This window comes from Aotus nancymaae, unplaced genomic scaffold (assembly GCF_030222135.1).
Source record: "Aotus nancymaae isolate 86718 unplaced genomic scaffold, 86718_ANA_hifiasm-v0.15.2.pri h1tg000049l, whole genome shotgun sequence".
NCBI lineage: Eukaryota > Metazoa > Chordata > Mammalia > Primates > Aotidae > Aotus > Aotus nancymaae.
Window position 1 is genome coordinate 26,542,222 of NW_026988463.1, and position 117,667 is coordinate 26,659,888.

General features: G+C 47.9%; 3 protein-coding genes and 1 pseudogene across 15 annotated transcripts; 1 reads left to right on the top strand and 3 right to left on the bottom strand.

Moving 5' to 3' along the window:
• The first annotated feature begins 14,167 nt into the window (after positions 1-14,167).
• Positions 14,168-17,703, top strand: TUFM (Tu translation elongation factor, mitochondrial). Its single transcript, XM_012464600.2, has 10 exons — positions 14,168-14,299; positions 14,411-14,605; positions 15,033-15,199; positions 15,458-15,562; positions 15,651-15,815; positions 15,962-16,094; positions 16,181-16,285; positions 16,415-16,566; positions 16,660-16,779; positions 17,356-17,703. Exons 1-10 carry the CDS (start codon positions 14,248-14,250, stop codon positions 17,527-17,529), a joined length of 1,368 nt encoding a protein of 455 aa, XP_012320023.1. The 5' UTR covers positions 14,168-14,247; the 3' UTR covers positions 17,530-17,703.
• A 5,707-nt stretch (positions 17,704-23,410) lies between these two features.
• On the bottom strand, positions 23,411-37,997 carry ATXN2L (ataxin 2 like). 9 transcript variants are annotated; one of them, XM_012464589.3, is made up of 23 exons: positions 37,437-37,997; positions 35,581-35,617; positions 35,306-35,362; positions 35,148-35,219; positions 34,626-34,776; positions 34,048-34,172; positions 31,646-31,737; positions 30,793-30,993; positions 30,041-30,216; positions 29,764-29,874; positions 28,255-28,449; positions 28,087-28,158; positions 27,764-27,834; positions 27,294-27,589; positions 27,140-27,209; positions 26,438-26,584; positions 26,232-26,304; positions 25,954-26,141; positions 25,463-25,592; positions 25,248-25,369; positions 24,889-25,098; positions 24,527-24,716; positions 23,411-23,921 (listed from the first exon to the last, which is right to left on the bottom strand). In XM_012464589.3, the coding sequence occupies exons 1-23, from the start codon at positions 37,733-37,735 to the stop codon at positions 23,872-23,874; spliced, it is 3,135 nt and encodes a 1,044-aa protein (XP_012320012.1). In that variant the 5' UTR covers positions 37,736-37,997; the 3' UTR covers positions 23,411-23,871. The 9 variants fall into 9 exon arrangements, with proteins under 9 accessions (XP_012320012.1, XP_012320010.1, XP_012320011.1 ...); XM_012464587.3 differs by having other exon boundaries at positions 24,473-24,716; XM_012464588.2 differs by having other exon boundaries at positions 28,255-28,467.
• A 16,284-nt stretch (positions 37,998-54,281) lies between these two features.
• On the bottom strand, positions 54,282-54,803 carry LOC105725519 (programmed cell death protein 5-like; annotated as a pseudogene).
• Positions 54,804-78,134: 23,331 nt separating this feature from the next.
• On the bottom strand, positions 78,135-101,669 carry LOC105725517 (eukaryotic translation initiation factor 3 subunit C). Of its 5 annotated transcripts, none has more exons than XM_012464580.3 (21): positions 101,567-101,669; positions 101,289-101,428; positions 99,032-99,097; positions 98,742-98,931; positions 97,916-98,041; positions 97,674-97,728; positions 97,438-97,547; positions 96,618-96,745; positions 89,306-89,468; positions 89,079-89,182; positions 88,373-88,514; positions 88,054-88,179; positions 87,509-87,602; positions 86,044-86,234; positions 85,604-85,828; positions 81,420-81,783; positions 78,995-79,154; positions 78,836-78,901; positions 78,660-78,747; positions 78,396-78,558; positions 78,135-78,301 (listed from the first exon to the last, which is right to left on the bottom strand). In XM_012464580.3, the coding sequence occupies exons 2-21, from the start codon at positions 101,387-101,389 to the stop codon at positions 78,219-78,221; spliced, it is 2,745 nt and encodes a 914-aa protein (XP_012320003.1). In that variant the 5' UTR covers positions 101,390-101,428; positions 101,567-101,669; the 3' UTR covers positions 78,135-78,218. The 5 variants fall into 5 exon arrangements, with proteins under 5 accessions (XP_012320003.1, XP_012320004.1, XP_012320005.1 ...); XM_012464581.3 differs by having other exon boundaries at positions 101,518-101,615; XM_012464582.3 differs by having other exon boundaries at positions 101,570-101,614.
• Between the last annotated feature and the right edge of the window lie 15,998 nt (positions 101,670-117,667).

The following is a 117,667-nucleotide window of genomic DNA, read 5'->3' on the forward strand; positions in this document are numbered from 1 at the left end:
ATAACCCCAGAGAGGAAGGTGGATAAATAACCCTGATTCACCTAAGAACGTTCAGGCAGGGTGCGGTGGCTCACACCTGTAATCCCAGCACTTTGGGAGGCCAAGGCGGGTGGATCACCTGAGGCCGGGAGTTCGAGACCAGCCTGACCAACGTAGAGAAGCCCTGTCTCTACTAAAAATAGAATATTAGCCGGGATAGTGGCACATGCCTGTAATCCCAGCTACTCGGAAGGCTGAGGCAGGAGAATTGCTTGAACCTGGGAGGCAGAGGTTGTGGTGAGCTGAGATCGTGCCATTGCACTCCAGCCTGGGCAACAAGAGCGAAACTCTGTCTCAAAAAAAAAAAAGGATGTTCTAAGATGGACAGATGGACGGGTGTGGTGGTTCATGCCTGTAATCCCAGCACTTTGGGAGGCCAAGGCTGGGTAGATCACCTGAGGTCAGAAGTTCAAGACCAGCCCAGGCAACATGGTGAAACCCCTTCTCTACTAAAAATACAAAAATTAGTTGCACGTGGTGGCGAGTTCCTGTAATCCCAGTTACTTGGGAGGCTGAGGTCAGAGGATCGCTTGAACCTGGCGGGCAGAGGTTGCAGTGAGCCAAGATCCAGCCACTGCACTCCAGGCTGGGCGACAAAGCAGGACTCCATCTCAAAAAAAAAAAAAAAAAAAATGTTTAAAGCTGAGGCTGCCAGATGGAGTTGGAAAAACTTGTGGAAGGGCTAGTTCTGGTTTAGCCAATCTGAGTCCCCCTGCTGTAACTAAACTAACCTCAGCTCAGAGATGTCCTTTAAGGTCTTTGTCACCAGCTGTGTTTATCCCTCTTCCCAGCTCAGAGGAAGACATCAATGAAAAGAATCCTATTCCTGCGGCCTACACCACATCTACCCCATACCCTTACATACCCTTTCTCTGTAGTTGGCCCAGCATTGTCTGAGAGAGAGGCACAGTTGAAGAATATAGAAAGGCAAGGAGCTGATGATTGGAAGCGTTGTGGCTAAGCTGGCCAATAAAGCTGTCTGTGCTGACCAAAATGTTCTACATTGGCACTGTCCCGTGTTGGAGCGTCAGGCCACATGTGGCGGTTAAGCAGCTGTAATATGGCTAGTGTGACTGAGAAACTAATTAAAATTAAAACAGCCATGTGAGGTGAGCGGTTCCTGAATTGGACAGTGCAAGAGGTGTCCTTGTAGGCCAGGCGTGGTACCTCACACCTGTAATCCCAGCACTTTGGGAGGCCGAGGCGGGCAGATCATGAGGTCAAGAGTTCGAGACCAGCCTGACCAACATGGCGAAACCCATCTTTACTAAAAATACAAAAAAAAATTAGCCAGGCCTGGTTGCAGGTGCCTGTAATCCCACCTACTGAGGAGGCTGAGGCAGGAGAATTGCTTGAACCCGGGAGGCGGAGGTTGCAGTGAGCCGAGATCGCGCCATTGCACTCCAGCCTGGGTGACACAGCAAGACTCCATCTCAAAAAAAAAAAAAAAGAGTTGTTGTTTTAATTCTTTTTTTTTTTGTTACCTTTTTTTTTTTTTTGAGACAGAGTCTTGCTCTGTTGCCCAGGCTGGAGTGCAGTGGTGCAATAATGGCTCACTGCAACCTCTGCCTCCTGGGTTCAAGCTGTTCTCATGCCTCAGCCTCCCGAGTAGCTCAGATTACAGGAACACCACCACACCCAGCTTTTTTTTTTTTTTTTTTTTTTTTGAGGTAGAGTTTTGTTCTGTCGCCCAGGATGGAGTGCAATGCCGCAATCTCAGCTCGCCGAAACCTGCGCCTCCTGGGTTCAAGCCATTCTCCTGCCTCAGCCTCCTGAGTAGGTGGGATTACAGGCATGTGCCATCACGCCTGGCTAATTTTTGTATTTTTAGTAGAGACAGGGTTTCACCATGTTGGCCAGGGTGGTCTCGAACTCCTGACCTCATGATCCACCCACCTTGGCCTCCCAAAGTGCTGGGATTACAGGCATGAGCCACTGTGCCTGGCCCACACCCAGCTAATTTTTGTATTTTTGGTAGAGATGGAGTTTTGTCATGTTGCCCAGGCTGGTCTTGAACTCCTGAGCTCAAGTGAACTGCCCACCTCGGCCTCCCAAAGTGCAGAGATTACGGGCATAAGCCACCATACCTGGCCTGGGTTTTTTTTTGCTTTTGCTTTTGCTTTTGCTTTTGTTTTTAAGAGAATTGAAAATAAAGAAAAGAAAATGCAGAGATGATGCATGTGGTCAGGTTTCCCAGAAACACCTCGAGATGAGGAGTTGTGTGCATGTGATTGATTACGAAAGGACTACCAGGAGAAACCAGTTAAAGGTATGGGAGAGGCCAGGCATGGTGGCTCGTGCCTGTAATCCCAGCTACTTGGGAGGCTGAGGTAGGAGAATTGCTTGAACTGGGACCCAGGAGGCGGAGGTTGCAAGGAGCTGAGATCACACCACTGCTCTCCAGCCTGGGCTACAGAGCGAGACTCCATGTCAAAAAAAAAAAAAAAAAAAGTGTGAAGTGGGAGAAAGGAGAGGAAGCCAAGCAAGGGTGTGATGTCAAGCAGAGAGAGTTCAGTTGGATCCCACAGGGGAGCCTCAGATTCGTCCAGAGACAAGGTAGCTGGGGTCTTCATACACAAATATCCATCAGCCCTTGACCAAGGGCTACTACCCCGGGAGATGTCAATTCCCAGGCATTTTCACCAAGGCAGAGCCCTCCAGTAGCCTGAGATGTTAAAAAAAAAAAGACTAGGGAGGCTGAGATGGGGAGGATTGCTTGAGGCCAGGAGTTTGAGGACCAGTCTGGACAACATAGTCAGACCCTGACTCTACAAAAAAAAATTAAAAATTAAAGTAAGTTAACCAGACACACTGATGTGCATCTGCAGTCTCAGCTATGCAGGAGGCTGAGACAGGAGAATCAATTGAGCCCAGGAGTTTGAGGCTGCAGTGAGCTATGATCATGCCATTGCACCCATCCTAGGTGACAGACCCTCTTTCTTAAAAAAAAAAAAAAAAAAAAAAAAAAGTTGGGGGTCAAGCACAGTGGCTCACGCCTGTAATTCCAGCACTTTGGGAGGCTGAAGTGGGTGGACCACGAGGTCAAGAGTTCAAGACCAGCCTGGCCAACATAGTGAAACCCCATCTCTACTAAAAATACAAAATTTAGTCAGGCATGGTGGTGTGCACCTGTGCCTGTATCCCAGCTACTCAGGAGGTTTAGGCAGGAAAATTGCTTAAACCCGGGTGTTGGAAGTTGTGGTGAGCTGAGATCGTGCCACTGCACTCCAGCCTGGGCAACAGTGCAAGACTCCTCTAGAAGACATTGATAACTAAGAGACTGCTGCAGTCTTGGTGAAAGTAATTTTAGCAGTAGCCAAATGGTAGTGGTTTGAGGAATGAGTGGAAGGTAAAGAAATGGGAGGAGGCAGGGTGTGGTGGCTCACACCTGTAATCCCAGCACTTTGGGAGGCTGAGGAGGGTGGATCATCTGAGGTCAGGTGTTTGAAACCAGCCTGGCCAACCTGGCAAAACCCCGTCTCTACTAAAAAATTAAAAAATTAGCCAGGTATGGTGGTGGGCACCTGTAATCCCAGCTGCTTGGGAGGCTGAGGCAGGAGAATCGCTTGAACCTAGGAGGCAGAGGTTGCAGTGAGCTGAGATTGTACCACTGCACTCCAGCCTGGGCGACAGAGCCAGACTTTGTCTCAAGAAAAAAAAAAAAAAAGGCCAGGCGCAGTGGCTCATGCTTGTAATCCCAGCACTTTGGGAGGCTGAGGCAGGCAGATCATGAGATCAGGAGTTCGAGACCAGCCTGACCAACATGGTGAAACCCCATGTCTATAAAAAATACAAAAATTAGCTGGGCATGGTGGCGCATGCCTGTAGTCCCAGCTAGTAGGGAGGCTGAGGCAGAATTGCTTGAACCCGGGAGGTGGAGGTTGCAGTGAGCAGAGATCATGCCACTGCACTCCAGCGTGGGCAACAGAGTGAGACTCCGTCTCAAAAAAAAAAAAAAATTCAAGAAGTAGGAGAAATGTGGAGAGATGTTCTACAGAGTTTGGCTGAAAAGGGGTGGACAGAGATAAGGCAGGTTGTACGTGTGAGAAGGTAGAAAGGTTTGCTTGTTTGTTTCTATCTTGAGGAAGCTCTGATTTTGTTGGAAATGTTAAGGAGAAAGGAATGAGTAGAGAGGATGGTTGTTGAAGGAGCCAGGTTTCAGGGAAGTTTGGTGGGGATGTTATCTAGGGCCCAGGTTAAGTCAATATATTAAAATGAAAGGGAGAAACCCTTTCTTCCTAATAAGCAGGGATGTAAAACTTGGGATGCTTTCCACTATAACAACTAGAAACCAGCCAGCTTAAACATGAAAAGAGGGAGAGTCTATTGGTTCAAATACTAGAAACATTAGAGATAGAATGACTTCAGGCATGGCTGGAGCCAGAGGCTCAAATGATGTCAATTTGAACTTGGTCTCAGTCTCTTTTAGTTCTGCTGTTCCTTGGACTGACTTTCTCTCCCTCTCTCCCTCCCTCCCTCCTTCCTTCCTTTCTCTCTTTCCCTCCCTCCCTCCCTTCCTTCCTTTCTTTTTTTTCTGTTTTTGAGACAGGGTCTTGCTCTGTCACCCAGGCTGGAGTGCAGTGGTGCAATCATAGTTCATTGCAGCTTTGAACTCCTGGGCTCAGGTGATCCTCTCACTTCAGCCCCTCCAGTAGCTGGGACCACAGGTGTGACCCACCACGCCTGGCTCCCTGGACTGTCTTCATTCTCAGGCAGATTGTCTTGTAGGTAGCAAAATAGCCAAGCCTCATCCTACCAGCTTAAACACTTTGCAGAAAAAGAGTATAGCTTTCCCAATAGCTCTAGCAAATAAAACAGGGCTGAGTCTCGTCAGCTCAGCTTTCATCACCCAATGATCTTCTGTTATTTAATAAAGTCTGTTGGGTACTGGGCTTAATACCTGGGTGATGAAATTCTATGTACAACAAACCCTCATGACATGTGTCTATGTAACAGACCTTCACATGTACCCCCAAACCTAAAATAAAAGTTAAATAAATAGGCTGGGCGTGGTGGCTCATGCCTGTAATCCCGGCACTTTAGGAGGCCAAGGCATGCGAGTCACCTGAGATTGGGAGTTCGAGACCAGCCTGGGCAACATGGTGAAACACCGTCTCTACAACAAATACAAAAAAATTAGCCAGGCGTGGTAGCCCACTCCTGTAATCCCAGCTACTTGGGAGGCTGAGGCACAAGACTGGCTTGAACCAGGGAGGCAGAAGTTGCAGTGAGCCAAGATCGCTCCACTGCACTCCAGCTTGGGTGACACAGCGAGATCCTGTCTCTAAAATAAATAATTTTTTTTTTTTTTTTTTTTGAGACGGAGTTTCGCTCTTGTTACCCAGGCTGGAGTGCAATGGCGCAATCTCGGCTCACTGCAACCTCCGTCTCCTGGGTTCAAGCAATTCTCCTGCCTCAGCCTCCCGAGCAGCTGGGACTACAGGCGTGCGCCACCACGCCCAGCTAATTTTTGTATTTTTAGTAGAGACAGGATTTCACCATGTTGACCAGGATGGTCTCGATCTCTTGACCACGTGATCCACCCATATCAGCCTCCCAAAGTGCTGGGATTATAGGCGTGAGCCACAGTGCCCGGCAAATAATTTTTTTCTTTTTTTTTTTGAGAAACAGTCTTGCTGTGTCACCCAGGCTAGAGTGCAGTGGTATGATCTCAGCTCACTGCAAACTCTGCCTCGAGGGTTCAAGTGATTTTCATGCCTCAGCCTCCTGAATAACTGGGATTACAGGTGTGCGCCACCACGCCTGGCTAATTTTTGTATTTTTACTAGAGACGAGGATTCACCATGTTGGCCAGGCTGGTCTTGAGCTCCTAGCCTCAAGTGATCTGCCTGACTTAGCCTTCCAAAGTGCTGGGATTACAAGCATGAGCCACTGTGCCTGGCCAAATAAATAAAATTTAAAAAGGAATTTGGCTTGTCTTTGTCCCAGTTTCCTAGCATAGAGCTTCTAAAACACTTGGAATTTCCTAAGTCATAGAAATGTCTTTTATTCAGGAGTTTCTTAGGTAACACCAGAGTTTTTTGTTTGTTTGAGGCAGGGTCTGACTCTGTCTCCCAGGCTGGAGTGCTGTGGTTCGATCTTGGCTCACTGCAACCTCCACCTCCTGGGGTTCAAGCCATTCTCCTGCCTCAACTTCCCAAGTAGCTGGGATTACAGGCATGTGCCACTAAACCTGGCTAATTTTTTTGTATTTTTAGTACAGACAGGGTTTCACCATGTTAGCCAGTATGGTCTTGATCTCCTGACCTCGTGATCCGCCTGCCTTGGCCTCCCAGAGTGCTGGGATTACAGGCCTAAGCCACCGTGACCCCGCCTCAGTGTGTGTTCTGGTCAGCAAATGCACTGATGTGCTGGGAGGCAACATACCCCGCTTCAATGGGGAGAAGGCACGGGAGCTTGGTGGCCCGCCCTCTCACTTGCCCTGCGTGTGCCTTCATTGGCTGACCCTGCTTTGTATTTTTTGTAAAACTGTAATCCCAAGTGTAGCGCTTTCCTGCGTTCTGAGTCATTGTTTTGTTTTTTGTTTTATTTTGAGACGGAGTCTTGCTCTGTCGCCAGGCTGGAGTGCAGTGGCACAATCTCAGCTCACTGCAACCTCTGCCTCCTGGGTTCAAGTGATTCTTCCACCTCAGCCTCCCGAGTAGCTGCCACCACGCCAGGCTAATTTTTGTATTTTTAGTAGAGACGGGGTTTCACCATGTTGGCCAGGATGCTCTCGATCTCTTGACCTCATGATCCGCCCGCCTCAGCCTCCCAAAAGTGCTGGGATTACAGGTGTGAGCCACCGCACCTGGCGAGTCATTGTTTTTAAGTAAAATATACATGTATAATTTACATATTTACCATTTTTAAGTGTACAGTTCAATGGTAATAAATACATTTATATTCTTTTTTTGCCCCTTCACCTCCCCTCCCCATTATGAACCATTCTTGTGAACTACTAAACCTGATGGGGGCCAGTGTGGTCTCCTCTGGGAAGCCATGCATGGCTGGTCCACGTAGGCCACCTCTCAAGTAGCTTTTTTTTTTGAGATGGAATCTTGCTCTGTCGCCCAGGCTACAGTGGTGCAATCTCAGCTCACTGCAACCTCTACCTCCCAGATTCAAGCAATTCTCCTGCCTTAGCCTCCAGAGTAGCGGGGATTTCAGGTGCCCACCACAGCGTCCAGCTAATTTCGTATTTTCAGTAGAGATATGGTTTCACCCTGTTGGCCAGGCTGGTCTCAAACTCCTGACCTCAAGTGATCTGCCTGCCTCAGCCTCCCAAAGTGCTGGGATATAGGCGTGAGCTAACGTGCCCAGCCTCAAGTATCTTTTACTTAGTAGCTTTTATGTGACATTTACCAAGTGCTTCCAGTTGTGATATCTCCCATCACATCAGAGTGACTTGGGTGTGACTGGAGCCCTGGGTTCGGAAGCACACTCAGGGTTGGCCTCCAGGGACTGCAGTAGGCAGGAGGCAGAGCTGAAGTTGGTGCAGGGGTCCATGAGAGGGCTGATGCTGGCCTGGCTGTGGTGATGCAGTGTGATGCAGTGAAGTTGGTGCCAAGGGGTTTAACCAGAGACTTCCCAGGAGGCGCTTCCAGGTTGAGTGGTGGAGAGTGAAGAGTGAAGGATGCCCCTGAGCTTCCACTGAGGAAGGATTTATTGAGTGGCACTGAGGACAATGTGCTGGGACGTAGTTCTCAATGTGCCACTAAGTTCCTGGCTAGTCGCTCAGTACTCATTTCCATTGCACCAGACCCCATCCTCTTAGAAGTTTTAGAGCTACAAGAAATCTTAGAGATCATCATATGGTTTAACCTCCACCCACAATTTATAGATAATAAAGCTGAGGGCCAAGAAGGTACAGTGACTCATCTTTATTTATAAAATGAACATCAACACAAAATTTGCTTTCCATTGAAAACCTCAGGAAACTTACTAAGCCCAATGCAAATGCTCAACTGAAATGATTCAATAAATAATTCTTCCAACAAATGCTGATTCACTTAAGAAGTAGGCATTGTTCTTAAGAGTAAAAAAATAAGTTTTTACTGCCATGAGCTGGTGAAATGGGAGGAAAAGAAACAAGCAAACTAGTAAGATAATTTTGGGTATTAAGGTGCTATGAAGAAAATCAAGGTAGAAACAATCATGGGGGCCGGGCACAGTGGCTCACGCCTGTAATCCCAGCAATTTGGGAGGCAGAGACAGGCAGATTACTTGAGGCCAGGAGTTCGAGACCAGCCTGGCCAACATGGTGAAACCACCCCCCCGTCTTTAGTAAAAATACAAAATTAGCCGGGCGTGGTGACACATGCCTGTAATCCCAGCTACTTGGGAAACTGAGGCCTGAGTACTGCTTGAATCCAGGAGATCGAGGTTGCAATGAGCTGAGATTACACCATTGAACTCCAGCCTGGGTGACAGCCTAGAGTGCTGTGGCTCAAGCAGAGCTCAATGCAACCTTGAACTCCCAGGCTCAACTGATTCTCCTGCCTCAGCCTCCCAAGTAGTTGGGACTCCAGGGGTGCACCACCACACCCAGCTAATTTTTCTATTTTTTGTAGAGACGGGGTCTTGCCATGTTGCCTAGGTTGGTCTCAAACTCTTGGGCTCAAGCAATCCACCCTCCTTGGCCTCCTAAAGTGCTAGGATTATAGGCATGAGCCACCGTACTTGGTCTTACTATTTTTTAAATAACAGCTTTATTGAGATATAATTCACCTACCATGATTGAGATACAAATCACCCATTTAAAGTAGGAATTTGGATTTTATTCCAAGTGCAGTGAGGAGCCATTGAGGGAGGATTCATTTATGATCTGCATTTTATTATTATTATTATTATGTTTTGAGACAGGGTCTTGCTCTGTCACTCATGCTGAAATGCAGTGGTGTGATCATGGCTCATTGCAGCCTGGACCTCCTAGGCTCAAGTGATCTTCCCACCCCAGCCTCCCACAGAGCTGGAACTACAGGTGCTTGCCACCATGCTCCGCTAATTTTGCAAATTTTTTGTAGAGATAGAATCTCACTAAGTTGCCCAGGCCAGTCTTGAATTCCTGGGCTCATGCTAACTTCCTAGGCCTCACAAAGTGCTGGGACAATGCACATTTTAAAGACGGATCTGGCTGCTGCATGGAGAATGGAGGTGAAAGGTACTGGGGAATGGGTGTGATGGCTTACACATGAAATCCCAACATTTTGGGCAGCCAAGGTGGGAGGATTCCTTGGGCCAGAAATTTGAAATTTGTTTAAGCTCAGAAATTTGAGACTAGCCTGGGCAACATAGGGGGACCCCGTTTCTTTTTTTGTGTGTTTGTGTGTGAGACAGAGTTTCACTCTATTGCCCAATATGGAGTGCAGTGGTGCGTGCAATCCTGGCTCACTGCAACCTCTGCCTCCCAGGTTCAAGCAATTCTCCTGCCTCCGTCTCGTGGACAGCTGGGATTACGGGCATGCGCCACCATGCCCAGCTAATTTTTTTTTTTTAAGTAGAGATGGGGTTTCACCATATTGGCCAGGCTGGTCTTGAACTCCTGACCTTATAATCCACCTGCCTCAGCCTCCCAAAGTGCTGGGATTACAGGTGTGAGCCACCGTGCCTGGCCGACCCCATCTCTTAAAAAACAAACAAACAAAAAAACCGCGGTGGCACATGCCTATAGTCCCAGCTATTTGGGAGGCTGATATAGGAGGATTCCTTGACTCCAGGAGGTCGAGGCTGCAGTGAGCAATGATCATGCCACTGCATTCTAGCCTGGGTGACAGAGAGAGACCTTATCTCAAGAACAAAAAAAAAAAGCAAAGTAATGGGGAAAACAGGTATTAGGGTTGAACAAAGTAGCTCACATCTGTAATCTTAGCACTTTGGGAGGCCGAAGATGGAGGACTGCTTGAGGCCAGGAGTTCAAGTCCAACCCTGGACAATACAAACCCTAATATATAGTTTTTTTTGTTTTTCGAGATGGAGTCTCGCTCTGTCGCCAGGCTGGAGTGCAGTGGCACAATCTTGGCTCACTGCAACCTTCACCTCCAGATTCAAGCGATTCTCTTGCCTCAGCCTCCCAAGTAGCTGGGACTCCAGGCATGCACCATCACACCCGGCTAATTTTGTATTTTTAGTAGAGATGGGGTTTCACCATGTTGCCCAGGCTGGTCTCGATCTCTTGACCTCGTGATCTGCCCACCTCGGCCTCCCAAAGTGCTGGGATTACTGGTGGTAGCCACCTTGCCCAGCCCTGTTTTAGATATGTTAAGTCTGTAGCACCACCGTGCTGGCCCCTTCAGTTTGAAAGGCTCATTAATAGTTCAAGTGCACACATTCCTGGAGGCCTGCTGTGGCCAGGTACAGAGGGTACAGACTTGAGTACATGAAGCTCCATCCCAACTCACTCAGTCATACACAAGTAAAACCAAAAAATATGTCTTGGTACCAAGTGCTGTAAGAGAAGAGTATCTTTTTTTTTTCTTTTTTGAGGCAGTTTCACTCTCGTTGCCCAGGCTGAAGTGCAATGGGGGAATCTCAGCTCACTGCAACCTCCACCTCCCAGGTTCAAGTGATTCTCCTGCCTCAGCCTCCTGAGTAGCTGGGATTACAGGCGCCAGCCACCACACCCGGCTAATTTTTGTATTTTTAGTAGAGACAGGGTTTCACCATGTTGATTAGGCTGGTCTTGAACTCCTGACCTCAAGTGATCTGCCTGCCTCAGCCTCCTAAAGCACTGGGATTACACACGAGAGCCACCACGCCCAACCTTTTTTGTTTTTTTAAAGAGACATGGCCTGGCTCTGTCACATAGGCTGGATGTTATCATAGCTGACTATGATGTTATCATAGCTGGCTGCAGTGGTGTTATCATAGCTGACTGCAGCCTCAAACTCCTGGGTTCAAGTGATCTTCCTATCTCAGCCTCCCCAGTAACTGGAATTATACAAGCATGTGCTGCCACATCTGGCTAATTTTTTTATTTTTATGTTTGTAGAAACAAGGTCTCACTATTTTGCCCAGGCTGGTCTCGAACTCCTTGTCTCAAACAATCTAAGGGCACTTTTTTTTTCACCTGGGTACAGGTGGGCATTAGCCTAAGGGCACTTTCTTGATGCAGAAGTGGTTTTGATGCCACCGGCAGTAGCTATAACAGATGAATCTAACGCCAGGCACAGTGGCTCATGCCTGTAATCCCAGCACTTTGGGAGGTCGAGGAGGGTGGATCACAAGGTCAGGAGTTCAAGACCAGCCTGGCCAAGATGGTGAAACCCCATCTCTGCTAAAAATACAAAAATTAACCGGGCCTGGTGGCAAGTGCCTGTAATCCCAGCTACTCAGGAGGCTGAGGCAGAAACTTGCTTGAACCCAGGAGGCGGAGATTGCAGTAAGCCGAGATCACACCACTGCACTCCAGCCTGGGCGACAGATCAAGACACTGTCTCAAAAAAAAAGAAAAACAATAACAACAACAACAAGATGTGTCTAAATCCTGGTATTTAGTGTTTGATGGCAGTGACAGTAACAGCAGTTTTCTTATCAGGTCAGATCAGTTCTATGGCTTGGAATTAGTTCTCCAGCTTGCCCCACAATTCTGTAAGCTGCCTAAAACCCTTAACAAATCCCTCTTCTGCTTAACCCAGCCAATGTAAAATCTTTTATCTGTAAATCAAGACTCCTGACTGAGCTATTCACTAATACAGAGGATGCTACAGTCAACAGCTCTAGAAAAACTTTTCTCCCTTTGGACTGTTTTCTGAACACCATGTTTCTCAAACTGCAGCCATTCATTCACTACCTTCCAAGAAATGTGCCATATATTCATGCCTGGCTAATTTTTTGTGTTTTTAGTAGAGATGGGTTTCACCATGTTGGCCAGGCTGGTCTCGAACTCCAGACCTCAGGTGATCCGCCTGCCTCGGCCTCCCTAAGTGCTGGGATTACAGGCGTGAGCCACTGAGCCCAGCCTTTTATTTTATTTTTGAGACAGAATCTCACTCTGTCACCCAGGCTGGAGTGCAATGGCATGATTTCCGCTCACTGCAACCTCCACCTCCCGGGTTCAAGCGATTCTCCTGCCTCAGCCTCCTCAGTATCTGAGACTACAGGTGTGCACCACACCCAGCTAATTTTGTACTTTTAGTAGAGATGGGGTTTTACCATGTTGGCCAGGCTGGTCTCGAACTCCTGGCCTCAAGTGATCCACCCACCCTGACCTCCCAAAGTGCTGGGATTATAGGCATGAGCCAGTGCGCCCAGTGCACCCATAATTTACCAGATAGTATTCTTTTAAGTTGATTTATTTTTTAAAACTTGATTATTTACTTATGCCAGTTTTTTTTTCAAGCTAATACACTTTAAAATAAATATAGCACCACGAAAATAGAAACCATTAATTCAAATACCACTCCCAAAAAACTCACATGTTGTTAGTGGCCATTAGTGTCTTAAGATAGACTCCTGACCATCAGTTTTCACACCTGCAAAATGGGGGAAATAATAGATCCTACCACCCAGGGTAGCACTGGGAGCGCTGATTGTGAAACAATATGAATGCCTGCACATTATAAAGCTCTAGTTCAGAGTTTCCCAAACTCCTCCGAGTTTTCATTAAAAAAATGTTTTTACAGATGGGGTCTGATTCTCTGTCACCCAGAGTGGGATGCATGCAGTGTCATGATCATACCTCACCGTAGCCCTGAACTCCTGGGCTCAGGCAATTCTTCTGCCTCAGCCTCCTGAGTAGCAGGGGCTACGGTGCATGCTACTGTGCCTGGTTAATTAAAAAAAAAATTGTAGCGATGCGGGGGGCGGGGGGGCGGGGGGGGCGGGGGGGCGGGGCGGGGTATCTCCTAATCTGCCCAGGCTGGTCTTGAACTCCTGACTTCAAACGATCCTCCCACCTCAGCCTCCCAAAGTGCTGGGACTATAGACATGAGCCGCCGCGCCCAACGTCCTCTCAGTTTTAGAAGGGTGTTTGTTATACAGCTTCCCAGTCTGTGCACAGAATCATAATCTCCAGGGGAGGAATTAGGGAATCTATTTGAAACAAACACTGTCCACTGAGTCTCGGGATCTGATGAGTTCCGAAACATAAATCAGGGTTAAGCAGCCACAATTAACACTTCGGAGTGCCATGCAGAAGCTGTCATGAGATGATGGATGTGAAAGTTAAGGGTCATTGACTACCCTTGCACTCATTCATTCAATATTTACTGCATGCTCCACCCTGTTAGGTGCTGGGGCCACAGACGGAATAAAAGAGACTCAGGCTGCCCTTAAAGGCTCCCCTAGTTGGCTCCTCGTCCTTGGTGTCATCTGTAAAATTAGGTGGGTGGGGCGACGCCCAACGGAACTGCTCCCTAGGCAGCTGAGTGGCCATAAGGGTGGGCACCGAAGCTGGCTGTCTGGTGGGCTCTGGCCCTGTGAGGTCAAGCAGTACAGGGTCCCCGCAAGCTGCCTGACCTCACAGGGCCCCACCCTGACTACCACCCAGGACCACATCCGTGACTCCTACCCAGTTCATCTCCTCTCAGGGCCAGATGAAAGGATCGCCCTACGAAGTGGATACTACTATTCCAATTTTACAGATAAGAAAACAAAGTGTCAGCGGAGAGAGAGGTTACACTTCACCCCACCCGCGAAAGGCGTCCAGGACCTGGTCCTACCTCCAGCTGCGGCAGAGGCGGCCAGATGTCTCCCAAGACCCGCGTAGCGAGTCCTACTCCGGGGGACTCGAGGTCTCTCTCTGCCGGGCCCAGGAGGTTCCCGAGCAGTGGGAGCCGCCGCTGCCTCCCGGAGCCTGAGCCCCTCCCTCGGATCCGGCCTAGCCCGCCAGACTCCCACCCTGGGCGCCTCCACAGCCCGCCGCCCCAGGAACTACCACGCCCATGAGCCTTCGCTGCATCGGTGCTTTAGTCCCCAGTGCCCCCCGCGGCCGCCAAAAAGAACTACGTTGCCCCTCAGCCCGTGAGGCCCGAATGGTGGAAACCCTCTACCTCATTCGTCGCCCCCGAGACACATGCCCCCTACATGACGTCTTCAGCCGCGCGCCTGATGTCCGCGGAGACGGCCATAGACACTGGCGGCTAGAGGGGCCCGGACTTGCCCTCCTGGCCTGTACTTCCGCCGGAAGTGCTTTCTAGCCGCAAGCGCCCTTCATCCGCTGCACGCTCCGGCTACTTGTCCCGGTTCCCCGGTTTCCGGGGCGCGTGTATGGCCACAATGTCGGCCGCCACTCTGCTGCGTGCGACGACCCGTTTCAGCGGTGAGGGGTCGGGGAGGGTGATGGCGGCTCAGGAACACATTGGGGGCGTGGTAGGTGGCTGGGTTTGGTCTGACCCCCGTCCTGCCTGACTCCAAGCTTGGGTCCCGGCAGGTCTCGCCGTCAGCCCGACTTTCCTGCTGCAGGGTCTGTTGCGGCCGCTGAAGGCCCCGGCATTGTCCCTCTTGTGCCGCAGCTTGGCCGTGGAGGCCAAGAAGACTTTCGTGCGCGACAAGCCACATGTGAATGTGGGTACCATTGGCCATGTGGACCACGGCAAGACGACGCTGACTGCAGCCATCACGAAGAGTGAGTGGGGTGGGCGCGTCCAGCAGCGCCCTATCTACTGCTGGGACGTGGAGCCAGGGAGGCGAGACCAGCAGTGTCTGCTGGAGGAGTTTACTGTGGCCCCAAGAGCCCGAACTTGTGCGGCGGGTGAATTGGGAGATGCAGGAGACAAATTTCCCCTGATCAGGAAGAACTTTGTGATCCTCCAGTGGCTTCTCTCTAGCCGTAGGGAATGCTCTGCAAGCAGAGGCTGTACTCTTCTAAAGAAGTCACAGGGCCGACCCTTAAGGCTCTCTTAACATTTCTTTCTGACCCATAGTTCTCTCTGTTGGAAGAGCTGGAGATTGGAGGAGGTTATGTATTAGGTGGGAGAGTTCAGGGGTGTGGTCTAAGCTCTGCCTCTAGCACTGGAACTTTAGCTGAGAGGTGTGTTCTCTTCCTCCTTTAGTTCTAGCCGAGGGAGGTGGGGCTAAGTTCAAGAAGTACGAGGAGATTGACAATGCCCCGGAGGAGCGAGCTCGGGGTATCACCATCAATGCGGCCCATGTGGAGTATAGCACTGCCGCCCGCCACTACGCCCACACAGACTGCCCGGGTCATGCAGATTATGTTAAGGTGAGGGTTGCTGGGGACACTGGAGACAGGGCCAGAAGCTACCTCATTTCGGGATAAATCTTAGGCTTGTGGGGAGGGGGTTAAGATATTCAGTGTTTGGATATGAGATGGTAGGTTTGTGGGCATGGCCACTCAGAACGGGTGGTGGTGAGATAGCCAAGAAAGGGGGCCTCAATTTCTAAGTGCTACACTTGGCTGCATGGATGTGGACTGAAGAACTCATTAAACCTGGCTATTTCCTCTCCTCCTCCTACCCAGAATATGATCACAGGCACCGCACCCCTTGACGGCTGCATCCTGGTGGTAGCAGCCAATGATGGCCCCATGCCCCAGACTCGAGAGCACTTATTGCTGGCCAGACAGGTACTCCGACCCTGAGTAGTGGTGCAAAGGGGAAGAATGGGTAGTTGGGCCCCTCCAGACACTGTCCCCGTCTCTCTGCCATCTACAGATTGGGGTGGAGCATGTGGTGGTGTATGTGAACAAGGCTGATGCTGTCCAGGACTCTGAGATGGTGGAGCTGGTGGAGCTGGAGATCCGGGAGCTGCTCACTGAGTTTGGCTATAAAGGACAGGAGACCCCAGTCATCGTAGGCTCTGCTCTCTGTGCCCTTGAGGTGAAGGCCGGGTCAGGCAGGGTGGCTGCTGCAGAGGGTGGGGCTAGATGGGCAACCAGAGCTCTGCTCTGTGTCTGGGAAGTGGCTTTTGGTAATTGACAGGAGCGGAATGGGAATTTCAGAGTCCTGTCACTTCCCCTCAACAGGGTCGGGACCCTGAGTTAGGCCTGAAGTCTGTGCAGAAGCTGCTGGATGCTGTGGACACTTATATCCCCGTGCCCACCCGGGACCTGGAGAAGCCTTTCCTGATGCCCGTAGAGTCGGTGTTCTCCATCCCTGGTGAGGACTGTGCCTGCTCTCCCACACACTCTCTCTAGCAGCAGCCTAGCTCTGGGTCCCTGATATCCTGTCCTGTTACCTCCCAGGCCGTGGCACTGTGGTGACAGGTACGCTAGAGCGTGGCATTTTAAAGAAGGGAGATGACTGTGAGCTCCTGGGACATAGCAAGAATATCCGCACTGTGGTGACAGGTAAGGGAGGCCAGCCTGGGGAGCAGGGGCGGGCTGCAGGGTGGCCTTACTCCTGGCAGATCCCTTGTGCCTTCCCTCTGCCTCACACTCGCTTCCCTTCTCCCTTTTCCTTTTCTCTTTCCCTTCTAGGCATTGAGATGTTCCACAAGAGCCTGGAGAGGGCCGAGGCCGGAGATAACCTCGGGGCCCTGGTCCGAGGCTTGAAGAGGGAGGATGTACGGCGGGGCCTGGTCATGGTCAAGCCGGGTTCTGTCCAGGCATGCCCCAAGGTGGAGGCCCAGGTAAGGGCTCCAGGTGATGGTGGGCGGGGCTGAGCCAAGCTGTCCCCAGCATTCCAGCCGAGCCCAGCTCACCCTCATTGCTCTCTTCTCCAGGTTTACATCCTCAGCAAGGAGGAAGGTGGCCGCCACAAGCCCTTTGTGTCCCACTACATGCCTATCATGTTCTCCATGACTTGGGACATGGCCTGTCGGGTTATCCTGCCCCCAGGGAAGGTATGGTGGGTGGGAGGAATGTAGGGTGGAAGGGGGACTTTTTATATCACCTTTGCTTCACTCAGTTCCAAAGATATACTGTGACAATCCAAGTGGCTTTATTTCCTTGGGTGGAAAGGGGCTGCTTGTGCTGCTAGCCATCATAAGAGGCATGGCTCATGGACTTAGAGGTGGGGAGTCCTCATCCAGTATGCCCAAAGCTGAAGCAGGTTAAAAGCTTAGCTCTGCCAGCAGTTTGCCCACAGAAAGATTTCTTAGGTCTCTTCTTTTTGAATTTCACTGTGTATGAAGGCTTAGGAAAGTCCTGTGACCAGGAAACTGCATAACCCACAACTTCCTAGACATTTTTTTCTCGAGACCACACCTTGGGAGCATTTATCACTGCTCTTTCATGTTCTCCTGTCTCAAAAGGCTGTTTGCATCTGCCTGACAGCCTGGGATGGGTGAACTGTCCCCAGGCAGAACCATTCCCCTGCTGCATTTTCCCATGACTCTTAACCTCTGAGGTAGCCAACAAAATGTTAAGGAATGAAGGCACCCTGGAGGCCACGCATGATCCTTCTCTTCCCACTCTAGGAGCTTGCCATGCCCGGGGAGGACCTGAAGCTCAGCCTAATCTTGCGGCAGCCAATGATCTTAGAGAAAGGCCAGCGTTTCACCCTTCGAGATGGCAACCGGACCATCGGCACCGGTCTAGTCACCGACACGCCAGCCATGACTGAGGAGGAGAAGAACATCAAGTGGAGTTAAGTGTGCAGACCTCTGCTCAGGTTTCCTTGTGCTGGCCAGGGCTCCCTCCTGCTTCCAGTGGCCCCTCAGGGCACAGGCTGCAACCCAGCAGAGGGCAGCTAGATGGACACTTCCCCTGGTTGGAAGGGTTGGCCTGCCTGGTTTGGGAGGTCAATAAACTTCTGTGAATAGTAAGCCAGGCTGCGTCCTGCATCCTTTGTGTGAGTTGGAGATGATGGGGGAGGACAAAAAGGGTGTCAAACCCCAGACAGAAGAAGAGCTTGTGAGATCCTAGAGCCATTTTAACAGAGAAATCGAGTCCAGTGAGCTTAGTGATTGCCTAGATGCAGTAGGATGCCATTGAATAGCCTCCTGGGAAATAGTAGGAAAGATGTTCTGTCATTCTGGAGCCAGCATGGCCTCAGCTCAGGTACCAGACCCACCTTGTTTCCTCAGAATACTAGTGCCCATTCACATTCTGTAGGTGTAGGGACTGGACAGGCATACCTCAGACGCTATAGATTTGCTTCCAGGCTACCATAATAAAGCAGGTCACAGAAATTTTTGTTTTTGAGATGGGGCCAGCTTTGCACAGTGGCACTATCATAGCCAATGACTCCATGATGACTTGAAATATAATCAGCATTGGCAATTTTTGAGTCTTCACAGGGAGACTGAACAAAGAGGGTAAGAGATAAAGGGTCTTACTGTCACCTAGGCTGGTGTGCAGTGGCACCATCCTAGTTCACTGCAGCCTGGGACTCCTGGGCTCAAGTGATCCTCCCACCTTGGTCTCCCAAACTGCTGGGATTAGAGGTGTAAGCTACCATGCTCAGCTCCTCACATATAACTAGTAACCTGCTGCAAGCCAGAAGCTCGCTGATAGCATGCAAACACATACTTTTTGTGTGATATGTAGTATACACTGTATTCTTACAATAAAACTAAAGAAAATGTTAAGAAAATCATAATGAAAATATATTCACTAAGTGGAAGTGGATCATCATAAAGGCCCTCATTGTCTTTACGTTTATTAGGAGGCCAAGGCGGGAGGGAGGCGGGGGCAGGCAAACTCCACGTAACTTGTATTTGAAAAAATTCACATGTAAGTGAACCTGTGCAGTTTGAACCCCAATTGCTCAAAGGTCAACTGTATACTATAATTTACTAAGTGTGTAATGTCTAAGAAAACTTTTTTTTAAAGAAAGACACCTGAGCTGAGACTGCACCATTGCACTCCAGCCTGGATGACAGAACAGGACTTGTCTCAAAAAAAAAAAAGCTTTAGGTCATGCATGGTGGCTCACGCCTGTAATCCCAGCACTTTGGGAGGCCGAGGCAGGTGGATCAGGAGGTCAGGAGTTCATGACTAGCCTGGCCAACATGGTGAAACTCCGTGTCTACTAAAAATACAAAAATTAGCTGGCACAGTAGTGCATGCCTGTAATCCCAGCTACTCGGGAAGTTGAGGCAGGAGAATTGCTTGAACCAGGGAGTCAGAGTTTTCGGTGAGCCAAGATTGTGCCACTGCATTCCAGCCTGGCAACAGAGTGAGACTTCGTCTCAAAAAAAAAGCTTTATTGCTAGAAAAAAAACCAAACTGCTGATAAAGACAAGTGAGCACATGCTGTTGGAAAAATGGTGACTTTAGACATGCTCGACAGTTGCTGCAAACCTTCAATTAGTAAACAGTGCAGTTACCGGTGAAGCACGATTAAGTGGAAGTGCCATAGGGCCATGCCTGTATTTTGTTCATCTCTAGACCCAGTAAATAAGAAGAAGTACTTGGAAAGTACCTCTGCAAGATAAATGATCAAGTCCTGAAGTGCACTTGAGGGGTTGTCACTGCTTTATCACCAGTTTCAATCACAGGGGTGAGCAGTTGAATGAGTTTTGTTTTCACCATTTACTGGTTGAAACATTCCTTAATTTAAGAAAAGGCTGGGTGCAGTGGCTCACACCTGTAATCCCAGCACTTTGGGAGGACCAGGTGGGCAGATCAGGAGGTCAGGAGATTGAGACCACCCTGGCCAACATGATGACACCCCATCTCTACTAAAAAGACAAAAATTAGCTGGGTGTTGGTGGCAGGCGCCTATAATCCCAGCTAGTCAGGAAGCTAAGGCAGTAGAATCACGAACCTGGGAGGTGGAGGTTGCAGTGAGCCAAAATCACGCCACTGCACTCCAGCCTGGCAACAGCGAAACTGTCTCAAAATAAGTAAATAAATAAAAATAAAATTAAGAAAAAAGGCCAGGTGTGGTGCCTAACACCTATAATCCTAGCACTTTGGGAGGCTGAGGTGGGCAGATCACTTGAGGCCAGGAATTTGAGACCGGTCTGGGCAACATGGCAAAAACCCATCTCTACTAAAAATATAAAAATTAGCTAGACAGGCCAGGCACAGTGGCTCACACTTGTAATCCCAGCACTTTGGGAGGCCAAGGCGGGAAGATCACCTGAGGTCAGGAGTTTGAGAGCAGCCCCTTCTCTACTAAAAATACAAAAATTAGCCGAGCGTAGTGGTGGGCACCTGTAATTCCAGTTACAGGGGAGGCTGAGGCAGAATCGCTCGAACCTGGGAGGCAGAGGTTGCAGTGAACTCAGATCACGCCATTGCACTCCAGCCTGGACAACAGAGTAAGACTCTGCCTCAAAAGAAAAGAAAAAGGCCAGCTGGGCACAGTGGCTCACACCTGGAATCCCAACACTTTGGGAGGCGGAGGCAGGAGGCTCCTTTGAGCCCAGGAGTTTGCGAGCAGCCTGAGCAACATAGGGAGGCCCTGTTTCTATATACAAAAGAAAAAATAAAGAAAAAATAAAATTAAGAAAAAGGCCATTTCTCAAATATGCAGGGAATAAAATGCTGAATGGATTTTCAAAAACTTGGGAGTGATGACTGGCAAGGATGCTGACACCAAGCAAAGCAAGGCTTGGCAGAGATTAACAAGCACCTCTATCGCAAGTGAATCTCGACAAATGAATACAACCAGGATGGCTGAGATGAGCTCCCAGAAGGGAGGGCTCTTGAGCTCAACTTAAGAGCTGTTTTGAGAAAATGCAAAACCTGATCTTTGACTCTTAAACAGAGGCAAACTAAGGGAAGCAGGTGAGAGGAAAGGTGGTGGTAAGAACGTTGCAAAAAGAATTGTTTAATGACATGGCAGATTTGTCTTCTCAGCGCTCAAGGCAAGGCTGCCTAGGGGAATTTCTGGCTGGCTGAAGGTTAAGTCCCCTTCCAACTCAGATTTCTGCCCAAAGATGGTAAACATAGAGTAGTCTCTGCCCTTATCTCTGGTTTCAGTTATCCACTGTCAACCTTGGTCTGATTATTTCTGTTATTCTCTATTTTTTTTTTTGAGACAGTCTCACTCTGTCACCCAGGCTGGAATACAGTGGCGCAATCTCGGCTCACTGTAACCTCTGCGTTCCAGATTCAAGTGATTCTCCTGCCTCAGCCTCCCAGATAGTTGGGATTACAGGTGCTCACCACCACACCCAACTAATTTTTGTATTTTGAGTAGAGATGACATCTCACCATGTTGGCCAAGCTGATTTCGAACTCCTACTATCTCAAATAATCATCTACCTTCCTCGGCCTACCAAAGTATGGGATTACAGGCGTGAGCCACTGCGCCCAGCTGGAATTTTCTATTTAACAGTTCACATTTTAAGTTGAGCACCATTCTGATAGTGTGATGAAATCTTCTGCCATCCTGCCAGAACGTGAACCATCCTTTTGCCTGTCACTCACTTTAGTAGCCATGCTGGTTATCAGATCGACCGTCACAGTACTGCAGTGATTGTGTTCAAGTAACCCTTAGTAACGGCCCCAAAGCACAAGAGTATTGTGCCTAACTTAGAAACTAAACCTCATCATAGATAGTATACACAAGGTTCAGTACTACAGGCATCCACTGGGCATCTCTGAACACATCCCCCACAGGTACAGGGGAACTGCTGTACAATCTGCAGTCCTTCCAGAAAGCATCAAAATGACTACTCAGCCAGGCACAGTACCTCACACCTGTAATCCTCAGCACTTTGGGAAGGCAAGGTGGGAGGACAGCTTGCGCCCAGGAGTTCAAGACCAGCCTGGCCAACATAATGAAGCCCCATCTCTTAAAAAAAAAAAAAAAAAAAAAAAAATTAAAAACTACTCAGTAATACTTGTCCTATTTCACAGTAAAGACCTGTCTCTCCACCTGTACTTCAAACACCCTGAGCCCAGCTGAAGGCTTGCTGCTCCTGCACCACCCCCACGCCCATCTGCTGAGTACTCTTGGGACCCCAACCCTGGCCATTTTTAGCAGCCAAGTGGCTACCACATAAAATCTTTTTTTTTTTAACCTCTTAGAATACTCCCTTCTCCCCTCCCCACCATGATACCCTGGGACTCTTCCCCAATACTGTAGCCATCACTCTTCCTCTCCTGGTCTCTCTCAGCTTTCTCTAGCTTTGGTAAGAGTTAAAACACCCCTACCACTGAGCACCAGCCCTTAAAATTCTGGAAAAGTGCAATCACCTCCATTTTATAGACAAGGAGACCAAGGTCAGGTCTCTCACAATTTCCAACAACCTTGATGAAAAACTACCTCCTTTTATCCTGTGGTTAAAAATATATATAATAAAAAATATAAATAAATAAATACCTCCTCTGAAGCCTGTGGTCATTCCCACATCCCATGCTTCAATCTTCTGGTCCCATCCATAATGCCTAATTTCACTCCTGCTTCCCAGTAAACCCAGTTCCCAAACAATCCTCTCCCCTCTTCTCTAACACCTTCACCTTTACAACTCTCACCCACACACTCTTAGCTGCGCACCAATCAGGCCTTTAATTCCAATGACCATAAACATTCAGCCTTCAACATAAAGAAGTGCATGTAATTATGAGGTACTCATATTAGAAATAAACTTAAGGCCAGGCACAGCGGCTCACGCCTGTAATCCCAACACTTTGGGAGACCGAGGCTGGTGGATCACCTGAGGTCAGGAGTTTGAGACAAGCCTGGCCAACATAGTGAAGCCCTGTCTCTACTAAAAATACAAACATTAGCCGGGCATGGTGGCAAGGACCTGTAATCCCAGCTACTCAGGAGGCTGAGGCAGAACTGTGTGAACCTAGGAGGCGGAAGTGCAGTGAGCCGAGATTGCACCACTGCAATCCAGCCTGAGTGACAGAGCAAAACTGCCTCAAAAAAAGAAATGAAACTTTAAATTACACCTTGAGATGATGCCAAGATGATCAAAGTCACTGGGCAGCTGGGTGATCTATCTATGCAGCAGTTCCAGAGCCAGCCAGGGGCAGCATCCTCGGAGACTGTGCCAATCTTGGGAAGGGGACTCCTATCTCATGTGCTTTTAGTCATCCAGTAATCCAGAACCTGTCATCAACTATACAACCTCACACAAAGTCTGGAACCCACCTTCAAATCGATGGCACAGGAGCCTCATCTGGCTCCCTATCACCCTAGGTTTCAAAAACAGGCCACAATTTTTTTTTTTTCTTGGAAAGAAGAGTCTTGCTCTGTTGCCAGGCTGGAGTGCAGTGACACAGTCTCCACTCACTGCAACCCCTGCCTCCTGGGTTCAAGTGATTCTCCTGTCTCAGCCTCTCAAGTAGCTGGGACTAGAGGCACACACAACCATGCCCAGCTAACTTTTGTATTTTTAGAGGTAAGGTTTCACCATGTTGGTCAGGATGGTCTCTCTTGACCTCATTGTCTGCTTTGGCCTCCCAAAGTGTTGAGATTATAGGCGTGAGCCACCGTTCCCGGCCACTGGCCACAAATTTTACAGACGTGAAGGAGAACAGGTGACAATGCAGCACCTACCAATGTCACATAAGACTGACAGCTATCATCGCACTCTAGTCTCCAAGGAGGAAACTTGAGGCAGGTTAAGTTAGTTTAAAATTTTATTTTTTTTATTTATTTTTTAATATTTTTATGTAATAAAAAGTAAAAGTCCTTGTCCAGCCATCCTCGTGGGGCATCTGTCTGTCTCTCACACAGGTCACTCAAGTTAATGGGAAAGAAAGAACAGGGGGCCCAAGTCTGAAGTTATAAATAATAGAAAATAAAAGATCTTCCGTCTCCAGCGGGGGAATAGATGAGAGGATGGGAGGGCAAGACTGGGTGGGGACGGGCAGGGGCAGAGCAGGAACCCCCCACCCCTGCTGGACCCTGGCCCTGCCCTCTGTGAGGCCCCTCCCATTCAAGGTGCTTGGCAGGAATTCCCCAGCTCCCCTGGGGAAAGGGGGGATGGGGGGGCTGGGAGTGGTCCGAGCTGCTGGGGGAAGAGACATAGATCACTCTTCCCTCCACTCATGGAGGTCTCAGGTCGCGGCCAGGACAATCTTCAGTTCCCCGGGGGGTGGAAGGGGAGCTGCTGGGAGGGATGAGATTGAACTGGTTGGAGGGGAAAGAGAAGAGAGCAGGAGCATTAGAACCCAAGCAGCTGTCCCTTCCTCCAATGCCGTCCAGTAGGGGTGTGGGGGTGTGTCTGGGAAGGAGCGGCCTCCTCAAGGTGTCTCAGGGGCTGTCAGAAGCACAGGTCAATCGCTGTTTCCCAGTAAGCCAGAGCCCTCACTTGTGTGCCCAGCTCAGCCCCCCACACCCCAGTCTGGCCCTGTCTGCTGCACTGACCTTACCTCGGCTAAGTCAGGAGACAGTCGGGGTCACTGAGAGCTGGGGAGGCAGTGGGGAGGGGGGCTGCTGGATCACAACTGAGCGAGGACGGAGGGAAGCAAAGGACAGAGCCAGGAGCAAGCCCCTGGCGGCGGCGACTGTGGCTTCTGCCCACCCTACATACTTCACAGACAGGTGCAGGTCGGCGGGCGCCCTGTGGGACAGCCCTGCCTCCAAGACCCCTCACTCCCCACCCAGAACCCGTGCATCCTGCCCCACCTGCAGCCCCTCAGCTCTTCCATGCCAAATTCCCCCAGCTAATGAGAACTCACGAATCCTGTCATCGGCTCCTCCTGGAAATCCAGGCGCCTGGCCAGGCTGCTCACCTTGGGGGTGTCCGATGTAGGGGTAGGGTGAGGGTGTGGAAGCTGAGAGTGCAGGCACCCCACTCTGGGGCACCGCGCCTTGGGGGGGCCCCCCATGACTCTGGGGTGGGTGCAGCAGCATCACCTGGGGCGGGTGGGGAGCCCCAGGGTGAGGGGGCGGGGCTGCTGTGATTCCAGTTTGGACATGGGCCTGTGGAGAACAAAAAAAGTAGCCAGGAGGACCACAGAATCCTGAGACGGACTCAGAGCCAGTCAGGGAGCACTATGGCAAGGTAGAACCAGGGACTTGGGAATGGGATGGCCCCATCGCAGACAGGCCCTGGCAAACAGACCCAGAAGTAGTGGGTCAGCTGGGCTCTTACCTGGGTAACATGGGCCATGTTGGTGAAGCCGTGGGGCAGCTGCTGGTGGTGGATGGCATACACAGCGGCTGGCTGGGGGAAGCTGCTCTGAGGGGACTGGGCAGAAGGTCCCGGTGGCAGAGAGGGCGGTGTGCCTGTCAGGGCCCCTGGGTGGTACAGATTCTGCTGTGGCTGTCCACTGCCCAGGTGTGGGGCCTGCCCCGCCTGATGCTGTCAGGGGGAGGGGAAGGTTGAGTGCCATCCAAGCCAGCTACTTGCTGGCCCCTGGTCCTCGACACTGAGAAATGCCCCTAGCTCTATCCCACTCTCCCAACCACCCATTCCTGCCCTGACCACTCGGCACCCCCAAAGGCAGGCACCTGGACAGGACTGGGGGCCGCATGCTGGGACTGCGGCTGGCTCCCGGTAGGCGTGGTAGCTGGCTGCGGCTGGTGGGCATGGAGCTGCGTGGCATGGTGTGGGTAGGACTGGTGAACAGTGGCTGCAGCAGGAAAGAGGGAAAACCAGTGCTGAACACACCAGAGAGGGTCAGTGCACAGCCCAGAACAGAAGGGCCAGGCGCAGTAGAACTCACCATAAAGGGCTTGGGGGGTGGGCTGCTCCGCAGAAGGGTACTGAGGGGTGGAGGATGACACGATGGCCTGGGGATGGCTGCCCGACGTCAGCATGCGTGGGTTGCTTTGAAGCATGGGGGCAAACACCGGCTGGCAGGACAGAGAGAGGAATGGTTGGCACAGCCAGCTAGGAACGTGTCTTCCTGCCAGTCACTGCTTGCATAGCACTGCTCGGGCCTCCTCACAATCACCCTATTGATTCAACATTCACAACAATCCCACCCAGCAGACACTACTTCCGCTACACTTCAGAGATACAGATATCCAATGCCTTGTTACAGGTGCCACCAAAGCCGGGGTTCACACCCAACTGAGACACCGCCAATCCCACAGCTGGCCAATCCCATCCACAACGCTGCCTGACACCCCCAGCCAGCTCCCGAGTCTCCGGAGAAGATGGGATCCCTAGCAGGGGCCCTGGATCCTCACTGCCCTCCTGCGCCATAGTCACCTGTGAGGGATAGTGGGCCATGGGCTGCATCATGGCAGGCTGGCCTGGGAATTGCTGAGGGTTGTAGGGGATGTAGGAAGAATAGGGCGTGGCAGCCACCAGAGGTGGGCCGGCAGCCGCGGCAGCCTGCATCATTGGCGGGGCTGAGGCTGGCTGGTGTTGGTCTGAGCGCTGCGGGGGCAGGGAGCCTGGAGGAGAGGGAAGAGAGCAGAGCTCAAGCTCCACCTGCCAGTAGGCCCTTGGCAGCCTCACTGCCTGCCCCTCCCAGCCCTGCTCACCTTTTGCTCCCCGGTACTTGCCCTGCTGCCCAGGCACTGAATTAGATACAGGATACGGATACATCTGAGGTGCCTAGGGATGAGGACACAGATGAGGCTGAATGACTTGCTCACAAATGCCCAGAACAGGCCTGACATGGTCCCTCAGGCAGCCCCACCAAATCCCACCCCACTAACCCTGGGACCAGTCCAATCTCTCTGCATACCTGCACAGCTGGTCCCATGTGGATCTGAGGTATGTAGGAGATGTACTGGGGGCTGTATAGCCCACTCTGGCCTGCTGTCAGCACCGGGATGGAGGGAGTTGAATGAGTCCGAGGCCCCGGAGAAGTTGGAGTACTAGTGGATTTATTCTGCAAAAAAAAAAGGGAAGACACTTTTATTTTGTATCTTCCCTTCTACTCCTGGCCATGCCTAGAGTAGTAACAGCTAGCATCCATGAAATGCTGGGTACCAAACACATTCTGCACTGATCTTGGTTAAGCCTCGCACTAAACCCTGAGAGATGAGCATTCTCAAATTACAAGTGAGGCAGAGAATTTAAGTAACGTCCAAGATCACAAACCTTCCAAATACGAGGGCTCAGGCCAAGTCAGCTGGCCCAAATAGAGCTTCTGTTCATGACTACCCCACTCTTAACACTCTCTCAGCCAAATGCCAAAAACCAAAGAAAAACCCGTTAACTCCTTGTCAGACTCACTGGGATCTCTGGTCACCCAACCCTGGAGAACTGAGTCCACTTCCCCAAGCCAGCCCCAAAGTTGCCATCCTTACATTTTTATGACATCTCCTCACACTGCCTGCTAGTCAAGTGGTCTTGGAAGTGAAGCGCTCCCCTTATTCATCTATAAGCACTGCCCAAGTCTCCCCACAGAAACCAAAGTCCACATTCTCCCATCCCAGCTCACCACAGACAGCAGAGGCTTTGTAGGATTGAACTCCTTGGCATTGGGGTTCAACGTTGATTTCTTCACTTGTCTGTGAAAGAAAGTACAGTAAATCTTCATGGCTTGCTCCCGTCCCTCCTGCCATCCTCCCAGCGCCCCACTGCGCTCCACTCACTCAGCAACAGGGCCCTCATCTTTGTCCTCCCCCTTGATGAGGCCCACCGGGGGGCTGCCGGTTTGGCTTGGGCAAGGTGGTGGGGGCTGCTCTGGCCCCTCAGTGCCTCCTGCTGGTGCCAGGGGTGGTTTGTCCTCCTTATCCGATACGGACTCCGTCTTGGAGGAGACGGGAGACCCCATGGGCTCTGAAGTCAAGAGACCATCAACCTCCTTCTCTTTTCCTTTGGCCTCCTCCTTTAAGATCCGGGAAGGAAAAGGATCCAGGCTGTTCTCCGGTGAGCTACTGGGCTGAAGCTGGAAGGGAGAAATACATAAATGGTCCAGTCTGACCTAGACCCTAGGCCCTGCTTTCTTCTTTCATCCTTGATTTCATCTTTTTGACCCCTATCTAGTCCTTTGCCTCATCTACGAAGCACCCCAACCCCTTTAACCTGCCAACATCCCAGCTCACTTCCACAGTTCTCTCACCTTAAATTGGGCCCCAAACTTTCTCAGTTCTTCCAGTTGGAATCGTTTCTGTTCATTCTGAAGACCAGGGACTATGAGAAAACAGTGAAAAAGAAGAAAATACAATACATTCTTTCTCTAAGGTGACTACACAGTGCCAGGAGAATAGAGGACAAGTAAGCAAAGAAAAAAGGAGAAACTCCTGAGAATCACAGAAGTGGAACTGCGATCCAAGGGCTGATAAACATTGTTTGCCTGTGAATTCCAACAAACTTCTTAACTAAAATACTCTCCCCCAGACAAAGGAGCATTAGTCCTCAGCAGAAAAAAAAAACCACCCTCACCTTTCCCAGCTATCCGAGCCAGCTCCTGGGGCTCCAGAGTTCTCCCAGGTTCCTTGGTAGAGAGTTCTTTTACTATGCAAGGAGAGAGAAATGCCCAAAAGTCCTTCTGTCCAGAACCACACATCATACTCAACATGCATTCACAGCACTCAAACACCTAGCTCTTACCATCTGTGGGAGCCAGGGAGATCTTTGGAGAAGCTGGGGAAATGGAGCCCACTCCGGGATCTGAGACTGATGAGGTCACAGGGATGGAGGCTGAAGAGGTTGGCACTGCCGAGCCGATGGGAGGCTCAGGACAGGAAGCTGAGATTGGGGCAGGTGCAGCAGACTTGGGAGAACGCGGGGGATACATCCGGCCCACTGGAAGAAAAGGGGGAGCTGTAGGATGGTTACTACTGGTCAACAGTAGTAAGTACAAGGGCCTTACTCAAATCAGCAAGAAAGTTTACACTCTATACACCTAGGGTCACCAACTTAAATGTCTAGAAGGCCAAAGCAGGTAACATAAGCAGGTAAATGGCCTGGTAGGCATCACCAGTGACTGGAATGCTTTTTGGTTTTTTTTAGACCAAGTTTCACTCTTGTTGCAAAGGCTGGAGTGTAATGGCAAGATCTTGGCTTTCTGCAATCTCTGCCTCCCAAGTTCAAGTGATTCTCCTGCCTCAGCTTCCCTAGTAGCTGGGATTACAGGTGGCTACCGCCACACCCAGCTAATTCTGTATTATTTTTTTAGTAGAGACGAGGTTTCGACACGTTGGTCAGGCTGGTCTCCTGACCTCAGGTGATCCACCCTGCCCCAGTGACTGGAATGCTTAAGGGGGTAGCTGGGATTCTGTCCCAGTCAACTTGAGCTATGCAGCAAGGCAAGCTAAGTTGACAGAACTTCCCGTAATTCAAAAGAAACTAAAAATTTTCTGTGGTTTCTATTATTTCATTTATTTATTTAGAGACAGGGTCTTGCCCTGTTCCCCAGACTGGAGTGCAGCCTCTTAGGCTCAGTGATCCTCCCACCTCAGCCTCTTAAGTAGCTGAGAGTACAGGTGCACACCATCATGCCCAGCTAATTTTTAATTTTTTTGTAGAGATGGGGTTTTGCCATGTTGCCCAAGTTGGTCTTGAACTCCTAGGCTCAAGCAGTCTGCTCACCTCGGCCTGTTTTAAAAACTTAGCAAATGGCCAGGTGGATCACGAGGTCAGGAGTTTGAGACCAGTCTGGCCAACACAGTAAAATCCTGTCTCTACTAAATAACAAAAAAAAATGAGGCAGGTGTGGTGGCAGGCCCCTGTTTCCAGCTACTGGGGACGCTCAGGCAAGAGAATCGCTTAAAGGGAGGTGGAAGTTGCAGTGAGCTGGTGCCACTGCACTTCATCCTGGGCAACAATGTGAAGATTCCATTGCACACACACACAAAAGTCAGCAACTGATTCATATCTCAAAAGATGTCTGCCAAGCAGACACAACCCATGGATTGCTAGGTTGAGACTTCTGCACCAGGGAAACTGAAGATTTCTTTCCCAATATGACTAAATCTCAAACTCCCAAAACATCTATCTTAAAATTATCTCCCATTCCACCACTGTAACAACTGACATATTTATCAATTTATAAAACTGATGAAATTTATCAGTTTTTCTTTCTATCCATTTTTTCACCCGACACTACTGAAGCTTTACCTGCAGGAGGTGGTGGAACAGAAGTTTCTCCAGAAGGCCTATTACTGGGCGAAGACAGAGTCTTGGCACCTCTCAGAGGCCGCTGTGCCTTTGGGGACATGCGGGAAGGGCCTGTTTTTTTTTTTAAGATGATGAAAATGTCAGAGAGGCAGACAACCTGCAACATTACATTCTCACCAATGCAGCATCATTGCAACCCACCCAAACCCCTGCAATTACCCTCCCAACCTCCTCAGCATCCCCTTCCCTGCCCCGCCAAGTTTACCTCATAACTTACCTCCATTGATACCACGGGCCTCAGAACCTGGGCCAGGGCTACTATTGTCCAGATGGTGAGGGCCACGAGGTGGCAAAGAGCTAAGGCCAGGCCGCCCACCTCGAGAGCTGCTGCATCGAACTCCTCCCCGGGGGCCTTCCCGGACTCGTTGAGGCAGAGGGATATACTTCCCCTCCCTGAGGAAAGAGTTCAAATAAGGCCAGGTAGCCACAAAACCCAGGTTTTGGAAAGATGAAGCCATTTCTTCTTCTAAAGTCTCCCACTTCTGACCCAAACATACACACTGCCTGGCTCTAGCACTATCCCACTTGAAGATCTGCCCTAGTTAAATGTTCTATGGCTTATGATTTTATGTGACATCAACTCTTGAGCCAACCAACCTGGCCAGTACTCCACAATTCTACAACTCCTGACCTATAACAAAGGTAAGATCACACTGTAGTTCCAGGGGGAGCTTCTATAAGACACACATTATGTAGTTATATTTCACTTTTATAAAAAGAAATAGCACATATATATAGATGAATTAAAAAAAAAAAAGTGAAAGTAAACCAAAGTTCTGAAATGTTTCTTTTCCTAGATCTACAAGCTTCATTCAGCCTTGTTACTTTTGGCCAATTATATAACCTTGCTGACTTCAACCCTAAACCTATGTATGACATTTCACATGGTCTCGAGGCTTAAACTACAGCACACATCCATCAACTCTGGGCCCAGGCCCCAGGACAGTCCCGGCTGTTCGTGACAGTCACCTGGATGCCAAGCTGGGGCTCTCCCGCCCTGAACCCTGCCGCTGCACTGCACTGTGCTTCTCCTCTTCAGTGCGCCCATCATCATTCTCCATGGCGATCCGTAGGCGGTACTGGGGGCTTGATTCAATCTCTCGAGCTAACTGGGCCGCACGTAGCTCTCGCTGACGAAACTCTTCTGAGTTGTCCTTTTCTAAGGGCACCCTGAGACAGCACCCACAGACCACCACCATCCCAGTGCCAGGGAACAAAGAGGAAAAAAGGAAAAACATTTCAACCAGTTCGATCACCAGTTCAGGCACCCAAGTATTTAATCCTCTTAACTCAGTATCTGGGTTTAACAGGAACCTACTGCATCTCAGGTAGCCTTATGTGTAATTGTGAGGAACGCTTAGATGCTTAAAACCTTTGGCCAGGCACAGTAGCTCATGCCTGTAATCCCACTTTGGGAGGCCAAGGCGGGTGGATGAGGCCAGAAGTTCGAGATCAGCTTGGCCAATGTGGTAAAACTCCGTCTCTACTAACAATACAAAAGAATTAGCCAGGCATAGTGGCAGGCGTTTGTAATTCCAGCTACTCAGGAGCCTGAGGCAGGAAAATCACTTGAACCCGGGAGACGGAGGTTGCAGTGAGCCGAGACCATGCCACTGCACTCCAGGCCTGGGTGACAGAGCAAGACTCCATCTCAAACAAACAAAAAACCTCTTGAGGGAACAGTTCCACAAGGCAGAGTAGGAGCGGGAACAGCAACCCCAGACACCCAGAGAAGAATGAGCAAAGTTCTACCTGGAAACCTGTCTTCTCTTAGTAACCCCACATCCCCAACACATCACCTGGAAAGCACCAAGACACTCACGTATAAGAAGAAAGACTGCTATCATAGGTCGTCTTCACACCGTAGTTCTCCTCATTGAACTTGAACATTTCATTGGGGTCCCATCCATTGGACTGTGGAGGAAGAAAGGAGGCTTTAAAATACAGCAAGTAAAACAACACGACAAGTCACTTCCCTTCCATCAGCTTAAAAACCCCAAAATGTGACCAAATTGGCTGGGCACAGTGGCTGAAACCTGTAAAAGCTGAGGCAGGAGGATCTCCTGAGGCCAGGAGTTCAAGGCCAGCCTGAGCAACATAGCAAGAGCCCATCACTACAAAAAAATAACATAACAGCCGGGTGGTGTGGTACATGCCTGGGGTCCTAGCTACTTGCTACTCAGGAGACTGAGGAGAGAGGACCACTTAAGCCCAGGAGTTTGAGGCTGCAGTGAACTCTTATAGCACCACTGGGCTTAGGCCTGGGCGACTGGCTGGACCTGTAATCCCAGCACTTTGGGAGGTGGGCGGATCACCTGAGGTCAGGAGTTTGAGACCAACCTGGCCAATATGGTGAAACCCCATCTCTACTAAAAATAGAAAAATTAGCCATCCATGGTGGCATGTGCTTACAATACTGTCTGAGGCAGAAAAATCACCTGAACCGGGGAGGCAGAGGTTGCAGTTAGCTGAGATCAAGCCACTGCACTCCAGCCTCCAGCCTGGGCAACAGAGTGAGATCCTGTCTCAAAAAAAAAAAGAAAAAAAAAAAGCGCAGCTGGGCGCGGTGGCTCACACCTATAATCCGTTTGGGAGGCTGAGACAGGTGGATCACGAGGTCAAGAGATCGAGACCATCCTGGTCAACATGGTGAAACCCCGTCTCTACTAAAAATACAAAAAATTAGCTGGGCATGGTGGTGGTGTGTGCCTGTAATCCCAGCTACTCAGGAGGCTGAGGCAGGAGAATTGCCTGAACCCAGGAGGCGGAGGTTGCGGTGAGCCAAGATCGCGCCATTGCACTCCAGCCTGGGTAACAAGAGCGAAACTCCGTTTCCCAAAAAAAAAAAAAAAAAAAAAAAAAAAAAGCACCCGTCTCAAAAATAAGTGACCAAACCAAGAATGAAAAAAATAGGAATGTGGCTGGCAGAAGTAATCAACTAATAATTGTAATTACTAACTGCAATTGTTAATAACTACTAACAACTACAGCACAAATTAGCAATAACTAGTAAAATTGAAAAGTCTTAAGACCTAAAAATTCTATTTCCAAGATATCCCAGAGAAATTCTGGCACATGTGCGTGGGGAATACACGTTCTAAAAGTCCAGCAAGATACTATAGTTAGTAGCAAAATAATGGCAACAAAATGCAGATAAGAATACAATTTGCTGTGCATACATACACGTGTAAATATAAAGACAATACACAACAATAGAAGCAAATAACTAGATCCACGTAGCACCGCAAGAAATTCAAAAAGGCGAGAAAAGCCAATTCTTGTACAAACTAAACATAACGAAACAATAATGTATTTATTCACAAGACATTTGTTTCTGAACAGATGGTCTCACTATGATTCCCAGGCTGAAGCACAGTGGTCGTGTGCAAGTTCAATCATAGTGCACCTCAGCCTCCTGAGAAGCTCGGACTACAGGTGTGTACCACCATCCTCAGCTCTATTCATGAGGTTTTTTTTGTTTGTTTTTTTGAGACAGCCTCACTCTGTCGCTCAGACTGGAGTCCAGTGGCACAATCTCAGCTCACTGCAGCCTCAAACTCAGCTGAAGTGATCCTCCTGCCTTGGCCTCCCAAGTAGCTGGGACTTACAGGCATGACCTCACTACACTCAGCCTCATGAGAGATTTTAAACCCCTCAGAGTAGCTGATTTGGGGACGGGAAATGGGCCTATACAGTAATCTATACTTTTTGTTATGCTGAAAAATAACTTGATGCAAATGTTAGCAGTTATTAATTACAGATAGTAAGAGAGTAAGTTGGGTTTTTTAGTGTATGTGTGAGAGGGCTGGGCCAGGCTGGAGTGCAGTTGCCGTGACCACAGCTCACTGTAACCTTGACCCTTCCCAAGCTCAAGTGATCCTCCCACCTCAGCTTCCCAAGTAGCTAGGACTACAGGTACATGCGACCAAACTTTGCTAGCTTTTATGTATCTTGTCAAGACAGGGTTTTGCCGTGTTGTCTGGGCTGGTCTCAAACTCATTGCCTCAAGTGATCCACTGGCCTTGACCTCCCAAAGTGATGGGCCTACAAGCATGAGCCACTGCCCCCAGCTGAGACTAGGTTTTTACTTTGCTATTTTCTATTTGTTATCTGACCATCATCAATAGGCAGCAGTAAATATTTCCCTCTTCCCTCAAATGAACCTCACTGTCAACAACTCATTCTGTCTGTCCAGATCCGGGTTCTCAGGGAAGGAGACTATACCATGTCGGACTCAAGGTCGTAGTCGTCGCTGTTGCTGTCACCCCCCTCCCAGCGCTGAAGCACCTTCTCTTTGTGTTCCCCATTCACTTTCGAGTTCATGGCAATGGCTGAATCGGTGAACTTGTCTGTGGGGGCAGAGGTGAAGATCAGGAGTCAGGCCATATTTCACAGACTTCTTTCCAACATCCCCTAACCCCACTCCCCACAAGTTGTTCAGGAGCAAAAAGTTTAAGAAGCCCAGAGTATGTGTGCCTATGTGTCAAGATGGCCAAGGGGTAGGGAGGCAAGAGAAAAAGTACAAAAAGCCTATCAAGATTATGATTCCAAAGAAAAAATAAGTTAAAAACTAAGTAAAGAAAATAGGAAGAACCACAACACAGACTGGAATTCATCCCATTATGTATTAGACATCAAGACATGCTTTTAAGAAGAAAAATCCAGCCACTTCCCTCAGGAAAAAAAAAGAAAAGGCATTAAGGCAAAACGAAAAAACCCAAACACACCTACGTGTTCCACCTGCACGCAAACTGCCCTCTATGCACACAGAGCAGGTCTGAGGTAACAGCCTAGGACAGTACCTTTAGTAGCGTAGTTGAAGTCAACATTTCGGAAGTGAACGAGCATGACATCACTTGGCTTAAACACCATGGTGTCCACGATGTCCTCCCGACGAGGGCCACCTGCTGGCTCAGATGCTTTCCGGTGCACAGCATCCACTGCTAGTTCAAACTACAAACACCCCATTCCCCACACCCCAGGGTCAGTTTCAAGAAATGTGAAGGCATAAATAGCACTAGCTTTCTCTTATCCTTCCCAAACTTTTCACGACACCACATCCTCAATACGCTTGGAACCAAGTGCAATGTTTTCTCAACATGAGCCACAGGACTTAGCAAAACTCACAAAAATTTAAAGTTATTTAAATGTTAAAGTACCCAGCCCTCAAATTTATCTTTTCTCCCAGCAGCACTATTCCGCATAGGCCTACAGAAACAACTAAAGGCATAATCTGACACCACCCAACTGACACCTTCAAAGAACCTATTTCTTTCTCCTCCTCCTCTGCAACTCCAAAAATCATCACATTTGAGTACACTGACCTTTGAGCTTAGCGTCTTGAAGATACCCTCATAGGTGGTGCCATTTTTCACCTTTACATCACAAGTGGAGCCCTGGCAGAGAGGGAAAAATAAGAGTATCTCCAGAAAATGGATGCATTACGTTCCTTAAACAACCCAGGGGTTAAGTACCAACTTACCACAACAGCTGTAAGGAAATGCAGCATTCTGGAATTATTGTAGACGCCTTCAAACACCTGTCAGTTAACATAGGAGAGAGAATTAAAGGAATAACCAGTCAATGCCTCACTTTCTTTTCGAAATGCCCACACTCTACTCATTCTGCCTTGTGCGTGCTGGGCCCACAGCCCTCCTGAGTACATCAGACTCTCTCTAGACCTAATGTGCCCCAAATTCCCACATTATGCATCTTTTAGGTCCATGTATCTTAAAGAGGGTGGGAGGAGACACTCACAGGTGACTGTGGGGGCCCCTTTCCTGTGCTCTGTCCCCTATAAGAGAAAAAAACAAGAAATTCATTATATAAGTCTGGTCAAGCCTTCTTAGACCACTATGAAATTAATGTTCAATTCCAGAAGCATATACCACTTGATGATGCTGATTTAGACTACAAAATCATTAATCAGTAAGAGTTTTTTTCCTTTTTTTTTTTTGACAGGGTCTCCCTCTGTTGTCCAGGCTAGGGTGCAGTGGCACAATCTCAGCTCACTGCAGCCTCAACCGCCCAGGCTCAAGTGATTTTCCTGCCTTGGCCTCCAGAGAGGCTTGGATTATAGGTGGGCACTACCACTCCTGGCTTTTTTATTTTTTTTACATTTTTAGTAGAGATGGGATTTCCCTATGTTGCCCAAGCTGGTCTCGATCTCCTGGACTCAAGGGATCCTCCCACCTCTGCCTCCCAAAGTGCTGGCATTACAGGCATGAGCCACTTCGCCTGGCCAATCAATAAGATTTTCATCTTGTAGAGGAAGAAAAAAATAGGCGTTAAAAAGCCAGTAAACATATTTCCTCCAAATGCCAGTTAAAAAAAGATATCAATCAACAATGGTTGCCAATTGCTCTAAGAACCAACGAGAAAGGGGTTAGAGCTGTATGCTACCAACAGATCAATGCTACAGATTAACCAAAAACCCACCCCAGCTGAGCAGGCAAAAGCTCCAAGAGTGCAGCTTCGGAACTACCTAGCTCAGGCACGTTACCTCCCAAACAGAAAAGACAATCATATTTTCAGCAGCCTGACGCCTCAAGCCCTGGAAGGAGGGGTATCCCCTCCACACCCCATCCCCTCGACCTCATGACTCATTCAGCCTGTTACCCACTCTGCGGATGTCACCAATCGCCAGGTAACCCTGCTCGTCGCTGGCTGATGTAACCGGCGGTTGAGGAGGACGAAGAGGGGACCGCTGGCGGGTCTGGGGGACAGCGCAGCCGCAAAAGCCATCCACCGGGAGGCATCGCCCGGTCTGCGCCTGCGCACTAAGGCCCACGGGCCTCTTCGAACCCCCCAGACCTCGCGCGATCAGAGCCCACTGCGCCTGCGTGTGCCGCCACTCTCAATTCCATTAACACACACGCGCGCACAAGAAAAACTGAGCAGGGCGTCCACTACTCATGCACCGCCACCAGACGAGTCCCTCCACGAACTCTCCCAGCCCCTGCCCTAGGCGTTCCCGGGACGCGCAAATGCCCGGGTCATGAGACCGAGCATCCACGCGCACGTACGGGAAGGGGGCGCGCGCGCCAGAGGTTCCCGTCCCGCAGTCCTCCCAGTCGTCCCTCCTTCCGTCCCCCCGCCCACCTCGCTCCCCTCCTACTGGCCAGACCGGGAAAAGGGAGGCAGCAACCCGCTCCCAAGTCCCTCCCTCCCCATTGGCCAAACTATGGGCCGCGCGCCCCCCTCCATTGGCTACGGCCGGGGACCCCTTCCCGCAGCAGACTCCCCATTGGCTAAAGCCGGGAACCGCGAGACCCTTCGTGGTAATGGAACCGGGGACCCCGATCACCTCCTCGCCCCCCCAACTCCCCGTTCCGACGGCGCCGGCGGGATGCGCCCCGCCTCCCCTGAAGGCCGGGGCTGCGAGTCCTAACTAGGCCCCGAGAGCCGAGCGCGGCCCCTCAGCGTTCCGGTGGCCGCTCGGGGACCCTTTCCCTCCGACCTGTTTGGACCTGAGGGGGCCGTCCACCGGCTTCACGGGGGCTCCCCGCCCCGCCGGTGCCCCTCACGGTGCCGAGTCTGGGTACGCCCTGCCGGAACCGAGCCCCCGCCTCCGGGTGGCCGCGGCTCCCCCGCCCGGAGCCCACCTTCCTCACCTGGCGCTGCCGATGGTGGCGGCCCCCGGCCTCTCCTGGTGCTGCTGCGGCGGCGGCGGCTGCGGCGCCAAGATGCCTTCGGCTCCCCGGCGGAGCCCGCTGCCGGCAGCGGCCGCAGGCCCCAAGCAGGGAGAGGCAGCCGCTGGAGGCCCGGGCGGAGCCGCGGAGGTGGCCAGTGGCCCCGGGAGCCCGCCATTGGGAGGGCTGGTGCCCCCGGGGGGCCGGCGGGCCACGGCCTGTTGCGTGGGGGGCGGCTGCTGGGGCTGGGAGGGCTGTTGTGGCGGCTGAGGCTTCAACATGATGGCAGCGTCCGGAAGGGGAATCAGAGGGAAGGGAGGGAGAGAGGGGGCCGGGGCTGGGGCCCCGCCGGAGAGCGCGGGAAGCGAGGGAGATCGGGCAGCCGGGACCCGCCGTTGGCGGGCGGGGGGAGCCCCGCGGTGTCGGGGGTGGAGAGAGAAGACCGCGGCGCGAGGAAGCGCCGCGAGGCGGAAGGGGAGGGGGTCTCGCGGGCTGGAGGAAAGCGAGAGGGCGCGAGCCGGGCTGGCGCGCGTGCGCGTCGCCGGGGCGCGGGGAGGGAGGAGCGCGCGGGCGGGAGCTCCCGGGGGGAGGGGCAGCCGGAGCGAGCGGTGGCGCGAGGTGCCGCGCACACCGGCGCGGTCAGCTCCCGCGGTAGGGAGGGAGAGAATCAAGTCGGTGAACCTCGCACCCCTAGCCCTGGGAGTGGGTAAGGAGCGGCGCGGGCGCTCACGCGCGCTAAGGATTTAGGGTATCAAGGTCTCAAACCGCCTTAGAAGCCGGCGGCCGCTGTCGCTTCACAATGAGCGTGTGAGGGCTGGGGGAGGAGCCGAAGGCGCCAGAGGAAGGGCCGGCCGCTCCGCCCATGCCGGCGCTGCGTCGAGATGCCTCCGCGGGAATGTGAGGCGGCACGTCGTGCGTGGGGCTCTTCCGCCACTTGGGGCCTTTGGGCGGAGTCTTAAAGTGCCAAAAACCTTTCCTGGACTGGACCACCCGAGCGACTGCGCTTTTAGGCAGGTGGTAGGTTTCGCAAGGAGCTACTCTCCACCCTGTTTGCTTTAAGTAAAAGACTGATGAGCATTAAAGTGATTCATTCGTTTGAGCGTGTTGATCTTTGCGGATAAATTTATGCCTCGTCCTAAATTATTGTAAATTTTATTGATTTTAACCTAAATTGTTCTTCCGTGCCCAAGAATGAATCTTTAAACTGTAGTAACAAAGACTATCTGAAGGCCAAAATTCTGAGTTGAAAGTCCTCCACCCAACCCTACAAAGAAGGTAACTTCATTCATTCAAAATGAGTTAGGCATTCAGTTACGTGTTTTGGACACAGGATAATTAAACTGCTTTCTGCTCTCAAGGATTTCACTCTAGTGGTGGATTCAGAGAATTTGATGAAATCTAGTAGGTGAAGCACAGGGCACTACAAGAGCAAATAGGAGTGACACCTAATCTTAATGCAGTATTGGGTGACCAGATAACCAACAAGAGGGCCAGGGGCAGTAGCTCTCACACCTGTAATCCTAACACTTTGGTAGTCCAAGGCAGGAGGATCGTTTGAGGCCAGGAGTTTGAGAACAGCCTGGGCAACGCAGTGAGACTTTGTCTCTACAAGAAATAAATTTTAAATTATTTTTTTTAAACTGATAAGAGGGTAGGAAGATGGGTTTCTTTTTTTCCCCCCCCAGATAGAGTTTTGCTCTTGTTGCCCAGGCTGGAGTACAATGGCGAGATCTCAGCTCACTGCAACAACCTCCTCCTGAGTTCAGGCAATTCTCCTGCCTCAGCCTCCTGAGTAGCTGGGATTACAGGTGTGCGCCACCATGCCCTGCTAATTTTTGCGTTTTTAATAGAGACGAGGTTTCACCGCGTTGGTCAGGCTGACCTCGAACTCCTGACTTCAGGTGATCCACCCACCCCGGCCTCCCAAAGTTCTAGGATTAACAGGCGTGAGCCACCATTCCTGGCCGGGAGATGGGTTTCTAGATAGGGGAATAGGATGTGACTAAGAAGATCTCTGCTTGGTCTAACTATAAAATTAAAGGGGGGAAGAGGTAGCTAACCTGGGACCAGGTTTTAAAGGCTGACAAGTCTTGTAAGAGACCTGGACCTTATCCTTAAAGCAGTGGGCAGCTTTTTTAAGAAAGTGAAAAGAGGCTGGGCATGGTGGCTCGTGCCTGTAATGCTAGTACTTTGGGAAGCTTGAGGTCAGGAGTTTGAGACCAGCCTGGTCAACATGGTGAAACCCTGTCTCTACTAAAAATACAAAAATTAGCTGGGTGTGGTGGCATATGCCTGTAATCTCAGCTACTCAGGAAGCTGAGGCAGGAGAATCCCTTGAACTCTGGAGGTGGAGGTAGCAGTGATACCAGATCGCATCACTGCACTCTAGCCTAGGTCACAGAGCAAGACTCTGTCCCCCGAAAACAAAAAAAGAAAGTGAAAAGAGGTCAGATTTACATTTTTAAAGGTTTACTCTCAGTGTGAAGAATGGAGTGGAGCTGTTACATCCATGTGGTCTTAATCCCAGAGAAATTCTCAATGTCTCAATCTTTCTTCATTTAGCATTGAAACTATTTCTTTTTTTTCTTTTCTTTTCTTTTTGACACAGAGTCTCTGTCACCCAGGCTGGAGTACAGTGGCACAATCTCGACTAACTGCAACCTCTGCCTCCCGGGTTCAAGTGATTCTCCAGACTCAGCCTCCTGAGTAGCTGGGATTACAGGTGCGTGTGCCACCATGCCCAGCTAATTTTTGTATTTGTAGTGGAGACAGGGTTTTACCATGTTGGTCAGACTGGTCTCGAAGTCCTCGTGATCTGCCCTGTTCGACCTCCCAAAGTTCTCGGATTACAGGTGTGAGCCACCGCGCCCAGCCAGCACTGGAACTCTTTCTAGCCCCTCCACACCAAACACGTGCACACCTACGTACAAGACTGCTTTACACGGCCAGGCGCGGTGGCTCATGCCTGTAATCTCAGTACTTTAGGAGGCCGAGGCGGGCAGATCACCTGAGGTTGGGAATTCGAGACCAGCTTGACCAACATGGAGGAACCCCATCTCTACTAAAAATACAAAGTTAGCCTGGCGTGGTGGCGCATACCTGTAATCCCAACTACTTGGAACACTGAGGCAGAAGAATTGCTTGAACCAGGGAGGCGGAGGTTGCGGTGAGCCGAGTTCGCGCCATTGCACTCCAGCCTGGGCAGCAGAGCAAGACTCGGTCTCAAAAAAAAAAAAAAAAAGACTCCCTTACTGTTTGGGTAATAGTCTTTCACCCTTCCTCACTCCTGCCTTCACATGTGCTAGTTTCCCCTTCTGTGTGCTCGTCTAGCACTTTATTCCACTGTAGTCTAACAGCTCCTTTAATTCTGTCTTCCTGCTAATGTCAGCTCCCTAAGGATTGTGATCTTGACTTATTTCTTACTCTGCAGTACCTAGCACACTGCAGGCACTCAATGAAATATTTGTAAAGTGAGTGGATCCAAATGCTATTTTAAAGGCCTTCATGTCTTCTGGGTTCCCTAACACAGTCCACCTTTTTGCTGGCGTTACCTGGACCACCTGGTGCCATGCCATCTCTCTACTCTCATTGTGAGCACTGAGCACTCTAACCTCCGTCCATCTACCCCATCCTGCTCCACACTCAAATTCTAAGTTTTAGCCCTATGAAACTCCCTTCTCCATAGCTTGCCTTGCCCTTGCTAGGGGCAGCTAATTCGCATGGGGTCTGCAGCAACCTCAATTCTTGCCTCCTGAGAAGAAAGAATTCCACCAAGGGCCATAAGCCAGAGAGAGAGACAGAGGCAAGTTTTAGGGCAGGTGTGAACATTTATTAAAAAGTTTTAGAGCAGGAATGAAAGGGAAATAAAGATCACTTGGAAGAGGGCCAAGCAAATGACTTGAGAGATTCAGGTCCCTGGTTTGACCTTTGACTTGGGGTTTCCCATGTTGGCATGCTTCCAGGGGTTTGCATCTCTTCCCTGATTGCTCCCTTGGTGTGGGCTGTCCACATGCACAGTGGCCTGCCAACACTTGGAGGGACCACATGCACAGTGTGTTTACTGAAGTAGTGCGCATGCTCACTTGAGGTGTTCTTCCCTTAACAGTCTAGCATTCCTGGAGGAAGGGCATATACCATTAAACTCCACCATTTTGCCTCTTGGTGCACATACTTGAGCTCACTTGCCCAACTTCTGAGATCTTATCGAGAAGCTGCTGATCACCAGTTTCAAGTGTTTTCCATCTTATTGGTAGACTGCCTTTCCCTCGTGCTGGCTGCAACCAATTACTATTTTAGAGATACAGTTTAACAACCCCCTGACCATCTCCTGATGGTTGCCTGACATTCCTGATGGTGGGGTTGGGGCGGCACTCCTGTCCTGCTAATTCTGACTAGCTACCTACTGTAACGCCCTCATAAAAGCACTGTTCACACAGAATTCTCCTACAATTCCCTACTTTCTCATTCTTCAAGCCCAAGTATCAGTTTTTTGGGACGTCCTCTGTTACTGAGTCCCTCCTCTGGGCCCTCAGAGCAGCGTGTTGTTTTGCTTTCTATTTGTCTTACCTTTCTTTTGGAGTTCAAGGTCATAAAGGACATTTCTCTATCCCTCATACCTAGCTCAGTGGGTGGCACCCCCCCCATTAAGTCATTGGGTAACAACTGGAATGTCGTCTTATTGCGTGCAGTTTAAAAATTGTATCACTATGATTAGATATGGAGTGATTTCCAAGATACAACGTTATGTAAAGAAAGCAAACTTCACTGGGCACGGTGGCTCATGCCTGTAATCTCAGTACTTTGGGAGGCTTAGGCAGGCAGATCACGAGGTCAGGAGTTCGAGACCAGCCTGACCAACACAGTAGAACCCCGTCTGTACTAAAAATATAAAAATTAGCTGGGCTTGGTGGCACACGCCTGTAGTCCCAGCTACTTGGTAGGCTGAGGCAGGAGAATTACTTGAACCCAGGAGGCGGAGGTTGTGGTGAGCCAAGATTGCACCACTGCACTCCAGCCTGGACAACACAGCAAGACTCCATCTCAAAAAAAAAAAAAGCAAACCTCAAAAGATTAAATTCTGTGCTACCTTTTGTATAAGGAAGAAGAGGAAACATGAAAACATAAATGTATCTGCAGGTTTTTGCAAAGAAAAACAAAGTATAAACCAAAAATAATTAAATTGATTACCTGTGATGGGGGTGGGTGCGGGTAGGGAAAAATAATTGCTTGAGCCCAGGAGGTCCTGGCAGAGTGAGCCATGATCTTGCCACTGCACTCCAGCCTGAGCAACAGAGCAAGACCCTGTCTTAAAATAAAAATAAAACAGACAGTATGGGGAAAATTGATGAATTTGGAATATAGACTGCAAAGTATTGCATCCATGATAAATTTCCTGAATATGTTACGACTCTACTGTAGATATGAAAGGATATATTCTTTTTTCTGTTATTGAGACAGGCTCTTACTCTATCACCCAGGCTGGAGTGCAGCAGTGGGGACTTTGGCTCATTGCAGCCTCCACCTCCCAGGCTCAAGTGATCCTCCCACCTCACTCTCTCATGTAGTTATGACTGGAACTATAGGTGTGCACCACCACACCCAGCTAATTTTTGTTTCTTGTTTTTTGTTTGTTTGTTTGTTTTTAAAGATGGGGTTTTGCTGTATTGCCCAGGTTGGTCTTGAACTCCTGGCCTCAAGCTATCCACCTGCCTCTGCCTCCCAAAGTGTTGGGATTATAGGTATGAGCCACCGACCAGAGTGATTTTTGCTTTTGTTTTTGTTTTTTTTTGAGACGGAGTCTCCCTCCCTCTTGTCACCCAGGCTGGAGTGCAGTGGTGAGATCCTAGCTCACTGCAACCTCCACCTCCAAGGTTCTAGTGATTCTCCTGCCTCAGCCTCCTGAGCAGCTGGGATTACAGGCACCCACCACCACGCCCAGCTAACTTTTGTATTTTTAGTAGAGACAGGGTTTCACTGAATTAGCCAGGCTGGTTTCGAACTCCTGACCTCAAGTGATCCACCCGCCTTGGCCTCTACAAGTGCTGGGATTATAGGCATGAGCACCCAAGCTTGGCTCAGGGTGTATTCTTAGTAAATGTACAAAGAGCTGGGCGCTGTGGCTCACGCCTGTAATCCCAGTTCTTAGGGAGGCAGAGGCGGGAGGATAGCTTGAGCCCAGGAGTTCGAGACCTGCCTGGGCAATATAGCAAGACCCTGTTCTCCAAAAAAAGGAAAAAAACAAAAAGCCAAAAAAAAAAAAAAAGTAAATGTACAAAGAAGTATGATGGGGCAAGGGAGTGTGATAGATGCAACCTACTCTCAAACAATTCCAAAAGGTTGGGCACAGTGGCTCAAACCTGTAATACCAGCACTTTGGGAGGCTGAGGCAGGCAGATCACTTGAGGTCAGGAGCTTAAGACCAGCCTGGCCAACATGGTGAAACCCCCTCTCTACTAAAAAAAAAAAAAAAAAAATTAGCTGGGCATGGTGTCGCGCCCTTGTAATCTCCGCTTCTTGGGAGGCTGAGGCAAGAGAATCTCTTGAATCTGGGAGGCGGAGGTTGCAGTGAGCTGAGATAGAGCCATTGTACTCCAGCCTGAGCAACAGGGAAACTCCATCTCAAAAAAAAAAAAGTTTCCAAAAAAGTATAGCTATAGATATATATAAAATATACACACAGAGAGAAAGAAAATGCAAATGTGGCAAAATATTAACAACTGGTGAATCTGGTAAATGTTACCCTGAAGTTCTAGCCTTTGCTGAAAGTGCTAGCCTTTTAACATCTCTGTAAATTTGAAATTGTTTTCAAAATAAGAAATTTGCACATAAATAGTAAAAAGTTCAAAACTTTTGGAAATAAAACATAAAAATAGTAAAAATTGTTCAGGTACAGTGGCTCATGCCTGTAATCCTAGCACTTTGGGTGGCCAAGGCAGGTGGATCACTTGGGGTTAGAAGTTTGAGACCAGCCTGGCCAACATATTGAAACTCCATCTCTATCAAAAATACAAAAATTAGCCAGGTGTGGTGGCGTGTCTTTGTGGTCTCAGCTACTTGGGAGGCTGAAGTGGAAGGATTGCTGGAGCCCGGGAAGTCAAGGCTGCAGTGAGCAGTGATTATGTTACTGCACTCTAGCCTGGGCAACTGAGTCAGATGCTGTCTCATAATAAATAAATAAATAAATAAATAAGATGAGGGTTTTCTAAATTCAAATGCCAGTCCACTGACCATGGAGGAAGCAAGAAATGGGAGTCACTGTCATGAAATCCCTGGACCAGGCTCTTCTCCCTTGAAACTCTTCCACTTATTCCAAGGAGAAAGCTCTTTCCATACCTCTGTATTCGAAACCTTTAGAAATGACCACCCTAGGCTGGGCGTGGTGGCTCACACCTGTAATCCCAGCACTTTGGGAGGCCTAGGCAGGCAGATCCCTTGAGGCCAGGAGTTGGAAACCGACCTGGCCAACAAGGCAAAACACTGTCTCTACTAAAAATACAAAAATTAGCCAGGCATGGTGGCGCACACCTGTAATTCCAGCTACTTGGGAGGCTGGGGTAGGAGAATCTCTTAACCTTGGAGGCAGAGGTTACCATGAGCCAAGATTGTGCCACCACTGCATTCTAGCCTGGGTGAAAGAGTGATACTCTGTCTCAAAAAAAAAAAAAAAGGAAATCAGTATATCAAAGTATCTGTACTCTCATGTTTATTGCAGTGCTATTCACAATAGCTAAGATTTGGAAGGAACCTAAGTGTCCATCAACGGTTGAATGGGGGCCAGGTGCAATGGCTCATGCTTATAATCCCAGCACTTTGGGAAGTTAAGGTCAGAAGATCGCTTGAGCCCAGGAAGTTGAGGCTACAGTGAGCTTACTGCATGCCAGCCTGGGCAACATAGCAAAACCCTCTCTCTCGCTTTCCGTCTCTAAAAAAAACAACCATACAAGACCGGGCAGGGTGGCTCATGCCTGTAATCCTAGCACTTTGGGAGGTGGGCGGATCACTTGATGTCTGACCAGCCTGGCCAACAAGGTGAAACCCTGTCTCTACTAAAAATACAAAAATTAGCTGGGCATGGTGGCAGGCACCTGTAATCTCAGCTACTTGGGAGACTGAGGCAGGAGAATTGCTTGAGCCTGGGAGATAGACGGAGGTTGCACTGAGCTGAGATCGTGACACTGCACTTCAGCTTGAGTGACAGAGCGAGACTCCCATCTCAAAACAAAAACAAAAAACAACAAAGAGATGAATGGATAAAGAAAATGTGGTACATACACATAATGGAGTACCATTCAGCCATAAAAACGAATGAGATCCTGTCATTTGAAACAACGTGAATGGAACTGGAGGTCGTGATGCTAAGTGAAATAAACCAGGCACACAGGCAAGCTTCCAAAGTTTTCACTTATTTGTGGGAGCTGAAAGTGAAAAACAGTTGTGGCTCATGCCTGTAATCCTAGCACTTTAGGAAGCTGAGGTGGGCAAATCACCTGAGGTAAGGAGTTCAAGACCAGCTGGGCAACATGGTGAAACTCTGTCTCTACTAAAAATACAAAAATTACCTGGGTCGGGGTGGTGCGCACTTGTAATCCCAGCTACTTGGGAGGCTGAGACAGGAGAACTGCTTGAACCCGAGAGGCAGAGGTCGCAGTGAGCTGAGATCACACCACTGCATTCCAACCTGGGTGACAGAGTGAGACCCCATCAAAAAAAAAGAAGAGAGAAAGAAAGAGAAAAAAACGGTTGAACTCCTACAGATAGAAAGTAGAAGGATGGTTATCAGCGAGTGAGAAGGGTAGTGGAGGTGGGAAAGGCAGAATGGTTAATGAGCACAAAAATATAGTTAGATAGAATAAATAAGATCTAGTATTTGTAATGACTTCTGGATTAAGCATTTAAAAAAGTATCTTAGCTGGGCATGGTAGCACATACCAGTAGTCCCAGTGACTTGGGAGGCTGAGATGGGAGGATTGCTTGAGCCTGAGAGGTTGAGGCTGCAGTGAGCAGTGTTCTTGCCACTGCACTCCAGCCTGGGTAACAGAGAGACCCTGTCTCAAAAAAAAAAAAAAAAAATTAAAAAAATACACAGGCCGGGCGCAGTGGCTCACGCCTATAATCCTAGCACTTTGGGAGGCCAAGGCGGGCAGATCACCTGAGGTTGGGAGTTCGAGATCAGCCTGACAAACAGGGAGAAACCCTGTCTCTACTAAAAATACAAAATTGGCCGGGCATGGTGGTGCATGCCTATAATCCCAGCTACTCGGGAGGCTGAAGCAGGAGAATCGCTTAAACCTGGGAGGCAGAGGTTTCAGTGCGCTGAGATTGCCCATTGCACTCCAGCCTGGGCAACAGGATCGAAACTCTGTCTCAAAAATAAAAAATAAAAAAATACACAACAGGGTGACTACAGTCAACAATAATTTATTGTACATTTAAAAATGATTAAAGAGCCGGCTGTGGCGGCTCACATCTGTAATCCCAGCACTTTGGGAGACCGAGGCAGGCAGATCAGCTGAGGTCGGGAGTTTGAGACCAGCCTGACCAACATGGAGAAACCCCCATGTCTACTAAAAATACAAAATTAGCTGGGTGTGGTGGTGCATGCCTGTATTCCCAGCTACTTGGGAGGCTGAGGCAGGAGAATTGCTTGAACCCGGGAGGCAGAGGTTGCGGTGAGCCGAGATAGCGCCATTGCACTCCAGCCTGGGCAACAGGAGGGAAACGCTGTCTCAAAAATAAATAAATAAATAAAAGAGGGCTGGGCGCGGTGGCTCATGCCTATAATCCCAACACTTTGGGAGGCCGAGACAGGTGGATCACTTGAGGTTAGGAGTTCGAGACCAGCCTGGCCCACATAGTGAAACCCCATCTCTATTAAAAATACAAAAAAAAAAAAAAAAATCTGGGCGTGGTGGTGGGTGCCTGTAACCCCAGCTGCTCAGGAGGCTGAGACAGAATTGCTTGAACCTGGAAGGCAGAGGTTGCCGTAAGCCAGGATTCCAGGATTGTGCCACTGCACTCCAGCCTGGGTGACAAAATAAGACTCCTTCTCAAAAAAAAAAAAAAAAAAACCCGAAAAGAGTTTAATTAGATTCTTTTGTAATACAAAGGATAAATGCTGGAGGTGTCGGATACCTCATTTACCCTGATGTAGTTACTATGCATTGTGTGCTTGTATCAGAATATCTCATGAAATATCTCATGTTAAATATATACATCTACTACGTTCCCACAAAAATTTTAAAAAAACAACTAAAAAAAAGAGATAGCTATCCTTCATACAAGCAAATTTCTCACCCTTTCCCCAAAATGAGACTCATTGTCTTAATGGTCATTGCGTCAATCGCCGGCTATTTTAATTACTCCTCAAATTAAGTCACACTCTTGAATATTTTGCTACCTAAACAAATTGTAGAACTAACCTCCAACAGCTTGAATGAAGCATAAAAACAAGGAGAGAGAAAAAGAAAGCTCTTTCTACCATCTTGCCGCGCCACCAAAATGGCGCGTATGACTGCCTTGGCTGATGCTCTCAAAACAATCAGCAATGCCGAAAAGAGAGGCAAATGCCAGGTTCTTATTCGGCCGTTCTCCAGAGTCATCTTCCGGTTTCTAACTGTGATGATGAAGCATTGTTACACTAGCAAACTTGAAATCACTGATAGTCACAGAGCTGGGAAAATTGGTGTTAACCTCACAGGCAGGCTAAACAAGTGTGGAGTGAGCGACCCAGATTTGACATGCAAAGATCTAGAAAAATGGCAAAATAATCTGCTTCCATCCTGCCAGTTTGGTTTCATTGCACTGACAACCTCAGCTGGCATCATGGATCGTGAACAAGCAAGACAAAACACACAGGAAGGACAATCCTGGGACTCTTTTTCTAGAGATGTAATATATATTTACAAGTAAAATGCCTAGGCCAGACATGGTGGCTCACGCCTGTAATCCCAGCACTTTGGGAGGCCGAGGAGGGCAGATCACCCAAGGTCAGGAGTTCGAGACCAGCCTGACTAACATGGAGAAACCCTGTCTTTACTAAAAATACAAATTTAGCTGGGCATGGTGGCACACGCCTGTAATCCCAGCTACTTGTGAGGCTGAGGTGGGAAAATTGCTCGAACCTGGGAGGCAGAGGTTGCAGTGAGCTGAGATCACGCCATTGCACTCCAGCCTGGGCAACAAGAGCAAAACTCGGTCTCCAAAAAAACAAAAACAAAACAAAAAAAAAAGGAGTAAAATGCCTCATGGACTAAAAAGAAAGATGGTTAGTATGTACAAATGAAGAAATGAATACATTAAGCAAAAAGGGGCCAGGCACAGTGGCTCATGCCTGTAATCCCAGGACTTTGGGAGGCCGAGGCAGGCGGATCACTTGAGGTCAGGAGTTTGAGACCAGCCTGGCCAACATGGTGAAACTCCATCTCTACTAAAAAACACAAAAATTAGCCAAGTGTGGTAGTGCATGCCGGTAATCCCAGCTACTTGGCAGTCTGAGGCAGGAGAATTGCTTGAATCCAGGAGGTGGAGGTTGCAGTGAGCTGAGATTGAGCCACTACACTCCAGCCTGGGCGACAGAGTGAGACTCTGTCTCAAAAAAAAAAAAAAATAAGCAAAAAGGAAATATGACAAACTTCCACAATCCTCATTTCTGTAAATGAGCCCATAATTAGTAACTATGGTTTCTTTCCAAATATCCAAAATCCTTGGGATCCGATAATTGGGTTTTTACCTGGTAGGATGAGGCAAAGTGTCATTCCTGAAGGATCTGCCTTGTCCTGCCTTCTTTTTTTTTGTTTTTGTTTTTGTTTTTGTTTTTTGAGACGGAGTTTCGCTCTTGTTACCCAGGCTGGAGTGCAATGGCGCGATCTCGGCTCACCATAACCTCCGCCTCCTGGGTTCAGGCATTTCTCCTGCCTCAGCCTACTGAGTAGCTGGGATTACAGGCACGCGCCACCGTGCCCAGCTAATTTTTTGTATTTTAAGTAGAGACGGGGTTTCACCATGTTGACCAGGATGGTCTCGATATGTTGACCTTGTGATCCATCTGCCTCGGCCTCCCAAAGTGCTGGGATTACAGGCGTGAGCCACCGCGCCCGGCATGTCCTGCCTTCTTTCAGTTACTACAGTTTCCCAGTAACATTTATTATTCAGACACACCATTCTCACCCCCATGGTATGGCTGCAACCCAGTTTCCTCCTGGTCATAAGGATCAATAACTCCAGCCAATAGAATAACCCCATTTTCTGCAGTTGGTTCAGTGGCCTAAAAAGTCCAAGATGACCAGGTGGCAGTCTCAATTTCCAATTCAATGGAACCATTGTTTTGTCCCTAATAGAAGAATTCCTCCCTTGAGTACTAAGGCTTCCACGTCAGCAGAGCTCAAACTTGCCAAGACGGGAGACAAAAAATCCACAAGTGGGTTATTTGGTAGAATAGTGAGGCTGGGCACAGTGGTTCATGCCTGTAATCCCCACACTTTGGGAAGCTGAAGTGGGAGGATGATATGAGGGCAGGAGTTTAAGAATAGCCTGGGCAACATGGTGATACCCTGTCCCCAAAATAAAAAGAAATACAAAAATTAGCCAGGCGTAGTGGCACATGCCTGTAGTCCCAGCTACTCGGGAGGCTGAGGCTGGACAATTGCTTGGACCCGGAAGGTGGAGGGTGCAATGAGCCGATGTTGCGACATTGCACTCCAGCCTGGGCCACAGATAGAGACTCCATTTCAAAAAAAAAAACAAAAACGGTCAGACACGGTGGCTCACGTCTGTAATCCCAGCACTTTGGGAGGCCAAGGTGGGCAGGTCACGAGGTCAGAAGTTCGAGACCAGCCTGCCCAGCATGCTGAAACCCCATCTCTACTAAAAACCCAAAAAATTAGCCAGACATTGTAGTGCACACCTGTAATCCCAGCTACTCGGGAGGCTGAGGCAGGAGAATTGCTTGAACCCAGGAGGCAGAAGTTGCAGTGAGCTGAGATTCTGCCATTATTGCATTCCAGCCTGGGTGACAAGAACGAAATGCTGTCTCAAACAAAATAAAACAAAACAAATAACCCTAAACCATTCTTTCTGGGTGTGATCTCTCAAGTGATGCCTTAACTGAGTTTTTGTTTTTTTTTTTTTTAGACGGATACTTGCTCCGTCACCCAGGCTGGAGGGCAGTGGTGCCATCTTGGCTCACTGCAACCTTTGCCTCCCAGATTCAAGCAATTCTCCTGACTCAGCCTCCAGAGTAGCTGGGATTACAGGCATGTGTCACGATGCCCAATGAATTTCTGTATTTTTAGCGGAGATGGGGTTTTATGTGTTGGCCAGGCTGGTCTCAAACTCCTGACCTCAAGTGATTTGGCCTCCCAAAGTATTGGGATTACAGGCGTGAGCCACCATATCTGGCCTTAACTGAGTCTTTAATAAATCATCGCACCACACTAGGGGTCATGTTGTTGATTTCCTCTGCTGTCTAAAGATACCACATGTAAGGCAGCAGCTACAACTGCAGTCACCGTCTAAATGAGTTTCCCATAGTCCACAGTCATTCTCTAAGGTCCATCCAACCAGCACATGCCAAACCTGCTCATTCAAGTCTTTTTTTTTTTTTTTTTTTGGCCGGGCGCGGTGGCTCAAGCCTGTAATCCCAGCACTTTGGGAGGCCGAGGCAGGTGGATCACGAGGTTAAGAGATCGAGACCATCCTGGTCAACATGGTGAAACCCCGTCTCAAATACAAAAAAATAGCTGGGCATGGTGGCGCGTGCCTGTAATCCCAGCTACTCAGGAGGTTGAGGCAGGAGAATTGCCTGAACCCGGGAGGCAGAGGTTGCGGTGAGCCGAGATTGCGCCATTGCACTCCAGCCTGGGTAACAAGAGCGAAACTCCGTCTCAAAAAAATTTTGAGACGGAGTTTCGCTCTTTGGCCCAGGCAGGAGTGCAGTGGTGCGATCCCGGCTGACTGCAGCCTTCGCCTCTCAGGTTCAAACGATTATCCTGCCTCAGCATCCAGAGTAGCTGGGATTACAGGCTCCCACTACCACACCCGGCTAATTTTTTTTTCCAGGCGGAGTCTTGCTCTGTTGCCCACGCTGGAGTACAGTTGCGCGATCTTGCCTCACTGCAACTTCCACCTCCTGGGTTCAAGCAATTCTCCTGCTTCAGCCTCCCCAGTAGCTAGGATTACAGGCACGTGCCACCACACCCAGCTAATTTTTGTATTTTTAGTAGAGACAGTTTCACCATGTTGGCCAGGCTGGTCTTGAACTGCTGACCTAGTGATCCACCCACCTCAGTCTCCCAAAGAGCTGAGATTACAGGTGTGAGCCACTGCACTTGGACTCATTCAAAGTCTTTGAGGGTGGCACTACTCTCTGCAATTCTCCAAGGTTGTGATGTTGTTTCTTGTTCACTGTCTTTACAGGAAGTGTAAGTTCCAAAGACTTTCCCTTAGCCCTTTCCACCATGATTCTCTCACTCCATGGGTGGGAGAGCCAGTGTGGGGATTTGTCAGTTGCCATAGACGGCTATTCCAATTATACGCTCAGGAATTTGGAAATAACCACAGGGGGACCATGGATCAACTGAGCCCTCTGTGAGCCTGAGCTAACCCTCTGTCTAGCACCTGACCATTGTAAGGCCGGTAGCCTCGCCTGGAGCATGGATGCAGACACCCCCGCCTTTTTTCCAAAGCCCGGACGAGCTCGGGCAAGCTCAGACGTGCTCAGGCATGTTCCCTTCTCCCATGCTTGCACAGCCTGACCTTCCCTTAAAAAGCCCAGTATGCAAACAAGGTGCTGCAACCCCAGCCTCTTTCTAGCCAATAGCAGCCAAGTCTTTCTAGCCAATAGCAGCCAAGTCTTTCTAACCAATAGCAGCTGAGTCTTTCTGGCCAATAGCAGCCAAGCCTTTCGAGCCAATGGCAGCCGAGTAATTCTAACCAATGGCAAGCCAAGTCCTAGCTGAAGGCTTGTAATTCTACCCAGTGACAGTCTTGCTCTCCCACAACCAATGGAGCTATTCCACTCCCTATAAAACCCCAAGTCTGAGAGGCGTCCATGCGACTTCTCCCGCCCCTCCTGTCGGACCGCAGAATCTCACCCGGGAGCCTAAATAAACCCTTCGCATGCTGGCCTCAGTTTCTTCGTTTAAAACTTGGTGAGAACAGACCTTACAACCATTTTTTTTTTTTTTTTTTTTTTTTTTTTTAATGAGGAAGTTTTGCTCTTGTCACCCATATTGGAGTGCAATGGCGCGATCTCAGCTCACTGCAACCTTTGCCTCCTGGGTTCAAGTGATTCTCTTGCCTCAGCCTCCTGAGTAGCAGGGATTACAGGCACCTGTCAACATGTCCAGCTGCTTTTTTGAATTTTAGTAGAGATGGGTTTTCACTGTGTTGACCAGGCAGGTCTACGAACTCTTGACCTCAAGTGATCCACCTGCCTCAGCCTTCCAAAGTGCTGAGATTACAGGCGTGAGCCACTGCGCCCAGCCTGACCATGTTTAAACCCCTACTTTTGGCCAGGCGCGGTGGCTCACGCCTGTAATCCCAGCACTTTGGGAGGCCGAGGCAGGTAGATCACGAGGTCAAGAGATCGAGACCATCCTGGCCAACATGGTGAAACCCCATCTCTACTAAAAAAAATACAAATATTAGCTGGGTGTGGTGGTGCGCGCCTGTGGTCGCAGCTACTCGGGAGGCTGAGGCAGGAGAATTGCTTGAACCTGGGAGGCTGAGGTTGCAGTGAACCGAGATCACGCCACTGCACTCCAGTATGGTGCCTGGAGACAGCGAGACTGTCTCAAAAAAATAATAATAAGGCCGGGTGTGGTGGCTCACGCCTGTAATCCCAGCACTTTGGGAGGCTGAGATGGGTGGATCACCTGAGGTCAGGAGTTCAAGACCACCCTGGCCATCATGGTGAAACCCCATCTTTAATAATAATAATAAAAATAAATAAACCACGCAATCATGGAATTCATACAGATCATTTAAATAAATGAACGAGATTAAAGTCAAAAAAAATAAAAAATAAAAAAATAAATAAACCCGTACTTTTAGTGATGAACCACAGTGGCATTTTGGATCCTTAGAAACTGGCATTAATTCAGAACCAATATCTAGGTATCCTCAAAAGATCTGGGTATTTTCTTCTCCCTGATGCACAATCACTCCAGTAAACAAGGCATAATAGTTCCTGTCTCAGGGAGAACCAACCTTCTCTCCAATTAAGTGACTCGGGATCTATACTTGTGAATTCGTTATCCACAATCATGACAGTGAATGTAAGCATCACCCAGAAGTCTCCTTGTGACTGTAATCTCTCCCACCTCCCTCTCTCTGACCCCTCATCCCCAAGAAACCACTGATCTGCTTTCTGTCACTATAGGTTGATTTTCCTTTTTTTTTTTGAGACTGAGTTTTGCTCTTGTCACTCAGGCTGGAGTGCAATAGTGAAATCTCGGCTCACTGCAACCTCCACCTCCCAGGTTCAAGCGATTCTCCTGCCTCAGCCTCCCAAGTAGCTGGGATTACAGGTGCCCACCACCACGCCCAGGTAATTTTTATATTTTTAGTAGAGACAGGGTTTTACCACTTTGGCCAGGCTGGTCTCAAACTCCTGACCTCAGGTGATCCACCTGCCTTGGCCTCCCAAAGTTCTGGGATTACCGGCATGAGTCACCATGCCTGGCCTGATTTGCATTTTCTAGAGCAGGGGTTGGCAAATGTTTTTTGTAAAGGGCCAAATAGTAAATATTTTAGGTGTTGTAGGACAACAGATAAAAATTAGTATATTATGTAGGTATTTCCATAATGATAGAAAACACATTTTTTAAAACATTATTTTATTTTATTTTGCATAACAAGTCTATTTTTTTAAAGGCCTATAGACAATAAACAAAGTAAATAATCAAATCTTAACTTCTGTCCTAGAACTGGTCTGTTAAGTTCTAGTCTGTGAGCACTTTTAGTTCAATAATCGTCATCTTCATCAGAGTCCATTACCTTTCTTCTGTTGAATTTCACTATTGTTGTCTTTTCTGTTTGCTGGCTTACTTTTTAAAGGATTTCTATTAAACCTTGTTCTGATACCTTCTCACTTATTTGTCCATCTCTTGCCATCTGTATAAGGTAATTCTCTACTGCTTTAGTTTTTTCAGGCTTTACAAGTGCCAAGTTACTTAACCTGGCCCAGGCTGACTGATCCAGCACTTGGGCTAAGATACTGTTTCTCATTTCTGCTTCCCTGTGCTTTGCTTCCTGTTGGGCCGCATCGCCAGGATCCCCGTGCTTGGCCTGCAGCTCGGTCAGCCTCTGCCTCCTCAGCGCCTCCAGCTCCTCTTCCGCACGGCGCGGCATCCGCCGTGGATCGGCCGCGGTCACTCAGCAGACCCTCGGCGCGAGCGCGGCTCTGACCCTTTATTTTATTTTTAATGGATGAGAGGTTTATGCGTTTTTCAGACTGGCCTCGAATGCCTGACCTCACTTCCTTATGCGCCAGGACAATTGGCCTCAGCCACTTCGGATCCCAGGAAAACACGTTTTTTATTGTTGAAATTAGAAGTATAATAATTGAGTATAATGTTTAAAATACAGGTCTATTAAAGAGAATAATGGAATTCATTTTGCTTAATTGGGGTTCAAAGTTGGGGGGTACAGTGGCTCATGCCTGTAATCCCAGCACTTTGGGAGGCGGAGGAGGGCAGATCACTTGAGGCCAGGAGTTTGAGACCAGCCTGATCAAATGGCAAAAACCAGTTTCTACTAAAAATAAAAAAAATAGCCAGGCATAGTGGCGCATGCCTGCAATCCCAGCTACTGGGGAGTCTGAGGCACGAGAATCACTTGAACTCAGGAGGCAGAGGTGGCAGTGAGCAGAGATCACACCACTGCATTCCTACCTGGGTGACAGAGACTATCAAAGAAAAAAAAAAAGAACAAAGTTAGTGTTCCCTGTCATCCTACGACAAATGTTTATCTGTTAATTCTAATCTGTGATGACATTTGGCAAAAATAGGTTTTCCTGCAGGTAGGTATTGCCAAATACAGATAGCAATCCACAAGCATATGATGTCATGAGCACATTCATCATTTGAAAGGCATTTATAGAATTCTATTTGGATTCTGGCCAGGTGCAGTGGCTCACTTAATCCCAGCACTTTGGGAGGCCAAGGTGGAGCACTTGAGGCCAGGAGTTCCAGACCAGCCTAGGCAACATGGCGAAACCCCCATCTTGGGCCGGGCGCGGTGGCTCACGCCTGTAATCCCAGCACTTTGGGAGGCCGAGGCGGGTGGATCACGAAGTCAAGAGATCGAGACCATCCTGGTCAACATGGTGGAACCCCGTCTCTACTAAAAATGCAAAAAATTAGCTGGGCATGGTGGCGCGTGCCTGTAATCCCAGCTTCTCAGGAGTCTGAGGCAGGAGAATTATCTGAACCCAGGAGGCGGAGGTTGCGGTGAGCCGAGATCACGCCATTGCACTCCAGCCTGGGTAACAAGAGCGAAACTCTGTCTCAAAAAAAAAAAAAAAAGAAAAGAAACCCCATCTCTACCGAAAATTAAAAAAAAAAAAAAATTAGCCAGGCTAGCCAGGTGTGGTGGCACATGCCTGTAATCGCAGCTACTCAGGAGGCTGAGACAGAAGGATCGCTTGAACCTGGGAGGCCAAGGTTGTGGTGAGCCAAGATTGCGCCATTGCATTCCAGACAAGAGCGAAACTCCATCTCAATAAATAAATAAATAAATAAATAAATAAATAAATAAATAAATAAAAATAAAAATTAAGCATGGTGGTGTGTGCCTGTAATTCCAGCTACTTGAGGCACAAGAATCATTTAAACCTGGGAGGCAGAGGTTGCAGTGAGCTGAGATTGTGCCACTGCACTCCAGCCTGGGCACCAGAGTGAGACTGTCTCAAAAAAAAATTCTGTTTGGATTGGATTTTTCTCTTGATACATTTAGCACATTACTACATTGTGGTTTAATCACTTGAGATGGGTCTCAATCCCACTGAACTCCTACAAATGCGACTGGCACAATAGTTTGAGATTAGAATGTAGTTGCTGAAAACGTGGGAATGGACATCTTGCTCCTCGTTTTAACTTTCGATATTGTGGGCTGTGTACAAGGCAGCGTGGCTTTGCTTGTGATTCAAGCAGTATGCCATTAACAAAGTTACTTTACAGCAGTATAAGTTAAACCTGTAAGTGCTGTTTTGCTTTACAATTTTAGGTTGAGGCCAGGCTCTGTGGCTTACACCTGTAAGCCCAGCACTTTGGGAGGCTGATGCAGGCAGATTCTTTGAGCCCAGGAGTTCAAGACCAGCCTGGGTCACATGGAAAAACCCTGTCTTTACAAAAAAGTGCAAAAATTAGCCAGGCATGGTGGGACATGCCTGTAATCCCAGTTACTCTGGAGGCTAAGGGGGAAGGGTCGCTTGAGCAAAGAGGTAGAGGTTGCACCACTGCACTCCAGCCTGAGTGACAGATTGAGACCCTGTCTCAAACAAAACAAAACAAAACAAAACCATAATATTTAGCACTGCCAAGACATCAAACTGCTGTATGACACAGCAAGCCAGGATATTCAGCTTGTATTTCTAACAAAAATTCATGGAACTTATGACGGTTAAGTCCACCTGAGCAAATGGTTTGTAATTGACAGTACTGGTTTAATATCTTTCCTTTCTTTTCTTTTCTTTTTTTTTTTTTTGAGACAGAGTCTTGCTCTGTTGCCCAGGCTGGAGTGCAGTGGTGCAATCTCGGCTCACTGCAACCCCCAACTCCCAGGTTCAATCGATTCTCCTGCCTCAGCCTCCTAAGTAGCCGGGATTACAGGCACCTGCCACCATGCCTGGCTAATTTTTGTATTTTTAGTAGAGATGGGGTTTCACCATGTTGGACCAGGCTGGTCTCGAACTCCTGGCCTCAGATGATTCGCCAGCCTTGGACTCCCAAAGTGCTGGGATTATAGGCATGAGCCATTGCTCCCAGCCCTGGCTTGATATCTTAGGACAGATTCAAAAATATCTGCAAAGTACTTGCTGATGAATCATACAGTTAATAACCATAGGCTTTAAACACCTTACATTGGCCGGGCGCAGTGGCTCACACCTATAATCCCAGCACTTTGGGAGGCTGAGGCGGGCGGATCACAAGGTCAAGAGATTGAGACCATCCTGGCCAACGTGGTGAAACCCGTTTCTCTTTCTTGGAAGTAAGATTCCTCCTTATAATTACATTTCTGTTTTCCATCTTCAGCAAAATAAGTCTTTTGGCTACAAGAAATAATCGATACTTTCCGGGTTGTCCTGGTAATCTCTCTGGTTCCCAGATTGTGTCATGCTCTGAGAGTTTAAGAACCCGAGCTTGGCTGGGCGCGGTGGCTCACGCCTGTAATCCCAGCACTTTGGGAGGCCGAGGCAGGTGGATCACGAGGTCAAGAGATCGAGACCATCCCGGTCAACATGGTGAAACCCCGTCTCTTCTAAAAATACAAAAATTAGCTGGGCACGGTGGCGCGTGCCTGTAATCCCAGCTACTCAGGAGGCCGAGGCAGGAGAATTGCCTGAACCCAGGAGGCGGAGGTTGTGGTGAGCCGAGATCACGCCATTGCACTCCAGCCTGGGTAACAAGAGCAAAACTCCGTCTCAAAAAAAAAAAAAAAAAGAACCCGAGCTTGTCATTTTCTTTCTGGAAGTGACACAGTGCACTGAGAAGAATCCATCTCATACCACGGCCCTTACAGTCATGGTTATTGACGTCACAGTCAAGTACAGCAGCCACTTGGGCTCCCAGGCCATGCGCTGGAGTTGGTACTTCATAAATACAAGCCATAGGCGACAGTCTGATTAACATCACATCACAGTTTACTAACGTCCCAGTTCCCATTGCCTTGGAGCTCAGACAAAGCTCAAACCCAAGGGCATGGACAAAGCAGTCCCCAGATGCTAACCTTGTGCATCTATCTGTGAGCACCCCTTGTGTACTAATGCTACATCATCGGCATCCAGTCACAAGGTGGAAACCACGCAGTCATTTAAACAGGGAAGTTTAACAGAACAGTGAACTATTTACAGGGGACTGCAACTAAGTGTGAATCAAAGAGAACTCTAAAAAACACCCGTAGGGCCAGGTTCGGTGGCTCACACCTGTAATCCCAGCACTTTCGGAGGTCGAGGAGGGCAGATCACAAGTTCAGAAGTTCGAGACCAACCTGGCCAACATAGTGAAACCCTGTCCCTACTAAAAATATAAAAATTATCTGGGTGTGATGGCACGCACCTGTAGTCCCAGCTACTTGGGAGGCTGAGGCAGAATCACTCGAACCCGGGAGGTGGAGGTTGCAGTGAGCCGAGATCATGCCACTACACTCCAGCCTGGGCAACAGAGCTAGACTCCATCTAAAAACAAACGAACAAATAAAAAACCACATACACACACAAAAAACACCTGAAGGGTGAGGGAGAGAGCCCAGAGAAAGAACAAACCTGGAAAGGAGTAGCCCCCTTAAGGCTGGGGCTCCGACCTCACTGGAGAGAGGTGGCTGCAGCCCATTGGACGGTGAGGTTGGCTGGGTTGCCCCAAGTCACAGCTGGTCCACAACCAGCCAGCTGAGGCTTGTGGCCAGGAGACCACAAGCAGACGCCCCTGCCCCGGGGGTGCTGGAGTGCCCAGGTTGTCAGGCGGGGAACCATGCAGTGGGGCTGGCAGGCAGAAAGTTGAATGCCACTGTTAGGGCTGCCTGTCACGGGGATAGGAGAGAGAAGGAACCAGGACAAGCCCCTTCCTCCTGTAATGTCCCTCCAGCGCCCTCTACTGGCAAGGAAGAAACGTTTGCCAGTTCCACATCTGGTAGCAAGCAGTGCAGTGAATGGATTTGGAGCTGAGAAGCAACAGATAGAAAACTGGCACCAGTATGTGCTCATGTAAAAAAAAAAAAGAAAAGGCCAGTTTTTTTCTGTGTCTTTCTTTTATTATGATTATTACTATTATTTTGAGATAGGTTCTTGCTCTGTCGCCTAGGCTGGAGTGCAGTGTGACCATGATCTTGGCTCATTGCAGCCTCAAACTCCTGGGTTCAAGTAACCTTCCTGCCTCAGCTTCTCAAATAGCTGGGACTACAGGTGTGTACCACCATGCCCGGCTAATGTTTAATTTTTTTTTGTAAAGATGAAGGCCTCACTATGTTGCCCTGGCTTGTCTTGAAATCCTGGGCTCAAGCGATCCTCTCACCTTGGCCTCTCAAAGTATTGGGATTATAGGTGTGAGCCACCAGACCTGGCCGAAGTTTCATTTCAGAATGTCCTTGTTGAAACAGTAAAAATGATCAATTGTATTAAATCTCAACCCTTGAATATTTTCTTCTTAAATTCTGCGTGTCAAAATGAGAAGAATGGATAAAATGCTTAGATTCATCATAAATCCAATGGCTACCTCTGGAAAGGCTCTAAGACGGAGCTGTGGGATGAACCAGCCACCACCTGTCATGAAACATCATTTATACATGTAAAAACCAAGAACAAATTATTATTGTTATTTTGAGATGGAGTCTCACTCCATTGCTCAGGCTGGAGTGCAATGTCATGATCTCGGCTCACTGCAATCTCTGCCTCCTGGGTTCAAGCAATTAACATGCCTTAGCATCTCGAGTAGCTGGGATTACAGGCGCGCACCACTACACTTGGCTAATTTTTGTATCTTTAGTAGAGATGGAGTTTCATCATGTTGTGCTGGGATTATAGGCGTGAGCCACCATTGCACCCGGCCAAATTATTATTTTTCAGACTTGGGTAGTTGGCAGACGTTGTTTCAAAAATGAAGAATTGGCCACATCAAGAAAAACAACCGACAGCGTCTGTTACCAATGGTGAAATTCTCTCTCTCTTTTTTTTAGGCATAGTCTCACTCTGTTACCCAGGCTGGAGTGCAGTGGCACGTTCTTGGCTCATTGCCAAGATCTCTGCTCATTGCAAGCCCCACCTCCCAGCTTCAAGTGATTCTCCTGCCTCAGCCTCCCGAGTAGCTGGGATTACAGGCATGCACCACCATACCCGGCTAATTTTGTATTTTTAGTAGAAATGAGGTTTCTTCATGTTGGTCAGGTTGGTCTCGAACTGGCCTCAGGTGATCCACCCACCTCAGCTTTCCAAAGTGCTGGGATTACAGGTGTGAGCCACCTCGCCAGCCAGTTTAATGTATTTTATTTATTTATTTTTTGAAATGTATTTTAATAGCAAATTTACAGGAGCAGCGCAGAAGACAGACATGAAAAACATTTGCTTGCATGTGGGACAACTCAGGGAAGTATAGTGAATGGATGGAATCTCCTGGATGATAAAGCCACTACAAACACCTGAAAAATGGATACTTTTTGTTTGTTTGTTTGTTTTTTGAGACAAGGTCTCGATCGGTCACCCAGGCTGGAGTGCAATGGCATTATCTTGGCTCACTGCAGCCTCTACCTCCTGGGTTCAAGTGACTCTCCTGCCTCAGCCTCCCAAGTAGCTGGGATTACAGGCAGAGATAGGATCTGGTTCTGTTGCCCAGGCTGGAGTGCAGTAACTCAATCATGGCTCACTGCAGCCTCGAACTCCTGGGTTCCAGCGATCCTCCTGCCTTAGCCTCCCAAGGAGCTGGGAGTACAGGTGTGCACCACCCTGCCCAGCTCATGAACAATGGATGTTAATGTAACAGTGTATTATATATTCATTAATATGTTTTTACAGTCCACATTTTTTTTTTTTTTTTGAGACGGAGTTTCACTCTTGTTACCCAGGCTGGAGTGCAATGGCATGATGTCAGCTCACCTCAACCTCCACCTCCTGGGTTCAGGCAATTCTCCTGCCTCAGCCTCCTGAGTAGCTGGGATTACAGGCACGTGCCACCATGCCCAGCTACTTTTTTGTATTTTTAGTAGAGATGAGGTTTCACCATGTTGACCGGGATGGTCTCGATCTCTTGACCTCGTGATCCACCCGTCTCGGCCTCCCAAAGTGCTGGGATTACAGGTGTGAGCCACTGCACCCGGCCACATTCCACATTTTAAACTAAACTTGTAAACGGCTCGGTGTGATGGCTCACACCTGTACTCCCAGCACTTTGGGAGGTTAAGGTGGGTGGATCACCTGAGGTGAGGAGTTCGAGACCAGCTGGCCAACATGGTGAAGCCCTGTCTCTACTAAAAATGCAAAAATGAGCTGGGTATGGTGGCGCGCAGCTGTAACCCCAGCTGCTCAGGAGGCTGAGGCAGGAGAATCACTTGAACCTGGGAAACAGAGGTTGTAGTGAGCAGAGATCATGCCACTGCACTCCAGCCTGGGTGACAGAGTGAGACTCTGTCTCAAAAAGAAAAAACAAAACAATAACAACAACAAAACTAACCTTGAAAAAATAACTCTTTGTCAAATTTTGTTGTAATATCAAAGTATATCTCCAATTACTTGAAAAATACACTTCCTTTTCCAATCATATGTCTGTGTGAAGCTGACTTTTCTTCATGTAGTTCAAGCAAACCACATTGAGTGGAGAAGCAGATATGAACGTCCAGTTCTCTACTGTTAGGTCAGTCATTAAAGAGGTTTGCAGGCCGGCCAGGAGCGGTGGCTCACGCCTGTAATCCCAGCGCTTTGGGAGGCTGAGGCGGGTGGATCACGAGGTCAGGAGATCGAGACAATCCTGGCCAACATGGTGAAACCCCATCTCTACTAAAAATACAAAAAAATTATCTGGGTGTGGTGGCACACGCCTGTAGCCCCACCTACTTGGGAGGTTGAGGCAGGAGAATTGCTTGAACCCAGGAGGCGGAGATTGCAGTGAGCCAAGATCGCACCACTGCACTCCAGCCTGGGCGACAGTGTGAGACTTTGTCTCAAAAAATAAATAAATAAATAAAAAATAAAGAGGTTTGCAAAAATGTAAAACATTTTTACTCTTCTCAGTAAATTTGTTTTTTGTTTTAGAAAATATAGGTTTTTTTCCATTTAAAATCATGTTATTTATGTTAACGTGTAGTTTGCTGTCAGTATTTTTATTTTATTTTTAAGACAGGGTCTCGCTGTGTTGCCCAGGCTGGAGTGCAGTGGCACAATCATGGCTCACTGCAGCCTTGACCTCCCAGCTTCAAGTGATCCTTCCGGCTCAGCCTCCCTCCTAAGTAGCAGGGACCACAGGCATGTGCCACTACAATTGGCTCATGTTAAATTTTTTTTGTAGAGATGGGGTTTCACTTTGTTCCTCAAGCTAGTCTCGAACTCCTGGGCTTAAGCAGTCCTTCCATTTTGGCCTCCCAAAGTGCTGGGATTATAGGTATGAGCCACTGTGCCTGGTCAGCATTTTTAAATGATCATAAACAAACATTGAAATAATGTCTGTGTTAGCCTCCAGTAGGATAAATATTGATAGCTATAACCTACCCATATAACCTGAAGCGTGTTGGGGCCTTTTTTTTTTTTTTTTTTTTTTTTTTTTTGAGACAGAGTCTCACTCAGTCGCCCAAGCTGGAGTGCAATGGCATGATTTTGGCTCAGTGCAACCTCTGCTTCCCGTATTCAAGTGATTCTTGAACTCCTGAGCTCAGGCAATCCATCTACCTTGGCCTCCCAAATTGCTAGGATTAAAGTCGCGAGCCACTGTGCCTGGCTTAATCATTTCTTTAAAGTATAAAGATATCCTGAGGCTGGGTGCAGTGGCTCACGCCTGTAATCCCGGTACTTTGGGAGGCTGAGGCAGGTGGATCACGAGGTCAGAGTTCAAGACCAGCCTGGCCAAGATGGTGAAACCCCATCTCTATGAGAAATACAAAAATTAGCTGGGTGTGGTGGCAGGTGCCTGTAATCCCAGCTACTTGGGAGGCTCAGGCAGAGAAATGCTTGAACCTGGGTGACGGAGGTTGCAGTGAGTCGAGATTGCACCATTGCACTCCAGCCTGGGCGACAGAGCAAGACTCCATCTCAAAAAAAAAAGAGAAAAAATAGGTATCCTGAGACCAAAAAAAATTGAAAATCACTGCTATGGGCAGTATCTGGCGCACAGAAAGTGATTAGTAAGTGTGGGCTTAATCAAAGGAGTTTTTTTTTTAATTTTTTTTTATAGACATGGGATGTCACCATGTTGGCCCTGCTGGTCTTGAACTCCTGACCTCAGGTGATCCACCCATCTCAGCCTCCCAAAGTGCTGGGATTACAGTTGTGAGCCACTGCGCCCGGCCAGTCAACGGAGTTTTAACTCTGCATTTTGATGTGGCCATTTGGAGAATGGTTCCGTGGGTGTGGAGGGCAGACTTAATGATTGACAGCTGAGGAGATCCATGGGGTTAGGCATAGAGGACTACTTTGTACATTTGGCAGGAAAGTGAAGGAAGAAGAGAAAACAGAAGCTAGAGCTAGGATCAGAGCTGAGAGGATGATTCTTACAATGTAAACTCTTGACTGCTCGTGTTTATAGGCCAATCTCGGAGAATGAGAAATTGAAAACAGAGCAGTTATCTTGTGGCTGGGCATGGTGGCTCATGCCTGAAATCCCAGCAGTTTGGGAGGCTGAGGTGGGTGGATCACCTGAGGTCAGGAGTTCCAGACCAGTCTAGTCAATTTGGCAAAACCCCATCTCTATTAAAAATACAAAAAAAGAAAAATCAGCTAGGCATGGTGGCATGTGCCTGTAATCCCAGCTACTCTGAAGGCTGAGGCAGGAGAATCGCTTGAACCCAGGAGGAGGAGGTTGCAGTGAGCCGAGATCACGCCACTGCCCTCCAGCCTGGGCAACTGAGCAAGACTCCATTTCAAAAGAAAGGAGAAGTTATCTTGCAAACACCTCATCAATAACCATTTCCCATTTCCCTCCTTTCCATCCTCTGTACCTTCTGTGAACTCACCACTAATCTAAGGTTTTTTATTTTTAAATTTTTATTTATATTATTTGTTTATTTATTTTTGAGATAGGATCTCACTGTGTTGCCTAGGCTGGAGTACAGTGGCACGATCTTAGCTCACTGCAGCGTCAACCTCTTGGGCACAAGTGATCCTCTCACCTCAGCCCCTCAAGTAGCTGGGACTACAGGTGTGTGCCACTATGCCCAGCTAATTATATTTTTGGTAGAGACGGGGTTTCGCCATGTTGCCCAGGCTGGTCTTGAACTCCTGGACTCAAGCAATCTGCCTGTCTCCCATTGATCTTTGCTGTGTCTTCTTTGACCTCTTCTGCAATCTCTGTGAACTGCATTGCACTTTCTCTGAATTCCAACCACAGTATCCACTGTGGGAAATGTCCCAAGGCTGGGTGGACCACATGACAGATCAAGCTAGCCCCTTGGTCTTAGGGCTGTAGGGTCAGGCTTAGAGCTGCTCCAGGTCAAAGGTTCCATCCAGGTGTTTGGGAAATGCAGCACGGATGACCCCCTGGGTGTTCCTTCCCATCCCACAGCCACCAGGCCTGAGGGCCCTGAATGCCTAGAAACCTTTTAAGTGGCAGAGAAGAGTGGGGCTCCTTCCTTGCAGATATCTGGATTGGGAGAGGAGCTATGGGAATGGGGCAAGCTAGAGTAATATGGAGACAGGAAAATGGACTATTATTATTTTGAGACAGACTTTCGCTCTTGTCACCCAATCTGGAGTGCAATGGAGCTATCTCAGTTCACTGAAACCTCCACCTCCCGGGTTCAAGAGATTCTCTTGCCTCAGCTTCTTGAGTAGCTGGGAATACAGGTGGTCGCCACCACACTCAGCTAATATTTGTATTTTTAGTAGAGATGGGGTTTCCCCATGTTGGCCAGGCTGGTCTTGAACTCCTACCTCAGGTGATCCAGCTGCCTCAGCCTCCCAAAGTGCTGGGATTACAGGCATGAGCCACCACACCTGGCCAGTTGGACTATTATTAATAAACACTTCCATTCATTTGTCTATCTCCTATGCAGGCAATTTGTAGGGCACGTTAGGAGCCCGATGTAGGGCTGAGTGCCCACAGGGTCGTGGGGTGAGCCTTATGCTGTGCTGAGGCGCAGGATCTGAGAAATAAAGAGACAGGACACAGAAATACAAGAAAAATGCAGCTGGTCTCAGGGGGCCACGCCACCTATAAGCAGAGTCAGGTGAGGCCCCGAATGTCCAGAAGCATGAGTATTTACTGTGTATAGGTTAGGGGGCAGGGCAGTGAGTGAAATCATCTTTAAGGATAGTGATAGGGTTGTGAGCAATAAAACATGGGGTCCACCCCCATTAGGTCACCTAGGCCAGGAGGTGGACAGTGCGCAGCAAGGGGCCCGTTCCCGTGAAGTTAAGGGCCATGTGCAGTAAGGGGTCCACCTCCATTAGGTCACCGAGGCTTGAAGGTGGGCCGTGCGCAGTGAATAGGGTACAGTGTGCAATACTTCTATCTATGGGCAAACTACTTCTAAGATTTATAGGAGGATGCTTTAAGTCACATAGCAGTGACAGAGCTGTCAAGGTTACTGCCACCTTCTGGCAGCTTCCAATGAGTTCTATGGGAAGATGCTTTTCGAGCAGCATAGCAGCAAGAGCTGATAAAGTTCACAGTCACCAAGGTGGATTGCCGGTCTGAGGGCAGCCCTCCACAAGAACTGGAGCAAGGTCCTACAACTCCTTTATCAGGAGGAGTGGCTCTTGCCCCAAGCCTGCCATACATCGGGTATCTTTACGATACTGAATGCTGCTGCCTGGGCCATGGATTCTTGTCCTGGTGTAACTGTTTTTCCCTTAAATCATGCTCTGCACTGTGTCTGCTCTAGGCACCCCTCCGATTATAAGCTGCTTATTCCTTAATTCATGCTCTGTACTGTGTCCACTCTAGGCATTCCTCCGATTATGAACTAAGATATAATTATATATATATATATATATATGTATGTAGGGAAATATTCTTTAGGCACTCATCACTCATACTATCAACTATTCTATGATTATATATAGAGGATTATATAAAGGGATTCTTCAAGCCCTAATTCTATAAACTAATATATAATTGTATAAAGGATTATATAAAAGGAAATAGCTGAGTAGTAACACTATAAAGTGAGATATTCCTCAAGCCCTAACTGTGCCAGGGTTCTGCTTAGCTCTCATTCCTCGGTGCCTATATGGGGGGTTACCCACACAATTCAAGGAGAGGTTAGGGTTACAGGGAAGTTGAGGGCAATAGTGAGAAGAATCTAAAAGCTTGGGAGTGGTCATTCCCAAGAACTCTCATCTTGTGGACAAAGGAAGGTTGAAGAAATAGAGCCTTTGATTCTATTTTAAAAGGCTCAGGGAGGCCAGGAGAGGTACCTCATGCCTGTATTCCCATTACTTTGGGAGGCCGAGGTGGGCGGATCTCATGAGGTCAGGAGTTCCAGACCAGCTTGGCCAATATGGTGAAACCCCATCTCTATTAAAATACAAAAATTAGCTGAGTGTGGTGACGCACACCTGTAATCCCAGCTAGCAGGAGGCTGAGGCAGGGGAACTGCTTGAACCTGGGAGGCGGAGGCTACAGTGAGCCAAGATTACGCCACTGCACTCCAGCCTGGTCGACAAAGCCAGACTCAGGCTCAAAAAAAAAAAAAGGCTTAGGGAAAAACAATGAGAGAAACTCAAGGTGCATGAGGAAGTCTTGCCTGTGACCCAGAAGAAGGTCTTATTATGCTGCTCTGCATTGCACAGGCCATGCTGCATTTAAAAAAAAAATAATTTCAACCTTTATATTATTATTATTTTAACTTTTTTTTTTTGAGATGGCATCTTGCTCTGTCACCCAGGCTGGACTGCAGTTGTGCAATCTCAGCTCACTGCAACCTCTACCTCCCAGGTTCAAGGGAGTCTCCTGCCTCAGCCTGAGTAGCTGAGATTACAGGCATCCACCACCATGCCTGGCTAATTTTTGTATTTTTAGTAGAAATGGGGTTTCACCATGTTGGCCAGGCTGGTCTCTGACTCCTGACCTGAAGTGATCTGCCCACCTCGGCCTCCCAAAGTGCTGGGATTACAGGCATGAACCACCCACCATGCCTGGCCATATTATTATTTTTTCAGATGGGGTGTTGCTTTGTTGCCTAGGCTGTAGTGCAGTAGCTCGATCACAGCTCCCTCCAGCCTCAACCTCCCAGGCACAAGAGATCCTCCCACATCAGCCTCCTGAGTAGCTGGAGCTACAGTACGTTCCACCACACCCTGCTAATTTTTTATAAAATTTGCCAAGGCTGGTCTTAAACTCCTGGGCTCAAGTCATCCTCCCACCTTGGCCTCCCAAAAGTGCTGGGATGATAGACCAGCAGTATCTGGTGATAGATGAGCCGCCGTGCCCGGCCTCCCAACTTTTATTTTAGATTCAGGGAGGTGTGTGTGGGTGCGTTACCTGGGTATCGGCATGATGCCGAGGTTTGGGCTATGACTGATCCTGTTACCCAGGTAGTGAGCATAATACCCAAGTTTGTCAACTCTTGCCCTCCACTGTCCCTCTCCACTCTAGGAGGCCCCAGTGTCTATTCTTCCCATCTTTATGTCCATATATTCATACTCAATGTTTTTGTTTTTTGAAATGGAGTCCCGCTCTGTCACCCAGGCTGGAGTGCAATGGTGCGATCCTGGCTCACTTCAACCTTCCCCTCCTGGGTTCAAACGATTCTTCCATCTCAGCCTCCTGAGTAGCTAGGATTACAGGTGCCCACTATCATGCCCAGCTAATTTTTGTATTTTTGTAGAGACAGGGTTTCACCATGTTGGCCAGGCTGGTCTTGAACTCCTGACCTCAGGTGATCTGCCCACCTTGACCTCCCAAAGTGCTAGGATTACAGGCGTGAGCCACCATGACCAGCCATGTGTACCCAATGTTTAGATCTCATTTATAAGTGAGAACGTATAGTCCTTCGTTTTCTGTTCCTGAGTTAATTTGCTTAGGATAATGACCTCCAGCTGCATCCATGTTGGAGCAAGGAACATGATTTCATTTGTGTTTATGGCTGGGCATGCTGTTTTCTTTCACTGCATGCTGAATATCAGCAGGAAAGCATTGCCTTGGGAACAGAACTTGATGGGAGGCCTCCTTGGGACCTCTCACCTCCTCCTCCACCTTCTCCTCACTCTCCTTCTGCTTCTTCTTCCTCTACTTCCTCCTCCTCCATACATTGGACCAAAACATATCCTGTGGGGGCTGGGCACAGTGGCTCACTCCTGTAATCCCAGCACTTTGGGAGGTTGAGGTGGGCGGATCACTTGAGGTCAGGAGTTTGAGACCAGCCTGTGTAACATGGTGAAACCCTGTCTCTACTGAAACCAAAAATTAGCTGGGCACAGTGGCTCACGCCTGTAATCCCAGCTATTCCTGAGGCCGAGGCATGAGAATCGCTTGAACCCTGGGGGTGGAGGTTGCAATGAGCCGAGATCGTGCCACTGCACTCCAGCCTGACTTAAAAAAAAAATGAAGTTGGACCCTCGCCTAACACCATGCACAAAAATTAACTCAAAATACTGGACAGGCACAGTGGCTCATGCCTGTAATCCCAGCACTTTGGGAGGCTGAGGCGGGTGGATCATGAGGCCAGGAGATCAAGACCATCCTGGTTAACATGGTGAAACCCGGTCTCTACTAAAAATACAAAAAATTAGCTGGATGTGGTGGCATGCGCCTGTAGTCCCAGCTACTCGGGAGGCTGAGGCAGGAGAATTGCTTGAACCTGGGAGGTGGAAGTTGCAGTGAGCCAAGAGCAAGACTCTGTCTCAACAACAACAAAAAAATCAAAGACATGGCAGGGCGTGATGGCTCACGCCTGTAATCTCAGCACTTTGGGAGGCCAAGGCGGGTGGATCACCTGAGGTCAGGAGTTGGAGACCAGCCTGACCAACATGGAGGAACCGTATCTCTACTAAAAATGCAAAAATTAGCTGAGCATGGTGGCACACACCTGTAATCCCAGCTCTTCCGGAGGCTGAGCCAGGAGAACTGCTGGAACCCAGGAGGCGGAGGTTGCGGTGAGCTGAGATCACACCATTGCACTCCAGCCTGGGCAACAAGAAGGAAATTCCGACTCAAAAAAACCAAAAAACAAAAAACAAATCAAAGACCTAAACATAAGAGCTAAACCTTTAAAACTCTTAGAGGAAAACATGGGGGGTGGGGGGAAGCCTTGCAATTTTGGATTTGACAATGATTTATACAGTATGACACCAAAGGTATAGGTAACAACAACAAAAATAGACAAATTGGGCCGGGCACGGTGGCTCATGCCTGTAATCTCAGCACCTGGGGAGGCCAAGGTGAGGGGATCACCTGAGGTCAGGAGTTCAAGACCAGCCTGGCCAACATGGTGAAACTCTGTCTCTTTAAAAAATGCAAAAATTAGCTGGGCGTGGTGGTGGGCGCCTGTAGTTCCAGCTACATGAAAGGTTGAGGCAGGAGAATCACTTGAACCCAGGAGGTGGGAGTTGCAGTGAGCTGAGATCATGCCATTGCACTCCAGCCTGGGTGACAGAGGGAGATTCTGTCTCAAGAAAAGAAAAAAAAGACAAATTGGACTTCATTAAAATTAAAAATTTTTTTTTTTTTTTTTTTTTTTTTTTTTTTTTTTTTTGAGACGGAGTTTCGCTCTTGATACCCAGGCTGGAGTGCAATGGCGCGATCTCGGCTCACCGCAACCTCCGCCTCCTAGGTTCAGGCAATTCTCCTGCCTCAGCCTCCTGAGTAGCTGGGATTACAGGCACGCGCCACCGTGCCCAGCTAATTTTTTTTTGTATTAGTAGAGACGGGGTTTCACTATGTTGACCAGGATGGTCTCGATCTCTTGACCTCGTGATCCACCCGCCTCGGCCTCCCAAAGTGCTGGGATTACAGGCTTGAGCCACCGCGCCCGGCCTTAAAATTAAAAATTTTTATGACTCAAAATTCGCTATCAGAAAGACAGTGATGAAGTGGATGTTCAAGGCTGCAGTGAGCTAAGATCGCACCACTGCACTCCATCCTAGGTGACAGAGCAAGACGTTGTCTCGGCTGGGTGTGGTGGCTCACGCCTGTAATCCAAGCACTTTGGAGGCCAAGATGGGCGGATCACCTGAGGTCGGGAGTTCAAGACCAGCGTGACCAACATGGTGAAACCCCGTCTTTATAAAAAAAAAAAAAAAAAAAAAAAAAAAAAAAAAAAAAAAAGACGCTGTCTCAAAAAATTAAAAAAAGACTCGAGTTTCAAAAGAATTACATCAAATAGATTCTGCCAGTACAATCGCTGTTTAGGTGGGGCAGATGGATTACCAATGCTTCCTACACTGTTATATTGCTCCCTTCTCTTTCTATTTTTTAAAGAGCTTGTGAAGGATTCATGTTAATTCTTCTTTAATGTTGGACAGAATTTAGAGTGAAGTCATCTGGTCTGGGCTTTTCTTTGTGGAAGGTTTTTTTGATTATTAATTTAAAGTCTTGGCCAGGCACAGTGACTCATGCCTGTAATCCCAGCAATTTGGGAGGCTGAGGCTAGCTGATCACTTGAGGTCAGGAGTTTGAGACCAGCCTGGCTAATATGGCGAAACCCTGTCTCTACTAAAAATACAAAAATTAGCCGAGCATGGTATTGGGTACCTATAATACCAGGTACTCAGGAGGCTGAGGCAGGAGAATCACTTCAACCAGGGAGGCAGAGGTTGCAGTGAGTTGCAATTGCACCATTGCACCTAGCCTGGCCAACATAGCAAGACTCCTTCTCAAAAAAAAAAAAGTCTATACTTACAATAGATCAATTTGGATTATATATATGTATATGTGTGTGTATATCTATCTATCTATCTATATATATATATATATATATTTTTTTTTTTCTTTTCTTTTTTAGACGAAGTTTCAGTCTTGTTGCCCAGGCTAGAGTGCAATGGCATGACCTCTGCCTCCCAGATTCAAGTGATTCTCCTGCCTCAGTCTCCCGAGTAGCTGGGATTACAGGCATGCGCCACCACGCCCAGCTAATTTTGTATTTTTAGCAGAGACGGGGTTTCTCCATGTTGGTCAGACTGATCTTGAACTCCTGACCTCAGGTGATCCGACCACCTCAGCCTCCCAAAGTACTGGGATCACAGGTGTGAGTCACCATCCCCAGCCTAGATTTTATATTTCTTCCTGTGTTAATTTTGGTGTTTAATTCCCTTAGGAATTTCTTTCTTTTTTTTTTTTTTTTGAGACGGAGTTTCGCTCTTGTTACCCAGGCTGGAGTGCAATGGCGCAATCTCTGCTCACCGCAACCTCCACCTCCTGGGTTCAGGCAATTCTCCTGCCTCAGCCTCCTGAGTAGCTGGGATTACAGGCATGTGCCACCGCCTCCTGGGTTCAGGCAATTCTCCTGCCTCAGCCTCCCAAGTAGCTGGGATTACAGTCATGCACCACCATGCACAGCTAATTTTGCATTTTCAGTAGAGACGGGGTTTCTGCATGTTGGTAAGGCTGGTCTCGAACTCCTGACCTCAGGTGATCCACCTGCCTCAGCCTCCCAAGTGCTGGGATTACAGGCATGAGCCACCATGCCCAGCCTATCCTTTTACTTTCAACCTATATGTGTTATTGGATCTAAAGTGTTTCCTATAAACAGCATATCGTTGGATCATCAAGTTTTTTTTTTTTTTTTTAAAGCTTCACAGATAGGGCAGGCATGGTGGCTCACATTTGTAATACCAGGACTTTGGGAGGCTGAGGCAGGTGGACTGCTTGAGCTCCAGAGTTTGAGACCAGTCTGGGAAACGTGGTGAAACCCCCATCTCTACAAAAAATTATAAAAATTAGCTGGATATTGGCTGAGCACGGTGACTCACATCTGTAAACCCAGCACTTGGGAGGCTGAGATGGGTGGATCATTGAAGGTCAGGAGCTCAAGACCAGTCTGGCCAACATGGTGAAACCCAGTCTCTACCAAAAATAACAAAAATTAGCCGGTCATGGTGGCACATGCCGGTACAGGAGGCTGAGGCAGAAAAATCACTTGAACCTGGGAGGCAGAGGTTGCAGTGAGCCGAGATCATTCCACTGTACTACATACAGCCTGTAGGACAAAGCGAGATTCCATCTCAAAAAAAAAAAAAAAAAATTAGCTGGGCACGGTGGTGTGTGCCTATAGTCCCAGCTACTCGGGAGGCTGAGGTGGGAGGATCGCTTGAGTCCAGGAGTTCTGGGCTGTAGTGCACTATGCTGAGGGTGTCCACACTAAGTTTGGCATCAATATGGTGACCTCCCGGGAGCGGGGGACCACCAGGTTGCCTAAGGAGGGGTGAACCGGCCCAGATCAGAAATAGCACAGGTCAAAATTCCCATGCTGATCAGTAGTGGGATTGCACCTGTGAATAGCCACTGCACTCAAGCCTGGGCAACACAGCGAGACCCTGTCTCTAAAAAAAAAAAATTAGCTGGACATGGTGGCATATACCTGTGGTTCCAGCCACTTGGGGGACTGATGCAGGAGGCTTGCTTGAGCCCGGGAAGTCAGGGCTGCTATAAGTCATGTTTACGCCACTGGACTGCGCTGCAGCCTGGGCAACAAAGTGAGAACCTCTCTCAAAATAAAAATAAGTAAATAAAGCTTCCCAGGGGATTCTGTTTCCATAGAGTGTGGAGACACCCAGAATTCAAGACTGCATACGGACTGTGAAGGCTGAGGAGGGCTGTGAGGGTATTTAAAGGAGCAGAGGCGACCAGGCACGGTGGCTCACGCCTGTAATCCCAGCATTTTGGGAGGCTGAGACGGGTGGATCACAAGGTCAGGAGTTCGAGAACAGCCTGGCCAGTATGGTGAAACCCCATCTCTACTAAAAATACAAAAATTAACCGGGCTGGTGGCACTTGCCTGTAGTCCCTGCTACCCAGGAGGCTGAGGCAGGAGAACTGCTTGAACTCAGGAGGGAGGTTGCAGTGAGCCAAGATGGTGCCACTGCACTCCAGCCTGGATGACAGAGCAAGACTGTGGGAAAAAAGGAGCAGAGGTGACTGTTTCGCTCTTTGGCTCTTCTATAGGAAAAGAGGAAAGAGTGAGCCTTGTGCTGTGTTTGTGAGGGAAGAGCGCCCTTCCTTTGTGGGGAAGCAAATTGTTGCCCTGGAAGATGAAGACAGACAAGTCAAAGTTGTCAGAGTATCAGAGGGACCACAAAAGGAAGGCAAAACATGCCCTTCTACACTCAAACTTGAAGGCATTGGGGCCTGATGGCTGGATCTGAGGCCATGCTGGGTCCTGTAGTGAGGACCAAAGTCTGGCTTTGTGACAACTGTCTAGACTGTCCTAGCAATTCCATTCTCATCTTCTCTTTAACATGTTTTTTTTGTTTTGACAGAGTGTTGCTCTGTCACCCAGACTACAGTGCAGTGGTGCAATCTTGGTTCACTACAACCTCTGCCATCCGGGTTCAAGTGATTCTCCTGCTTCAGCCTCCCAAGTAGATGGGACTACAGGCACCTGCCACTGCACCTGGCTAATTTTTATATTTTCAGTAGAGATGGGGTTTCACCATCTTGGCCAGCCTGGTCTTGAACTCCTGACCTCATGATCCACCCACCTTGGCCTCCCAAGGTGCTGGGATTATAGGCGTGAACCACTGTGCCCTAATTTTTTTTTTTTTTTTTTGGAGATGGAGTCTTGCTCTGTCACCAGGCTGGAGTGCAGTGGTGAGATCCCGGTTCACTGCAACCTCCCCCCCAGGTTCAAGTGTCCTGCCTCAGCATCATGAGTAGTTGAATTACAGGCACATACCACTACACCCAGCTAATTTTTGTATTTTTAGTAGAGACGGGGTTTCACCGTGTTGGTCAGGCTGGTCTCAAACTGCTGACCTCAGGTGATTGTCCTCCCTCAGCCTCCCAAAGCACTGGGATACAGTCATCAGCCACTGCGCGCAGCCTCCATTCTCATCTTTCCTGAATGCAGACTTCAGTTCTCCAGATCACAGAAGCAGCACTTCCTTCCCCTGGACCCTGGAGAGTAAGGTCATGTTCACATCTGTACATGGGGCTCAGATCAGGGCCTGGTACAGAGAAGGTGCACAATAAATGGGAGTTTATGGCGAGGTAAACTTAGTTTACCTGTGTAAACAACCTCATGTCTGTAATCCTAGCACTTTGGGAGTCCAGTGTGGATCACTTGAGCTGGGAGGCTTCGGTGAGCTGTGATCATGCTACTGCACTCCAGCCTGGGGGACACAGTGAGACCCTGTCTCAAAAAATATAATAAAATAAAAGTCTAAAAAATAAATGGGGGCTGGGCGTGGTGGCTTATGGTGTAATCCCAGCACTCTGGGAAGCCGAGGTGCACAGATCACCTGAGATCAGGAGTTCAAGACCAGCCTGGTCAACATAGTGAAACCCTGTCTCCACTAAAAATACAAAAATTAGCCTGACATGGTGGCAGGTGCCTGTTATCCCAGCTACTTGGGAGGCTGAGGCAGGAGAACTGCTTGAACCCAGGAGGCAGAGGTTGTGGTGAGCCGAGATCGTGCCATTGCACTCCAGCCTGGGTAACAAGAGTGAAACTCTGTCTCGAAAAGAAATAAAGAAAAAATATTCATCCTAAAATTATTTTTCTTTTCTTTTCTTCTGCCCAGGCAGAAGGATCACTTGAGCCGAGAAGTTCAGGATCAACATGGTCAACACAGGGAGACCCAGTATCAATTTAAAAATCAGCTGGGCATGGCACTTTGGGACACCAAGGCAGGTGGATCACCTGAGGTCAGGAGTTCAAGACCAGCTTGGTCAATATGGTGAAACCCCATCTCTGTATTTAAAAAACAAAACAAAACAAAATTTAGCCAGGCCTGGTAACTGGCACCTGTAATCCCATCTAATTGGGAGGCTAAGGCAGGAGAATCATTTGAACCCAGGAAGCAGAGGTTGCAGTGAGCTGAGATCTCCCCAGGGCACTCGAGCCTGGGCAACAAAGTGAGACTCTATCTTAAAAATAAATAAATAAATAAATTAGTTGGGCATGGTGGTGTACGCCTATACCCTCAGCTATCTGGAGGCTGAGGCGGGAGGATCACTTGAGCCTGGGAGTTCGAGGCTGCAGTGAGCTATCATCGTGCCACTGTACTCCAGCCAGGGTGACTGAGCAAGACCCTGTCTCAAAATAAAATAAATAAATACAATGGTTACTTTATTTCACCTCAATAATTTTAAGTAAAATAAAATTAGATAACTGAATAGAAGGCACTAAAGCAATTTAGTTTGCCATCCTTTGGAAACTATCCTCTTCATTAGAAAGATGAGGACCCCAAGGCCATAAAAGGGAAGGGTCAGGTCAGTGGAAGAGACTGAAAGGGAAGGTTGGCTCCCACCCCGGCAGCACCGTCACTGCCTCCTCTCCCCTTAACTTAGGCTGTGAACTCAGGTGTGATACAGACAACGATCCATTCACCAGGGGTTATACCCCACATGTTCTGGCACTTGAACTCTCAGCCTCCAAGTAGCTGGGACAATAGGCCAGCTCTACAAATGCCCTGCTCATTTTTAGTCTTTTTTGGTGAGGTGGGGTCTTGCTATGTTGCCCAGGGTGGTCTCAAATTCTTGATCTCAAGCAACTCTCTCGCCTTGGCCTCCCAAAGTGCTGGCATTACAGGCATGGGCCACTGCACATAGCCTTGATATACTACTTTTTAATTTTAATTAAAACATTTTTATTTTTATTTTTTTAGAGATGAGGTTTCACCATGTTGATCAGGCTGGTCTTGAACTCCTGACCTCGTGATCCACCCGCCTCGGCCTCCCAAAGTGATGGGATTATAGGCGTGAGCCATTGCGCCCGGCCTAAAAAATTTTTTTTATAAAGACCAGCAAGTTGCCTATGCTGGTCTCCTCCCCTCCTCAGCCTCCCAAGTGCTGGGATTACAGGTGTGAGCCATGCCTGGCTTGCTTTTTTTTTTGGAGATGGAGTCTCACACTGTTGCCCAGGCTGTAGCGCAATGGTGTGATCTCGGCTCACTGCAATCTCCACCTCCTGGGTTCAAGCTATTCTCCTGCCTTAGCCTCCTGAGTAGCTGGGACTACAGGCATGCGCCACCATGCCCAGCTAATTTTTTTGTATTTTTAATACAGACAGGGTTTCACCATGTTGGCCAGGATGGTCTCGATCTCCTGAACTCAAAATCCGCCCTGCTCGGCCTCCCAAAGTGCTGGGATTACAGGCATGAGCCACCACACCTGGCCTGCTTTATTTTTTTATTTTATTTATTTATTTAAGACGGAGTTTCGCTCTTGTTACCCAGGCTGGAGTGCAATGGTATGATCTCGGCTCACCGCAACCTCCACCTCTTGGGTTCAGGCAATTCTCCTGCCTCAGCCTCCTGAGTAGTGGGATTACAGGCACGCGCCACCATGCCCAGCTAATTTTTTGTATTTTTAGGTAGAGACGGGGTTTCACCATGTTGACCAGGATGGTCTCGATCTCTTGACCTCGTGACCCACCCGACTCAGCCTTCCAAAGTACTGAGATTACAGGTGTAAGCCACCGCGCCCGGCCCGCTTTTTTTTTTTTTTTTTAGATGGAGTCTCCCTCTGTCGCCCAGGCTGGAGTGCAGTGGCGTGATCTCAGCTCACTGCAACCTTCACCTCTTGAGTTCAAGGGATTCTCTTGGCTTGAACTCAGTTGCTGGGATTACAGGCATGCGCCACCACACTCGGCTTATTTTTGCATTTTTAGTAAAAACAGGGTTTCACCATGTTGGCCAGGATGGTCTCAATCTCCTAACCTCGTGATCTGCTTGAACCTCGCTCTGCTGCCCAGGCTGGAGTGCAGTGGCTTGATCTTGGCTCACTGCAACCTCTGCCTCCCAGGTTCAGGTGATTCTCCTGCCTCGGCCTCCCGAGGAGCTGGGACTATAGCGAGATCCCATGTCTAAAAAAGGAAAAAATCTAATCTGTTGTGGACCCATACTTATGTAAAACACAATAAACACAAATGATCAGAAAACAACCACATGCTTAGATATCACAGCAAAGGCCCAGTCTCTCAGTGGACTCTCTTACTGACGGCACCTGTCTTGTTATAAACAGCTAACAGAGCATCCACACTGGTCTAGACCATCTCTCCCTTCTCCCTGCCTGTGAACCCTCAGGGTCCAACTGTCACTATTGTCTCCACTACGCCTTTCCTAATGTTCCGCCTCATGGTCACATCCTCAATACATCTGTTTTTTTTTTTTTTTTTTCCTGAGATGGAGTCTCGCTCTCTTGCCCAGGCTGGAGTGCAGTGGCGTGATCTCAGCTCACTGCAACCTCCACTACCAAATGATATTCAAGTGATTCACCTCCAAGGGTTCAAGCTATTCTCCCTGAACCCAAGCTGGGACTACAGGTGTGTGCTTCCACGCCCAGCTAATTTTTGTATTTTTAGTAGAGACAGGTTTCACTATGTTGGCCAGGCTGGTCTGGAACTCCTGACCTCATGATTTGCCCGCCTTGGCCTTCCAAAGTGCTGGAATTACAGGCGTGAGCCACTGCTCCCAGGCCTTTTTTATACCCATTATAACTTGTTATTTTTGACATTTAACAGAAAACTAATAACGGAAGTTATACCCATTATAACTTATGTTATTACAATTTTCTGTTAAATGTCAGAAAGCAGCAAGCTCTTCGAGGTCAGGACTGTGTACAATTTAGCTCTGCATGCGAGCCTTGTGTCTCCATGTGGTAGAAGCTCAGAAATACAATCAGCAAATGAATGGGCTCAACACACCCTTGTGGCAACAAGCAATCAACCATAACAACTTTAAATAGACCTTTAATAACTGGGGTGTGGTTTAGGACTTCAAGGTTGGATGGTCTAGGTGCGGAGACAGTGGAGAGCTCAGTAGGCCGTCTGAGACTGCTGCTGGCGGTAGCCACCGCGGCGCATGTAGCCCTCATTTTTGCGGTAGCCGTCCTTCTGGTCTGTAGGAGAGAGATGGGAAGGAAGGAGAGGGAGTGAGGGAGAGGCAGTGAGGGAAGCTGGAGCCAGGTGATGAGAGGAGACGGAAACACTCACCTCGGAAGTAGCCACCGTAGGTGCCCTGCTTGTGGTCAAACACCCGCTCATTATTCTCCACCAGGCTGCCCAGCTTCTCAGCCAGCTGCAGAGCCAGGTTCTGCTGGGCAGTCGGCTCGGTGCGGTGCATCACCACTGTCTGCGTTGGCTGGTCCAGGGAGGCCTGACAGGCGCAAGGTAGAGGAGGGGACACGACATAGATCAGGGCCCTCTGCTCCAATCCCTCCATGGCTCCACCTGCCCACTTCGCACCCCAGCTCTTACCATTAGCTCCTCATTAATGATCATCTTGCTGATGATGGAGTGCACAGTGGGCAGATCCAGCTCAAACATGTCTGACAGTGTCTCCATGCTGGGGAGAAAGAAGGCAGAGGGCAGGGGCAGTCAGGACCCTTACCCACAAGGCTGGGGCCCCTCTGTGTGCCCAGGGCCCAGTCTACCTGATGGAGTCGTACACACTGCTGTAAGTGAAGAGGTAGGTCCTCAGTGACTCTTCCTGGATCTTCCTGCGGGAAGAGGGGAGAGAAGGGATAGGACCTCAGGGAAGAAGACCAACCAGGCTTTACCCCGACCCACCACAGCCTCCCTTGTCTGCTCACCTAACCAGCATGGTGCGGACTTTGTCAGCCTCGGGGAAAAGGTCCCACACTTTCCCATTCATCTTCTCATTGATGATGAAACTGTGGCAGGTCTTCCAGTCACCCATCTTCATGGCCTTAGAGGCAGCAACCACATGTTCCCTCATGGACTCAGGGGGACCTGAAAGGGTGGGAATGAGGCAAGGCCTAGGGAACTTGGGACCAGGGCTCCTGCCCCATTAACACTCTTTAAGGAGGAACAGAGGCTGGAGGAGCAAACCACACTAGAGACTCTCCCCACTCTCCACCAAACAGCCATGCAGTCACCCAAGTCACTCCATCTGACAAATGTACTTCAGTTTGAACTAAATCAGTCTATAGATGCACTTCAGGGGACTGCTGACCGCCTCAAAAATGTTAATTGTGCATGTGTCCACATGTACATCTTCCTAGGAAGGGGCCCACGGCTTTCATCAGATTCTTGTAAGCTTCCTTGACCTAAAAACACTGCTCCCAGCTGGGCGCGCTAGCTCACACCTGTAATCCCAGCACTTTTGGAGGCCAAGGCAGGCAGATCATCTGAGATCAGGAGTTCAAGACCAGCCTGGCCAACATGGTGAAACCCTATCTCTACTAAAAATACAAAAATTAGCCAGGTGCTGTGATGCGCACCTGTAGTACCAGCTACTCAGGAGGCTGAGGCAGGAGAATCGCCCGAACCCAGGAGGCGGAAGTTGCAGTGAGCTGAGGCTCCGTCTCAAAAAAAAAACAAAACAAAAGACACACGCACAAACAAAACAACAACAAAAAAGTCCCTCCTCTTCCAGCTCAAATGGAATGGAATTTACCAACCCTTCCTCACTCACATCACCTTCATTAACAGTGCCATACCCATGTATCAATTACACTGTTGCCAGCTTATTATTCTTACAAGCAGCTCACTTTTTTGCCTTAAAAAACTTAGCCCTGGTCAAAATTATCTCTAAAATCACAGGCTTTATATACTAACTATGGACTCAGGCTCCCAAATACCATCCTAAGACAATCGGGAAGGTAAGACATAGCACGCCATAGTAACTGGAATTCAGGGCAAAGTACAAAAGCTCTAAGGCTAGAAATGGGTGGCAGACAGAGAAACACAAACACACAGACTCTGGAGCAGACATAGCAAATACAGTGCACACAGGGATCAGGCCCAGACGGAACCGTAAGAGCAGGGCTAAGTGTAAGGAGAGGCACACAGCCCTCCTGGGTGAGCCTCCATTTTAACCATCTTAACACTTGAAAAAGGGAAGGTTGGGCCGGGTGCGGTGACTCATGGTTGTAAATCTAGCACTTTGGGAGGCCAAGGCAGGCAGATCACCTGAGGTCAGGAGTTCAGGACAAGCCTGGCCAACATGGTGAAACCCCATCTCTACTAAAAATACAAAAATTAGCCAGACATGGTGGCAGGTGCCTGTAGTGTTAGCTACTCGGGAGGCTGAGGCAGGAGAATCCCTTGAACCTAGAAGGCAGAGGTTGCAGTGAGCCGAGATCACGCCATTATACTCCAGCCTGGGCGACACTGAGACTCCATCTCAAAAAAAAAAAGCCAAGGTTAGGGGGTTCAGAGAATGTTTCTCTACAAGCCAAACAACAGTGTAGGGCTGACAGAAACTGGCTTTTGGAACCACTGCAGGGAAAAACTGAGAGGTAGGGACTGTGGAGAAGCAGAGAGCCCTTTTCCATTGCTGCTACTTCAGCTCCAGCCAAGTCTAGCTCTGTGGGAAGGCAGGGCCAGGAGTGAGAGATTGCCAATATTCTTACGGGAAATTTCTCCACAAAATAAATCTCACTACGTAAATCAAATACAATGCGTCTACGGGAACTTGCCCTTTAGCCCAAACATACACATGACCAGGAAAGGACAAATCTATAGGGGATGTGCCTGTGGACACTGGGCTTGGCTCCCTCGTCAAGCCCTCCCGTGGGCCAACTTCACAGAAAGGGTGCAGCTCAATTCCCTTCTGGTGAGTCGCCACTCGCTGCAACCCCTGCAGGAGCTTTTAAAAGGGGCCAATGGAATCAATGTAAGCTTCTTGAATGATAAAGCTGTAAGATAGTGGGTTTGGCTGGAATATATTGTTCACAAAGGGAAGAAAAAGGAAAGAAAGCTCATGTGTGAGAGATACATAAGTTGCGTTAAACCTGGGACAGTCACTCAACTTCTCTGTGCCTCAGTTTCTCCACTAGGAAAATGGGTATTACTAGTACCTACATCATAGGGTTATTACTAATGCAGATTAAATAACTATTTGTGAAACACTTAGGACAGTGGCAGGCAGGGGAGATACCATGAAATCAGATGGAGTCAAGTGGTGGGAGAGTGACTCCCTTCACGTCTCTTACTCCTCATGCGTCATCAGGGAGCAAGGCAGCCTGCTGCATCCTGGAGCCCCACACTCACCCAGCAGGGGCTGCCGCTCGCCCACACGCAGCTGGTGGTGGAACTGCTTGCTGATCATGCGTCGGCGGGCATCACTCTCGTGGGCGGCCATGTAGGGGATCTCCAGGAGCATGGCAGACACCAGGTAGACACACTCCAGCAGCTCCAGGTTGATGTGCAGGTGGAAGGGGACCTGCCGGCGCCGCTCCACCTTCTCCTGCTCCTGGTTGCGCTCCTGCAGGCTGCGCAGCAGCAGGCCCTGGCCCAGAAGCTCCTTGGCCCGGCCACTGGACTGGATATCCAGCAGGGCATTGTGCGCGTCCTTGGTCAGGCCTTGGCGGAAGGCACAGATGCCCAGCTGCACCATCGTGCGGTTGTAAAGGATCTGGGGGCAAAGAGTAATAATGCAGTCAGCAGTGACAGCTGCAAGATGAGTCTTCATTTATTCCATAACTATGCCAGGCCCGGTGGCTCACGTCTATAATCCCAGAACTTTGGGAGGCTAAGGTGGGAGGATCACTTGAGCCCAGGAGTTCAAGATGGGCCTGAGCAACACGGAGCCACCCCATCGCTACAAAGATATCAAACAACCAAAACAAAACTAAGCAAATCTATTTCAAGCACCTACTATGTGCTGAGCACTAGGCTGGGGAGGGAGAAGAAAGTAGACAAGTCCCCATCCTGTATGGAGCTTATGTCTAGGGGTGGGGTATGAGGGGCATGAAAGCCGCACTATGAGGGGAGTGACTCAGGCTGAGAGGAAAAATTGTACAGAGGACAGGGTCAGAAAGGGAGTCTGCGCAGCGGTGGAGGTTCAAATGTTCATATAACTATAGAAGGCCTCATTGGGAAAGAATATCCTAAAAAAAGGAAAAGTGAATGAAGTGATCCTGTGGAAGAACCAGGCCAGGTATATTTAAGGACCAAGGGGCGTGACAAGCTAGGGCTGGTAAAAGACGTCACCATAAGCTGGGGGATGGGCAAGCAAAAGCCATTTTATGGGTTTGAAGACAGGAAACCATGGGAAGGCTTTGAGCAAACAGGTGATATGATCTGAAATAACTGAACAGGGTTAATCTGTACTATGAACAGAAAAAGGGACCGCAGGGACACAAAAGCAGAATCAGAGAGAAATCAGATGATGGTGGCAGGGTAAACACAGAAGTGACAGAAGCATTCTGATAAGGGACTGTGAACAGGAATGGCTGGGGAATCAGACGCAGTGTATGAGAGAAAAGTTCGAATTAAGAATGACTCCAAGGTTTCCGGTCTAAGCAACTGGGAAGAGGGACTTACCACTAATTAAGACGGGGGGATGGTAAGTAGTACAAATCTTGGGGGAAAAGGCTAAGTGTAGTCATAACAACAACAAAAATGTGGAGATCAACGCCGGTCATAACTTACATGCAAAAAGCCTTAAAAAATGTTAGCAAACAATCCAGCAATATATAAAAGAGACGATATACATGACCAAACAGCATATATCTCAGGAACAAAAGGTAGGCATAAAAACGTAATGAAATTGGCTGGGTGTGGTGGCTCACCCCAGCACTTTGGGAGGCCAAGGTGGGCGGATCACTAGCTCAGAAGTTCAAGACCAGCCTGCCCAACGTAGTGAAACCCCGCCTCTACTAAAAATACAAAAGACTTGCTTGAGCCTGGGAGGTGGAGGTTGCAGTGAGCTGAAATCACACCAACACACACACACACACACACACACACACACACGAGAGTAATGAACTCATAGCTATTCATTATATGAAGATAATGAAGGAGAAATAACCAGGTATTTCTTTTTTCTTTGAGACAGTGTGGCAAGATTGTGACTCCTGCAGCCTTGACTTCCTGAGCTCAAGCAATCCTCCTGAGTAGGTGGGATTACAGCATGCACTACTATGCTTGCTAATTTCTGTATTTTTTGTAGAGACAGGGTTTTGCTACACTGCACAGCAATGAAGATAGTATGGGATTCGCATAAAGACAGACAAAAAGATGAATGAGATAGAATGGGATGACCTGAAAAACACCTACCCTTATAGGTAATGTGGTTTTTCATATGGTTTTCCACAGACACCAAAGCAATACAATGGGGGAAAGAAGTCTTTTCTACAAATGATGATGGATCAACTAGGTATCCATGTGGAGAAAAAAGAAACCCCTTCTTCTGATTGTGGTTTTGAAAAACAAGAAACCCTGATCCCAACCTCACCAGATGCAAAAATCAAACCAAGACCAACTATAAGACTAAATATAAAAGCTAAAACCGGCCAGGTGCGGTGGCTCAAGCCTGTAATCCCAGCACTTTGGGAGGCCGAGGCGGGTGGATCACGAGGTCAAGAGATCAAGACCATCCTGGTCAACATGGTGAAACCCCGTCTCTACTAAAAATACAAAAAATTAGCTGGGCATAGTGGCGCGTGCCTGTAATCCCAGCTACTCAGGAGGCTGAGGCAGGAGAATTGCCTGAACCCAGGAGGCGGAGGTTGCGGTGAGCCGAGATCGCACCATTGCACTCCAGCCTGGGTAACAAGAGCGAAACTCCGTCTCCAAAAAAAAAAAGCTAAAACCCATAGCAACTTACAAAAATATAGAGAAATTTAAAGAATCCTCATGAATTTCAAGTAGGCAAAGGTTTTTTAGACAGGATCCAGAAAATAATTACAATGAAAGAAAAAACTGATACATTAGATTTCATCCAAAGGCATGGTTAAAAAAAAATGAACAAGCAAACCAGACTGGAAGTAAATATTCTCAATAATTGGAGGCTGGGCGTGGTGGCTCATGCCTGTAATTCCAGCACTTTGGGAGGCTGAGGCGGGCCGATCACCTAAGGTTCAAGACCAGCCTGGCCAACATGGTGAAAACTCATCTCTATTAAATATATAAAAATTAAACGGGCATGGTGGCACGCGCCTGTAATCTCAGCTATTGAGGAGGCTGTGGCAGGAGAATCACTTGAACTCAGGAGACGGAGGTTGCAGTGAGCCGAGACTGCACCACTATGCTCCAGCCTGGGCAACAGAGCGAGACTCTGTCTCAAAAACAACAAGAACAACAATGCCCCCCGCCCTCAAACTCAAAAGATCTTTGAGACAAGGCTGGGCAACATAGTGAGACTATCTCTACAAAAAATAAAAAATTATATGCCTGTAGTCCCAGCTACTATGGAGGATGAGGTGGGAGGATCACTTGAACCTGGGAATTCAAGGCTACCATGGGCCATGATCATGTCACTACACTCAACCTGGGTGACAGTGCAAGACCCTGCCTCAAAACACAAAAAGAAAAAAAGTTTAAAAGACCAACACCACCGCTGGGCGTGGTGGTTCACTCCTGTAATCCTAGCATTTTGGGAGGCTGAGGCAGGCAGATCACTTGAGGTCAGAGGTTAAAGACGAGCCTGGCCGACATGGTGAAACCCCATCTCACTAAAATACAAAAACTAGCCAGATGTGGTGGTGGGCGCCTATAATCCCAGCTACTCGGGAGGCTGAGGCAGGAGAATCCCTTGAACTTGCGAGGCGGCTGCTGTAGTGAGCCGAGATCGCACCACTGCACTCCATCCAGCCTGGGCAACAGAGCGAGACTCCCTCTCAAAAAAAAAGACCAACACCACTAACAGTTGACAAGGAAGTCCCAAACACTAGCAGGAGTGTAAAATGGTAAAACCACTTTTGAATTTCTTACAAGAATATTCACAGCAGCTTCATTCATCAGAGCCAAAAACTGGAAATCAACCAGGTGTCCTCCAGGAGGAAAACAGATAAAAAAGCAAACAGGAGGGCTGTTTAAAAACCAGCATTACCACCAGACAGGTTTACTAGGTGCTCTACACATAAACATTTCCTAATTGCCTTGAATACACATTTACAGGATCTACACTCCCAGACACAGCTTTTTTTTTTTTTTTTTGAGATAGAGTCTTGCTCTATTACCAAGGCTGGAGTGCAGTGGCATGATCTCAGCTCACTGCAACCTCTGCCTCTTGGGCTCGAGCACTACCAAGCCCGGCTAATTTTTTTTTTTTTTGTAGACACAAAATATGTGTTCACATGCAGGAGGACTACAGGATGCTGGCATCTGGGAAAGATCAAGTTTCTACTTAAATTTGCTCCGGCCAGACAGGTGGCTGTTCTGGTTAAGCCATTTTGCCAAGAGGCCAGGAGCCTGGCATCTCCTTCACCTCCAGGGCCTCCCCACCCTACCTGCACTGGCGGGTCCGCGTGCTGAATGTTATCCTGCAGGTGGCTCATGAGCATGAGGTCACGGGCCTGGTACCAGCGGGAGTGCAGAGCATGGTGGTAGATGTGGCAGAGGATGGCACACGTGCGGATCCGGTCTGTGCGGTCCTTGGCGTAGATGTACTTGCACAGTCTCTCCATCAACACAGCTGAGTCCTCACCCTCATTTTCTGCCTGGTCTTGCTCAGACTGGGGAGGAAGGGAGGTTGTTTGAGAAGGAGATCGGTTTTAAAAGGCACAGCTTCTAGTGACGAAAGATGAGACGCTATCCAGTCTCATTCTAATACCTGTTTCCCTCCCTGCTCCACCTGAGGAAGTCTATAGAGAGTAGCTGATTTGCCATCAAGTCCTGATAGAAGTGGAGGACAGGCAGACACACCCATTCCCCTCTGCCATGCGCTCACCTTTGAGGAGCCCTCAGGCGGGGTCAGCTGCCGCTGATGGGCCTTGTAATCGAACTTGTAGTAGGTGTGCAGGATTCGCAGCAGGTAGATACGGCAGACCTCCTCAGTGGTGCCCTTCTCCTCCAGGTAGCGCTGCACACGCTCGATGATGGCGCACACCTGGGCCTCATCCTTCAAGTGCTCCACGTACTCTGGCAGGGAGAGCACCCACCCTCATCTCAGCTGGGCAGCCAGGCTTTCCCGACCATCTGTCCCCACTCATTCCAGTCACCCTGACCCTCTTCTGCACCCGTCAAAAAAGTCTAGTCACTGTGTCCCGGAAAGACCATATCCCACTCCCAGGATGCAGAACCTTCCCGTCCCACAGCTTAGAAAAAAAATCCCAACTGCCAACCTCTGCCAATAAGGGTCTGCCAGGTCTGGCCCTTGTCTGGTCTCCCACAATTCTCCCTCTGCCTTACCGTGCTCAAGTCACACTGGCCTTGTTATTCCCGGAACGTCAGGCATGCTCTCTGCTCCTCCTGTCAGGCACTGTCTTCAACTGATTCTTCCCCTGACTAACTCCTCCTCATCGGATCTCACCTCAGGCAGACCCTACCTAAGGATGCTTTCTCTAGCTATTAGCTACCGCAGTCACCTCTCCAGCCACTTTTTACCACAGGGCCTTATTTTAACTCCAAACTCACACTTCACATTAACTAGAATTATTATGATTATTTGAGATGGAGTTTCATCACTCTTTCGCCCAGGCTGGAGTGCAGTGGTGCGATCTTGGCTCACTGCAATCTCTGCCCCGCTGGGTCCAAGCGGTTCTCCTGCCTCAGGCACCCACGTAGTTGGGATTACAGGTCCACCACACCCAGCTAATTTTTCTATTTTGAGCAGAGCCGGGGTTTTGCCATGTTGGCCGGGCTGGTCTCAAACTCCTGACCTCTGATGATCCACCTGCTGCAGCCTCCCAAAGTGCTGGGATTACAGGCATGAACCGCTGCTCCCAGGCTAGAATTATGTTTAATATCTTACTATTATTTGTCAAACTGCCTTTCTCCATCCAGTACAAAAGGTAAGCTTTTGGCTGCCTTGCTGATCCCTAAACCCTTGACTTGATGGGCACATTCACACTTTTACTCAGTATGCTTCACTTTCATACCCCAATGCCTCTCATCCAAGCTAAACAAACCAAGTGAATAGATACCTTACCCCATGGGTTCTCAAAGTATAGCTCTGAGACCAGCAACCTGGGAGCAGGCTAAAGGTGCATGCCATCAGGCCACACCCAGACCTATGGAATCAGAAAGGATGGGACTGGGAACTAGTCTCTTCAGGCCCTTCTGTGTGAATGCTGGAGTAAGGAAAGGCTGGCTTTTCAAGCACTCTGACTTAGTATAATCCTTACAAAGCTCTAAACCTTGTATTATTCCCTGCACTTTTCCTCTCACCAAAGCCTATGCTTACTCAGGCTCACCTTGGGAGTGAGGATCAGTATTTTGCATTATTTTGGTGAATTCTTCATCCATTCGTTCCACTAGAGTTAGGATACAGCCACGGACACGCAGTGGCTGAAAAGGAAGGCGAAGGAAGAGTCAACAAATCAGTCCAGGCCGGGCGCGGTGGCTCATGCCTGTAATCTCAGCACTTTGGGAGGCCGAGGCGGGTGGATCATGAGGTCAAGAGATTGAGACCATCCTGGTCAACATGGTGAAACCCCGTCTCTACTAAAAATACAAAAAAAAATTAGCTGGGCATGGTGGCGCGTGCCTGTAATCCCAGCTACTCAGGAGGCTGAGGCAGAAGAATTGCCTGAACCCAGGAGGCGGAGGTTGAGGTGAGCCGAGATCGCGCCATTACACTCCAGCCCGGGTAACAAGAGCGAAACTCCGTCTCAAAAAAAAAACAAAAAACAACAAATCAGTCCAGATCTCAGTCCTAAACCCCAACCTCCTGCCTCCCTGAGCCTCCCCTAAGCATAAAACACACACCTCCAATCATCCTGCCAATTCCTCCCTTTACCTGGTCAGCGTTGTGCAGGTTCTCACTCTCTTCCAGAATATTCTCTCCAACAAAAATGTTGGGATTTGCAAACAGGATGTCCATCAGCTCATTGATGCAGTCCAGACACTTCCCCCACATCTCTGGCTGCCAAGATTTCAGACCACAGCAGAGTCAGGTGTGAAGGTAGAGTAAGCAGATGCCCCCTCCCTTCAGCAGGAATTGTGGGGCCTTCCACCGCCAAGACTGCTTCCATAGCCCCTGAATCTTGAGATGTGAGGTACTTTCTTCCCCTGACCCACCAGCTATGCCCTGAGAGGCTCCTCTTCACTGCTCTCACCTTCATGTAGGTTGCCAGGTTGGGGTTGTAGTCATAGAGAGAGGCAATGATATTGAACTTTATCTTGACAATGACACCCTCTCCCAGGTTGTTTTCTGCCGCAATCTGAACCAGCAGTTGTAGCAGCTCAATCTGGGCAGCACTAGAAGGGAGAGAACTGGGTAAGGCTTTGGAGACAAATCACAAAGTCTCTCCCAGGATGCCCTCTTCAGATAACACCCCTATCCTCACCACCCATATTGCTGCTTCTCCTTTATAAATTCCAAATAGAAGCAGCAATAATCCTAACCATCCTGAAATGCTGCGAAATGCTTTCACACCTGCCACCATCCTCTGTTACCTAATAACTGAAGATAAACATCCTTTTAGTTGTTTAATCTTAAAAAAAAAAAAAAGCTGGGCTTGGTGGCTCATGAGTTCGAGACCAGGCTGGCCAACATGGCAAAACCCCATCTCTACTGAAAATACAAAAAAGGAGGGAACGTTATCTCATTTTATAGATAAGAAAACAGCCCCAAAAGGTTAAGTGATTGGTTTCAGGTCATGAGAAGAGTAAACAGCAGATAATGAACTGGGGAGTCCCAAGCATACCATTTCTCTACTACAGTCACACTCAGACTCTCTCAACAATCCCTTCCCCAATCTCTGCTATAGAGAAAAAGAGCTTCCACCCCGTAATCCCACTGCCCAGGCCCACAAATCTTACCGATCAGTTCCCTTCTTGCCTCGTGCCTGTAGGATCTCATTCAGTTTCTTGATAACGACAGCATGGGTGATCTCTGTTCCCTTGGCAAACATTTTTGGCTTCTCCTGTACCAGTACACATCCTGTTGTACGCATGCCAGTGGGAACTTGATCTTCCCTTTTCCCCACAAGGGGACCTTTATGCCCTCCCAACCATTCCCCAATTCATTTTACCTCTGAAACCCTCACCTTAACCAGGGGCACTCCACCCCGGACCCTTTCCCACTCCCCGCCTTCATTGTCCTCCTCCTCCTCATCCAGGCGCTTGGATTTCCTGTCATGCTTCTTCTTAGCTTTGTCCTCCCGTTTCTTCTCGGCTGCCTTCTTGTCTTCATCTGTGGTGGGTGCCCTGCTGGGACACATGGGAGAAGATGACAGATCGGCCCCTCCCCACTTCTAAGGCTTCTTCCTCCCATCAACTTCCTACAGCAACTCCTGGATCCAAGTTATGCTATATAAGAATGACCTAGAGGGCACAGTTAGCCACAACCATAACCATATCTAATAAGACAGAGTACTAACCAGGCCACCCTAGACATATTCATAGAAACAAACTGTCAGCCAGCCGTGATGGATCACTTGACGTCAGGAATCCAAGACCAGCCTGGGCAACATGGTGAAACCCCATCTCTACTAAAAGTACAAAAATTAGCTGGGCATGTGGATGTATGCTTATTGTCCTAGCCACTCGGGAGGCTGAGGCACAAGCAAGAATCGCTTGAACCTAGGAGGCAGAGGAGGTTACAGTGAGCCATGATCATGCCACTGCACTCCAGCCTGGGTGACAGAGCAAGACTCAGTCTCCCCCCTCCCAAAAAAAAAGGAAAGAAATGAAACAACCTGTCATTTTGCTTCAAAGCTAACATCTACAGTTTTCCAAAGAACACAAACAACTTATTTTCTTTGACACCAGTTGCTTTCTTCAGACTGACCAATAATCATTCACCAAAAATGAATCAGTTTCCCCAAACAAATGTGTAAAAACATTTTTTAAAACTATTCCTAAACTGTTTACTCCCTTTCTCACCTCTTTTCTGACAACTGATTAATCTAAATTCTGAATTGCCGGGTGCGGTGGCTCACACCTATAACCCCAGCACTTTGGGAGGCCGAGGTGGCAGATCACCTGAGGTTGGGAGTTCAAGACCAGCCTGACAAACATGGAGAAACCCCATCTCTACTAAAAACACAAAATTAGCTGGGCATGGTGGCACATGCCTATAATCCCTGCTACGCAGGAGGCTGAGGCAGGAGAATCACTTGAACCCAGGAGGCAGAGGTTGCGGTGAGCCAAGATTGTGCCATTGCGCTCTAGCCTGGGCAACAAGAGCAAAACTCCATCTCAAAAAAAAAAAAAAAAATCTAAATTCCAAATTAAAAAGAAAAATGTTCACTACACAAAAGACCTTCACAAGACAGAAAAAGAACACCAGCTACCTCAAAAAGGTCTTAGGCTACTGGACGTTGCCTGAAGCCATCTCCAGACTTTAATATGTATTTACGTAAAAAAATACAAACCAAATGGCAAAAACAAATTACTTCAAACTTTGCAGAATAAATCTTTCCAGAAAGATTCAACATTTTCGAAACCTCATCTGTAATTATCATAATCTACCATTTGAACATTTATAAATAAATTTAATTTCCATTGCTTAAAAGGTTTGAATACATTTTTGGAATAGTCTATAAATTTACCAGTTAAATTAAAATCTTGTCTTGCCAGACCAGTGTTCTAACTCTCAACAAAAGCTTATGCACTAGCCAGGCACGGTGGTTCAAACCTGTAATCCCAGCACTTTGGGAGGCGGAGATGGGCATACTGCTTGAGCCCAGGAGTTTGGGACCAGCCTGGGCAACACAGTAAAAACCCTGCCTCTATTAAAAAAAAAAAAAAAAAAAAAGCTTAGGGCTCTTTCCTCCGTACCACTGCAAAACTCTAATGATGACTTACTTTATAGATGAAATCCTTTGCAAATATGCAAAGTATTTTCATTAAACTAAAGCCTCTTGGTCCAAACCATCTCTATAGCTCTGAGATCAGAAGAGCTAAAGCTATTTATAAAATGAATGCTTCGAAAGAACTTAATCTTCCTTGGCCTAAAGTATTACTCCTAGCTCTAAAGATAATGTGATCCACACCTCAAAAGGAAAATGTACTACATACAAAATTCTAACTGAAAGACCTAAGACTTGGCTTGACCTCTCCTGTGACAGATTATACTCTGGTGTATTCATATCTTGTTAGAAATGATCAGATAACAAATATTTATGTCCTCAGCTATATAACTAACAGTTGCAAGAGACATTTCTAAACAACATTTCTACTTAGGACATAGTTAAGAGACAGAAAAGTAATTATTAAGACACCAAAGGAAGTCAGGCCTAACTACACCGCAAAGGATCACACCATTTTTCCATGCCTTCCCCAAGCACAACCGCTGATGGAAAGGCCCCTAGACGGATGTCCTTGCTTAGAAGAATGCTAACTCGGACATTCGGTCTCACTAGAGATCCTGAAGTTCGCTTAAAAAACAAAAACGACTCTGGTCCGAGTGCAGAGGTGTTTACAACTAATTGATCACAACCAGTTAGATTTCTTTGTTCCTTCTCCATTCCCATTGCTTCACTTGACTAGCCTATAAAAAAAAAATCAAATCAAATCAAATAAAAATTAAAATTAAAAAATGCCTCCAGAATCAGGTAACTCTTAGAAGTAGATGGCAGCTCTGTAAGATTTCACAGGTCAATAGTGACATCAGGTATAGATTAACCTCCCCCTAAAACCTTCAGATCAAGATCCGTAAGACAACAGACAGCCTTATCCCACATCAAAGAGGCTGAAGCTGATGAGAATAAACCCACTCCTTTACGAGCTTGTTTTGACCAAAAGATGAAGGCTGAGAACTGCTGATGAGGGAAAGGGTATATTTAGACTGGCTGAATATGGAGTTGCTGAAAACCCTTACTGGCCGAGTGCCTATCATGTTTTCCAGAGCATCCATCAACCCTGGGTGGCATACTTGAGGAGAGCTAACATTTTAGAGTTTACACAGAAAAATGTGCAAACATAATCCACTATTCTGTGGTTCTGCCCTCTCTCCTTTTTCCCTCTTTCTCCTGTATTAATCCTGCTTTTGCTCAGTTGGAAATAAACCTGAAAATTTGTCTCCCTTGTTATACAAGTGAAATACTGTCTGTGAATTATTCTTCTACACTACAAAGCCACAAACTCTCAATGTCCAAAAGCTTTTGACACTTGAAATTCTAACATTATTTCCTCAAGGTTTTCCTCAGAGCATTGATTCAACTAACTTTAGATTTTTTTGATTAAGTATTCAAGTTAGTTCACAGGTTAAAAAAAAAAAGCAGGCCAGTCGCAGTGGCTCATGCCTATAATCACAGCACTTTGGGAGGTCAAGGCAGGATCACGTGAGGTTCGAAATTTGAGACCATCCTGACCAACATGGGGAAACCCCGTCTCTACTAAAAATACAAAATTAGCCGGGCATGGTGGCGCATGCCTGTAATCCCAGCTACTCAGGAGGCTGAGGCAGGAGAATCGCTTGAATCAGGGAGACGGAGGTTGCCGTGAGCGGAGATCGCACCATTGCACTCCAGCCTGGGCAACAAGAATGAAACTCTGTCTCAAAAAAAAAAAAACCAAAAACAGAATGAATTTCAAAACAATTATGATGAAAGAAACCACATCCTCCAAATTACATACCATTGATTCCATTTACATAAAATTCCAGAAAATGCTAACTTACCTAGTAGTGATAGAAAGCAAATTAGTGGTTGCCCAGGGAAAAGGTGAGGAAACTGGGACAGGGGAGAAGTATTACAAAGGGAAAGGTGGAAATGTTTAGGTGTGAAATGTTTAGGAATTATATTTTGATTGTGGTTGAGTCCTATGAGTGTAAACATATGTCACAATTTATTAAATTTAACTTTAAACAACTACAGTTATTGTATGTCATTTACACCTCAAGAAAGCTATTACAAAATTTAAAATAAAGAGGATAAACAGAAAGTATAAGATATCATAAAATGGTAAGAATAAATACACCGATAACTACAACAGGCTGGGCATAGTGGCTCACACCTGTAATCCCAGCACTTTAGGAGGCCCAGGCAGTAGGATCACTTGAGCCCAGGAGTTCAAGACCACCCTGGGCAACATGGCAAGACCCTGTCTTGATTAAAAAAAGAAAAATTATATATATATATATGCACATATATATACCCATATATATCTATGTGTGTGTGTGTGTGTGTGTATAAAATAGAAATAAATAACCATAATAAATGTAAATGAACTGAACTTCCAGAGAAGCAGAGATCAAGTTCTGGTGGTGGTTGCACAATGTGAATGTACTGAATGCCACTGATTTGTACACTTGAAAATGGTTAAAATGGGAAATGTTATGTACCACAATAAAAGAAAAAAGCAGAGATTTTATAAGAGATTAAAAAAGACACACCAAAAACCTAGCTGTGCTTAAGAGACACTCTTAATCATAGAGCATGGCAGAGTTAAAAAATAAAAGGACAGGAAAAGATACATGTTGGCTTTTCATAAACATCCTTTATCAGGTAGAGGGAAGTTCTCTTCTATTCCTAACTTCAGTGTTTTTAATCAAGAAGGAATATTAGGATTTTTTTTCAAATGCTTTTTTTTGCATCTGCTGAGATGACTCTATGGCTTTCTTTTGTCTATTATTCTACTAATGTATTAGTTGATTTTCAGGTTAAATCATCCTTCTATTATTGGAATAAATCCTACTTGGTTTGGTTATGAAAAAAAATTTTTTTTTTTTGAGACAGAGTTTGGCTCTTGTTGCCAAGGCTGGAGTGCAATGCTGCGATCTTGGCTGACTGCAACCTCTGCATCCCAGGTTCAAGCAATTCTCCTGTCTCAGCCTCCCGAGTCGCTAGGATTACAGGTATGCGCCACCATGCCCGGCTAATTTTTTTTTTTTTTTTTTTTGAGACAGAGTCTCACTCTGTCGCCAGGTGCCAGGCCGGAGTGCAGTGGCACAATCTCGGCTCACTGCAACCTCTGCCTCCCGGGTTCAAGCAATTCTCCTGCCTCAGTCTCCTGAGTAGCTGGGACTACAGGCGCGCACCACCACGCCCAGCTAATTTTTGTATTTTAAGTAGAGACAGGGTTTCACTATGTTGGCCAGGATGGTCTCGATCTCTTGACCTCGTGATCCGCCTGCCTCGGCCTCCCAAAGTGCTGGGATTACAGGCTTGAGCCACCGTGCCCGGCCTAATTTTGTATTTTTAATAGAGACAGGGTTTCTCCACGTTGGTCAAACTGGTCTCGAACTCCCAATCTCAGCTGATCTGCCTGCCTCGGCCTCCCAAAGTGCTGGGATTACAGGCAAGAGCCACTGTGCCCAGCCTATGAAATTTTTAAAAAAAATTTTTTTAAGGGATGAGCCCACCCATCCTCCATCCCCCTACAGGCGAGGAGGGGGTGCTCCCATATAATCCTTTTTGTACGTTGCTGGGTTTGGTTTTCTACTATGTTGTTGAGGACTTTCGAGTTTATATTTATGAAAATATAGTTTTATAGTTTTATAGTTATCTTTTCTTGTGATGTCTTAAGTCTAATTTTAGACAGGAGTCTTTATAAACACACATGTGCAGTGTACACCACACACCAGCCCAAACAATGGGAGACTTCAATGCGTAATTATTCAAAGACAAAAACATCACGTACAGTAGATATAAAAGATCTGAGCCAATAACAACACTGACAGTTCTGTAAGATGTCAACAGGTTAAAAAAACGAGTTTCATGATCAAGCAGACTTTTGAGATGGTTAATGAAACAAAGTTAGGCACATTTATTTTCGTGGAACTTTTCAGAAGTGGTTGTAAACCCTCTAAGAGGGGGTGTGATAGACAATGCTGCCCAGACTTGATCGGTGTTCCCCGAAGCATTTGACAAAAAAAGGCTTCTCAATAAAATGCCCACGAAGTAAGCTGTTCAGCTTGTCTAGACCTCTAGAGGGTTGGAAATTCACTACCTCCTAAAGCAGCATGACCACAACTTTTAAACGTAGGAAAGCAACCTCGAGAGTATTATTTCTTCCCATTAAAAGGATACCATTTGTCTGGGTGCAGTGGCTCATGCCTATAATCCCAGCACTTTGGAAGGCTGAAGCGGGAGGATTACTTGAGCCCAGGAGTTTGAGATCAGTGTGGGGAACATAGTGAAACCCCATCTCTACTAAAAATACAAAGAAGCCGGGTGCAGTGGCTCACATCTGTAATCCAGCACTTTGGGAGGCCAAGGCAGGTGGATCACAAGGTCAGGAGTTCAAGACCAGCCCGGCCAACATGGTGAAACCCTGTCTCTACTAAATATACAAAAATTAGCCTGGAGTGGTGGTGTGCGCCTGTAGTCCCAGCTACACGGGAGGTTGAGGCAGAAGAATCACTTGATGAAGCCAGGAGGTGGAGGTTGCAGTGAGGTGAGGTCATGCCACTGCACTCCAGTCTAGGTGACAGAGTGAGACTCCATCTCGTAAAACAAAAACAAACAAACAAAAAAACAAAGAATTAGTTGGATGTCCTGGTGTGTACTTGTAGCCCCAGCTACCTGAGCCTGAGGTGGGAGGATCACCTAAGCCTGAGAAGTCAAGGTTACAGTGAGCTGAGATCGTGTCACTGCACTCCAGCCTGGGTGACAGAGTGAGACCCTGTCTCAAAAGAGCACTATTTATCCGTAGTTTGTGCAAAGTGGCTAAGAAAAAAAATTAAAGTGCTATTTTTAGTGAGCTTCAGATTTCACTCCGGTGGGATACACAGGAGCAGGTATCACTTTTATTTCAAAGGGAGAAACTGAGACTTAAGGTCAAGTAACTTACACAAAGTTGTACAGCTGCTAAAGGCTGGAGACAGACTCCACACAGGGATCCTCCCCCATTCTGACTGTCCCAGTAAAGTTCTGTGGGATTTTACTGAAAATAAAGTTCATGAACACTTGCAGCAGTCTGTATGCTGTATACGTACTAAGAGGTTCTCAGGAAGGGTGACAACAGTATCAATGCACATGGCTCACCATACGCCAGTCCTAGATGAACTACTTCCTTATATCACACCTCCCTGTATTCCTGCAGCTGTTCGGGAAGGGAGGGTTCCCTGTCTTATTTTACAGATGAGAAAACTGAAGATTAGACAGGTTAAGTAGTTTGTCCAGTATCACACAGCTAACAGGTGCCAAAGTGAGATCTGCATCTAATCCACACTAGGTGAGTAAGGCTGTAGGTAAACATTTGGACTCTGGAGCCTTCAATTCTCATCTTCAGGACACATTAGCTCTGTGACTTTAGCCAACTAATACACTTGACTCTCTGATCCTACAGTAAAATGCTAAGAGTTGGCTTCTCCAACCTAAAAGGACTCCGTGGAAGAATCAATAACGTTCAAGCCAATGAAGGGCTTTCCACCATTTCCAATGTAACCCTAGTTCCCACTACTTTTCTTACTTTTTAAGAAATCTTGAGGCCAGTGCGGTTTGTTTCCCTTCTTCCTCCTCTGAGTCAGAATCAGAAGATGTGGAACCTGTGTCCCAGTCTTCATCATCTTCAGAATCTTCTGAGTCCTCATCTTCATCCTTAGAGGGAAAAAAAAGAAGATAACGGAGATGGCCTGGTTTCCTAAATTCACGGATGCTCGCCTCTACCCTCCTTACAAACCCATGTTCCAGACATTTTTCTTTTTTTTTTTGAGATGGGAGTCTCCCTCTGTTTCCCAGGCTGGAATGCAGTGGCAAGATGTTGGCTCACTGCAACCTTTGTCTCCCAGATTCAAGCAATTCTCCTGCCTCAACCTCCCAAGTAGCTGGGACGACCTACAAACATGTGCCACCACACCCGGCTAATTTTTTAGTAGAAATGGGGTTTCACCATATTGGACAGGCTGGTCTTGAACTCCTGACCTCATGATCCACCCGCCTCAGCCTCCCAAAGTGCTGAGATTACAAGCACGAGCCACTGCGCCCGGCCTATTTATTTTTATGAGTAGAACAACTGTGGTTACTCATGGAATCAAGGTATCAAGGGCTGGAATGGACCATCAAGCCCCAAAGTGATGCTGGGACTTGGCCCCAGGGACACACACAGCTCCCTCTGGCAGAGCTGGGCCCAGATCCCTGTTCGCTCACTGCTCTTATGTAAGAGGAAGCCTGTTCTCAACTCCACTAAATTACACCCCTCCCAACCCTAGCGATTTGAGTCTTTTCTTTTTCCCCCAGGGATTCAGGAACAACATCTGGCAGGAAATCACCCATCTAATCCTGGCTCTTACATCCATCTTTTTGAGGAACTTGCGACTCTCCCCAGAAGGAGCATCTGATTTCTTCTTCAAGAAAGTTGCAGCACTGACTCCGTCCTCATCCTCATCCTCATCTGAAGAACCTAGCGGGAATGGAGGGAGAGAGATCCTGAATGTTGAAAAGCCAGATTGGAGGGCAGCCAAGAAACTAGGTCAAAGGCAGTGCTAACTCTGGACTTCCTATTTGCAACAAAGGTTCTTCTGCTCACCTTCTGAATCCTCCTCATTCTTCTCAGCATCTTCATCTGCAGACTGCTCAGGGTTCTGGACAGAAAGAAGTGAGAGAACAATCACGGATGCTCGCCAGCCATAACCCCACCCCACCCCTCTACCCCAGACAGTTCTGTCATGGTTCCTGCTCCAGTCACCTCCCACTACCAATTACATCTTTGGGCCTCGGTCACGGGGTCACTGTTCCCACAGTTCAATAAGTATGCCTCTAGCCTCCCACCTGCTTGTAACTTGTGATATGGGACTCAAAATCACGGTTGTATTTTCGGATCTTCTGGCGCAAGGTGCTCAAAGCCTTGGCATTGTTCTTGTTCATCTTCTTCTTCCCTTCCTTATCTTCCCAAAGCTAAAGGGAAGGGGAAAGAAAGAGAGAACAGTGATCAGAAACTAAGTAGTATTTCCTAAACTCCAGGCTTCTTCACCACTTTTCAGTCTTGCTATCAGCATACCACTGGTACTACTTATTAACTACATCTGTCAGTTTTCTTCTTTTGAGGCAGAGTCTTGCTCTGTTGCCCACGCTGGAGTGCAGTGGCGCAATCTCGGCTCACTGCAACCTCCACCACCCGTGTTCAAGTGATTCTCCTGCCTTCACCTCCTGAGTAGCCGGGATTATAGGCACTTGCCACCACGCCCAGCTAATTTTTATATTTTTAGTGGAGATGGGGTTTCACCATGTCGGTCAGGCTGGTCTCAAACTCCTGACCTTGTGATCTGCCCAAAAGTGCTGAGATGACAGGTGTGAGCCACCATGCCCGGCTTATTATTTTTTTCTTTGAGACTGAGTCTTGCTCTGTCACCCAAGCTGGAGTGCAATGGTGCGATCTAGGCTGACTGCAACCCCAAGATAGGGCTTCACCATATTGGCCAAGCTGGTCTCGAACTCCTAACCTTGTGCTCCACTCGCCTGGGCCTCCCAAAGAGCTGGGATTACAGGCGTGAACCACAGCATCTGGCCCTGTTAGCGTATTTTTAAAAGATCCTATACATTCCACCACTAAAAGTACAAAACCATGAATAAGCAATGGTAATTACAGACATCACACCTCATTAAGATAGTCCTCTAGGTCAGCCAAGATGCGGATATAGAACCGAGGGACACCTTCTTTGTCCACGATGCTCTTGGCCTTCCCATATGCTTTTCCCAGGAGCTCAAACTCTTCCAGGCACTTGGTGACATCACGAATCTTCATGGCATTACGAATGGTCCGGATAAGGTTGGTCAGCTCCTCAAACCTGGGTTAGGAGCCCGATACCACATTGAACATGCCCACTGAGGGGAAAACTCACCACTGCTCCCAGAAACTCCCATCACCCAGCCTCCCCACGGCTTCACCTCTTGTCCTTGGCACTTCGGACAACTCTCTTGGTATCTTCTTCATCCTCACTCAGCAACAATGGCCTGTTTGGAAGGAACAGAAACCATTAATCTCCTTTCCTACTCCCAGTCTTTCCAATAGATCCCTATTTCCCTTCTCAGGACAAGTGGAACTGAGTAACCCAGGCCATCCATACCATACCCATCCTGTTTCTGACTCCCCCTCAAGGCCATTTCATATACAGCTCACTCTCTTAAGTGTATGTTAAATAAGGCCTTTTGCTCAGTGTTGTAGCAAACACAAAGGTGACAGTCACTATCCTTTCAAAAACAAATGAAGGTGCTTATTCACTGTGTAACTAATGACATAGAGACACAAGTCACTATAGAAATACCGAAAAAAAAAAAAAAGAAGTTGAGCTGTGCACGGTGGCTCATGCCTGTAATCCCAGCACTTTGGGAGGCTGAGGCAGGTGGATCACCTGAGGTCATGAGTGCAAGACTAGCCTGGCCAACATGGCAAAACCCTGTCTCTACTAAAAATACAAAAATTAGCTGAGTGTGGTGGAGTGTGCCTGTAATCCCAGCTACTTGGGAGGCTAAGGCAGGAGAATCGCTTGAACCCGGGAGGCGGAGGTTGCAGTGAGCCACGATCATGCCATTGCACTCCAGCCTGGGGAACAAGAGTGAAACTCTGTCTCAAAAAAAAAAAAAAATGATACTTGGGCTATAATGAACAGAAAAGGCTTCAAGGAGGTGGTACCTAAACTAGATCTCAGCAACATTACTCAAAGTATGAGAGGCCAATAGTAAGGGGAAAGTCTCAATGGCATTAACACCTCCAGTGCTAGTATTTTTCTGTGATACTAAGACCTTACCACAGGCTCACAGTCAGGAACAGTACCGCTATTCTTTTTGCTTGTTAAGAGACAAGGTCTCACTATGTTGCCCAGGCTGGCCTCCAACTCCTGAGTTCAAGGGATCCTCCCACCTCAGCCTCCAGAGTAGCAGTTGGGACTACACACATGCACCATCTTGCTTGCCTCTTTTTCCTTCCTTTTTATTATTTTTTGGATTTTTTTTTTTTTTTTGAGATGGAGTTTTGCTCTTATCACCCAGGCTGGAGTGCAATGGCGCAATCTCAGCTCACTGCAACTTCTGCCTCCCAGGTTCAAGTGATTCTCCCGCCTCAGTCTACTGAATGAGTAGCTGGGATTACAGTTGCCTGCCATCATATTAGGCTAATTTTTGTATTTTTAGTAGAGACCATGTTGGTCAGGCTGGCCTCAAACTCCTGACCTCAGGTTATCTGCCCACCTTGGCCTCCCAAGTGCTGGGATTACAGGCTTGAGCTACCTGCCTGGTCTGGATTATTTTGTATTTTATGGCAAATGACACTGGTTTCCACCTGTAGAAGTGATACGAAATCATATGCATATTGGCATATATATGTGATACTGTTAAAACAGTAGCAGGAGCATATGGCAGATGTTTAAGAAACACCATTCCAGTGGAGCACAGGGGCTCATGCCTGTAATCCCAGCACTTTAGAATGCTGGGCAGGAGGTTCACTTGAGCCCAGGAGTTCAGAACCAGCCTAAGCATCACAGAGAAACCCCTTCTCTATAAAAATTTAGAAACAATTAGCCCGCTGCGATGGCGTGATGCTGTAATCCCAGCTACTTGAGAGGCGAGGTGGGAGGATCGCTTGAGATCTGAAAGTCAAGGCTGCAGTAAGCTATGACCCCCTCACCAAAAAAAGGAAAAAGAAAAACCATTCCATTGTTTCAAAGAGTTTAAAAAAATTAATGTAAAGAAATGGGGGATGGAATTTACGTAGAAATGAACAGGCATGTAAAATGTTTAAGCTCCTGCGTACAAAGAAGGTGGCCAGACCTCAGAGCCACATCAGGGGGCTCCCAGATATCAACCAAGCATTTTGCATTTCCTTACACGAGCAGTGGGAAGTCACTAAAGACTTCTCGGCGGTAAGATGAGAGGAGAAAGAAGGTAGAGGCTGTAGACTTAGAGGCTGAAGCTGATGCCACAGATCTGGTCAGTGGGGAAACTCTCCTCTGTGACTCTATCCCTTGTACCTGTTGGGTGGACTCCCGCTATCACAGCCCTCTAAGGCTCTTTCTCCAACACCGCTCCGATCCCGCAAACTCTGGTCGTTGTCTGAACCCGATCTCCCCACCCTCACGTACACTGCCTTCCACAACCTGCCTAACCCCGCACCCCCAGAGTGGTCACCACCACAGCCCCCGCCACTCACTGTTTGCCGTAGTTGCCTCCGACAGGTTTGGTGACGAGTTCCTCCCCGGACAGGGACGACTCAGACTCGCTGTCCGAACCAGTGGTGAAAAACCGCGACATGGCGACGGTGCGGAGGTGCTACGGCCGGCGCTACCGGACCTGCGGGGGAGCCAAGGCGTCAAGGGCCACGCAAAGAGGCCCGGGCCACCACCTTCTGATCCCCTATCCCTCACCGGCCCCATCCAGACCTCGACCCAGGTCTCCCTCCACGATACACGAGGCCCAAAATATACCAACCACCTGAGGTCTCTAGTCACACCGCTGAGCCGGGACAGCGGAAACGCCAAAAAAGAAGGAGGGCCTTGCGTCACTTCCGGGAAGCTCCGACGAACTACATTGAGAGACTACAACTCCCAGTGGCCTTTGGGCCACACTGGGACGGGTGCCAGCCTGATGGAACTCGGCGTTGAGAGACGGCAATTGGGGAGGCCGAAGCCGGCGGATCACTTGAGACCAGGAATTCGAGACCAGACTGACTAATGTGACAAAACCCCGTCTCTACTAAAAATACAAAAAATTAGCTGGGCGCAGCTACTTGGGAGGCTGAGGCAGGAGAATCGCTTAAACCCTGGAGGTGGAGGTTGCAATGAGCCGAGATCGCGCCACTGCACTCCAGCCTGGGCGACAGAGCGAGACTCCATCTCAAAAAATAAAATATGAGGGCCGGGCGCGGTGGCTCACGCCTATAATCCCAGCACTTTGGGAGGCCGAGGCGGGTGGATCACGAGGTCAGGAGATCGAGACCATCCTGGTCAACATGGTGAAACCCCGTCTCTACTAAAAATAAAGAAATTAGCTGGGCATGGTGGTGCGTGCCTGTAATCCCAGCTACTCAGGAGGCCGAGGCAGGAGAATTGCCTGAACCCAGGAGGCGGAGGTTGCGGTGAGCCGAGATCGCGCCATTGCACTCCAGCCTGGGTAACAAGAGCGAAACTCCGTCTCAAAAAAAAAAAAAAAAAAGGCCGGGCGCGGTGGCTCAAGCCTGTAATCCCAGCACTTTGGGAGGCCGAGGCGGGTGGATCACGAGGTCAAGAGATCGAGACCATCCTGGTCAACATGGTGAAACCCCGTCTCTACTAAAAATACAAAAAATTAGCTGGGCATGGTGGCGCGTGCCTGTAATCCCAGCTACTCAGGCGGCTGAGGCAGGAGAATTGCCTGAACCCAGGAGGCGGAGGTTGCGGTGAGCCGAGATCGTGCCATTGCACTCCAGCTGGGTAACAAGAGCGAAACTCCGTCTCAAAAAAGAAAAAAAAAAAAAAGAAGTAAAATAAAATAAAACCCTGACCTCATCCTGGAACCGCAGAACAAGAATGTAAGGGCCAGTGCCCATGTGACGAGCACTGATGGTGAGCTGCTAGGATTTGGAGTGAGGCTTAGAGCCGACTTCCAGTCAGACTATTTGGGCTCAAATCCCAGCTCCCCCACTTTAATTAGACAAGTTTCCTAACCTCTCTATGCCTCCGTCTCCCCAAGCTATCATATACAATACCACCTCTTTATAGAGTTTTATGAGAATAAAATGACTTGGTGTATCTGAAGAATTTGGAAGAGTGCTTTGTACAAAATCAGCATATAATATTAGTCTTCATTCTTCATTTCACAAACAGTTCATGAGCATTCATTATGAACAAGCAATGTCCTAGATATTGGATACAGCAGTGAGAAAAACATAAAAGCTTCCTGATTTCAAAAGGAACTCACATTCCGGTGGTCCGACATAGTTAACTAAATATGTAACAAGATAGTACTAGGCAATATAAAGACATTAAAGTATAGAGTTATAGAGGAAGCTACGAAGGTCTGGACCTCTCTGAAGAGGTGATATTTGAGCAGAGATCCAAATGACAGGAAGGAGGGAGCCATTCACAGGTCATCTAGGGAAAAGAGCATTTCCAGCAACCGCAAAGGCCTTGAGGCAGAAATGAGATTGGACGGTTCTCGGAATAAAGAGAAGGTGGCCTGGTGCGGTGGCTCACACCTGCAATCCCAGCACTCTGAGATAATCCCAGCACTCTGGGAGATCGAGGTGGGCAAATCACAAGGTCACGAGTTCGAGGCCAGCTTGGCCAATATGGTGAAAAACCCTCTCTCTACTAAAAATACAGCAGTTAGTCAGCCATGGTGGCGGGCCCAGCTACTCAGGAGACTGAGGCAGGAGAATCCCTTGAACCCTTGAAGGTGGAGGTTGCAGTGAGCCAAGATGGTGCCACTGTGCTCCAGCCTGAGTGACAGAGCAAGCTTCGTCTCCAACAAAAAAGGAGAGAGAGAAGGCCAGAGTGGTATCAGGAAAGCAAGCAAGGCATTAATAGTATAGAAGTAGACAATGTTGGCTGGCTGTGGTGGCTCACGCCTGTAATTCCAACACTCAGGGAGTCTGAGGCAAACAGATCACCTGAGGTCAGGAATCAAGACCAGCCTGGCCAACACGGCAAAACCCTGTGTCTACTAAAAATTACAAAAATTAGCTCAGCATGATCTCAAAAAAAAAAAAAAAGATATGGGTTTATGGATGTACAATGACCCTTGTTTTTGTTTAGTTTAAAAAAAAATTTTTTTTGAGACAGAGTTTTGCTCTTATCGCCCAGACTGGAGTGCAATTGTGTGATCTTGGCTCACCACAACCTCTGCCTCCCAGGTTCAAGTGATTCTCCTGCCTCAGCCTCCAGAGTAGCTGGAATTTACAGGCATGCACCACCACGCCCGGCTGATTTTTGTATTTTTAGTAAAGACAGGGTTTTACCATGTTGTCCAGGTTGATCTTGAACTCCTGACCTCAGATGATCCGCCCTCCTCAGCCTCCCAAAATTCTGGGATTACAAGTGTGAGCCACCATGCCAAGCCCCTTTGTTTTTTTTAAATAGTATATGTCCATTATTACAAAATGTAAATGGTACAACAGAATACACAGGAAGAAAAAGAATATACAGGAAAAAAATCTCCTTCCCACCCTGACCTCCAGTTCCTCAGCTTTTCTCTCTAGAAGCAAACCCAATTGTCAATTTATATTGTCATCTTCCAGATGTCACTTTGGGCCCTCTCTCTCTCTCTCTGTTTATACACACACACACACACACACACACACACACACACACACACATACACACACACACACACAGAGTCAACCCTTGAACAACGTGAGTTTAAACTGTTCAGGTCTACATGTATATGGATTTTATTCAATAAATACAGCCAATCCTCCATACAAGTGGGTTCCACATCTGGAACTAAATGCCAGTCAAAAATAACAGTATTTGCTATTTAAATACTGATTTAAATATGATTAGAAACCCGCGTATACCAAGGGCCTATGTTTTGTAACTACGGATTCCACAGGGGCAACTGCGAGACTTGAATATGCACAGATTTTGGTATCTCCTGGGAGTCCTGGAACCAATCTTCTGAGGATTTCAAGGAATGACTAGATAGAGAGAAAAGGATATAGACAGCTGCATGTATTGTGAGTATATGTATATATACACGAGTATATATATGTATATATAATTATATAGCTCAGGGCGTGTGTGTGTGTGTGTGTGTGTGTGTGTGTGTGTCTATCTGGCACATATCTATCCCTTCCCTTGTTTCCTGCATCTTATTTCATTATTCCTATATCTCGCAGCTCATTCTGCATCAGTGCTTATGGCTCTGTCGCATTCTTTTTTTGGAGACAGAGTCTCGTTCTGTTACCAGGCTGGAGTGCAGTGGCAAGGTCTCGGCTCACTGCCATCTCTGCCTCCTGGATTCAAGTGATTCTCCCGCCTCAGCCTCCCAAGTAGCTGGGATTATAGGCACGCACCACCACGCCCAGCTGTTTTTGTATTTTTTAGTAGAGACAGGTTTTTGTCATGTTGGCCAGGCTGGTCTCGAACTCCTAACCTCAGGTGAACCACCTGCCTCGGCCTCCCAAAGTGCTGGAATTACAGGCATGAGCCACCGTGCCCATTTTTTGAGATGAAGTTTTGCTCTGTCGCCCGGGCTGGAGTGCAATGGCATGATCTCAGCTCACTGTAACCTCTGCCTCCCAGGTTCAAGAGATTCTCTTGCCTCAGCCTTCTGAGTAGCTGGGATTACAGGCATGAGCCATCATGCCTGGCTAAGTTTGTATTTTTAGTAGAGACAAGGTTTCTCCATGTTGGTCAGGCTAGTCTGGAACTCCTGACCTCAGACGATCCTCCTGCCTCAGCCTTCCAAAGTTTTGGGATTACAGGCATGAGCCACTGCACCTGGACTTGTCTGATTCTTTTTAATGGCAGAATATCATTCTATTATATGACATACAATAAAATGTATTCTTCAGACTTCTAATGCTGATTGTCTTTTTATTTGTTTGTTTATTTATCTATTGAGATGGAGTCTCGCTTTGTCGCCCAGACACTGGAGTGCAGTGGCGTGATCTTGGCTCACTGCAACCCCTGCCTCCCTGGTTCAAGTGATTCTCCTGTCTGAGCCTCCCAAGTAGCTGGGATTACAGGTGCCCACCACCGTGCCTAGATAATTTCTGTATTTTTAGTAGAGATATGGTTTCACCATGTTGGCCAGGCTGGTCTTGAACTCCTAACTTCAAGTGATCCACCTGCCTTGGCCTCCCAAAGCGCTGGGATTAGAGGCATGAGCCACCACACCCGGCCTGATTGCCTTTTAAAAGTATTCATAATAACCCCAGAAGGCAGACCTCATTGTTTCACTTTAGAGAGGAGGATGCTGATGTCCGAAGAGGTCAAGTGACTTGCCCAAGGTCACATCAATAGTCTGCATTCCAACCCAAACATTATTTCACAGCTATCTGAACTGAACTGTTGAGAGATGTGTTGTTTTCGAGCCAGACTCCAAAAATTTTTGAATGAATTCAACTTAATCTTTTTTTTTTTTTTTGCGGTAGAGTCTCATTCTGCTGCCCAGGCTGGAGTGCAGTGGTGTGATTATGGCTCTCACTGCAGCCTCAAGCTCCTGGGCTCAAGCAATCATCCTGCCTCAGCCTCCTGAGTAGCTGAGACTACAGGCACACACCACCACGTCCAATTAATGCTTTTGTTTTTTGTAGAGATGGGATCTCACTATGTTGCCCAGGCTGGTCTTAAACTACTGACCTCAAGCAATTCTCCAGTGTTGGCCTCCCAAAGCTCTGGGATTACAAGACTCAGCCACTGTGACTGGTCTCAGTTTAGTCTTGTGACTAGGGCAGATGGGTATGGGCTGGGTGTGGTGGCTCACACCTGTAATCCCAGCACTTTGGGAGGCTGAGGTGGGTGGATCACCTGAGGTCAGGAGTTCGAGACCAGCCTGGCCAACATGATGAAACCCTGTCTCTACTAAAAATGCAAAAATTAGCTGGGCATGGTGGCGCATGCCTGAGATTGCCCAGCTACTTGGGAAGCTGAGGAAGAAGAATTGCTTGAATCTGGGAGGTGGAGTTTGCAGTGAGCTGATATCTCACCACAGCAGTCCAGCCTGGGTGACACAGCGAGACGCTCTCTCAAAGAAAAAAAAAGAAAACCTAATAATTTACCTAACAATTTCTTCCTTTATGAGCATAGTAGGCTCTGTGACTGGAGACAAACATAACATAGGTGTATTTAATAGACGAATTTTGTTAATACCCAGATTTTAATGGGGTCCTAATGGTCTCAGAGAGGGAAGCACACCCTGAAAGAGCTTTGATCAGTCCGGTGTCTCCAGTTCATGTGGGCGTACATATTTCCCGTAGCAGATTGACTCTCTTCATGTGCCTGTAATAACACAGCCGGCAAGCAGGAGGATTATAACCATAACTGGTATTTGAATAACAATTTCAAACGTATAAAGGAATTTGAAGCTCATTAAAAACTTCTAGGTGGGCAGGAAAAGCAGCTATTACTAACCTCATTTTACAAATGAGAAAAGCAGGACTCTGGAGTGCTGGGGAGGGCTCTGCTGTGACAGCATGAGATTTTGAAACCAGGTCCTCTAACTCGCAGGTCATAGAAGACACTTCTGAGTATATTATTTTATTGCAGAATGGGGATGGATGGAGAGGAAGGAGAGGACGGAACATGGGAAAAGAAGAGAGAGTGCCGTGGGAACCCCTCTCCGGGACAAAATGCTGGATACCACACTCCCCCTCACTCACGCAATCCAGCCACTGATATCCCCCCTTTCCTTTATTTTTTCCTTTTCTTTTTTTATCTTAAAAAATATTATTATTACTATTTGAGACTGGGTGTCACTCTGTCACCCAGACTGGAGTGCAGTGGTGTGATCATAGCTCACTGCAGCATCAAACTCCTGAGCTCAAGCTGGGACTCCAGGTTCACACCGCCATATCAGACAGTTATTTATGTATTTATTTTGAGACAGGGTCTTGCTCTTTCACCCAAGCTGGAGTGGATTGATACAATCACTGTACTGGGACTACAGGCATCCATCACCACATGAGACTTATTTATTTTTGTTTTTATTTTTTGAGGCAGAATTTTGCTCTGTTGCCCAGGCAGGAGTGCAGTGGTGAGATCTTGGCTTCCTGCAACCTCCACCTCCTGTGTTCAAGTGATTCTCCTGCCTCAGCCTCTTGAGTAGCTGGGATTATAGGCCTGCGCCACCATGACCAACTAACTTTTGTATTTTTAGTAGAGACGGGGTTTCACCATGTTGGCCAGACTGGTCTTGAACTCTGGACTTCAAGTGATCCACCTGCCTTGGTCTCCCAAAGTGCTATGATTACAGGCATGAGCCACCGCGCCGAGTCAAGACTTATTCATTTTTATTTTTATTTATTTATTTTTTTTGAGACGGAGTTTTTGCTCTTGTTACCCAGGCTGGAGTGCAATGGCGCGATCTCGGCTCACCACAACCTCCGCCTCCTGGGTTCAGGCAATTCTCCTGCCTCAGCTTCCTGAGTAGCTGGGATTACAGGCACGTGCCACCATGCCCAGCTAATTTTTTGTATTTTTAGTAGAGACGGGGTTTCACCATGTTGACCAGGATGATCTCGATTTCTTGACCTCGTGATCCACCCGCCTCAGCCTCCCAAAGTGCTGGGATTACAGGCGTGAGCCACCGCGCCCGGCCCCATTTTTATTTTTTTAGAGATGGAGTCTTTTTTTCTTTTTCTTTTCTTTTCTTTTATTTATTTATTTATTTTAAGATGGGGTTTCACCATGTTGGTCAGGCTGGTCTTGAACTCCCGACCTCAGGTGATCTGCCCGCCTTGGTCTCCAAAGTGCTTGATTACAGGCAAGAGCCACCACGCCCGACCAAGAGATGGAGTCTTGGTATGTTGCCCAGGCTGGTCTCAAACTCTTGGGCTTAAGTGATCCTCCTGCCTTGGCCTCCCAAAGTGTTGGAATTACAAGCATGAGCCAAAGTGCCTGACCTCAATATCCTCTTTCTAAAATAAATATCTAAAAAGACTGTGAAATTCACAGATAATATAACTTTCTGACACACATAATTTTGTTGTATTTTGCTTTGTGTTTAATTTTCTCAATTAATGTCTTAGCACACCCCTCAGTGCATTTCACATAGTGCATATTCAATAATATGTTTTTATTATTATTATAAATTTTTTTGTTTTGAAACAGAGTCTTGCAGGATTTCCACTCACTGCAAACTTGGCCTCCCAGGCTCAAGCAATTTTCCTATCTCAGTCACTCGAGTAGCTGAGATTACAGGCATGCACCACCACACCCAACTAATTTTTGTATGTTTAGTAGAGATGGGGTTTCATCATGTTGGCCAGGCTGGTCTCAAACCCCTAGCTTCAAGTGATCCACCTGCCTTGGCCTCCCAAGATGCTGGGATTATAGGCATGAGCCACTGCACCCTATCTATTATTGTAATTATTGAAAGACTACATACATAAAGCTAAATAAACCAACTGCACTAATCAATCACTGGTTTGGTGTCTATCATCATCTATTAGTTTTGCCTGGTTTTTGATTTTTTTTTTAATTAGAGACAGGATCTCACTCTCTTGCCCAGGCTGGTATGCAATTGAGAGATCCCTGGGTTTTGAATTCCTGGGTTTAAGGGATCCTCCTGTCTCAGCCTCCTGCATAGCAGGGACCATCAGTGTGCACCACCGAGCTCAGCTAATGTTTTTTGTGGGGTCTTTGTTTTTTTGTAGAGATGGGGGGGTCTCACTATGTTCCCAGGCTGGTCTCGAACTCCTGACCTCAAGCAATCATCGGGCCTCAGCCTCCCAAAGCACTGGGATTACAAGCGTGAGCCACCGTGCCTGGCCAGTTTTGCCGATTCTTGAGCTTCATATAAATAAAATCATAAGGCATATCCTCTTTTGTGCCTGGCTTCTTATGCCAACCATAATACTTAGGAGATTGATCTGTGGTAAGTGTACCAGTATGATAAGTCATTCTCTTTTTTTTTTTTTTTTTTGAGACGGAGTTTCACTGTGGCCCAGGCTGGAGTGCAATGGCACAATCTTGGCTCACCACAACCTCCACCTCCTGAGTTTAAGCGATTCTCCTGCCTCAGCTTCCTGAGTAGCTGGGATTACAGACACCGGCCACTGCACCTGACTAATTTTTATATTTTTAGCAGAGACAGGGTTTTGCCATGTTGGCCAGGCTGGTCTTGAACTCCCAACCTTAGGTGATCCGCCACCTCAGCCTCCAAAAGTGCTGGTTACAGGCATGAGCCACTGCACCCGGCCTGGTCATTCATCTTAAATTCCTGAATGATCTTCAATTGAATGACGATGCCACAATGTATTTATTCTCCTGTAGATTTTTTTTTTTTTTATGAAGTCTCACTCTGTCCCCCATGATGGAGTGTAGTGGCACGATCTTGGCTCATTGCAACCTCTGCCTCCCAAGTTCAAGTGGTCCTCATGCCTCAGCCTCCTGATTAGCTGAGATTATAGGCGTGCACCACCACGCCTGGCTAATTTTTGTATTTTTAGTAAAGATGGAGTTTCACCATGTTTAGTAGAGACCAGGCCAGACTGGTCTTGAAATCCTGACCTCAGGTGATCCGCCTGCCTCAACCTCCCAAAGTGCTGGGATTACAGGTGTGAGCCACCACACCTGGCCATATTGTAAATAAAGCTTGTATCAACATTTTCTTTCTTTCTTTCTTTCTTTCTTTCTTTCTTTTTTTTTTGGACGGAGTCTTGTTTTGTTGCCAGGCTGGAGTACAGTGGTGCAGTCTTGGCACACTGCAACCTCCATCCTCAAGCGATCCTCCAGCCTCAGCCTCCCAAGTAGCTGGAACTGCAGGTGTGCGCCACCACACTCCTTTAATTTTTTGTATTTTTAGTACAGATGGGGTTTCACTATGTTGGCCAGGATGGTCTCAATCTCTCGATCCCATGATCCGCCCACCTCGGCCTCCCAAAGTGCTGGGATTACAGGTGTGAGCCACCACACCTCACCACAACATTAAAAAAAAAAATTCACATCATATGTTTAAAATTTTTATTGTTAGGTACAGAGTACGTTCTGTTATACAACCCTGTTGAATTGAATATTTTATTTTATTGTATTATTTATTTATTTATTTTGAGACGGAGTCTCACTCTGTCGCCCCGGCTGGAGTGCAGTGGTGAAATCTTGGCTCACTGCAACCTCCACCTCCTAGGTTCAAGCAATTCTCCTGCCTCAGTCTTCTGAGTAGCTGGGACTACAGGCACACACCACCATGTCTGGCTAATTTTTATATTGTGGAGACGGGGTTCCACCATGTTGGCCAAGCTGGGAATATTTTATTATTATGACATGACATTCTGTTTGTTGTTGTTGTTGTGTTTTTTTTTTTAGATGAAGTCTTGCTGTGTCACCCAGGCTGGAGTGCAGTGGTGTGATCTCAGCTCACTGCAACCTCCGCCTCGTGGGTTCAAGCAATTCTCCTGCCTCAGCCTCCAGAGTAGCTAGGATTACAGGCACCTGCCACCATGCCCAGCTAATTATTATATTTTTAGTAGAGACAGAGTTTCATCATGTTGGCCAGGCTAGTCTCGAACTCCTGACCACGTGATTCACCCACCTTAGCCTCCCAGAGTGCTGGGATTACAGGCATGAGCTGCTGCGCCTGGCCAGACATGACATTCTTTATCTGCAGTAATACTTTTTGTATGAAAATCTATTTTTTCTGATACTAATGTAGCTTTTTCAACTTCATTTTAGTTGGTATTGGCCTGGTGTATTTCTTTTTCTATTAATTGCTTTTCAATATTTCTGTATAATAATGATATCTATATACATCTTGAAATAGCATATAGCTGGATTTTTTTTTTTTTTGAGACAGAATTTCACTCTTGTTGCCCAGGCTAGAGTGCCTCCTGGTTCAAGTGATTCTTCTGCCTCAGTCTCCTGAGTAGCTGGGATTACAGGCATACACCGCAACACTCAGCTAATTTTTGTATCTTTAGTAAAGTCAGGGTTTCACCATGTTGGCCAGGCTGGTCTTGAACTCCTGACCTCAAGTGATCTGAGTGCCCCAGCCTCCCAAAGTGGTAGGATTACAGGCATGAGATACTGTACCTGGCCTATACTTAGCATTTTTACACTTAGAATCATGGTGATTGAGGCACTGCAGTGCAGCTGGTAAGCAGTGGATTTTACTATGCATGTTGCCTTCAGTAAAGGAATTGTCCAAGTACAGTGAACAGCTCTTGGTAAAGATCCCAACAAAGAAAATTACATCTTCCTTCAATGACCTGAGATTTTAGTCAGCTCAGGCTTCTATAACAAAATAACATAAACTGGGTAACTTTAAAAACATTACTTATTTTTCACAGTTCTGGAGGCTGGGAAGTCCAAGATCAAAGTGCTGACAGATTTGGTGCCTGGTGAGGGCTCTGCTTCTGGTTCGCTGACAGCTGCCTTCTTGCTGTATCCCTACTTGATGGAGAAAGAGATTGCTTGTCTCTTTCTCTTTCTGCAAGACCATTATTACCATCCTGATGGGTCCCACCCTCATGACCTAATCTAACCCCAGTTACCTCCCAAGGCCTCACCTTCTCACCTTTAAATACTATCACTTTGGGGATCAGGGCTTCAACATAGGCATTTGGCAGGAGAACCCAAACATTTCCTACTAATATGATAGTTGAATTCCTGAAAAATTCAGTGTATATTAAAACCAAGCAAGAAATACTTTGGGTTTAGGCTAAGCACGGTAGCTCAAGCCTATAATCCCAGCACTTTGGGAGGCTGAGGTGGATGGATCACCTGAGGTCAGGAGTTCAAGACCAACCTGGCCAACCTGGTGAAACCCTATCTCTACTAAAAATACAAAAATTAGTCAGGTGTGGTGGCAGGCACCTGTAATCCCAACTACTTGGGAGTCTGAGACAGCAGAATTGCTTGAATCTGGAGGCAGAGGTTGCGGTGAGCTGAGATCCCACCATTGCACTCCAGCCTGAGTGACAGAGTGAGACTCCATATCAAAAAAAAAAAAATACTTTGGGTTCATCTGTAAAATGAAGTTAGATTCTTAGCACATATCATTGGATGTCTGTGGGGGATATTTAAAAACTACTCAAATGTAGAAGAATTCGTCTTCATCCAGGACCATTCTGTGCATGGCAGGGTGGCTTTGCTCTCTTTCTCCACGGACATTGCCACCTTCACAGTGAGATCAAAACCCCCACAAACAAGCTTCCAAAATGACCCAAGGGGGCAGTAGTACCTCACTGAGAACAACTGTTCAGGGAGCCAGCTGGGCCACAGAGACAAGATGGTAGACTACAGCATGTGGGGCCACGTTGAGTGTCTGATGATGAAGAGGAGATGCACCCCAAAATCCACAGGGCTAACCTCTCCTGCTGGCAGCACCAAGCCCGGGTGGAGTGCATGGAGCAGTTCCAGAAGGAGAAGGAGGAACTGGACAGGGGCTACTGGGAGTGCAAGCGCAAGGTGGTCGAGTGCCAGAGGAAGCTGAAGGAGCTGGAGGTGCCTGGGAGCTGGAGCGGCTGCACGAGGAGCTGAGCTGGGAGCAGAAGCTGGAGGAGATGCCCAAGAAGAAGAACATGCCCTGGAACGTGGACATGCTCAGCAGAGACGGCTTCAGGCCCGGCTCAGTGACTCACGCTTGTAATCCCAGCACTTTGGGAGGCCGAGGCAGGCGGATCACTTGAGGTTGGGAGTTTGAGACCAGCCTGGCCAACATAGTGAAACCCCGTCTGCAAAAATACAAAAATTAGCTGGGCGTGGTGGTGGGCACCTGTAATCCCAGCTGCTCAGGAGTCTGAGGCAGGAGAATCGATTGAACCTGGGAGGCAGAGGCTGCAGTGAGCCAAGATCGTGCCATTGCACACCAGCCTGGGTGACAGAGTCTCAAAAAAAGAGGAGGAGGCCCTCCATGCCAAAGGCCCAGGGGCCTGGGGAGGGGCAGAACTCACCAGGCTCGTTCGCCAGGTAGAGTGGAGGGGCCCCAGGCACAAGGCGGCTCTGGTCACTGGGCTCTGTTTCCACTGTTCATCTGCTGTCTGTGTCTTCTATTTGGCAAACAGCAATGATGTTCCAAAAAGGATTTTAGATATTAAAGAAAAAAAAAAAAAAGCCTGGGCGAGGTGGCTCACACCTGTAATCCCAGCACTTTGGGAGGCCGAGGAGGGTGTATCACTTGAGTTTGGGAGTTCAAGACCAGCCTGGACAACATGGTTAAAACCCATCTCTACTAAAAATACAAAAATTAGCCAGGCGTGGTGGCGTGTGCTTGTAGTCCCAGATACTTAGTAGGCTGAGGCAGGATAATCACTTGAACCTGGGAGGTGGGGTTCGCAGTGAGCTGAGATTGTGCCACTGCACTCCTGATCTCCACAGCGAGATTCTGTCTCCAAAAAAACCCCCCCAAAAACCCAAAAGTTTTCGGCCGGGCGTGGTGGCTCACGCCTGTAATCCAAGCACTTTGGAGGCCAAGGCGGGCAGATCACCTGAGGTCGGGAGTTCAAGACCAGCCTGACCAACATGGTGAAACCCCGTCTTAAAAAAAAAACAAACACCAAAGTTGGAGGATTCATACTTCCTAATTTCAAAAGCTCACTACAAAGCTATAATAATTAAGACAGTGTTGTACTAATGTAAGAATAAACCTGGACCTGGTGCAGTGGCTCACACCTGTAATCCCAGTACCTCTGGAGGCCAAGGTGGGCCGATCATTTGAGGCCAGGAGTGCGAGACCAGACTGGGCAACATAGTGAGACCCTGTCTCTACCAAAAAAATGTACAAAAAGTAGCTGGGTGTGGTGGCTAATTGGGAGTCTGAGGCAGAAGATCACTTGAGCCCAGGAGTTCAAGGTTACAGGGAGCTATGATCACACCACTTAACTCCATCCTGGGTAACAAAGACCCTGTCTCTAAAAAAAATTAAAAATACAAATAAAATGAAAAGCTGGCAGTTAGGGTCTACTAAGTTAACTTTTTTCTGCACAGACCCCTATATCACACCACCTGTGAAAAAGTTAACTCAAAATGAAATCAAGACCTAAATGTTAGAGCTAAAACTATAAAACTCTTAGAAGAAAACATAGGAAGCTGGGTGTGGTGGCACATGCCTGTACTTCCGGCACTTTGGGAGGCCGAGGCGGGCAGATCACTTGAGGTCAGGAGTTTGAAACCAGCTTGACCAACATGGTGAAACCCCGTCTCTACTAAAAATATAAAAAATTAGCTGGGTGTGGTGGCACACACCTGTAATCCCAGCTACTCAGGAGGCTGAGGCATAAGAATCGCTTTAACCCACGAGGCAGAGGTTGCAGTGAGCCAAGATTGCGCCACTGCACTCCAGCCTGGGTGACAGAGCAAGACTCTGTCTCAAAAAAAAAAAAAAAAAAAGAAAGGAAGGAAGATAAAAGAAAATATAGGAGTAAATCCTCATGACGTTGGATTTGGCAATAGTTTCTTAGATATGTGTGGGGTTTGTTTATTTGTTTTTTAAGAGATAGGGTCTTGTTCTGTGCCCAGACTGGGATGCAGTGGTATGATCATAGCTTACTGCAGCCTCAAATTCCTGGGCTCAAGTGCTCCTCTCACTTCCCCACTCCTGAGTAGTTAGGAGTACAGGCATATACCTGGCTAATTTTATCTTGTTTTGTTTTGTTTTGTTTTGTTTTTGAGAGAGAATTTCATTCCTATTGCCCAGGCTGGACTCCAACGGTTCAATCTCAGCTCAATGCAACCTCCACCTTCCAGGCTCAAGCAATTCTTCTGCCTCAGCCTCCCGAGTAGCTAGGACTACAGGTGTACCTTGCCCAGCTAATTTTCTTTCTTTCTTTCTTTTTTTTTTTTTGGTAGAGATGGGTTTTGCCATGTTGCCCAGACTGGTCTTGAACTCCTGGCCCAAATGGTCCTCCCGCCTCCCAGAATGCTGGGATTACAGGTGTGAGCCACCACGCCCGGCCTAAGTTTATCATTATTTAAATTTTTTATAGAGATAGAACCTTGCTATGTTGTCCATGCTGGTCTTGAACTCCTGGTCTCAAGCAAACCTCCCGCCTTGGCCTCCCAAGTGCTGTGATTACAGGCATGAGCCACTGCGCCTGGCTCCCACTTCAATATCTTGCCAGAAGCACAAGCAACCAAACAAAAAATTGATAAATTGGACTTCATCAAAATAAGCATCTTTCTGTACCAAAGGATAATATCAAAAAAGTAAAACGACAACACAGAATGGGAGAAAATACTTGCGAATCATGTATGTTATAAGGGACTTCTATCTAGAATATATCAAGAAATCTTACAACTCAAAAAGACTTCAGATCTCTGGCTCATCAACCAAAAAGACAAATAAGACCATTTAAAAATGGGCAAAGGATCCGAGTAGACATTCCTCAAAGAACTATATGTACGGCCAATGTGGACATGAAAAGACGCTCTGCATCATTAGTCACCAGGGACATGCAAATCAAAACCGCAATGAGATATCACTTCACACTCACTAGAAAGACTATAATAAAACCAAACCAGTCAACCAAATAAAGAAAAAAAAAAAAACAGAAAAGAGGCTGGGCACGGTGGCTCATGCCTGTAATCCCAGCACTTTGGGAGGCCAAGGTGGGTGGATCACCTGAGATCAGGAGTCAGAGACCAGCCTGGCCAACATGGCAAAACCCCGTCTCCACAAAAAATACAAAAGTTAGCCAGACGTGGCGACAGGTGCTTATAATCCCAGCTACTTGGGAGGCTGAGGCAGGAGAATCGCTTGAACCTGGGAGGCGGAGGTTGCTGTAAGCAGAGATTGCGCCATTGCACTCCAGCCTGGGCAACAAGAGTGAAACTCCATCTCAAAAAAGAAAAGAACAAAAATGGAAAAGAGCAAGTATTGGTGGGGATGTGGAGAAATCAGAGTCCTCACACACTGGCAGTGGAATGTAAAATTGTATCCACTTTGGGAAACAGTCTGGTAGTTCCTCAAAGGATCAAATGAAATTACCACTGACCCAGAAATTCCAATCGTTGATATCATCCAAGAGAAGTGGAAAACGCATGTTCACGCAAAAACTTTACACAAACATTTATAGCAGCGTGATTCACAATAAGTCAAAAAATTGAAACCCAAATATCCAACAACTAACAAATGGATGAAGAAAATATTGTGGGCTGGGCGTGGTGGCTCACACCTATAACCCCAGCACTTTGGGAGGAAAAGGTGGATCACGAGGTCAGGAATTGGAGACAAGACTGGCCAACATGGTGAAACCCCGTCTCTACTAAAAATACAAAAATTACCTGGGTGCAGTGGCAGGCACCTGTAATTCTAGCTGCTTGGGAGGCTGAGGCAGGAGAATTGCTTGAACCTGGGAGGCAGAGTTTGCAGCGAGCTGAGATCACGCCATTGCACTCTAGCCTGGGCGTCAGGGTAAGACTGTCTAAAAAAAAAAAAAAGAAAGAAAGAAAGAAAGAAAATATTGTGGCTGGGTGTGGTGGCTCATAGCTAATAATCCGAGCCCTTTGGGAGGCTGAGGCAGGTGGATCGCTTGAGGTCAGGAATTCAAGTCCAGCCTGAGCAACATAGCAAGACCTCATCTCTACAAAATTTTTAAAAAATTAGCCAGGCAGGGCTGGGCACAGTGGCTCACACTTGGAATCCTAGCACTTTTGGAGCCCAAGGTAGGTGGATCACTTGAGCTCTGGAGTACAAGACCAGCCTGGACAATATGGTGAAATCCCATCTCTACCAAAAATACAAAAAATTAGCCAGGTATGGTGGTGCGTGCCTGCAGTCTTAGATACTCAGGAGGCTGAGGCAGGAGGATCCCTTGACCCCAGGGGTTGAGGTTGCAGTGAGCTATGATCATGCCACTGTACTCCAGCCTGGGTGACACAGCAAGACTCTTGGTCTCCAAGAAAACAAAAATGAAAACAAGCTCTCCAGTGCACACTAAGGTTTGAGGAACAT

Bases quoted from the DNA above. Each gene is read 5' to 3' on its own strand.
- TUFM (XM_012464600.2), top strand. From the start codon at position 14,248: ATGGCCACAATGTCGGCCGCCACTCTGCTGCGTGCGACGACCCGTTTC. The intron at 15,563-15,650 runs GTACTCCGACCC...TGCCATCTACAG, and splicing joins ACTTATTGCTGGCCAGACAG to ATTGGGGTGGAGCATGTGGT. The intron at 15,816-15,961 runs GTGAAGGCCGGG...TCCCCTCAACAG, and splicing joins CTGCTCTCTGTGCCCTTGAG to GGTCGGGACCCTGAGTTAGG.
- LOC105725517 (XM_012464580.3), bottom strand. From the start codon at position 101,389: ATGTCGCGGTTTTTCACCACTGGTTCGGACAGCGAGTCTGAGTCGTCC. The intron at 96,746-97,437 runs GTAAGAGCCAGG...TTTCCCTCTAAG, and splicing joins AGTTCCTCAAAAAGATGGAT to GATGAAGATGAGGACTCAGA. The intron at 85,829-86,043 runs GTGAGCGCATGG...CTTCCTCCCCAG, and splicing joins CGCCTGAGGGCTCCTCAAAG to TCTGAGCAAGACCAGGCAGA.
- ATXN2L (XM_064362607.1), bottom strand. From the start codon at position 37,735: ATGTTGAAGCCTCAGCCGCCACAACAGCCCTCCCAGCCCCAGCAGCCG. The intron at 27,590-27,763 runs GTGAGAGAACTG...TCTCCCTTCCAG, and splicing joins AGTTTGGGGCCCAATTTAAG to CTTCAGCCCAGTAGCTCACC. The intron at 25,099-25,247 runs GTGCCTGCCTTT...TCCCCCTGACAG, and splicing joins CGGCCCCCAGTCCTGTCCAG to CATCAGGCGGGGCAGGCCCC.